The following is a 117,564-nucleotide window of genomic DNA, read 5'->3' as shown; positions in this document are numbered from 1 at the left end:
TTCATGAAAACTTTAAGCGTTTCTATTTTCCCATACATTTGTTCTGTCCATTTGTGTGCTTTCCCGAACAGAGCTGTAAATAACGAGCAACTTATCGACGAGCAACGAAGGGGAAATCGTAGGATATGAAGTCACCGTGAACAAAGGAAAAGAAGAAGAATGAATGGGAATACTTGCCTAGAGTATTAACATTGGATCGCGCTGAGGCAAACTAGAGGCGAATGAACTGCAATGTTTAAAGCCTCTTAAAAACAAAGAAAGAAAGAAAGAAGGCAAACTTTCATCCGGCATCGGACTGTTGAGCAATCCAGTTCACTTTGCTTTCGCTGCGCTTCGATCTAAGATTGGACCCCACCAGTGGTAATTCAACTTGGATATCGTCGTGTGGTTTTTCCAGTTCGTTTTTCGCGTTATTCGTATCGTGTGTTTTTCTTTCCGCGTCATAAATTGGACGCTTCGCATAATGTGTGATGAGCAAGAAGAAGAGGAAGGCTGGCTCGAGCCCTGCAAAAAACGAACGCATTGCCGGGGGCAATAAAATTTCGAGGCAAGCGTCATCTAATGATGCACGCGATGTTAGTGTAGTGAACAAGCGCTCGCACTGAACCGAGCCTTCGCATCGAACAACAGCGAAGTAGGCGACTTCGGCGCGTCGGTTGAAAATGTAAACGCCGTTACCCAGGCAGCAACCAGCTCCCCCCGCTGGTGGTGAACGCGGTTGTTCTTGACAAACTCATCAGCGAATTTGCATCGATGGGTGTTACAGCAGAGTACAAGCTGTGTGGCATAATTCAGTCTTTTTCTAAGTAGTGAACATTGTTTGTTTTCCGTCATAAGGGCTTCGATGATGCTTTTGACATTGCATGAATGTATTAAATTGACGTCATGGCGAAGCAGGCGTTAAGTTTGTGCGCCAAAAAATCATTTGGGGAATACCAACCTCTTTAATGTCGTACTGGAATGTTATAAGTTATTTGGGTTCGCGTGCCAGTCGCAAAACTGCCTTCAACTAGTATTACATTTGCACTAGTCTTGATCATAATGAAGCAATGCTACTGTTTTCGAGGTTGTTGATATTAAAAAAAAGAGTTTATTTCGCTTGTTCAATCACCAAGAAAGTGAATGTTGTTCAGAAATTTTGTATGTGATTAGGTTTCGCTTGTCAGTAGCAAAACTTCCTCCACTAAGGGTGACAGCTGCGCTTAGCTCGAGTATGAGAAAGTAATGCAACTTTTTTTCGAGGCCAGTAATATAAACAGAAGTGTTTCTTTTGAGAATAGCGCAAAATGATGAGAAGTGTTTATATTCCTAGTAGTTTCAAGCCACCAAAGTATGGCTCTGTATGCATGCTATGGCGAACGCTTGTTTGGCGCTTGGTTTACATTGTACGAACGATGCCTGGAAGGTGCAATTCCACTGAGGCAATACTAAATAACATGTAGCATGATATTTGATGCTTGCAAGTGTTGTTATTGTTGTTGTTTCCTCGCGGTGCCAAAGATATATTGGTATAATCAACTGTAACCGAGTAATGTCAATTGCGAAAAAGGCCACCGGAATAGCGTTCGAGGTAAATTTTCAATGCATTGACATGAAAAAAAAACATACGATCAGCTAGTATATTGTTCTGCGAAGGCAAGAATGAATCATCAGTCAATTATCGTCAACTGATTCTACAATGAAAAAAAGCATTTCAGCGATTGTTCTACTAAGCAGTTGTTTTTAAATTTCACAGCATTATAGAATAATATCCGAAGGTTTAAACAAGCGACTTTTATAATATAACAGCGTAGTTCTACGTCAACAATGCGGTCGTATCTTGGACACAACCTCCTATAATTTTTTTTAGTTCAATTTTCATTTTGAATTTTGGGAGTCCGGAAATGTATCGTTTAAACTTTTTGGATGAATCGAATGACTAAGAAACTGATATTTTGTGTAAACATGAATACTGTAGAGTGAAATATTAGGCTGTCAAAAAAGTCCTGCGGTATTTTTTTTTAATTTTCATTTGTTCATAAAATTAGTTACAATCATCTGTTTTAAGTCAAATATGCGCCGTTTTGTTCGATGACTTGTTCCCAACGAGATGCTAACTTCATAATACCCCTGTTATAGAAGCTCGCTTCCTTATTGGCAAAAAAACTCGGATAGCCAATTTTCACAGGCCTCTTTTGTGGCTAACTTCTGACTACCTATCTCGTTCGCCATGGACAAAAACAGGTGGTAGTCACTTGGTGCAAGGTCCGGACTATACGGCGGATGCAAAAGAACCTCCCATCCGAGCTCCCGGAGCTTCTGGCGCGTCACCAAAGAAGTGTGTGGCCTGGCGTTGTCCTGATGGAAGACAATGCGGCCTCTGTTTATCAAAGATGGCCTCTTTTTTAGAGGCGAATGAACTGAAAAGTTTAAACCCTCTTAAAGCCAAAAAGAAGAAGAAGAAAGATGGCCTCTTCTTCATGAGTGCTACCTTCAAGCGGTCCAGTTGTTGGCAGTACAGGTCCGAATTGAGCGTTTGGCCATAGGGAAGCAGCTCATAATAGATTATTCCTTGACAATCCCACCAAACACACAGCAGAACTTTCCTGGCCGTTAATGAGAGCTTGGCCACCGTCTGAGCCGCTTCAACCACGACCGTTTGCGCTTCACGTTGTCGTAAGTGACCCACTTTTCATCGCCAGTCACCATCCGCTTCAGAAACGGGTCGATTTTGTTGCGATTCAGTAGCGATTCACATGCGTCGATACGGTCAAAGATGTTTTTTGCGTCAACGTGTGTGGCACCCATACATCGAGCTTCTTTGTGAATCCAAGCTTCTTCAAATGGTTAATAACGGTTTGATGACTTATCCCCAGCTCTTGGCCGATGGTACGGCTGCTACTATGCCGGTCTTTCTCGGCTAATTCAGCGATTTTGTCGCAATTTTCGACGACAGGCCTTCCGGAGCGTGGCGCATCTTCGACGACCTCTACACCAGAACGAAAACGTTGAAACCATCGTTGTGCGGTGGAAATGGAAACTGTATCGGGTCCATAAACTGCACAAATTTTATTGGCAGCTTTAGATGCATTTTTGCCTTTGTCATAGTAGTACTGTAAAATATGTCGGATACAATGAATACAACTAGAACTACGCGCTTACAACGACACCTCGCGGAAATACTGCAGGACTTTTGTGACAGCCTAATATATATATATATATATATATATATATATATATATATATATATATATTATATATATATATATATATATATATATATATATATATATATATATATATATATATATATATATATAACATTTCGCGCAATAATTTGGTCGTGGCAGCCGCTGTATGGCATGTAGCGTCGTCCTGTTGGAACCAGTAATTGTCCAATTCATTTTCACGAACAAATGGCAATAAAAAATCGGTTATCATTGTCCGATAACGCTCCCCATTCACGGTTACCGTTGCTCCATTTTCGTTTTCAAAGAAGTACGGGCCGATGACTTTATCGGAGCGTGGCGCATCTTCGACGACCTCTACACCAGAACGAAAACGTTGAAACCATCGTTGTGCGGTGGAAATGGAAACTGTATCGGGTCCATAAACTGCACAAATTTTATTGGCAGCTTTAGATGCATTTTTGCCTTTGTCATAGTAGTACTGTAAAATATGTCGGATACAATGAATACAACTAGAACTACGCGCTTACAACGACACCTCGCGGAAATACTGCAGGACTTTTGTGACAGCCTAATATATATATATATATATATATATATATATATATATATATATATATATATATATATATATATATATATATATATATATATATATATATATATATATATATATATTATATATATATATATATATATATATATATATATATATATATATATATATATATATATATATATATATATATATATATATATATATATATATATATATATATATATATATATATATAACATTTCGCGCAATAATTTGGTCGTGGCAGCCGCTGTATGGCATGTAGCGTCGTCCTGTTGGAACCAGTAATTGTCCAATTCATTTTCACGAACAAATGGCAATAAAAAATCGGTTATCATTGTCCGATAACGCTCCCCATTCACGGTTACCGTTGCTCCATTTTCGTTTTCAAAGAAGTACGGGCCGATGACTTTATCGGCATAAATGCCACACCACACAGTAACTTTTTGGTCGTAAAGAGGTTGCGTTTCGATGAATTGAGGGTTTTCAGTAGTATAAAACCGACAATTTTGTTTATTCACTACTCCATTCAAGTTGAAATGCGCCTCATCAGACATTATGATTTTTTGCCAAAAGCCACGTTCATTTTTGGCCATTTCGATGGTCCATTTCGCAAAATCAAGTCGACGTGGTAAGTCAGATGGGTTAAGTTGTTGAGCCATTAGAATTTTATACGGAAACATTTTCAAATCAACACGAATTATGCGTCGGAGAGTGGTTCGAGCGATGCCTAACTCTTGCGAACGATGGCGACCTGATGTCGATGGAGTCTCTGCAACACTGGCTCGAACGGCATCAATATTCTCGTCGAAACGTCTTGGTCGTTGTCTGGACAGATGACTGGCATTACCAACACTACCAGACGATATAAATTTGGCATATAATCGACGTATAGTGTTGTCTCCAGGCGATGCTTTAACTTTAATTTTATTTTTCCACGCACGTTTAGTTAACACAATTGAGAAGTTATTTTGAATGTACAGCTGAACAATTTCAGCGCGTTGTTTAGGTGTGGTGTTCCATGGTTAAAATTGTACTGAAATGACGCTTCCAACGCGGTATGACATTTGTTAATCTGACATCTCTGTCAAAAGTTATGGGGTTGCCAGATGCTTCCACTTTAAATGGCCCACCCTGTATATATATATATATATATATATATATATATATATATATATACAGGGTGGGCCATTTAAAGTGGAAGCATCTGGCAACCCCATAACTTTTGACAGAGATGTCAGATTAACAAATGTCATACCGCGTTGGAAGCGTCATTTCAGTACAATTTTAACCATGGAACAATACACACCTAAACAACGCGCTGAAATTGTTCAGCTGTACATTCAAAATAACTTCTCAATTGTGTTAACTAAACGTGCGTGGAAAAATAAAATAATAATTATATATATATATATATATATATATATATATATATATATATACAGGGTGGGCCATTTAAAGTGGAAGCATCTGGCAACCCCATAACTTTTGACAGAGATGTCAGATTAACAAATGTCATACCGCGTTGGAAGCGTCATTTCAGTACAATTTTAACCATGGAACAATACACACCTAAACAACGCGCTGAAATTGTTCAGCTGTACATTCAAAATAACTTCTCAATTGTGTTAACTAAACGTGCGTGGAAAAATAAAATTAAAGTTAAAGCATCGCCTGGAGACAACACTATACGTCGATTATATGCCAAATTTATATCGTCTGGTAGTGTTGGTAATGCCAGTCATCTGTCCAGACAACGACCAAGACGTTTCGACGAGAATATTGATGCCGTTCGAGCCAGTGTTGCAGAGACTCCATCGACATCAGGTCGCCATCGTTCGCAAGAGTTAGGCATCGCTCGAACCACTCTCCGACGCATAATTCGTGTTGATTTGAAAATGTTTCCGTATAAAATTCTAATGGCTCAACAACTTAACCCATCTGACTTACCACGTCGACTTGATTTTGCGAAATGGACCATCGAAATGGCCAAAAATGAACGTGGCTTTTGGCAAAAAATCATAATGTCTGATGAGGCGCATTTCAACTTGAATGGAGTAGTGAATAAACAAAATTGTCGGTTTTATACTACTGAAAACCCTCAATTCATCGAAACGCAACCTCTTTACGACCAAAAAGTTACTGTGTGGTGTGGCATTTATGCCGATAAAGTCATCGGCCCGTACTTCTTTGAAAACGAAAATGGAGCAACGGTAACCGTGAATGGGGAGCGTTATCGGACAATGATAACCGATTTTTTATTGCCATTTGTTCGTGAAAATGAATTGGACAATTACTGGTTCCAACAGGACGACGCTACATGCCATACAGCGGCTGCCACGACCAAATTATTGCGCGAAATGTTCCCCGGAAGATTAATATCGAAAAACGGCGATTATGACTGGCCACCGAGATCACCTGATTTGACGCCTCCTGATTTTTTTTTATGGGGATATTTAAAATCCAAGGTATACACTGGTAAACCAAGGACCCTGGCTGCGCTGAAAGACAATATCCGACAAGAAATTGCTGCCATATCGGCCGAAACATTGGGCAAAGTGATGGAAAATGCCGAAAAAAGGGCACATTTTGCGGTCAAGGCCAGAGGCGGTCATTTACGAGATATCATAATCAAAAAGTAGTTAGAACAAATCTCCTTGGACCAAAATAAATGAATTTAAAAAAAAAAATTAAAATTCCACTTCTTTACTTTGCTATTGCAAAAACAAATCCTTCCACTTTAAATGGCCCACCCTGTATATATATATATATATATATATATATATATATATATATATATATATATATATAATATATATATATATATATATATATATATATATATATATATATATATATATAAATTATCAGATATAACTACTTTTCGGATACATTCAAATTTTATAATATGGTGGAATACGTTTTGATTGTTGCGCGATTATTGAATGTACTTCCTAACTCGACACTGGTACGACAAAGACTGAGATTCTGAACTGTTCGGATCTCTGAACTTCTTCGGCTCTGCACTCGTACTCCTGCTACAGCTGCTGAAATTATTCCTCTCTCTTTTGAGAATTTGTGAGTGCCTGGTACTTGTATAATTATTACGACATTCGTCAAGTTTGAGCTCCCTGGATTTTTACTATTTAATTATCAACTGCTATTTATTAATTTTAAGATATTACCTATTCCCTCCCTAAAACGAGATTCGTCTCGAATCCTGTAAAACTATACTACTATTTGCTTTACATTTTCTATAATTTTCAAGATATTCTCCAATTGTTTTTGTTGGTTCATAAAAAGCATTGTTTCAAGAATTTTTGCTAATTCAGATATGGTTTTTATATGAGATATTAGCCTATATAAATGAACTATTACAAGAATTAATTTTGCGATTGAATATTCTTCATCAATTTCTAATCATGTTTCTTAACATGGATTTATTCTACTATAAAAATCGTTAATGTTTGTTATAGGGGTTTAAAATAATTTTTTTTTTCATGGAAAAAAAATCCCATCACGACAATTTCTGATTTCCAGTTTTCTGTGCAATTTGTAGACCATCTCCTTTGTTCGTTGGCTGGGAGAAAGCAGGAATCCACAATCCAGTAATTACACGTTCCAATTATCGCGTTCACAACACTCCGTTTTCTTTCTAACTCCAAATCTGATACGTAGAACTTTTGCATTTAATTTCACGTACGGAATCACAAAATCCAGATTCCGTAAATTACCGAAAAAACTTCTTTTCTCGTATAAAAAATATTGCTTTTAATTTATTTTACGACTGTGGTACAAAGTTTCAACACTTCTATATTCGTCCAAGATCGGTTGGCTACTAGCTCGGCCGGCAATTTTATTGGTATATATTAGTCTGTTCCTGCATGTCTTTCTAAGTGTTTCCTTTTCTTTTGTGTTATCTATGTTATGACTATTATTTGTGGTAGTGTAGTGATAAGAGATACTCAATTTTGTGTACCGTTGTATGTAGAACAGTTATAATTTTTACTTATTTAATTCTAGATTTAAGTTTAAATTAATTGTTGTGCATATTTTTGTGTTTAATTTATGCTAAACGGCTACACAATTAGAAGGAGCTATCTGAAAAGAAATAGAATTTATTACTATTTTCAAACATTATGATTTAGGTTATGATTGATTGATACTACTTTCGTTGGCGTCTGATCTTTGTTTTGTAAATTTTCCTTCCTTGGACATCCACAAAGTTTTGCTGTTGTCTTTGGTAACCAGGTGCCGTTTTTTGCTGTTTCACTTTTTATTCCTTGGCGAGAGACGTATACTGCTTCATCAGTTTGAAGAAGTGGATCAGTTTCCTTTTTCTTGTTGTGATATTCAAGGACCGTTCTTTGTTTTTTCCGAAGGTATACTAGGGCTTCATCATAAACTTTATCCCTTTTTTCAACGATTTCTGCAATATCAGTGGGTCTTTTTTCTCCTTCTTTTAAGCCCTAAAAAAAATCCTTGAATCGCATATTTGTCGAAGAATGTATAGATATTTCAACAATTGTTCAGTTTTTTTTTCAAATATTCTGTAATTCTTATGGTTATGAGGGAACACACCATTTTTTGTGGATTATTCGTAGGTAGTCGCATGCTGTTCTCACACATGTTTCAAAATTTTATTTTGCTGCGTGGTTTATTCTTAATGAATTAAATAGAATTAGACAATTTTATCAGTTTGAATATTTAAACACCAAATCACTGGTGGATTTTTCTCACGCATGTTGCAGAGATTATCTCTGTCACGTGGATTTGGATGGTTGAAAAAATATTAGAATTAATAGAATGAAAATTCCTATCCTTAGGTGGGTGATTCTCATGCATGTCGCAGGTATTAGCCCTGCTACGTGGATTTGGAAGGCTGAAATTTTTGAATTTATTGATTGAAAATTTTAAACACCGATTCTCTGGTGGGTGTTTCTCACGCTTGTTGCAGTTTTTGTCTCTGCTACGTGGATTTGAAAGTCTAGAACATTTTTATAATTTATCGATTGGAATCATTCAACACCGTTTGTCTGGTGAAAATCGTGCTATACTTATGTTGCAGATATACATTCTGCAGCGTGGATTATTTTCAAATTTTAATGGTCGTCTTTTTTTTACTTGACTCACGCATTACGCAGGTATCATGCAGATTCATGAAAACTTTAAGTGTTTCCATTTTCCCATACATTTGTTCTGTCCATTTGTGTGCTTTCCCGAACAGAGCTGTCAATAACGAGCAACTTATCGACGACTAACGGAGGGGAAATCGTAGGATTTAAAGTCTCCGTGAACAAAGGAAAAGTAGAAGAATGAAGGGGAATACTTGCCTAGAGTATTAACAGTGGATCTCGCTGAGGCAAACTTTCATTCGGCATCGGACTGTTGAGCAATCCAGTTCACTTTGCTTTCGCTGCGCTTCGATCTAAGATTGGACCCCACCAGTGGTAATTCAACTTGGATATCGTCGTTTGGTTTTTCTGTTCGTTTTTCGCGTTATTCGTATCGTGTGTTTTTCTTTCCGCGTCATAAATTGGACGCTTCGCGTAGTGTGTGATGAGCAAGAAGAAGAGGAAGGCAGGCTGGAGCCCTGCAAAAAACGAACGCATTGCCAGGAGCAATAAAATTTCGAGGCAAGCGTCATCTAACGATGCATGCGATGTTGGTGTAGTGAAAAGCGCTCGCACTGAACCGAGCCTTCGCGAATGTGACACCGCATCGAACAACAACGCCGTTACCCAGGCAGCAACCAAAATCAAGCTCCCCCCGCTGGTGGTGAAGGCGGTCACTCTTGATAAACTCATCAGCGAATTCGCATCGATGGGTGTTACAGCAGAGTACAAGCTGTGTGGCATAATTCAGTCTTTTTCCAAGCAGTTAACATTGTTTGTTTTCCGTCATCATAAGGGATTCGTTGGTGCCTTTGAGAATGCATTAATGCATTAAACTGACGTTATGGTGAAGCAGGCGTTAAGGTTGTGCGCCAAAAAATTACTTGGGGAATATCGAGTATCTTGAATGTCTTCCTGGAATGTTATAAGTTATTTGGGTTCGCGTGCCAGTCGCAAACTAGTATTACATTTGCGCTAATATTGATCATAATGAAGCATTGCTACTGTTTTCGAGGTTGTTATTAACAAAAAGAGTTTATCTCGCTTGTTCAGTCACCAAGAAAATAAATATCGTTCTGGAATTTTGTATGTGATTAGGTTTCGCTTGCCAGTAGCAAAACTCCTCCACTCAGGGCACAGGGTTCTCGAGCATGAGAAAGTAATGCAACTTTTTTTGAGGCCAGTAATATTAACAGAAGTGTTTCTTTAGAGAATAGCGCAAAATGATGAGAAGTGTTTATATTCCTAGTAGTTTCAAGCCGCCAATGTATGGCGTTTACGTTGTACGAACGATGCCTAGAGGTGCGATTCCTTTAGGACAATACTAAATAACATGTAGCATGATATTTGATACTTGCAAGTGTTGTCATTGTTGTTGTTTCCATGCGGTGCCAAAGATATATTGATGTAGTTACGAGATGTGGAATAATGGTACTGGTGCAACATGTATATAATCGACTGCATTATAGCATTATAGAATAATATCCGAAGGTATAAACAAGCGACTTATATGAAATAACAGCGTAGTTCTACGTCAACAATGCGGTCGTATCTTGGGCACAACCTCCTATAATTTTTTTTCCTTTTTTTTATTTCGGAGGGCAAAACCCTCAAGCATTTGCTCTGTAATATGGTTTTATTCAGAACGCGCTTGACACGTGGTTCACTATAATTCTGTATTGACGCCATCGGCGTCCATTTTAAACGCTGAAACACTTTTTTTCAAAAATATGAGAGTTTTCACTTAATTCGAATAATTTCAAAAGATTCACGTTATTTGCTGTTACTCCCGGGAGTAAAGTCGAATACCGACTGCGCCAATTATCCGATATAACTACTTTTCGGATAAATTCAAATTTTATAATATGATGGAATACGTTTTGATTTTTGCGCGATTATTGAATGTACTTCCAAACTCGACACTGGTACGACAAATACTGAGATATATATATATTAGGCTGTCGAAAAAGTCCTGCGGTGTTTCCGCGAGGTGTCGTTGTAAGCGCGTAGTTCTAGTTGTATTCATTGTATCGAGTCATACTATAGCTTGTTTTTTTTATCCAAAATATATATTTTTATTAAGGCTCATATGGCGTCAGCCTAACGGGGCCGGGAGTTCAATATTTCGATAATGTTTGCTTACAACTATGTTAGTAATATGTAACCGATTACTCGCGGTTGGCTCGAGGTTAATATTACAAGTGTTCTCATAATTGGTTTGTTGCAATCTTCGATGCTCTGTACGTGTGCCCGACACGGGATACTTCCTATTGGGATGCAGCTGACCATTAATCAGCAACGCCCCCCTAGTCTGTACCCCATATCTAGCGTGGTGCGTCTTTCTCGACTCGAGGAATCCAGGATAGAATGGTCACTAGCCGGCGCAATCATCAGCTCGTGTAGAGTTGTCATAAGCGGTACAACCTTTGGCTTTTGTTGAATGATCAGTGGACTGCACAACCTTCGGCCCGTGCATCTGTAAAGAGTGGGACACAACGAAGGAAACATCATTAAACGTTGACATCGGCGTTTCTGAGGAACAGGTATAGATGAAGCAGAAGATCAGGATCCCGGCTACCTAAGATATCCCGGACGGGGATATCCGATTGTCTGCCTTGTTCTCTTAGTGCTCTAGAGAGCTGAGAGCGAGCAGCATGGAACCGGATACACGACCAGACAACATGCTCGATGTCGTGGTAGCCATCGCCACAATCACAAAGATTGTTTGCTGCGAGCCCAATGTGATAGAGATGCGCGTTTAGGTTATAATGATTGGACATAAGCCGAGATATCACGCGAATGAAATCACGACCTACATTCAATCCCTTGAACCATGCCCTCGTCGAGACCTTAGGAATAATCGTGTGTAACCAACGACCGAACTCATCACCACTCCACATGCGCTGCCAACTTACGAGCGTATACTGACGAGGAATGTGGAAAAAGTCATTATAAGCAATTTGCCTTTCAAAAAGTGTGCCTTCTAAAGCGCCCACCTTAGCTAGCGAGTCCGCTTTCTCATTCCCCGGAATCGAGCAATGGGAGGGAACCCATGCTAAGGTAATCTTGAATAATTTTTCGACCAAAATACTCAACAGTTGTCTTATTCTTGTTAGGAAATAAGATGAGCGTTTATCCACTTTCATTGAGCTGAGACTGTCTGAAAAAATAAAATAGTGGTCGATGGGCAATGTTTCAATTATCCCTAATGCGTAATAAATCGCACCCAGTTCAGCGACATACACGGAACAAGGATCTTTGAGTTTGGAAGAGGCACTGGAATTTTCATTGAAGATGCCGAAGCCAGTGGACCCGTTTATGCATGAACCGTCAGTAAAGAACATTTTATCAGATCTAACTTTCCCATATTCTGCCGAAAATATCGGCGAAATAGAATCGGAGCGTAGGTGATCTGGGATTCCATGGATTTTTTGTCGCATGGACAGATAAAAAATGACAGAGGAATTGCAGAAGTATGGGAAGCAAACTTGGTTGGAGATGCCTGGTGAAGGGTGCACGTCGTGGGTAAGGTACTCATGGTATAAAGACATAAAACTTGACTGAGGAGTCAGTTGGAGTAGATTTTCGAAGTTACCAATCACCAATGGATTCGTGATCTTGCAACGGATGAGAAATAATATATATAATAATTCTAATTCTGTGAACCGAGGAGTAAGCGGGGGTACTCCTGCCAAAACTTCGAGACTCATCGTATGTGTCGATTGCAAACACCCCATGGCTATACGCAAGCAACGATATTGTATTCTCTCCAGCTTGAGAATATGAATCCTGGCAGCTGATCGGAAGCAAAAACTGCCATATTCTAACACTGATAATATCGTTGTTTTGTACAACTGAATGAAGTCTCCTGGATGGGCACCCCACCATGTTCCGGTAATTGTTTGGAGAAAATTGAATCTTTGCTGGCATTTCTGTTTCAAATACGCAATGTGTCTCCTCCAGGTACACTTAGAATCAAAATATACACCCAGGTATTTGAAAAACATAGAGTGTTGGATCGTTTTGCCGGATTGGTGAAGCTGGAATTGGGCGGGTTTGTGCTTCCTAGAAAAAACGACCATTTCAGTTTTCTCCGTAGAGAATTCGATACCCAGCTTGAGGGCCCACGTGAACAGATTGTTCAGGGTATCTTGCAAGGATTTTTGCAGAACGGCGGGATTAGTACCCGTGATGGAAATAACTCCATCGTCTGCAAGTTGTCTCAATGTGCAATGTCTAGTTAGACAATCATCTATATCATTGACGTAAAAACTGTATAAGAGGGAGCTTAGGCAGGAGCCTTGTGGCAGGCCCATAAAACTGTATCGAGAAGATTTCAAGCTGCCATGATTGAAAAACATGTGCTTTTCTGAGAGTAAATTGTACAGAAAATTATTCAGAATTGGCGATGGAAAGTCCACGATTATGAAGTTTCTCTGAGAGAATTTCCATGGAAACTGAATCAAATGCCCCTTTGATATCGAGAAAAACGGAAGCCATTTGTTCTTTGCGAGCAAATGCGATTTGGATTTCAGAAGATAGCAGCGCGAGACAATCGTTCGTCCCTTTACCTCGGCGGAAGCCAAACTGCGTATTTGACAGCAAATTGTTCGTTTCAACCCACTTGTCCAAACGAAGTAGAATCATTTTCTCTAACAATTTACGAATACAGGATAACATTGCAATCGGCCTATACGAAATGTGATCGCAAGCCGGCTTGTATGATTTTCGTATGGCTATCACTCTCACTTGTCTCCAGTCATGCGGGACTATATTCAGCTCCAGAAACTTGTTGAACAAGTTCAGCAAATGCAGTTTTGCCAAGTCGGGAAGATTCTTCAATAAGTTGAATTTAATCTTGTCCGACCCCGGAGCTGAATTGTTACATGAGAGAAGTGCAATTGAGAATTCTACCATCGAAAAATTCTCACAATCGCCTTGGAGCGGAATGTCGCGTACGACGTTTTGTGCAGGAACGGAATCGGGACAAACCTTTCTTGCAAATTTTAAAATCCAACGGTCAGAGTATTCCTCACTTTCATTTGTATGGTTCCAGCCACGCATTCTCCTAGCCGTATTCCAAAGAGTGCTCATAGCTGTCTCCCTTGACAAACAATTGACGAACTTCCGCCAATATCCACGCTTTTTTGCTTTAATCAGACCTTTTAGTTTGGCTTCTAGAGCTTGGTACTTTCGAAACCATTCCACTAATCCAGTTTTCCTGAATTTTTTGAAAGCGGATGATTTTTCAAGGTAGACCTTTGAACACTCCTTGTCCCACCAAAATGATGGAGGACGACGTCGGAAAGTGGTAGCAGGAACACGTTTCTTTTGAGCTTGAAGTGCGCTTTCGTAAATCAAACTCGATATAAAGTTATACTCTTCGAGTGGAGGAAGTTCATGCATTGAAACAAGTGCTTCAGATATTATTTCTGCAAATTTTCTCCAGTCAATATTTTTCGTGAGGTCATACGCAATATCGACTGACTCACGAGAACCTGATTCATTGGCGATCGATAAAATTATTGGCAGGTGATCACTACCGTGGGGATCTTGGATTACCTTCCACGTGCAATCCAGGGATAATGAAGAAGAGCAAAGTGATATGTCTAGCATACTTGCCCGTGCAGGAGGGTTGGCTATCCTAGTTGCTTCCCCTGTATTTAAAACTGTGGAAGCAACTAGGATAGCGTATCGTCTTGTCTTGTCAATTTCTTGGTCGCATACTAAATCTATTAGATCACTTGCGAATGTTCGTGGTTTCATTCCCAAAATATTCATTAACCTTCTTGGCCTTGTTCAAGGCCAGAAACGAGTGGACCTTATAGTCTAAAACATCTATAACTAAAAACAATCAATCAATAAATTCACGAGTGTATTAGCGTGGAAACACACTAGACGGCTCTACCGCGCGATTTTCGCAATGACAAGTCGCAGCAGGAGCTTCATGTAAAACACATTCAGCGGCTTTCGACGGTTCCACTATCTGCCATTATTATATTTTTATATACGGATGCAAGACGAGTATATGGTAGAAGGTACAACTGTTGGGACAGTAAGATGATTAGAGGGGTGGTATATAAAGACAGAATTGAGGAAAACGGAAGAGTGGATGTTTACCTGAACGAGAAGGAGAGAGAAGTTGTTCACAAACGTCTGAAATATTGCATTTCTCGACAATTTGGATGGAATTCGAGTATCCGCAGCTACATGACCTCAGAGTGGTTTTCACGTATTGGTTCACCTGATAGTACATTTATTGTTGCCTTGCTTTATTTACACCTTTCACAAGTGCATAAACACTACTACTCTCACAAAACCGTTGCGGCACATCATCTTCATCGGGCCACCGCAGCGAACGAGGAACCGTACAACAGTGATTTTGGAACCGTACGCACCCGCCCCGCCGTATGTGTTTTATCCAGCCGGGTGCTATGATTGATGCTAGGATCGTTAGCAAAATCTCAAGCAGAACTGTCAGTGGGATACCCAATTCATAAGAAAACAAAGGGAAAATGTCAGTGGGATACCCGATATGTTGGCTCCTGTCAGTTCAATGGGGGTTCTCTAAAGACGTCACCCGGCTGGTTTTATCGCATTCACATTTCATTATCGAGGTCCCGCGGCGGTCTGTCTTTGCAAAATCCGCGCGGGAGAGCCGTCCAGTGTGTTCTTACGCTTAAGCCGGGTTCAGACGGTGCGAGTAAGCATACGAGTCGGTCTAGTCAGTTACTGCAGTACAGCTACTCACACCGTGTGAACACATCATGCCAGTTAAGGTCCATTTATACGTTGCTAGTAGCTGACTTCACAATGAGCAGCTACTGACCCGGTGAACTCGCTTGACAAATGGTTGACTCGCCTTGTCCGTTCACACAATGTGAGCTGCTGGCAAGAAACTAGATACTACGGCACGGGTTTACCAGAGATGCCAGACGATTTTTCAAATGTTCATCAAATAGTCAGAAACAGCAATCAGGTCCGAATTTGTCAGATGAGGAAAATGAAAATGATAGTAGATTTGCAGAAGGAACAAATACGCCTCGAAAACTAAAATAATGAAGGAAAATCTACTTTTTTATATCGATTATGTATTCTGTTTCTTAGAACAATACTTTTTTTTGCAAGTTGTGAGTGAATTCTGAATGAAAATTGTGCCCGATAATGATTTTATATTCAGATTCCCAATAAAGTTATCTCAAAAAGAAAACGTATTAGTTTTCCAATAATTTTCAAATCTATAAATATCTTCGCACATTTTCAAATATCTTAAAAATAGAGACATGTCAAGACAATGTAAAGATTTGGCATCCCTGATTCGAGCGCTAAATTCTGTTTTTGACGTTTTGAGGGATGCGAGTGCGAGTAAATTCAAAAAACTTTGAAGTAGCTCGCACGCCGAATCACACATGACACTAACTGGAATGATGTGTTCACACGGTGTGAGTAGCTGCACTGCAGTAACTGACTAGATCGACTCGTATGCTTACTCGCACCGTCTGAACCCGGCTTTAGTGTCATGTGTGATTCGGCGTGCGAGCTACTTCAAATTTTTTTGAATTTACTCGCACTCGCATCCCTCAAAACGTCAAAAACAGAATTTAGCGCTCGAATCAGGGATGCCAAATCTTTACATTGTCTTTACATGTCTCTATTTTTAAGATATTTGAAAATATGCGAAGATTATTATAGACTTGAAAATTATTGAAAAAACAAATAAAACCCTCATAGTTTCTAAGCGGAATCGTTGTTATTAAACGGTTTTATTTAGCTTGCCCTGTAATCTGTTTGTATGTTTGTAACATGTCCCACATTAGTAGAAATTTGACCCCCTTCTTGTTGACCGATTGATCTGAAATTTGGAACACACCTTTATCTCTGTAGTCATTACAAAACTGCGTATTTCATTATCTTGTAAATCCAAGATAGAGGCCGCTACAAAATGGCGGATCCCTTTCTTCCTCAAAACCTCATCAATGTGGGTTTTCCAAAACCCCATCAATATGGGTATCAAATGAAAGGGCTTGACTAGCAGAATACAGTTATTTAAGAAAAATGCAAATCCAAGATGGCTGCCACTACTAAATGGCGGACTACATAGTTTCCCAAAACTTCATTAATATGGGTGTTGGGGGGAAGCAAACTACGCCACTGATGACTTGATCTGAACCTGCGCATCCGGACGGTGCCACTCCATGACGCACCCAGACAATCATTGACAGCTAGCTGTCATCACTGTCATTCTGAAAACTTCTCTCGTACCACACATTCTTTGCTAATCACAAAAAAGGAGTAGAGATAGAACCCAAAATAAAGTTGAATTCCCAAATTGTTAAATAATTGAATCATCCTGTCGTGCTTTGAATTTAAAACGAGGAGATCAAATGTAGGTAAAACCTAATAATGTAAAGTTCTTGTTTAATTATTGTTTCTCTTAATAAATACAGCTTTGAGCTCGCTATACATTGATAAAAACGCGTGCTGAATAGAACCTCCGAAACCCCCGTAACAATGGGTATCAAATGAAAGGGATTGACTAGCAGAACACGGTTATTTGTGAAAAATGCAAATCCATCAAAATTCTACCAAATGGCGGACTACATATTATGTCAAAACACCATTAATATGGGTATCAAATGAAAGGGCTTGAATAGTAGATCACAGTAGATCATGAAAAATTAAAATCCAAGATGGCCGCAATCACAAAATAGCAATATACTTTATTAAACGGTTTTATTTAGCTTGAACTGTTCGTATGTATGTATGTATGTCTGTAGGATTGTCCCACAGTAATAGAAATTTGACCAATAGGAACTGACCGGATAGGAACTGCTGTCATTTTAAAACTGCTTATCTTGAAAAATCCAATTTGGCCTCCGCTCAAAATCGCTGATTCCATATCATCTCAAAAAAAAGGTTGATTGAGATATGTGTATCAAACCAACGAACTTGACTTGGAGAACACACTATGTATTTTCTGCAATCTACTCAATATCGGTATCAAATGAAATTTTTTGACTGATAGAATACAGTACAATGCCTTTATTGTAGAGAAATATTCTAATGAAACAGATAATGTACTAAAAACTAGAAAATAAAATGAGTAAACAAAAACTTTTTAAATTATAAAATCCATTCATTTTCATTATCCACAATTAGTGATTTCATCATATGTCCCACTATTTTATTTTAGTCTTATCAATGCCCTAGACTAATGAAGGAGAGGTGTGATAACTACTAACTGCAACTTGCCTAATTATTTTCTCTAGCTTTTAGTACATTATTATGTTTAATCACAAATAAACCGTTTAACTTAAAAAGTTTTTTTACTCATTTTATTTTGTTTTGCACGCTGGTGGGGCACGTTTTCTTTTTGAGATAGTTTTCTTGGGATTCTAAATATAAAATCATTATCGGGCACAATTTTCATTCGAAATTCACTCACAACTTCCAAAAAAAGTATTGTTCTAAAAAACAGAATACATATTCCATTTAAAAAAGTAGATTTTCATTCATTATTTTAGTTTTTGAGGCGTATTTATTCCTCCTGCAAATCTACTATCATTTTCATTTCACAAATTGGTACACGAAGCTGCTGTCAAGGCGAAATAATTCAAAATTTGAAAAATCTTTTAGACTGCCATTTGTAGCACTACATACTTTCGGAATTATTTTAGCTATGGATGCTTTCGAGATTCTAAAAAAATATCGACAATAATCTGAACGATATTCCAGAAGAAAGGTACAACATTTCTAGTTTCACTTATGTAGGTATAGCATCCCTCATGAGTGTATCTTGCGTTGTATTTGTGGAGCAATTAAATCCAACAGTTTTTTCACTTTTTCAGGTGTTATTCTCAACACTGCTCTGTACTCTCGGGGATCATCATCGTAGAGTTACTTCAATATTGTATTTGTTGCTCCTTTTTTTTGCATCCAATTCCTGGACCGAATCCTTTTTTCTTTCTGCTTTTTCCGGATAGTACCTTCAGTTCAAAGAAATTCAGCACAAAGTATTTTTAAACACGGCCAGTGTGTGTTTAGCGATAAAATTGTGTAATGATAAATTCAACTGAAAATCTAAGACGAAAACTGCCAATAAAGAAGTCGATTTCGGATCAATCATCTGACAAATTCGGATCTGATTGCTGTTTCTGACGATTTGATGGACATTTGAAAAACCGCCTGGCATCTCTGGAAAACCTGTGCCGTAGTATCTAGTTTCTTGCCAGCAGCTCACATTGTGTGAACGGACAAGGCGAGTCAACCATTTGTCAAGCGAGTTCACCGGGTCAGTAGCTGCTCATTGTGAAGCCAGCTACTAGCAACGTATAAATGGGCCTTTAGTGTTTATGCGCTTTTGAAAGGTGAAAATAAAGCAAGCCAATAATAAATGTACTCTCAGGTGAGCCAATACGTGAAATCCACTCTGCGGTCATGTAGCTGCGGATAATCGTATTCCATCCAAATTGTCGAGAAATGCAATATTTCAGACGTTTGTGATCAAGTTCTCTCTCCCTCTCGCTCAGGTAAACATCCCCTCTTCCGTTTCCCATCATTCTGTCTTTATATACCGCCCCTCTAATCATCTTACTGTCCAAACAGTTGTACCTTGTACCATAGAATCGTCTTGCATCCGTCTATAAACATATAATAATGGCAGATAGTGAAACCGTCGAAAGCCGCTGAATGTGTTTTACATCGAGCTCCTGCTGCGACTTGTCATTGTGAAAATCGCGCGGTAGAGCCGTCTAGTGTGTTTCCACGCTAAAGCGGACCTTACACGGTCAAATTTATTGACAATATGATGACATTTGAGAGCATAATGACAGCTGAACATGGCCGACAACGCAGAAATCCGGATTTTCTGATTTTCGGGCATCAATATCGTGACATTTCGTATGGATGCATGGTGTTGACGTTTTACCTCACGGACTTCCAGACTGAGTTGCCAGATTTGCAAGCGGACATTTAATGTTTGTTAGTCTTTTTTGCGATTGCAATTAAAATTTATAAACTTCTGAAATTGTAGGAATCATAAATGAAAGCTTTTGGTTTGGAAACTGATATAGTAATTTACATTTAATGCGACATGCCGGAGAACCACTCAGTGTCGCATTGGAGGCGATTTGACCTGTAATTGGACATTGAAGATGAGAGTGGTACAGCGTCGACGTCTGGCGGCGAATGTCAATGTGGGGCCATAATTTGGGCCCGAACTCGATGTTTACAAAAATGTCTAACTAAACGTGTCGCATACAGGTCTGTCCAATTAGAAAAATGTCGCATTAAATGTAAATTACTGTACCTAAAATAGCAAAATACAGTACTTTTCGCGATACAAATCAAAACCTCAAAGTAACTGACAATGTGATGGAGAGAGAGTGAATGAAAATTAACAACGTCTTAGGAATGTTTTTAACATTGAACTCGGTCATTCTTTGCGCTAGCGAGCGGGGCAGCCACTTTAGTCTAAGTTGTGTGTTTCTTCACACTCCGCTATAAAATTTGGAGAATGAGAAGATCTGGGAAAATCACAGGTGAAAAAACATAACGTGTTAATTCAAGTTACAGTAGAATCCCGATTATCCGTGAATAATCGGGATGATTTTTAATCATAGAAACTATGTTTTATCAATACAGAAATAGATACAGATACTGATAATCGGGGTACAGATACAGATACAGATAATCGGGATTCTACTGTCATAGTCTTATTTATCGAATAAAAACTTTTGCTTGCAGATAATATAATTTGCATATATTTTCACAATCTAAAATAATTTGGCATCCCTGAAACTGAAAGGATCAGTCTGTATTTGTGAAGCGAGTATTATGGTGTGTTTTTGAGAAGGAAAAACGAGTTTTAAAGTGTAAATTATGAATGAAAATTAACTTTTCCAAATCAAATTAGTAATCTATGTGAATGCAAATCACTTTTTTTCTGCAAGTGGTGAGAAAATCCCATACAAAAATTGTATCTGAAACTGACGTTATATAATAAAAATAAATTTTAGTAGGAATATCTGAAAATTCATAGAAAATAGGTTAAGTTAGGACTACGCGCTTCAACTAATTAAATAATACCAAGTAGATATTTTCATTCAAATTTTACCAATTGAAAATTGCAATTTAGCCTTCTAATCTGATGGAGAATAGTTTGGATCCCAAACTCGAATGTCACCACCTAAGTGGTGCGGACTCAATCCACTTCATTCTCAAGCAAATTCTTGCATGTTTTCAAGCGATTTCTTGCAATAAATTCTCAGACCACCAGAGATGCCAGATTTACAAATATGTTTGTAAATTTACAGACATATCTGTAAAACATTCATCACATCTATTCATCACATCAAAAATATTTGACTCACCATATGATATTTTTCCATAGTTTTAATACAGAAAAGTTATTATATTTAGTATATATCAATACACATGACGTTAGACCAGCGATACTCAACCTGTGGCCCGGCAGTCCTTCTTGTTGGCCCATCTGGTGTGTATGATGTTTGGAACTCATACACATAAGTACTTTTGCCTTGACATCATTGCAGACGAAAAAGAGGATACGGTTATTCACAATTAATGAACAATTGCATTCTCTGCAGGTAAGGAAAAATCTTGAACGAAAATTGTCTCTGATAATTATTTTCTGTTCTAGACAAGATTGTTTTGCTGAAATGCAAGGAGATTTATTGAAAAATAGTGAAGTTAGGGTCAGGACTATGCAACCTATGTATTTAAACAACATCGAATAAAAATTTTCATTCTATTTTCAACAACTTACATTTGCTTTCGGGTCTGCTTATGACGAAATATGGGTTACTGTTCGATATTGTTACGACAGACATGGTTCATGGCCGTGTGGTGGTCTAAAACTTGTATAGCCTTGCATGGCGGATGGAAAATATACACTGCATTTTTTTTAAAATAAAAACGACAAGACCGCAAGCCTTGGTGGATGTCCAATATATCAACGGAGAAATACTGTGTTTTATAAAAATTAACAACGCGTATGTTTGTGTATGTATGTGTATGTATGTATGTGTAGATCGTTGAAACATTTAAACACACTTACAGCACATAAGTTATTAAGTGGTCCGAAAAATAATTTTTTTCCACTTTTTCCCAAAAATGACAAATGAAAATTAATAACATTTGAATCACTGAATCGATTTAGATGATCGACATATAAAATTGACCTAGCCTTTTATAAAAAAATATTTAACTTGCGAAAAACATAATTATATTTTAGTAATTATTGATTGTAGTCGTTTTTTATTTTTTTTATGACTTTGGACTAGAGGGCGCTATATATTTTTATATTTTTTCTTGAAAGCTGAGGATTTTTTACACAACATATCTCGATATCAGGGTTGCTATTTTTTCGTTTTTTAGATATGATTTAAAAAAAAAATCATTTTTCCTCATTTGTCCAAAAATAACTTTCTGCAAAAAATCATAACATTTGAACTACTGAACCGATTTAGATGATCGATATATTAAATTGAAGCCAATAAGCAAAACTCACACTTGCGGGAAGATTGGATTCTAGTAGCATAGGTCTAGTTTAGTCACATATGAATATTGATCGAAGACTTAAAACATGTTAAATTTACAAAATTCTAACTTAAAAACAATAATTATAGCATCTCTGATATCGAGATATGTTAAGTAAATACTCCTCAGCTTTCCATAAAAAAATATAAAAAAATATAGCGCTCCTATCTTTAACCGAGAAAACTATGAAAAACTAACTCAATCCATAATTACAAAAACAAAATTCAATTTTTTCGCAAAAGTAATATTTTTTAAAAAAATATATCTCGTAAGCTTCAATTTGATATGTCGATGATATGAATCGGTCCAATAGTTCGAAAGTTATGACTTTTTGTAGTGGGAAAAATGGGGAAAAATTGTTTTTCGAACCATCGATTAGTTTTGCAAAATCATATTTCAAAAACGAAAAAAATAGCATCTCTGATATCGAGATATTTTATGCAAAAGTTCTCAGCTTTCAATCCATATTAAAAATAGGATCCATATTATATGCAAGTTAAATATTTCTCAATTAAAGCTCATTGGCTTAAATTTGATATGTCGATCATCTAAATCGGTTGAGTGGTTCGAAAGTTATAAATTTTTGAAAAAAGTCATTTTGGGAAAAAGTGGAAAAAATGATTTTTGGGATCACCCTAAAATGGAAATGGGCACCCTAATGACAAATTAAAAAAATACGAGTTTAATGTTTTGCGATAAAGAACAAAATTACCACTTTTGACGAAGAGCTGAGAACCACTATATTAGTTTGGCATGGAATGGCTGTATATATATATACAGAATACAATCTTACGTGCATCGTGATGTACAAAGTATTAATGAATAAGTGAAAATTAACGTTAAAAGACATTTCTATAGATCTGCACACTTTTACAGACTTTTCCACATTTTTAACAGACATTCACATGTTTTTACAGACTTTTTTTAAAAATCATCTGGCAGCTCTTCCTTCCACTTTTTATCGAATATTTCCAAATCGCAGGAGTAAACATTTACGTGACTCTGACTTTGTTTGTTTTTATTACGTTCGGAAAAACGTTATGACAAAGAGAGGGGACATTAAAAATGCGTTGCTCAGTGAAAGGCTGAGATGGTCTTTTAGAGATGCAATGGTTAATTAAACAATTGACGGAAAAATGTAGTTCGTTCATTTTATAATTTTACTTATTTTTGCCCTTGACAACAATACCTCTTTTATAGTGTTGATTATCATAAGAAAAATAACTCTCCTGATCGTTGGATCTCTTTTGACATTTCAATTGGATCTTTTTTGACAGCCGTTTTGATTCAGTCCGCACTACCTAGGTCACCACTAGCCATCGTGGATATTTTCGTTGTCTCGGGTTGAGGGCGATATTGACCGTGTAAGGTGGCAAAATATTGATTGAGGTTAGATCGGATGTCGAAAGCCTAGCTGTCACGATATTGAAGACACTTATTGTCAATCAGTTTGATCGTGTAAGGTGCCCACAAGACTTCTACCAAAACTCGTCGTTATAATGTACGATGTATGGCTATTAAATAACGAGACTGGTTACGAAAAAGGGTTATATTTTAAAAATTACGGTACAACGATATACTCCCCTTCAATATACTTCCCTTGGCTCCTCACACACCTTTCCATACGTTTTTTCCATTGTTCGAAGCAGTGCTGAAACTCTTCTTTTATTTTTGTTTATTTTATTTTTGTTTATTCAATCGCCAAATGAGCTTTGAGGAATAAAGTGATAAATATTAAATCATCATTTTCTGTGCTCTACACTGTACTCTACAGTTTCCTCGATGGCACCGAAATTTCAGATCGCGGAATGAATGGTGTATGTGCCAGGGTTCTCTGTAGGATAATGTTGATCTTGGCTGTGTTGAGTGCATATTCCTTTTTTAATTCATCCAACGCTTTGGTGTGTTCTTCGGCCAACGAGACAATGACATTGTTGGTGGATGCGATAGCCTGCCGAAAATTAGCGTGAGACATCATTTTCGTACAGACTTTACACATCCAGAAGAGCTAACATTCAGAACATTCAGCAATGGTGTTCCGCATTGCTTTGGATTGAGAAAGGCACTTTATATGAAAGGATGATTTCAAGAATCCATTGCACATAATCTCGTCTGCCTTATCCACAACACGACTGCAAGCAAAATAAATAGACTCCATTGTTGCTGGCAGTGCGTAAGCTCCCCTCGCGATGATGGTACAATTTATCACAAAAATACGGATCAACAAATATCAAAAGTCGTTGTATTACATCAAATATCGGTAAAACGTTGGATAGAGTGTCCGAGTAGTCACATAGAGAAAAAACGAATCGCAGTCAGATGACGTATGGTACGATGGCGGCTTCTGGAACTGGAACCATGAGGTTTATCGATTCGGCGATGGACAAGATGGCTTCATTGAACATCCTGGAACGTAACCTTCAGTGTCTCGTGCAAAAATTGGGTCTCTTTCGTGATTACTACTTCCAACAGGATAATGAACCGAAGAAGACTGATCTCATCGTGCGGGAGTTCCTACTCTATAATGTCCCAATCAACTCAATACACCTCCGCAATTTGAAAGCTGAACATCCTCTTTGGAAAAATTGAAAATTCCACACCGCTATAGAATACTCTTTATTTATCGATAGCACAAGTACACGCCCCGCTGATTGTGATTTTGAGATAAATTTTGATTTCAAAAAGGCAGACTACGAGCAAATTAATTGTTAGCTTAATGATATAAATTGGTCAATTCTACTTAAAGATGAAAGGAACATAGACAAAGCTGTTGAAATTTTTGATGATAATCTGTATAGAATCATAAGCGAACATATTCCAACAAGAAAGAAAAAACTTGATACAAATTCAAAAACACCAGTATGGTTCACTCGTGATATGAAAAATCTCAAAAACAAAAAACCAAAAGCTCATAAAAGATACAAAGCAAACGAAACTTTGAATAATTTAACCATATAAAAAGATATTTGTAAAAACCTTGATGCGGAAATATCACTACAATATGAAAGCTATATTACAAGGATAGAAAATAATATTAAATACGATCCTAAGAAATGTTTCAATTTTTCCAGCGATAAGATGAAATCTAATAATTTCCCATCAAGTATGCAATTTGGAGAATACGTTGGATCAAATGATAGTGATATTAGCAATACATTCACCCGTTTTTCCAAGGTAACTACACAACAAATAACGTGGTTCGAGATTATAATTATTTTTCATTTTTACCCGAGTGTGCAAACTCGGTCTCAATTGATAATATTACCGCTAACGAACTTCTTATCCCGCTGGAGGATCTAGATTCATCTAAATGTCTCGGGCCGGATGGTATCCCTCCAATGTTGTTGAAAAAGTTGGCATCGGCTTTCGTTCATCCTTTGTTCTGGCTTTTCAATTTATCGCTAAAATTCGCAATATTTTCTTCTGTCTGGAAAAAATCATTCGTACTACCGATATTCAAATCGGGTAACCGTTCTGACATAAATAACTATGCTTATTTTCAAGCTCCAACGTATGGGAGTAACTGGAACTTTATTGGAGTGGGTAGAATCAGAACACAGTTTGTTCGCTTTAGAGTAAAAATCTCTAGCCCTGTGAATGTCACATCCGGAGTACCACAAGGTTCTCACTTAGGCCCTCTACATCTAATTCACATTCTAATATATGCTTATGGTATGAAATTGTACATGGAAGTAACCAAATGTAGTGACCTTGTGATTTTCCAACAAGAAATAGATGATTTCTTCGAATGATATTTTAGATATTAATGTGAAAAAAATGTAATATTATATCGTATACTCGAAAACACGAAACTTATGACTTCAATTGTTCTCTAGGATTTGAAACTGTAGAGAGATGCATCAAAATTAGAGATTTAGGTATAATTCTTGATTCGAAACTCACTTTTGGCGAACATTACAATACAATGATCAATAAAGCGAATAGTATGCTCGGTTTCTTAAAAAGATTTAGTTACAATTTGAGGGATACATACACAATAAAAACATTGTATATAAGTTTTATAATAAGTAATATAAGGGCACCCTATCAAGAACTGCACTCCAATCGAATAGAATCAGTACAAATGTAGTAATGTAGTTGATGCGACAGTAATGTAGTTGATGTGACAATGACGAAGAAATTATTGAAAAAGTCATTGAATGAAAGATCATTGTATTCGTGAATCACAGTTTTGTCATATATGTTTGCTGCGTTGCATTTCGTAATTCATTATTGATACAAAATACATGATACCTCTAATAATTGATTTTCATAAATATAGCTATAACTTATTCATTAAATATATTTTAATTGTAATATAATGTATGTAATTGTTGTCTACTATAGTTTGACGAAATAAAGAAAAGATTGTATCACCGGATTTGAACACTATGGAGCATCTATGGTAGGGAAGCAAGGAATGTCTGAAGAATCAAAATCCAGGGAACGAAGCAGAACTCGAAACGGCGATTAAGGAGATCTAGGAGTGCACTCAGTTTACAGTGATCAAAAATCTCGCCTCGACGCATGATGGACGCTAAAGGGGGACTATAACAAATACTAGGAGATTGATTTTTGTTATTTGTTAGCATTTTGAACTGATTTCAATTTTCTTTTTAAGAGAAACTCAATTTTACAACGTCTGAATTGAAGATTCTTTGTTTGTTTTTCAAGTAGATGTAGAAATGATTTTTTTTTTGCGATTTGCTGTATATGAGTATACCTAGTAAACATTAAGTCGTATGAATAGCTATAATTGGAGGCGATATACATACAACCAAGACACATTTGTATGATATATGATGCAGATAAATAGCATATACACACAAAAGTGGAGGCGATATACGTATATGCCATATTTTGTACGCATATAAAGCCGTATATAACGATATGCGATGCTTTTTGGACTGATATGCGATTTGATACGACAACGTTACCACTCAATCCATCGATGACATGGAAAATCGTGTTTTTGCATTTTATGCGATTTTAGATATATATGATCGATATTTTGATTGATATTTTATGCGATTGTGATTTGATACGAAATTATATGTGACTTATCATGTGCAAAGTTATACGATTTAATGTTTGCTGGGTATGTCCATAAGTTTCGAATTTAGTTGGATTCTCAACTCTAGAATTATATTATTTGAACGTTTTTCTCATTAAAACAGCCAAAAGTACAAATTCATTAAAATTTTTCATGTAAAATGCACTTGAAAAATAAATTTGATTGACTCCGTATGACCTATATTGAGACGAAAAGTTTTCTTCTTACGTTCAAGTTTTAGAATAATGAAATGTTCAGCACCCTTATTGTGTTAACTTTTTTTTACAATTGCGGACAATAAATAAACTTCCATAAAGCTCCTCTAAAATCCAAGAATAAAAGATATAAGAATAGGGCAGCGGACCTAAATATGGAACGGGTTCCAAATATAAAACGCGTCAATATCTCGAAAAGTAAGCAGCGCATTCTACCGGCGATGGTTGGAAGTTGTTCCTTTAGTGAAATAACCACGCCTGATGAGATCTGGTGGTGGTCCGATAATATTTGTGGTTGTTATCAACGAAAACGTGATTTGTGATGATTTTTTCTATGATTTTTCAATATAAAAATTTCGAGTCGAAAAAGTTTCGAAAGTTTATGTTGTTCGGTATTGTTGGAAAGATAAAAGTAGTACTTTCAGAACATATACTTGGATTTGATGTCAACTCATTTTAAAATGATCTTATAGTCATTTAAAAAAAAAGTCCAAGTTGCATAATATGGAACTGTTTTGTTTACAACAGAAAACGTGATGGCTGGTAATTCCAACGCAAAGAAACGGAAAGCTTATGCTGAAAGTGACATGGAAAATGCTACTAAAAATGTGTGAGAAGAATAATGGTGGTTTTACAATAGCTGTTAGAACTTTCAACGTGTCTAACTCAAAGTTCCGTATTTGGCGACCATTTTTTGATATTTTGAAAGTGAGGTTTTTACAAAAATAAAAATTTTGGGAAAACTATTAAAGATAGGCGGTCGTGGTTTTAGGGGGTCAAATTGTGGACTTTTATCTACAGATCAAGGGTTTGGACGGGTTGCTAACTTAATTACGAGCTGAGTAATACTCAAAACTAAGGTTACTTTGGTTCGGAGTACGCACGAAAATTTGATTACGATAAGAAACAAAACGATAAGAAACAAACAATTTTGTTCGATAGAAGCTGACGAACTCGAACGAAGCAAGGGGGAAGCAATGTAACCACACCAATAAAACTCAATGTGGTTGTTTATTTTCACTATTGCATACACCTTCTTTCCTCCATCTCGATGGGACATTATATTGGTGCTTGCTACAGAATCAGTCGTGAGACTGGCGTATACCACACGCTCATCTATGTTCGACAACACCTTGTTCCGTATCTCTTTTGTTTGTTTAAAGCGGACCTTACACGTTCAACTTTATTGATAATATGATGACATTTGAGAGCATAATGACAGCTGAACATGGCCGACGACGCGGAAATCCGGATTTTCTGATTTTCGAGCATCAATATCGTGACATTTCATAAGGATGCATGATGTTGACGTTTTACTTCACGGACTTCCAGACTGAGTTGCCAGATTTGCAAGCGGACATTTAATTTTTGTTAGTCTTTTTTGCGATTGCAATTAAAATTTGTAAACTTCTGAAATTGTTGGAATCATAAATGAAAGCTTTTGTTTTGGAAAACTGATACAGTAATTTACATTTAATGCGACATACCGCGGAACCACTCAGTGTCGCATTGGAGGCGATTTTGACCTGTAATTGTGCACTGACGACGAGAGTGGTACAGTGTCGACGTCTGGTAAAAATGTCCAATTAAACGTGTCTCATTACAGGTCTGACCAACTAGATAAATGTCGCATTAAATGTAAATTACCGTACTTTAAATAGCAAAATACGGTACTTTTCACGATACAAATCAAAACCTCAAAGTAAACTGACAATGTGATGGTGAGAGGGTGGATGAAAATTCACAACGTCTTAACAACGTCCACTCACTAACAAATTCCGGAAAGGTCTAGCCAGCAAACATTAAATCGTATAATTTTGCACGTGCCAAGTCTTACAAGAAATCCGAATAAATCATAATCGCATATAATATCAATCAAAGTATGTGTCGTTTATATTCGAAATCGCATAAAATGTAAAAACTCGATTTTATATACCATTATCGAATTAAGTCGCAATTCGGTATAATAAACATCAATTTTACGATGTACATTGTCGTAAAATATATTTAATCCGCATCATATGCGTATATTACGCTGATGCAGTTTGTGTGTCGCATAAGCGTATAATTTAAATCGATTCAGTACTGTAGTAAATCGTGTTGCATGCTGAAGAAAATCATGAAACAGTAAATCATATTAGATCCTAATAAAGAACATATTACATCATATTGAAATGTCAATGAAATGCTGATGCACTCGAAAGTTTTAACCGCTGTCCAATTAAATTTCAGATAGCCGCGCGAGATAGCTGGTGGATGATAATCCAGACGACCGGAGTTCGAACCTACATCGGAGCAGTTTTCACCAAACACCAATCTGTGCCATTTTAAACATTCATATTCCACGCCCAACACAAGTCAATCAAACAATTATTATTTCTACAAACATAAATACTCATATATAAAAATGGCGATTCGTGAGGCTATAATAATCATTCCATGAAAATATTTTGCGCCATTTGTTTTTTTTCTATGTCTGTAATAAATCGTATATGAGTATGGCAAAAGTCGTATTTGGTGCTTTGACAATTCATGAATATATTCATATTAGATCGCAATTCGATTCAACATAATCGCTATTATAGCCGGTCAAAGTTGCATATTCATCCAAACAAATTCGGTAAGCATTTGCCATGTATGTATATGGCCTCCACTTTTGCATGCATATGTCAGTTAGGCGCATTATATGCCAACCAAATTTTTGGGCATATGATGTTATATATACGCTTGTTATACGATTTAATGTTTGCTGGGTATTGATTCACTATGGAACTCGCAGTCGCGAATAATCCGCGCTGCGGATCACCCGCTCGCGGATAACCGAGGTTTTACTGTCATAGTCTTATTTATGGATAACATTTGCTTGCAGATAATATAACTTGCATATATTTTCGCAAACTAAAATAATCTGGCATCTCTGAAACTGAAAGGAACAGTCTGTATTTGTGAAGCGAGTATTATGATGTGTTTTTGAGAAGGAAAAACGAGTTTTAAAGTGTAAATTATGAATGAAAATTAACTTTTCCGAATCAAATTAGTATTCTATGTGAATGCAAATCACTTTTTTTTGCAAGTGGTGAGAAAATCCCATACAAATATTGTGTCTGAAATTTACATTATATTATAATAATAAATTTTAGTAGGAATATCTGAAAATTCAGAGGAAATAGGTTAAGGGTTAGGACTACGCGCTTCAAGTAATTAAATAATACCAAGTAGATATTTCCATTCAAATGTTACGAATTGAAAATTGCCTTTTAGCCTTCTAATCTGATGGAGAATAGTTTGGATCCCACTAGCCATCGTGGATACTTTCTTTGTCTCGGGTTGAGGGCGATATTGACCGTGTAAGGTGGCAAAATATTGATTGAGGTTAGATCGGATGTCGAAAGCCTAGCTGTCACGATATTGAAGACCCTTATTGTCAATAATTTTGATCGTGTAAGGTGCCCATAACAGAAAAAGTCCCAAACAATATATTCTTTTGCTCGAAAATGACATCGAGAGCGCAGAGCTTCCTTTTTCTTTGATCTTCACGCTTTGTCATTTTTTTGAGGACATTTTTCGAAAATACCCAGGGTACGTTTATGACAAGGTATCCTGGACTCGGAGTGTGTCCGACACGATTCACTTATACACTCTCAACTATGACATTTTAACTTTAACGGAAAGCAGCGATCGCAAAGCAATTCATGACAAATGTTTTTTTTTTGTTGCAAATATTACGTATTTTGCTACTTTTTATTTGAACATACGTCAATAATACGTGAGATAGAGGAGTTAGTGAGCCATTAAAGTTAAAATAACGGAACTAGTACCCAGGATGTGTTGTTTCTGTGTTGCTTTTTAAAGTGGTCTTTTTACGGCGGCTCGACTGCGAAGGAATATATATAAAATATTTCTATTTTCAGATAACTCTATGGCTCGATGTGTGGCACCCGGATGCGTGAGCGTTCGGTCATTGATACCCGAGCTCTAGTCCAACTCGAATTATAAAAACATATCCCACAAATTATCATTCCATCGATCCCCAAGGAATGTGACTACTCGGAAAAAATGGCTTCGATTCATTGGACAGGACCTAAACAGGAATACTAAAAGCATGTGCATTTGCTCGCTTCACTTCAGTCCAGATTGTTTCATTCATTCATTTCATTCATATCGATGACTTGAAAGTACAATATCGTTGAAAACTGATACAAACAGGTAAATTTGAACAAATTCATATTATAGTTGCAATTACACATTACACAAAACTGTTTATTTTTAGCTGTTCCTACTGTTAAAAAGGCCAACGATTCTCATGCCTCGGGAAATCTAAACCGGACGGCTCGTCTAGTGATCCCCGATTTTTGAAAATAATCGTTCATCAACTAATCGAATACTTTTCAGCAGTTTGTTATTCGATACGATTAATCGCCCCAAATAATCGATTAATCGATTAATCGTCATACTGAAAGCAATAATAAGTTAGACTAATATTTCAAATTTGTTAGAAAGCCATCTGGAATCAAAACCGTATTCATTCCGCCTGAAAAACAATTATTATCTTTTACGCTCCCCTAAACTCGTAAAGGAAGGTCAATTCGCGTTGACGGCATTGAGCTTCATTTACGAGTTAAGGGGAGCGCCGTCATTGGTTGATTTTCAGGATAAAACTGCAGTGGCCGTACTTTTTTTTTGCTCTGGGCTTGGATCGATTAATCGACGTAAACTATTCGTTCGCTTCGATTATTGGTTGTTCAGTATTCGTTCGATTAATAATCGATTTCTGTATGAAGTATTCGATTAATCGATTAATCGAACGATTATCGGGGATCACTAGGCTCGTCGAAAGGTCTTCCAAGATGACTGAAGAGTGGTTTTGGCAAGTTGGCCCACTTTAGGGTATACTTCTAGGCGCCTTGCTAGCAATAACAAAACAAACAACCCCCGCTCCACAAACCGTAATCCCCTTCCAAATGAAGTGATGATGTTGCTTCACCTGTTATACTTTTATATAAGGACCTTGTTCAAAACGATGCCACGATCAAGACGTTATACTATAGGTGGACCGCAATATCAAAATTGCTGTTCGGCCATTGCTCGTGAAAAAACAATTTTGTTTACAAAACAAATCATATCTTTTGGTGACAAATGCATTCGTTGGCAAAATAGCTGCTCGCGCTTTTCTGTAGGCAGGTTATTTTGTGGTTTTTTTTCGTATTACAATTTCTCATAATTGCTTCTACTTTTTCAGATATCTACAATCAGCGGTCGAATTAAAAACAGTGCAGAAGGATGTTTTGAGTACATTTTACCTTCTAGCCGCGCAATCAATGCTTTTCTTTCCAAGCAAGCAGCGTTTTAATCGTATGTGGTTTTATTGAACATTTAAAAGAGAGTGTTATTTTTTTTTTGTTTTATCACCAGGGCAAAAGCATGAAATAGAATCGTACGTGGTACGAATTTTGTGCGATTCACATAGCACGTTACGGAGAAGAACGTCTACGTTCCGTCAACGTCTCCACCAATTCACACATGCAGTCAATGCTTCCACCAGCACCGTCACTTCAAATGCCAAACGAATTTATTTAATTTTATTCATGGTGTCGCCATCTACAACAATTTAAATTGCAATGCCCTCTTTCAAATCAGCATGCCTAGAATCAGTTCTAAATTTTGAAAAATTCAATGAGAATCATTGAATTCAATTATTTAAATGCTTAAACCCCGTAGTCCGACCCTTATGCAACAATAATAATAAATAGAATAATTCTTTCAACTAGTCGCGAATGATTTTCACTCCGAAATTTGGAGCTAGGAGATATGTTGGCATAAAAAGTACAGTAAGTTACTTATAAAACGATATGCTGAGGCACCACTCAGTGTCGCATTGGAGTCGGTTTTGACCAGTAATTGGACATTTGCGACTGGTGGCGACTTTCAATGTGGGGCCATAATTTGGGCCCCGAACTCAATATTTACAAAAATGTCCAACTAGATGTGAAAATGTCTAATTAAACGTGTTGCATCACAGATCTGTTCAATTAGCTTAATGTCGATGTAGATGTAAATTACTGTACAACCAAATCAAAACAAAAGCCGAGACACAAAGCCCAGACAAAAACCAAAACGAGCCGTCCGTCTCCGTCAATTCGCGTTGACGGCGGAATGGTGTCGACATCTGGATACGATATTAGTTTGTATGAGAGCAACTATTCTCTATCAGATTAGTCGACCCTAAGGCAGTTTTAAATTGCTAAAATTTGAATGAAATTTTTTTCTTTGCGTTATTTGCCTTCTATAAGTACGCTGTTCTGACCCCAATTTAAACTATTTTCTATCAATTTTCAGATATTCTCACCAAAACTTGCCATTATAATACAAAATTATCTTTAAACACAATTTGTGTATGATATTTTTTTACTACTTGCAAGCAAAAGTGATTTTAGTTTACCTAGAGTACTAATTTGGTTTGGTAAAAATAATTTTCATTCATAATTTTTATTTTAAAAGCACGTTCATGTCTTTTGCAAACCCATATTGTCATGCCTGCTCCCCCATTTCGTAATACGAAGCTCAATGCCGTCAACGCGGATTATGTGCGATTCACATAGCACGTTACGGAGAAGAACGTCTACGTTCCGTCAACGTCTCCACCAATTCACACATGCAGTCAATGCTTCCACCAGCACCGTCACGTCAAATGCCAAACGAATGATTTATTTAATTTTATTCATGGTGTCGCCATCTACAACAATTTAAAATTGCAATGTCCTCTTTCAAATCAGCATGCCTAGAATCAGTTCTAAATTTTGAAAAATTCAATGAGAATCATTGAATTCAATTATTTAAATGCTTAAACACCGTAGTCCGACCCTTATGCAATAATAATAATAAATAGAATAATTCTTTCAACTAGTCGCGAATGATTTTCACTCCGAAATTTGGAGCTATGAGATATGTTGGCATAAAAAGTACAGTAAGTTACTTATAAAGCGATATGCTGAGGTACCACTCAGTGTCGCATTGGAGTCGGTTTTGACCAGTAATTGGACATTTGCGACTGGTGGCGACTATCAATGTGGGGCCATAATTTGGGCCCCGAACTCAATGTTTACAAAAATGTCCAACTAGAGGTAAAAATGTCTAATTAAACGTGTTGCATCACAGATCTGTTCAATTAGCTTAATGTCGATGTAGATGTAAATTACTGTATAACCAAATCAAAACAAAAGCCGAGGCACAAAGCCCAGACAAAAACCAAACGAGCCGTCCGTCTCCGTCAATTATGTGCGATTCACATAGAACGTTACGGAGAAGAACGTCTACGTTCCGTCAACGTCTCCACCAATTCACACATGCAGTCAATGCTTCCACCAGCACCGTCACGTCAAATGTCAAACGAATTATTTATGTAATGTTATTCATGGTGTCGCCACCTACAACAATTTTAAATTGCAATGCCCTCTTTCAAATCAGCATGCCTAGAATCAGTTCTAAATTTTGAAAAATTCAATGAAAATCATTGAATTCAATTATTTAACTACTTAAACCCCGTAGTCCGACCCTTATTCAACAATAATAATAAATAGAATATTTCTCTCAGCTATTCGCGAATGATTTTCACTCCGAAATTTGGAGCTAAGAGATATGTTGGCATAAAAAGTACAGTAAGTTACTTATCATGCGATATGCTGAGGCACCATTTAGTGTCGCATTGGAGTCGATTTTGACCAGTAATTAGACATTCGCAACTGGTGGTGACTTTCAATGTGGGGCCATAATTTGGGCTCCGAACTCAATGTTTACAAAAATGTCCAATAACAGGTAAAAATTTCCAATTAAACGTATTACATCACAGATCTGTTCAATTAGCTTAATGTCGAATTAGATATAAATTACTGTACAACCAAATCAAAACAAAAGCCGAGACACAAAGCCCAGACAAAAACCAAACGAGCCGTCCGTCTCCGTCAATTATTCTTTTCTACAAATCCTGCCGGTCGTTTTCGTTGAACGAATGCTGACGGGTCGTTACGTTGCCGGTGTATGTGAATGTTTCCATAAGAAATGCATGGTAGAATAACTGACGTAACGTGACGTGACGGAACGTAGACGTGACGTGGATGTTGTATGTGAATCGCACTTTATTCTTTTCTACAAACCCTGCCGGTCGTTTTCGTTGAACGTATGCTGACGGGTCGTTACGTTGCTGGTGTATGTGAATGTTTTCATGAGAATTGCATGGTAGAATCATTGACGTATCGTGACGTGACGGGACGTGAACGTGACGTGTATGTTGTATGTGAATCGCACTTTATTCTTTTCTACAAACCCTGCCGGTCGTTTTCGTTGAACGTATGCTGACGGATCGTTACGTTGCTGGTGTATGTGAATGTTTTCATGAGAATTGCATGGTAGAATCATTGACGTATCGTGACGTGACGGGACGTGAACGTGACGTGTATGTTGTATGTGAATCGCACTTTTATCGGCACAATCTGATCAAGGACGGAGACATCATGAAACGGAAACTACGCGAGAAACTTTTCGAAGAGATAAAACTGCGCCGCAACACTCGTGTCAAAATGGACGAAGGAAGGAAGGAAGGTATTGAATTAGAGAGACTTTAAACTCTGAGAGTTCATTCGTCTCTTACACAAAATGGACGAGTTGGGCTGGGTGCTGATGAACCACGATTTGATAACACGTAATGAGCCAATCCAACAGCATGCCAATGGTAATCGACCAAATCATTTTAAATTCAACATGGAGCGGTTGCGAAACCTACTGGAGCAGCACGAACAGAACAATCACGCTGGTAGGTCGGTTTGATATATTTATTCCGCTAAAGAATGATTATATTTGTTGATTTTTCAGAGTTGACTTCCAAAAAGTAAAACAAATTCCTGCGTATGCTGGATGCAATTTTACAAAACGACAAAGTTTTGAAGGAAATTAAAGACATGGTAGTGGCGAATCGAATTCTATCAGAAATTCGTTAAGTGGCTACGGTGGAACGTATGCTGAAACACAATTTGGACCCCTCTTTGCGCTACTGCTTTGTATGCCGAGAGTTTTTCCGCACTGCCGATGAGTATACCAGTCATTTCGAAAAATTGCACGGTGAGCAATTTCTTATTGTTGCGGCAGTGGATCGATTTCAGACTAGTCAAAAGTTCAACGTTCTACATCACTACAACGCCCTTAATCCGGTGACAATATTTACGATTTGCAACGTATACCACACAGCCCTAATAAAAAAAAAAACAAGAAAAGACGGGTCTAATATTTTACAATAAAGAACAAATCTACCACTTTCCACGAAAATCGGAGAACCACTATATCGGTTCGACATAGAATGGCTGATACATATAAGGCAGAAAAAAAGTTTAACTTTGGAATTCATCATCCTATATTTCCTCGTACCATTAAGATCATGGCGCATTTGATGTCGGTCATCGTAGCTGCTGCTATGGAAATGACGTGAGCATATACCTTGATTTTTCTGAGGTTTCCAATCCTTCGATTGGCCACAAAAAGTATCCATTTAGAAGTCTATCTCCATCTCGGAGAAAAGTGTGGTAAACAATGTCCGGGTTATTTTTCGTTATGAGAACCTTGTTTCCACATCCTTTTACTGCACAATAATACGGCATCTGAAGTAAATAAAATATTCACAATATAATTTTGGCATGATAGAGAACCGCGAGATGAACGATTATCTGTGGAGGAGTTGGACAACAGATTTCATAGACTTATAGCACTTTTATCACACTCACAAGCTCATCAAATCCTCACTGTCCCCCAAAAATATTAAATATATAATTTGTGGCGTTAGCCTGACGGGGCCGGGAGTCCAATATTTTGACAATTTTTGTCTTACAACTATGTTAGTAATGTGTAACCGATTACTCGCGGTTGGCTCGAGGTTAGTATTACAAAGATCTCATAATTGGGATGTTGCAGTCTCCAGTACTATGTATGTGTGGCCGACATGGGATACTTCCTATTGGAGTGTAACTGACCATTGATCAGCAACGCCCCCCTAGTCTGTACCTCATATCAATCGTGGTGCGTCTCTCTTGACTCGAGGAATCCAGGGTAGAATGGTCACTGGGCGGTACAATCTTCAGCTCGTGTAGAGTTGCCATGAGCGGTACAACCTTTGGCTTCTGTTGAATGATCAGTGGCCTGCACAACCTTCGACCTGTGTATTTGTAAAGAGTATGTGTATGTTTGCTCCCTTGGCCGAGTGGTTAGCGTCATAACTAACATGCCGGGTGTTCGGGTTCGATTCCCGTTCTGGTCGGGGGAATTTTTCGTCAAAGAAATTTTCTCCGACTTGCACTGTGATCACGCGTATTCTAGAGCTTGCCACTCAGAATGCATTCAAGGCGTGTTATTTGGCATAGAAATCTCAACTAAGTACTAATAAAAATGACGCAAGTAATACTACGTTGAGACGGCGAAGTTCCTCTAGGAACGTTAGTGCCATTGAAGAAGAAGAAGATGTGTATGTTTAATTACATTACATGGAGCGGTTATAATATATAATATAAATACCTTATTGCAGCTATAGTACACTATTTTTCACGAATATATATTTGTTGATTTCTTCCTTCAGTTGTTTTCCTCAGCGAGTTGATACCATAACCACACAACCAAACAAAAAGTAAATAATCCAGAAAGCTACGTCTCGCTACTCGTCTCACGTATTCGCGACTACGAAGCTGAATTTGACAGCTTGTATGCGTGAAGCGAATGTCAACAAAGAATTGCAAAAAGAATGTGATTTTTAAACGCACCGTTTTTAACGTTATTTGCAGAAATTTTCGTAATGGTGAGTATGTATCGAAAGAACTATCCTCTAGGATGCTTATTTAGTTAAATCACATAAATTTACTGCAGGGGAAAACGTTTTCTTACCGCATCCAAAGGACACTGTCTTTACTTGTGAAAAAGTAAACAAACTTTCAGGATACTAAATTTTAATAAAAATTAATAATTGTGTGCAAAATTTATCTTCCAAACGGTTGGAAAATGAGTTTTCCTTATGCAGTGAAAAAAACTTTGCCGTAGCTTAAGCTGAATTTACTTATAAGTGTTTTTATGTGACCTTGTTTCATGCATTATCAGGAGCCATCAGTCGGAGAAAATGAAACCTGCTACGTGGCTGTGGAGTTTGCGGATGTGTTCGATTACGCTGCGGGTGGAAGCCGTTTAGTCGTCGAAGGCGAAAGAGTATTCAAAGCTGAACATCTTTTAATAGTTGGTGTTGAAGAAGTTCACGATGAAGGCTTCAGTATTTTCTCGTCCTGCCTCCAGTCATCATCTCCAAGCCCGGAACCCCATACAATAAAAATTCGTACGAAAATCTCCTTCTCCAAATGGTTGTTTTGTATCATTTGCTTAAGTATGTTTTGTTTTATTTCTTTATTATTGCACATTTTGCACCAAGTTGGACTGTTTCACACTTTTTCAAAAGTGCGAAAATGTGAATAAAAGTGCGACCTTGCATCAAATCGATTTGCTGTCTTCAGCGCACTTATTCGTGACCAACATGATTCGATGTTAGAGCGCACTTTTATTCATATTTTCGCACAGGCCGAAACAGTCCAACTTGGTGCAAAATGCACAATAACGTGTTTTGAATCATAAGTAATTAATTCGCCTCTGTGCTTAAGGAATTACTTTGAACTATTCAAGGGGCTACTAATAAACGACTTGTTTAATAAAGGTATTTTCAGGGAAGAAACACTTTAGTAAAGGCCTATTTATTTAAAAAAATATATTCTTAACATGTCTATTGTGCAGGAATCCGGTATTTCCTCTTCTAGCTTCACTGTAGATTTAGGCTTTTGACGATACTGCTTCACGAGAGTCACTGCTTTGACAATAGATTCGAGCATTTCTCTTGATTTAAGTCCAGTCCATGATACAAGATCGTCATCGCTTCCAAAGGAGATCGCTGAGATACGCTTGACTTTAAGTTTATCCAAATCCGTAGTGTCTACCTGAACTGCTTTCTCTACTGTAGAAACACAGACTTCGGGATGATCTGCACATTCAGCATCTATGGCAAGATCTGAAAGGTTTGGTGTATCATGTCTCTGGTCCATCGCTGCCCCAACTTTGGCACGGTTTGCAGCACGTTCAGCACGGCCCTCAATAAGTCTTTTCCTGGCTTCGCTGATGGGAGGTTGTGGCAAATTCAAGTCGGGAACTGCTGATGGCCTAAGAATTAAGCGATCAGTGGCACGGCTTGTTGCTATAAAAAGTAAAATAATAATAAAAAAAATTATAATATTATTGCTTCAAGGCGTGTATTACACTTCATACTTGGAGAGTAGAAGTTCGACACGGTGAAATGGAGGCTACTAATACGGGAGGTTTTTGTAGGTTCTATCTTTAGCCGAAGTCGTTGGATCCAGTCTAGATACCGCGATTTGTCCGTTTTCGGAGGGAAGGCATGAAAAGAAATTCCGGGGCGATATCTCTGCTTACATCCGAGGACGACACAAACAATACGGCTTTTGAATTTTGCAGATTGTTCGGAGTCAGCTTCAAGCAAATTTCGTCCGACTTGCATGTGCTCCGGGCAATTTGCGCAGCTTTTGACGTATTTCACACGTTCTAAGGAAAATATTTTGAAAAATATTAGAGCACTGATTGAATAGAAGCCAGATCTTTGTATTTTAGGTATTTTATGAACACTAAGCGGATATTTTTATATTAAATTTCATTAATTCGGTTTACCTCTCTCGCAGGTAGATTGACAGAGGGTGTACTTCAACGGCTTTTTTTCACTACTAAATGACAATAAATTTTTGGTTCGGAGCATCGAAACAGCTAAGAAAAACTATTTCTCAACAATTTCCACTAATTGTAAGATAAACACGGTACAAGTTTTCGAGAAATCAATATATTAATTACAGAGAAAATATGCAACGGTTTGTTTACATATTTTTCACTCACACGCGAAACTTTCATAGGTGGCGACACCGTACCTTCGATGACGCGAATTGTCATGAAAGTGTCAAGAACGAAACACCTATAGTTTAGCATCTTGGCACGGCAGTGGAACTTCATACAAATCACTCGTCGAAAAGTGTCTCCTTTTTCACCGCTTGTTTACATCGACGAATATATTTTTTTTCACTATGTTTCGTTGGAGAGTGTATGCATATTGACAGATTTCTACTACGAGGTGTTTAATGAAGGATGAAAGGTGGGAATGTTTATGTTTGTATATGATTTATCGTACGATTTAATTGAATGCATAAAAGATGTCAACAAAACTGGAGTTAAGCTCCTTTTTGAATTTGAACAAATATTTATAAGAGATTCCCAGCAATTCTTTATGTTTATTGCGTGATTTGGTTACTGTATAAGTTGTTTGAAACGAAGGTTTAGTGTAATGATTTTATTTTGAGGATTATATTCACAAACATACAAGTATAATTAATATAAATTGCATGTATATGATGCGCCTGCCAGCCCATACATGCAAACGTGGAAGCTATATACATATTTTTTTACGAACGGATTTAAACGATTTGCATACCAATCAAATTGGAAATTTTCTAAGATTTTTTTTGTTTGATATGCTATACATTACAATCCCATAATCTGTATATGGTTTAAATTGATGAAAATTTGAAGCATTCCCTTTTTCCATACATTTGTTCTGTCCATTTGTGTACTTTCCCGAACAGAGCTGTCAATAACGGGTATCTTATGCAGCCACTAGAACAGAAACAACGAAGGGGGATAGCGGGAAGAGAAAATTTGCGAAGTAAACTTCACCCTAGCATAGCAAGTAAGCTGTCGCTAGCGTATAAGTATTGCATCTCCTCTGAGGAAAATTCTCAGAATCTTTCTGTGCCCGAAACAACAAAGGTCGCTTATTCTGCTCGTTTAGTGTTTAAAGTTTCCCCTCGAGCTGTGAACGCTAGCGAATATTTCACTTGAAGTGCATCTGGCATTGCAATTAACACAACCATCCGAGTCATGGCAAAGAAGGCGAAAAAAGAGAAGAGTGCAAATGATTATAGGTCGCTTCTAAACATGTTTGGTGTTTGGTTTTTTGTGTGTTGCTTGTTTTCGTTGCGCGAAACATAGAAACTTAGAAAAAACTTTGTGGACGGTTTTGAACGAGAATCGAGAAACGGTCATTCTCGCGATATTTCATTTTTAGCACTGTAACTGTGTGCATCTGTTGGACGCGTGTTTGATGCTTTTGACGTAGGACTACGTCTTTCATTTCTATACCGGGGTGTAAAATCAAAGTTTCGAAAACGAGAGCGTTACGCCGGACACCGAGATTTTGAGCGTTAATAGCTCTTAAACAACTGAACGAAATGGTATGATAAACACTTCATTCGAAAGATAAAATGTCTACGCGTTATATACTTGTTACTTTTTCATCTAAAAACTTGTTTCAATAGCCTTAAAATTGGTTTCAAAACAGGCTATTGAAATCACCAATCGGTATATAAGCGAGCGCCGCTCGTAAACCCACTCAGTTATAATTGAACAGCGATTGGAGCATGTTGTCGCTGTTGTTGTGAAGCTCTTCGTTTATCATGAAAGCGCTGATGAACGGTGTCACCAAGAGCCTGTTTGTGCACCTTAGGCCAGAAGGGAATCCACCAGAAGGAGAGTGATGCCACGGTTCCGCTTGAAACATCGGAGCAGCCGCCACACATACATACACGCGCGGAACCCTCGTTCCGCGTTCCGCGTACCAGTTCCCCTGGGAATTGAAAAATACATTCATGCGAAAGAGTTTATTTTAATGTTTTCTATTCATACAACACTGCAACCAAATACATTTGGTTTTGTGATTTTTCAATCAATCGCAATTGACAGGAAAGTTTCTGAATATTATTTTTCCCCATCAGTAGATAATTTTCGTATCCAATATTGGATGCATAACATGAAAAACGGAAAATGTTACACATCGCGAAAATCATGTCATTTTCGAGCGATTATTTGCATCCTACTCATATATTGCTGCGACCAAATACATTTCGTTTTGGATTTTTCAATCAATTGCGATCAACGTAAGACCACGTCTTTCGGCAATTTATTAGAGGTGCAATGAATCTTTAGGAATTCCCGCTCTACGCGCACTGGCAAACGATGTTTACTCAACAGTTTCTCAAACGAGAAATGGGTGTTGTGAGAAAGGATTAGCGAACGCAAAAACGACAAACGGGAGAAAGAGATGTTTGAAGGTTGAAGGAAATTAGCAGAAAACATCTTCATTTTATCTTCCGAATAATGTGATTATCATAGTACTTCCTTTTGCCGGAAACAGATTAATAACGCTCAAAGGAGGAATCGAATCCTCCGAGGAAATACCCAGCGCAAATTAGAATCGACTATAGATTGCGCCATTAGTACACAAATAACTTTATAATGCAGTTTCATCAAAGTGATTTCTTCGATATGGGGAAATATTCACTGCATCATGTCATGTATTTCATATTCTTCACTATCAAAATCCATATCCATGGCACCTATCGGTATCGAATTGTCATCGACAACACGATTTTCGCTAAATGCTCCCTTCAGTTCGGCCCGCAAAAAACTTTCCTGAACTCTAATACATCAAATTAGGAGCCCTGAAAAGGGCTGCTGATTATATGCTAAGCTAATAGCACGCTCTCCTCGGATACGATGGGCCAAGGACATCCTTGGGCATAATGTGACGCGCTTTGCGTGGATAGCACACAAATTGGTATCTTCGAATAGGCCTCCTGCAGTACCATAACCGCGAAGTTTGACGAGCAAGTCGGTTTTGAAGTTCCGGGCAATTCCACAAACCAAACGCTGCAAAGGTAGCTTGCGGATCAGCAGTTTGTTCGACCTCTGAAAGCGACGAATTTCACTTAAAGTTCCCGGTCGATAGCGATGTGGCTTCTTCACGCTTTCTGCGGCTGGTGCGCTTATCCGAGCTGCTTTCATGGTGCCTTACCACCGAAAGACTAACGAGCTGTCTTCTTGGTCCCAAACAAACAAGTCCTCACGGTGCGAGAGTAGAGTAAGAAATGAACGAAAGCAAAGGAAGCGTGATATTATATACCATAACAGACTTGAATGTAAACCCCACCCTCTTTATTATATTCTTAGCTTAGCCTGAGAGAGAAAAGAATAACATCGAAGTAATTATACAGTAATGTATTTGAATCCGGACACTTTGTGTTACATTCAATATCATACCGCAGACACAACATTTCGTGCATGCTGAATTAATACGATTGATTAGTAAGTATCAAGTAACTATCAGTAACTATATTAGTAACTATTAATCGCATAAATTGAACATGAAAAAAAATGTTATGGCTGTGGTATGATTTTGAATGAAATGCAGTGTCCGGATTCAAAAGCATTACTTCTTTTACAGTACAGTTAACTCAACTGAAAATTTTTCAGTTCGGCCTGCAAAAACGAAATTAATTGGAAGAGTACAGCATAATGCATAGACGTGAGTATGAGCTTCCCCATCTCACATTCCAATAGGATTAATGGGCTTCCAAGTGGGCGCGCTACATACGGATACGTATGATTTCAATAACCTGTTTCCGAAGCTATCATTAAGCTATTGAAACAATTTTTCGAGTCAATAAATAGCAATGATATAACTCTTGGACATTTTATCTTTTGTATGAAATGATTATCATACTGTTCCGTTGATCCGAAGCAGAATGAATCACGCTTAAAGAAGGAATGGAATGGAAAAATCTAATCGTTGCTGAAAAATAATCTGCCAGTTCCCGTAGGAATTGAAAAATACATTCATGCGAAAGAGTTTACTTTAATGTTTTCTATTCATGTAACACTGTGACCAAATATTGTTTAATCAAGTGCTATTAACAGGTGGTTATCGAGTTATCATTAACCACCGGTGGGCTTCAAGTATCGAGGAAAATCTGGAAAAATCTAATCGTTGCTGAAAAATAATCTGCCAGTTCCCCTGGGAATTAAAAAACTACATTCATGTGAAAGAGTTTATTTTAATGTTTTCTAACCATATAACACAGCGACCAAATACATTTGATTTTGTAATTTTTCAACCAAGTGTAATTAGCAGGAAAGCTTCTGAAGGTTATTCTTCCCCATCAGTAGGATATTTTCGTATCCAATATTGTATGCGTATGCAACGGAAAATGTTTCGTTTCGCGAAAATTATATAATTTTCAATCGATTATTGCTCAGTCTCCGAAAGTTTCAAACTCAGAGAGTTCATTCCCCTCTAGTTTGCCTTCCAAATTGCTATCGTAAACCATACCTTCTCTCGATTCAATCGCGCACAAAAAGCATTTATTCTGGTGGTGAAACGATATTCTGGTGGTGAAACGATATTCTGGTGGTGAAACGATATTCTGGTGGTGAAACGCATTCGATTAGAGGCGAATGAACTGAAAAGTTTAAAGCCTCTTTAATCCAACATCATCATCATGAAACGCATTCATTTTCCGTGAGGACATCGACAAGACAACATCGTTACTGAACGAGCTGAACTAGCTGGACGAGCTGAACGAGCTGAACGGCGAAGGATCGAGGGATCGAAGGATTCATTACCTGGCCTGACCTGACCTGAAACGCAATCAGTTTGTTTTAACTGTGAGGGAGCGCAGAAAAGCCGATCGATCAGAAGGAGAAGAGAAGGTGACCAGGAGAGTATCAGCATCGAAAAACGGTTCCCCGGGAAGACATCGAAGCAGCCGCCACACACACACATGTACGCGCGCAACTCTTTTCGTTTGCTGGTTATCGAGAAGAAACCTGGAAAGAAATGATCGTTGCTGAAAAATAATCTGCCAGTTCCCCTTGGAATTGAGAATTACATTCAAGCGAAAGAGTTTATTTTAATGTTTTCTATTCATATGATGCTGCGACCAAATACAATTGGTTTTGTGAGTTTTCAATCAAGTGAAGTTAGCAGGAAATCTTCTGAAGATTATCCTTGTGAAGAACCTTGTGCCTCCAACGAAACGCTCTCGTTTTCGAAGTCCCCCAAATATTCATTTACACATTCATTCAGAATGGATTTAGATTCAACTTCAAACAAATGATCTCTAAATCAACGATAGTCCTACGTCACCCTTGCGGTTATACCATAGATATAACCCACTTCCTGTTTTTGAATGACGATGCACTTCTTTTTCTTTCGAATTATAGACACTTGAAACTAAGACAGTTCATTCGTCTTTGATGGCGATGCACGGAAGATGCCTCTCGTTAATATTCAGTGCAATGCGTGCATTGATATAAAGAAACAAATTGCGACATATGACCAATTAGTGTATTGTTCTCGCAAAGGCAAAAAATGATCGTTGCTTCTCGAAATGATTCTACAAAACTACGCAAGCCATTAAACCTTTTCAGGGTCCCGGAACTTTTTACTAAAGAGTTATTTATTAAATTTCGACGTATTTGCAAATAATATTCGAAATGATAAACCATCAAATTTCAAAAGAAAAAAGATTGCGTAGTCCTACGTTCTAAGCGGTCGTGTCTCGGATACAACCCCTCGAATTTTTTACGATTTAATGCTTGCTGGGCAGGCCCGAAGGCAGTTTTAAATTGTTAAAATATGAATGAAATTTTTTACTTCATGTTATTGATTACTTGAAACATGTAGTACTGAATATTAATTAACCATTTCTATATAAATTTTGCGATATTTCCACTAAAGTACAATAAACAATCAGAAATGACGTATCCGATTGTAACTCTTTCGTATCATATGTAAGAGCTTCAATTGCCCTAAAATCATATTTCAGATAGCTAAAAGTCAATTGATTAATTCCTATTTGTACAAACATAAATGTTTATAAAAGTTCTATATACATACAAAAATGGTGATTCCCCGGGCCGAACATTTTACTTTAATATTTTCCGCCATTTTTTATAGCAGTGATGAACGTATATTCGTATGACAACAGACTTATTATGTTATTAGGTATTGCATAATAATTGTACAGTAAGTAACCTCTAATTCGACATTAAGTTAATTGGACGGACCTGTAATGGGACACAAATAATTGGACATTTTCATCTCTAATTGGATATTTTGTAAACATCGAGTTTGGTACCCAAAGTATGGCCCCAGATTGAAAGTAGCCACCAGATGTAGACATTGTACCACTATCAACGTGAATGTCCAATTACAGACCAATCAACTCTAATGCGACACTGAGTAGTGACTCGGTATGTCGAGGATTAGAGGTAACTTACTGTATATGCTATTTGGGTGCATCATATACCACCCAAAATATCAGATATTCGATGCTCTATATACGATTTAATGTTTGGTGGGTTGGCATACTTGGCAGCTTGGTTTGTCAAGTTCATAATCTCATGTTTACAGTTTTGAGTTAAGTGCAATTGAATGACAAAGTTGAACTAATTTATTTTTGTCGCTATGTTTATCAGAACGCAAAAGATCGGCAAACAGATAATCTTCCGTTCTTAAAAGTTAAAAATTTAAAAAAAGCAACGTGAAAGTTAAACACTTTTCTTGAAACCGGAAATATTCGGACTTAAAAATAATTTTTAACGTAATATTCCAAACATACATGTATTTACAAAAATCTATAATTATTATTATAATTATTATTATTATTATCATCAAGAACGTTTTCCGCCATTAGTTTTTTGGTTGTCTGTAGTAAATCGTATATACGCATGACAATAGTCGCACTAGATGCATGTATAAGTCGTATATTCATCCATCCAATCATCGTGAATACTGTTGCAAGTGGAAAATAAATGTGTGTTCATTGCTTATGATGCGAACATAAACAACAATATAATACAGTAATTTAAATTTTATACGACATGCCGAGGCACCACTCAGTGTCGCTTTGGAGGCGATTTTGGCTTGTAATTGAACATTGACGATGTGAGTTGTATAGTGTCTACGTCTGGTGGCAACTTTAATATGACGCCATAATTCGGGCCCCGAACTCGATGTTTACAAAAATGTCCAATTAAACGTGTCACATTACAGGTCTGTCCAATAATCCAAACGTCGCATTAAATGTAACTTACTGTATATAAACAATATTTATTCCCAGCTGTTTTGAGGCATCTCGCATTCAGTTGTCAGTGCAAGTTGGTGCAATTTTTAGAGTGTAAAAAAAGTTCACTGTTTACATAAAAGCAATCTCGAATCGGCCCCACTTTTTTGCTTGAAGTTACTATCCCAATAGATACAATACGGTAGCGCGACTTATGAGAAAGGCCTTTCAGCCATCTTGGATTTTGTATGTAAACAATCTGCAATATTTTGCAATATCTTTTTTTCGCTCTTTGTGTGTGGAATTGTTTTGGTGGGAATAAGGGCATTGAAAAGTTGAAAGGTAAGTCTTTTACGGTTAAAGTTAGGTTTGTGATATACTCTATCTTATATGTTTCAGCTCAAGAGAATAAATCGACTTTCGGTGTCGGTCGGTGATGGAGGTATTTTTCCCGCGTTTTGCAGCTAGAGACGTCGGTTAATTATTCGATTGTAAGGTTCTGGAATTTCAAGTTTTCCTATATCTAATATTCTTTGTTTCTCTGTTCTTGGTTAACAAAAACTTAATGCCTGTTTTTGATGGGGCATAAAAAAATGATATAAAAGGATTTCTAGGAACTTCCTGCGACTTGTTCTTGACTTGTTCAGCTCATATATTATAGAAAAAAAACCCGAAGTTGTAACGGTAAAAATAACCATAAGCCACCGATTAATTTATAATCTACAGTTTACAATTCTTCCGCAAGTGCAATTATTTCACAAGTGTGTATATGCGTGACCATTATATTTAGTGAACAACTAAACGAATGTCAAACATTTGTACTTTACTTTTGCACGTATGAATCTAACGACGAATAATGTGCGATTCACATAGCACGTTACGGAGAAGAACGTCTACGTTCCGTCAACGTCTCCACCAATTCACACATGCAGTCAATGCTTCCACCAGCACCGTCACGTCAAATGCCAAACGAATGATTTATTTAATTTTATCCATGGTGTCGCCACCTACAACAATTTTAAATTGCAATGCCTTCTTTCAAATCTGCATACCTAGAATCAGTTCTAAATTTTGAAAAATTCAATGAGAATCATTAAATTCAATTATTTCAATGCTTAAACCCCGTAGTCCGACCCTTATGCAATAATAATAACAAATAGAATAATTCTTTCAACTAGTCGTGAATGATTTTCACTCCGAAATTTGGAGCCAAGAGATATGTTGGCATAAAAAATACAGTAAGTTACTTATAAAGCGATAGGCTGGGGTACCACTCAGTGTCGCATTGGAGTCGGTTTTGACCAGTAATTGGACATTTGCGACTGGTGGCGACTTTCAATGTGGGGCCATAATTTGGGCCCCGAACTCAATATTTACAAAAATGTCCAACTAGAGGTAAAAATGTCTAATTAAACGTGTTGCATCACAGATCTGTTCAATTAGCTTAATGTCGAAGTAGATGTAAATTACTGTATAACCAAATCAAAACAAAAGCCGAGACACAAGGCCCAGACAAAAACCAAACGAGCCGTCCGTCTCCGTCAATTATTCTTTTCTACAAACCCTGCCGGTCGTTTTCGTTGAACGTATGCTGACGGGTCGTTACGTTGCTGGTGTATGTGAATGTTTTCATGAGAATTTCATGGTAGAATCATTGACGTATCGTGACGTGACGGGACGTGAACGTGACGTGTATGTTGTATGTAAATTGCACTTAATATATGAATCCGTTCAATCCGGTGACAAAAGGACTAAAATCAAATAAGAATAGTCCAAAAATGATATTATGCATTATATTTGATAAATATTCCACGCCACTGACACTAATTTATACATTTCATTGAACAATATCCTAAAATAGGAAAAAAAAGTCACTTGTCCAAAAAAGTTGCTCCTTTATGCGCGTCGGTGTCTCAGACCGAAGGTGGTGAAAAAGTGATATACGTCCCCTTCGTACCAACTTATACGATACGCTAAACGATGACGAACAACGAATGACGAAGCTAGAGAGAATCGCAATGTCGTAGTGTTGATGTTTTCTGAGAAATGAACGAATTATTGATTTCTTGGTCTCTCAGACCTATGCGCGAGTAAAGGAGTGTTACTCTTAAAGAAGGTAGTCTCAGCTCCCGTTCTAAAATAGAAGTATCCAAATTTAGAGTGCCAAGGAAAATATACTATACTAGTGGTCAATGATTCTATAAATAGTAGCTAGTAGCTATAGAGACCAAGCAGAAATATTCAAACAAATCAGCTATTCCAACAACAATCGAAGAATAGGTAGTTTTGAACAGAAAAAAATGATGTTGGTGTAATAAAAATATTGTGCATAATTCTCATGGTGTGCCCTTTTTTCAATCGTCCTCAGAAAATCATGAAATGGTAAATTTATCAACATACTGAAATACCATTTCATTCAAAAACCATTATTCTGCACCATGTTTATTACAAAATTATATTTAATGTAATTTCTAGAATTATGCCATCATATTTTTTTTATCATGAATGTCTGTTCTTTTCGATTACAAGAAATAAATATTTGCTCGATTAATCGAATACTCAAAGACAATTATTCGAATGAATCGAATATTTAAAAATGACCCTACGATTAATCGACAATTGAATAAACGAAAAATTTAGACATCTCTATTTGCAGCCAAATCCCTTTCCACAGTCCTCTGTATATTTTTACCGTTTCCCCTCGCGCACTTATTGATGACACGGTCACATCTTTATTCCACACACCTTGCCCCTGATCTTGGCCACGACTCAAATTTGACAGATAAATGACGCGTTACTAATAAAATAATGATGCGTTACTAAGGGTGCTCATACACTGTTTGACTGAAGTCAAATATTTAACTCTTTTTGACAAATAAAATTTGATCAACATGTACTGATCAAATATATTCCACACAAAACACGACAAGTAATTGGGTGCGTTGGATTAGTACGTTTCGTCCCGTATTCCGAAAAAAAAGTCCCAAAGTGTCGACAAAGTGTGTTTTTGACGATTTTTTTTGAGATGACAGTAGATCTCGACGTTTCATGCAATCTTAAGATATTTGGTATAAAAAAAATCGAAAACCCCGATTTCCTTTACTCCCCCCTAGAGTGATTTTTCGATTTTCAAAAAACTCAAATTTTGACCGTTTTGCGCCACTCCCACTTAAGTCCGATTGAGCTGATATTTTATAGGGTGTTTTTTCGAGGTGGTGAACATTTTTTGTGGGGTAATTTTTGAAATTCGAGATGACCATTTTCATTGGCACACTAATGTGCGATTCACATAGAACGTTACGGAGAAGAACATCTACGTTCCGTCAACGTCTCCGCCAATTCACACATGCAGCCAATGCTTCCAACAGCACCGTCACGTCAAATGTCAAACGAATGATTTATTTAATGTTATTCATAGTGGTGCCACCTACAACAAATTCAAATTGTAATGCCCTCTTTCGAATCAGCATGCCTAGAATCAGTTCTAAAGGTTCTAAATGAAAAAAAAATCAATGAAAATCATTGAATTCAATTATTTAAATGCTTCAACCCCGTAGTCCGACAAATAATTTAACAAAAATAATATATAGACTATTTCTCTCAGCTAGTCGCGAATGATTTTCACTCCGAAATTTTGAACTAAGAGATATATTAGCATAAAAAGTACAGTAAGTTACTTGTTCGGATTACGGAAAGAAATTCTTTGGATCAAATTCGCTGTTAGTAGATCAAAGCTACAAATATATATTTATTAATTAAATTCATATTTTTAATAGATTTACCCTTTTACATTTAGTTTCTCTTCCTCCTGCAATAGATTTTCTGCCTCGCAAGATTGCCTTTTATCTGCGAATCTTAACCCACGTGTTGTTCGTTTTAATCCGTTTTGTGTCCTGTCTTTATCATTTTAATTAGGTACAATATTCCAATTATGTATGAGATTACTCACGGCTGTAGTTCGACAAATTCACTAGTTATATCTATTATTTTAACTAGTATAATCAATTTAGGAATAACTTTATTTTAACTTGTGATTTTTAAACACGTACTTTCCACCATGAACCTTTCATGTTTTTTGCCTATTTGACAATTGACTAGTCCGAGAGTCAGTTGTAGCTCGTTTTTCGACATGTTTACTATTTGACGTTTTAGTGGTTCTGTTTTCCGACGAGGCTGCTCGTGTTCCCTGCGGTGTTGTTTCTAACATTACTTCTAATGCGACATGCCAAGGCACCACTCAGTGTCGCATTGAAGGCAATTTTAACCAGTAATTGAACATTCGTGACTGATGGAGACTTTCAATGTCTGTCCATAATTTGGGCCCCAAACTCAATGTTTACGAAAATGTCCAATTAGAGGTAAAAATGTCCAATTAAAAGTGTATCATCACAGGTCTGTCCAATTAGGTAAATGTCGAATTAGATGTAAATTACTGTACAACCAAAATCAAAACAAAAGCCGAGACACAAAGCCCAGACAAAAACTCAAGGAACCGTCCGTCTCCGTCAATTATTCCTTTCTACAAATCCTGTCGGTCGTTTCCATTGAACGTATGCTGACGGGTCGTTACGTTGCCGGTGTATGTGAATGTTTTCATAATAATGAAAACATGGTAGAATAACTTACGTAACGTGACGTGGATGTTGTATGTGAATCGCACTTAATAAAGCCCAATGCTATACGTAACGCAACTAACGAACCACCTGACAATTTGACACCTTGGACCTAACTGTCCGCTAGCTTGAAAAGAAATTGTTTTGCAAGAAAGCCATTAATAAATCTGAATTCAAAATCCACCATCTTTTTTTCTGCATGCAGAAGCGGACGTTGACGCGTAAAATTTGCAAATCTTTTTTAAATGTTTATCGAACGTTTTTCGAATCTTTTTTGAGGTGTAAATTTAATGTTGAAAGTTCAAAAAGTTCATATTAAGGGAGTTGAGGCTATTGAGAAAGTCCTGGTACTACAAAATGTCGGATACGGAAAACCATCTTTCGGATGAAAGTGGCGACCAGCTGCTTGCGGATAGCGGATGTGGTAAGTTTCATTTATTTTTCATGTATTGAGCCCGATGAAATATAATTTAACGTAGTATCGAACGAGATGGAAACAAATAGCGAAAGTACAGCAGTCAACAACACTCTAATTAGTAATGAAGAGCGGCAGGGGTCTCATGCATGTAACTCTGCGCCGGAATTTTATCGCGGTGAGTATCCGGTTACGCAAATCAATGGATGTCGTCAGTATGGACCACCGAGGAACTGGATCGGCCTACCTCCAAGATTTGGCTGTGAGATTTTTGTGAAGCGTATCCCTCCCGAATTCACCGAGAGGGAACTTGTACCCGTGTTTGAGCGTTTTGGCAGGTATGTAGGTTCACGAGATACAATATTTGTAATTGTTTATTAATGCTTGTGTAATTTGGATGCAGGCTGTATGAGATGCGTCTTATGATGGACTATGATAACCGAAATCGAGGTTATTGCTTTGTGCGTTACGCAAGCGAATACAACGCGAAAGTGGCGATTCAGGTGCTGAATCATCATTACGTCAAGGATAACCGGACATTTGATGTTCAGGAATCTTTCGAAAAAAGCAGACTATTTGTGGGCAATCTTCCGAAGAACGTTGATCGAACTACTATCGAAATCTCGTTCCGGGCGCTATTTCCTGAAATGACTAGATTCGTCATGCACAATCGTATTTCGGATGGAAACATGCATCGCGGATTTGCTTTTATGGATTTTTCAGACCACGCGGCAGCCCTGCGTGCGAAAAAACAAGCAACACCCGGATGCTTGCGGATCTGGGAACAAGATATAAAAATTGTTTGGGCCAATCCGCAGCGTTCTTTGGATCATTCTAGCATCAACGTCACAAAAACGCTGTTCATTCGAAACATCGACACTAACATATCCAAGGAGATCTTGCAAAATCTTTTTTCCGATCTTATTAAAAGCCAAAAATTTAACATTTCTCGGGTACGCGAGTTTGCATTCGTGGAGTTTCCCAGACGAGATCAGGCCGAATATGTAATGCAAACACTTCAAGGTCGCAAGCTGAACAATTTTCAACTGGATGTTGAGTGGGCGATGCCACATCTCAGGTAAGGAAATATTCAACTTTTTGGCATCTATTGCCTCTAGTATTAACAGTGGCGTTTCGTGAGTAAATTGACTAGTTGTGCACCTACACAGTGACCCAAAATTTTTACTCAAAGTTGCAAAATGGGGGTTAATTAGTGCTCGAATATTGTTTTCTTTATGCAAGGATTTTAATGGGTTGGCTGAACTATCACGCGTTCACTGATAAAACTGATAAAACACGATCGCGTTCCAAGCATTTCTGAGTCTAATTCTAATTTTGGACATTTTTTAAATATAATACAGGGTCTTTCAGGTTGAACGCTTACACAACAAATTTTAATAACCTCTGCAAAGAACTTATTTTTATTTCTAAAAAACGAATATAAAGCTTATTTTAGGATATTTTCTATGTGATAACGATAACGCGTTTTAAACGGTGAACAAAATTCTTCATGCACAACTCTCACATTACGACTTCGATGCTGTTGAAAATCCGAGTTATTTCATTTTGAAGTTCCTCCAAATTTTGTAACTTACTAACATAGCAACGGTACGTCACGTACCCCCAGGGGAAGTAATCGACGAAGAGAAATGTTAAAATTCTTGCCATAAGAGAACAAAGTTTCATTAAGCCTTCGAGTAATAAGATTTCCCTAAAAAATACACGTTCTTGTAAATTGTACATCTTGGCACTAAAAACCATTCGATCAGACTGAACGGATAGCCGAATATTATCGTCCCGAAGTGGGAAATGCAGTTTTACCATCGAAGGAGCAAAAAAAAAAAAATTTGAAGAAGCTATTCGATTGTGTGCGTGAGCGTTTAATCTGACAGTATTATTTTCGGGAACAAATTATTTTTTCAATTAAATTTCTTCTAGCGATACAGTAATGAAACTATTCGTGACATTCAACACTTTTGGCTGGTTCGTCACTTTACTTCCATTTTTGGAAGAATGTCGGGATTGAGAATTGAACTCGTGACCTTCAGCGTGAGAGGTATGGATGTTACCACTACGCCAGATCGCCTCCTGTTCTGTGCGATGGGCAAATCCGTCAATTAAGTTTCACAAAAAAATATTCTAAAGAAGCATTTTATTTTCGGTAGCCATCAGTATCAGTAAGCTTTTCGAGTCGCTCCTCTCTCATCGTTGATCTTAAGTAGGTCTTCATTTAACGAAGAACAGAAAAACTTAGTTCGACTGATGCTGTGATTGATGGAAGCGTTAGCGAGTAAAATAATTTCCGAAAAAATATCGTCAAAATTGCTACCGATCAGTGTTTATATAATCTCCGATATTTTCTACTCGACAAATTCTGACTTCGTATAGGACGCTCGTAGTTCATTTTCCAATTTCACTTTAGAAAATTAGAGAATCGACAACAAAGATCATCTATCAGCTTTTTGGGAAACTCCGTGCTGAAGAGTTCAAATTTCAAGTAAAATGCTTCACTTATTAGAATAAGAAAACCGCATTTTCAGCTCGTCGAGGATGCGGTCGACAATTGACATGTAAATTTTAGCATATTGTTCAATTTGATCTCCGCTTCTGCTGAAACCTGCCGCATCCTTGCATGTTTCCCAAATAGCATTGAATTTTAGATCGTCTTTCAACGCTTTTTTACTCGCACATGTGTTGCTGATACTCTTATCACATTCAACATAGTCCAGTTCTTATTGTTTTAGTGTATGGTACATAATGTCGGCAAATGAGAAATTTGGTGTCACCTAGACACATTTCTCTCAGACAAATAAAAATTTCTTTGTAATATTTTTCAACCATGTTGATCATCCTAAAGCTGTTGGCCCGCTTGACTTTGCACACGTTCGGGATCTTTTGCTGCATAAATTACTTCAACTCGCAATCGCGCTTTGGGCTTTGGATGATGAATAACGCCAACGAAGGGAGGGAAGTAAAATATTTCCTTGTTTTTGAATTTTTCGTGCAAGAGTGTAGCAAAACAATATTGAGAAAAACGACTTCTTCGCGATCGCCTGGATTCCTGCTGCAGAGAGCTGAGGGTGGTCATACACTGTTTTACCGAAGCCAAATATTTGACCTTCTTTGACAGATAAAATTCAACCAACGTATGCTGATCAAATATATTCGACACAAAACACGACAAGCAAATATTCAGTTATTGGATGCCTAAAATATTTTTTCAGTCTATTCATCAAAACTGTCGGTACGTGGTTAGGTTTAGGATTGGGCGATCTTTGGAAAAAGATCGATCTTGATGGGTCGATTTTTCAAACGGCGTAGGGATCGATTCACTGATCAAATCGGTACCAATGAATCGATCTTTGAAAAATCGAATGTCTTTTTTCCAATTTATTTAACTTTTTTGTGTATAACTGTTGTCTTTTCTTTAAACATGGAATGAACATTTAACATTTGAAGGGCTTAGAATGCAAGGGGTGTAAGTGACTTGATCGATTTCTCTTCATCAACTTTTTCTTTGGTTAATAACTCAACTGCAAAAACGTTCCAATTTGAGTTTGCTATAGAATCTGATAGATGAGGTTCTGACCTATGTTCCACATTGTCAAATACAGCATGAAATGTGTTTGCAGTTGAGTTATGACCAAAAGAGAGAGTCGATGTAGAGAAATCGATCGAATCACTTACTCCCCGTTCCTTCTATTCAAACATAAAGTTTCATTTTGATTCTCAGAATGAAGGTCACAAATAAATTGAAAGTCCAGAAAAAAGGTTTTTTCAAGGCATTCATGTTGAACCGCCATGGAATTATTTTATTAACCCTCTACAGCTCAAGCCCGCCTTTATACGGGCTTCGCTGATTCTCTTTTCAAATTATTCAGACATTATTTTCAATGTTCAGCCTCACTAGAACGTCTTTAGAATATTTTCATCTATCACACATACACATTGTTTTTATGATGGTAGCTCTCTGCTAGGAGTATTTTATGTTGAAAGTAGGGAATTCGAGATAAAAGTGGGGTAGGTTTTTTGACGTAGGACTACATCTAACCTTTCAAAAAAGGGACCCATTTCAATATTTCGGTGTGAAAAAGTGTTCAGTTTTTGAACGCTAATAACTCCTCAATTATGAATGAATGGATTTTGGTTCCAAATACACACATTGATAGGAAATATCCTCAGCAATTGTTTATATGCTATACATTACGGTTTTTCAGCTCATATAAAGTTCAAATTGATGAAAAATTGGAAGAAAGAATTCCATACTTTCCCATACATTTTGTCTGCGCTCCCGCAGCAAACAGCTATTCATTACAAGCAACCACGGGTACGGGCGAAACGTATGAACAAGGTAAAGGAGGGAGACAGAAAAGAGATTATTAATAAATATAGGCGGTCGCTACAACGTTAACTACTATATATACTATATAAAGTGAGCGATGGTGGGGCTTGGCCACATTCTATCATCGGACGCCAAGCAGGAAAGACGCTATATTGAAATTTATTTTCTTGCTGCATTTGCCGGGGATGTATGCGGTGCGATACCGCAAGAGTGAGAGACAGGAGTTTCAATGGGATGTGGAACAGGAGAGCCCATCGAAGTGTGTTAAAAGCGGTGGAAGCGTCGCGTGTGAATGAGTGGCTAATCGCGCTCGATTTGATAGAATCCTGGAGTTCTTAAACGGTTTTATTTAGCTGTGGCATATTTGTATGTTTGTATGTAACATGTTTGTCTATGGCGCTGTACCACATTAATTTGAATTTGACCCCTTTCCTGTTGACCGGTTGATCAGAAATTTGGAACACACCTTTATCTCTGCAGTCAGTATAAAACTGCGTATTTCATGATCTTGAAAATCCAAGAGGGACGAATGACCTTTGGGTTGAAGTCCCTTAAAAACAAGAACCGATCTTGAAAATCCAAGATGACAGCTACAAAATGGCGGATTACATATTTTCTCAAAGCTCCATCAATATGGGTATCAAATGAAAGGGATTGACTAGTAGAACACGGTTATTTATGAAAAATGCAAATCCAAAATGGTCACCAACGCAAAATGGCGGATTACATATTTTCTCTAAACCCCATCAATATAGGTATCAAATGAAGGACTTGACTAGTAGAACACAGTTATTCATAAGCCCAATTATATCGCGATACCAAACGGTAAATTCCTATTACGACATGCTTGCCATCAAGTATGTGTTCGTTGCCGGCTGAATAATAACCCCTGCAACATTTGCACCGCACGACAAATTTTGATTTTTTTGTATTTGAATCTAAACGTTTGAGTGTTTGCTGAGTGCTGAGGTTTTATTTTATCCTTTGATTTTTTTCTGTAATTTTGTACATGAAAAGTTGGGATCTGTGCTCTATGACATTCGAATAATGGACACCCCTTGGTGTAGTCCTACGTCTCTCCGGTTATGTCCCCGACATTACCCACTCGTCTTTTTTTAGATAAATAAAAAACATGGACGGTAGAGGGTTAAATAAATATATTGAAAATTATTATTAAAAATTCAACAACTGATATTAGTCCAGGACTCCGCTGACAATAATCCCGCTGAATCTAACAGTGTCATTCTGGCATTTAGTCAAAATCTTGGTAATCCCAGTTCTAGAAAAGAGCGCTTCAGCTGGACCTGATGTCACCATCCAACTTCGTCAAAATTTGCACTGTCAGCCTAGTGAATGTGATGGTGTAAATATAATTTGTAACCACTTGTTTTGTAATGGCCAAACTTACAAAACTGCTTCTCCTAAGTTTACGACCAGTAATTTGACAATGAAAGGGATCTAATGTTTATGAAATTTGTCAAGTGGTTTTTGGTGAGATTAAAATCAATGTTCACTGTAAAACAAATATCCATTTTTTACGATCAAAAAGAAAAGATCGATTTGCGCGATTTTTTGAGTAGGAAGAATCGAACCGAAAAATCCGAGGTCGGAGAGGAAAAAATTGATCTTTTAAATATCGTTCCAAGATCGCTCAATCCTATTCACTATCACTAATTTGACATCCTCGAGAACTATCCAAATGATAACATCGTGTTTATAAAATTTGTCAGGTGAGATTAAAATCGATGTACACTGAAAAAAAAAGCAGATCTAAGATTGAAAAAGTCGAAAGAAAAAGATCGATCTTCACGATTTTTTCAGGTACAGTGAATCGATCTAAAAAATCGGAAATCGAAATGGAAAAGGTCGATCTTCTGAAAATCGATTCAAGATCGTCCAATCCTAGTTAGGTTACCTTAAGTCAGTCAAAATGTTTCCATGTTCGATGTTTGACATTGTTTGTCACTGTTGATAATTGAGGAGTGGCAAACAAAATAGTGTTTGTACAAATTTCAAACCAAACTTTATCTGTCAAAAAGTGTCAAATATTTGACCTCCGGACAAACAGTGTACGACCACCTTAACGATATTGTTGCTAAAGCTGTACCGGACTTCTCACTACTAACACCTCTCAATGACAAAAATCTTTCGACGGGAATACTTGTATAAAATTTAAAAAAAAGTTCAATGTGTTTCAGAAAACACTGCCGTGGCATTTTTTTTTTTTTTCCAAAATATATTTTTTATTAAGGCACATGTGGCGTTAGCCTGACGGGGCCGGGAGTCCAATATTTTGACAATTTTTGTCTTACAACTATGTTAGTAATATGTAACCGATTACTCGCGGTTGGCTCGAGGTTAGTATTACAAGTGTTCTCATAATTGGTATGTTGCAGTCTTCGATGCTCTATACGTGTGCCCGACACGGGCTACTTCCTATTGGGATGCAGCTGACCATTAATCAGCAACGCTCCCTAGTCTGTACCCCATATCTAGCGTGGTGCGTCTTTCTCGACTCGAGGAATCCAGGATAGTATGGTCACTAGCCGGCGCAATCATCAGTTCGTGTAGAGTTGTCATGAGCGGTACAACCTTTGGCTCTTGTTGAATGATCAGTGGACTGCACAACCTTCGGCCCGTGCATCTGTAAAGAGTGTGTGTATGTATTGCCGCGACTATGTAAAAGTTTATCGATCGGATAGGAGGGATATGAAACGGGGACACAACGAAGGAAACATCATTAAACGTTGACATCGGCGTTTCTGAGGAACAGGTATAGATGAAGCAGAAGATCAGGATCCCGGCTACCTAAGATATCCCGGACGGGGATATCCGATTTTCTGCCTTTTGCTCTCAGTGCTCTAGAGAGCTGAGAGCGAGCAGCATGGAATCGGATACACGACCAGACAACATGCTCGATGTCGTGGTAGCCATCGCCACAATCACAAAGATTGTTTGCTGCGAGCCCAATGCGATAGAGATGCGCGTTTAGGTTGTAGTGATTGGACATAAGCCGAGATATCACGCGAATGAAATCACGACCTACATTCAATCCCTTGAACCATGCACTCGTCGAGACCTTAGGGATAATCGTGTGTAACCAACGACCGATCTCATCTTCACTCCACATGCGCTGCCAACTAACGAGTGTGTGCTGACGAGGAATCTGAAAAAATTCATTATATGCAATTTGCCTTTCAAAAAGTGTGCCTTCTGAAGCGCCCACCTTAGCTAGCGAGTCCGCTTTCTCATTCCCCGGAATCGAGCAATGTAGCCGTGGCATTTAGAGGCCAGATAACGATGCACCCGTGGCCGAGTGGTTAGCGTCTCACTTTGTCTTGCGGGTGTTCGGGTTCGATTCCCGTTCTGGCCGAGGGATTTTTCGTCAAAGAAATTTCCTTCGATTTGCACTGTGGTCACGCGTATTCAAGAGCTTGCCCCTCGGAATACATTCAAGGCGTGTTATTTGGCTTAAGAAATCTCAACTTAGTATTAGCAAATGACGCTAGTTAGTAAATACGTTGAGACGGCAAAAGTTCCACAGGGAACGTTAAAGCCATTCAAGAAGAAGAAAATGATGCATCTTTCTTAGCCAAACAATTACACATGTCCTTATAATTTCTTCTATATACAGACATTATGCATTCATCGTGACCTCGGAAGCTCAACTCATGTGAACCGAGAAGACAAACTAATTCAATGAGGATTTTCATGCCTTATCTGTTTTTGTTCACAATTGAATTATGTTTGTTTCTTGCAACTTAATTAGCATGATCTAACGCATCTCGTATCGATTAAAGTTCCATGTAACCGTTTCTAACACAGGTCGTGTTCATCTTGTTCAATTTTTGTCGTGGAATATCCATTTTCGCAATAAGCTATTTCTCTTCCACAGTCCTTTTCGCAAAGCTCATTGACAATATCCATGCGGAGGCGATCTGGCGTAGTGGTAACATTCATGCCTCTTACGCTAAAGATCACGAGTTCAATTCTCACTCCCGACAGTCTTCCAAAAATGGAAGGTAAAAGTGACGAAAAGTGTTGAAAATCACTATGATACAGAAATTGTGACGATATATCGCGAAAAACACTCAATCGGTAAACCGAAAAAGGCTAAAAGGCTTCACCAGTAGCTTTAAAAAATCGTGTTCGATACACATTTTGGAAAAACTTTTTTTGTGCAGTAGATAGGGACAGCATAAAAATAGTTTCCCCCAAGAAAATAACTCAAATCCACGCCGTTCACCGTTCAATTTCTTGTGTTTCCCTGCTTTGCGACGGGACAGTTTACCTTTTCAGTTGCGCGTGGCTGTGTTGTGTTTCTAACAGCAACAAGTCATGCGCAAGTTAAAGCATTTGATGGAAGGATGGGAATGATTAGAGAAGTGGATAATTTAGACACAAATATGCATTTTTCGCACTGAAATGCATATAAACTATCGAAAAAAAACTAAATAAACGTGAATTTCGTCAAATATGCTTCTTTTCATATACCGTACAAAAAAATCGCACAAAAAAACCGCACAAAAACAGGTTTTCCTGTACAGTTTGTGCATAGGAAAAGTGCACAGACTGATGTTGATGACGTAATAAATCATCCGCGCCAAGCAAGCTTTCAGAGAGCCTCTATATGAAAGCACCTTACGTAAAGAGCGCCGATTGCGGATCTGAATCTGGATCTGGTTGTATAAGTCCGGGTTGCGTGAGAATCGAGAGAGACTATCGATGAGGAGATCTGATTGAACCCACAACCGTTCTCTTCTCTTGTGCATATCTTCCATTGCACGAAATTGTTGCCAACACATTGGCCTTTTAGTTAACCAAAGCTTCAACACAATTTTATCAATCTGTGTGTAGATGTACATCATTCTCGTGCACAAATGAAAGTGCGCGAGCTGGGAGAGCGTTGAATAAGTGATAGAAATAGAAACCAATATTTTGCATCCTCGTTTCTTGATGTTCGTTCTTCTTTACTATCAAGAACGCTTATGTACACGGGGTAGCCAAGTTCCTTATGATTTTCATACTTTCCATACGTTTCTTTAATTGAACTATACTGCCGTTCTACGCATAGTTGTCCCATGTTCCAAAATCAGCAACTGAGAAAAACGCATTCAAAGTTTTCTAGTATATTTTTCTACCAGAAGCTTTAAACATTTCGGTTTAGCAATACACTGGCTTTTTTACAAGCAGAGAACTGTTGCAAGATGCAAGATTATGAAAAATAAACATACAGGTCGGACTCTATTATCCGGAGTATTAAAAAAATCATAAAATAACGAATTTTCTCTCGGTAAACTTAATATAATTATGCTTTGCACCTATTTAACGGTTTTATCTAGGTTGACCCGTTTGTATGTTTGTGACTTTGTAACTTTATACCGTACCACATTGATAGAAATTTAACCCCCTTCCTGTTGACCGATTGATCAGAAATTTGGAACACATCTTTATCTCTGGTGTCATTATAAAACTGCGTATTCCATACATAGTATGGAATTGAAAATTCTTGGATCTTGAAAATCCAAGATGGCGGTCGCTACAAAATGGCGGATTACATATTTTATTAGAACCGTTTCAATGTGGGTATCAAATGAAAGGGCTTGACTAGTAGAACACAGTTATTTGTGAAAAACGTAAATTCAAGATGGCGACCGCTACAAAATGGCAGATTATGTATATATTTCCTCAAAAGCCCATCAATATGCGTATCGAATGAAAGGACTTGACCAGCAGAACACAATTACTTATGGAAAATGTAAATAATAGATGGCTACCGCTACAAAATGGCGGATTACACATTTTCTCAGAACCCCATCAATATGTATATCAAATGAAAGGGATCGACTAGTAGAATACAGTAATTTATGAAAAATGCAAATCTAAAATGGCCGCCCTCACAAAATGGCGCCATATATATTTTTTTTCAAAACCTAATCAATATGGGTATCTAAAGAAAGTTCTCGACTAGTAGAATACAGCAGATCATGAAAAATCCAACTCCAAGATGGCCGCAGTCCCCAAACAATAAATTACTTTTTAAATGGTTTCATTCAGCTTGAACTGTTTGTATGTATGTTTAAATGGTTGTAGGGTTGTCCCACATTAATCACATTAATAGAAAATTGAGCCCGTTCCTGTTGACTGATTGATCTGAAATTTGGAAGACACCTTTAATTCTACTGTCATTATAAAACTACGTGTTCCATGATCTTGAAAAGTTCAATTTGGCCGTCGCTAAAAAATGGCTGAATGACTTGACTTGGAGAACACAAAACATAACAAACAACATAAATTCAAAAAGGTTGCCGCCACTAAATGGTCGACTATGTATTTTTTGCAACCACTCACAATCACTCAGTGTTACAATGGCTAAATTCTGCTGTCATGATTTTTGTCCCACATTCCTATGCGTTCAACGCACTGTGCGTTGTCTTGTGTGGGTGACTACTTTGTTTGGTACAGAGTTCAGTTATCCATTACTTATAGGAGCACCGTATTGGTTCGTGAAAAAGTTCACTAGACATTTAGGACATTTAGGCTTCGTTTAGGAAAACATAAGCTGATATTTGCTTGAGAAAAATATAAGATTAGCATGGTTTCTTGCTGTGGTGGCTGAGAGCAGACAAACGACCAGAACGGTAAAAAGGGTACGGTGGCTGAGAGCAGACAAACGACCACAAAGAGTTAAATCAATCAATCTTGGTTACAGACTTAAAAATTCAAGGTAGGACAATTATGCCTAGAATATCAACATGGGACAATTGAACTTGATATGGTTTTTTGAAAAACTGGGAACAAACAATGAGTTTTTTTGTGTTTTTCCGAAAGACTATGCATAAAAACATCGTTTTATGAAGAAGGGAGTGCTCTGCCATTCTATGCAGAATATAAATCTCGTTGTTATAAGGTATTCGCTAAAAAAGCGTACACGTGTTCTGTTAAATTTTTTTTATTTGTTTGAGAATTAGTTCGGACTTCCAAACCACAAATGAGTACATCAGCCTTGCTGAAAGCATGACATACAATACAATACAATACTTGAACCGATTTATTTGATATGGATCTCCAAAAATGGTGGGACAGTTATGAATAGAATATCAACATGAGACAATTGATCTTTATGTTTTTTTGTCTGACAGTAGGTATATTTTTAATAAAGCTCATATGGCGTTATGAGCTTGAAGTTGTTTTTTTTAAAGCAGGGAACAAACTATAACTTTTTTTTTGTGTTTTCTGGAAGACTAGGTATAAAAACATCGTTTTATGAAGAAAAGTGAATATAGTCAAAAAGTAACATGGAACAACTATGCATAGATCGGCAGTATAGTATGTGCTAATAAGCTAATAAGTACATTTTTTTCTTTTTGAAATATCAGGTTGTGCAGTGCACGAGGTGCGCATATGGACGAGACGCCACTGAGTATTAACAATAATATAGGGATGCAACAAATAAAACACTAACATTTTTCGTCACGCTTTTATGAAGCAAACTGACCCTCTAGTTAACCCTTAGACCAACCCACAGGAATTCGTTCCACAGCATGAAGAATTACGACTTTGACTCGCTGCTGCGCATCAAGTGCATCGCTAACAATTGGGATCCTCCTATAATCCTGTATGGTCGGATTTTTGCGCTGAGTCGTATACAGCATGCAGTCGTTATCATGCGCCACAACGGTCAGGCATATGCGTACTTTGTAGAGATTTCATTCGCTGGATTGTGGGATATTCAGAGCCGGATCTACGAAGCATTGATTACTATTATTCGCGAGGACGGAAAGCTGCCAGAAAATAATTTGTTCATTAATGTTAAGGACAATAGAATGAATCTGAGTGAGTCGCGAGAAGGTACAATCGTTTTTTTGTATTAATAACACTGCTCTCTATATTTTCAGTTGGTTCAATTTTTTTGCTCGATCAGCCAGTTCTGAATCTAGCACAGGGCGTTGATTTGTCTCTGAAAGTTTTTTGGGACGAAATTGTAGATTTGTGCGCCGTCGTTAACCAAATTCTCAACTACTCGTTTGATGATTTGTACTGTCTCTACTGGAGGGAGTTGGAACGTCCGGAACCTTTTTGTTACCTGGAAACGATTCAACTGCAGGATCGCATTGTCGGATGTTTGAATCAAAATTTCCGTGATCGTCCACCACTGAATGGCATGCTGGACAATCGCGAGGTTGTCCTGGTACTATGCGATCGATGCACGCTATCAAACTACAATTTTTCCAAGAAGAAAAATTACATAGCGCAATCGCTTTCTTCCATCGAGAACTGCAACTTCAATACCGTCAAGTTCGCCACTCTACAAATGATGCCAGCCAGTTGCGTCCAAGCACCTAGCCGTTCTCTGGAGAAGATTGAAGCCGTCTTCTACGGCCCAGATCCTTATGTTCATGCGGAAATCCACGGCAATCAACACATTAGCATGTCGAACTACGGTAACATACACTCTGGACTCGCGTATGATCAACAATTTGGTGGCGGTCAGTTACTGGCGGAATCGGGCGAGATGAGACAACCGCATCAACTACTTTGGCCCGCGGCGCCCCAGCCAATGTATGCACCGTTACCGCCACCTGGATTTATGGCCCAACCGTTGCCACCGCATCCATTCTTTGTTTCACCGTTAAACCGGCCTCCGCTCTCGGATGATTTTAGTGTACCATCCTGTTTTTCTAATTTCGTTCATGGACATTGTTGAAGTTTGTTTCTTTTGATTTTCTTTTTTGATATTCGATTATTTCATACGATATTTTAACATCGTTACTACTCTTATTATATTATGACTGAATTCTTATCATTCTTGTTGTTTTAGAAAAGCATTAATTCGTTTTGTATAATGTTCTTACCTAATGAATAAAAATACTTCGGTTTACTGTATTTATATATCACTCTTCTGAATTTTCTCGAACTCTGATCACATCCCGAAAAGTTTTTTTTTATAGTGATAATACATTCCAATGATGTGTTTCTTCATTCCTCGTCGATAGTTTGTGATAGCCAGACGTGTATTATGTATGAAAATATTCTGTCCGTTTGTGTACGCGTCAAAAACTCGAAAGTTTGGAACCAACTCTCAAACTATGATACAATAGAGCAATTCCAAATGAAATCTTCCTAAAAATGCAGATTTTATAAACATGTTTTTTTGATTCGAAAAAAAGTTTGCATTCCGTTTGGGTTGAAAGAAATATGAGTTTTCCTCATCAATTGGGAATATTTTGACTCAAGTGTAACTTTTCAATATGGCGTATAGATTTTAGTAAGAGAAATCTTTGATAATTTATATCACAAAAACTATGAGTCGTACCGAAATAGTCGGCCTGATTCTGCGTGGCGTGTGAGGTGAGATGACAATTGTCACTTAGGTCACGCGATTCCACCAGGCGTATGCCGTGAGAAATCTCACTTGGATGAACTCTCACTGTATTCCCGCTCTCAAATATACGTGACGATTGTCACATGAACTGGGATTTCTAGGTGACAATCGTCGACATGTCTTGAGGTGTCGACAGCGTATAAAAACAAATGAAAAATAGAAGAGGAATAATAAGTGTCTTTGGATCGTATAGAATCGATAGTAATGGTATTGTATGTATCAATAAATTCAATTTATCTTCAATTCACAGTGCGAGTGACGAGTTGCAAGTAGTTTGAATTTTTTGTGAAGGCGGTAGTGAATCTGTTATCCCTCAATCGGACGAATAAGCACAACGAAATTATTTCCATTTCATGAAATCTATTTATTTTCTCTAAAATATATCTATCACATGGATCTTGTGTTTCATCTATCTAGCCGCAAGTCATCGTCAACGAACTGCATATCTATTTCAGAAGCCGTGGTATACGCCGGAGCCGGAGCCAGAGCAACAATTCAACAATGAGAGCGCAGAGAGCAGCAGCAACTACGACCAAAACAAATAGAACTCTAAACTTTACAGGATACAATCAACCGTTTCACTAAATCTAAATCAAATATCTGCAAATTCGGCAGAATGTCCTGATACACAACGAAATTTTTATGCTAACAACAAGCCAAGTTCAATCAGATCTATAGATACGGTACTGACTGTAGCAAAACAAATATCTTACCTCTATGAGCGAAACAAATGAAATTCTGGGATGCCGGATGTTCTTTCTCAAATATATGCGATAAAAATCTAAAATATATGTAAATATGTGCTAATGTCTGACATACTGGCCAGCTTCGTTTATCATATGGAATCAATAATATTTTGTCACTATTATCAACAGCCTGCAGAAGAATCCAGTTGTCTCATCTTGTCTTAGATGGTGATGTGACAATTGCCATCTCACCTCACACGCCGCGTAGAATCAGGCCGAGTGTTTTAGGAAAAGTTATAGAGTATTGATGTTTAAATGTGAAAAAATATACAATGAGAAAAAAAAGTACTATTTTTTATTTACCAAAAAAAAACTTTAATTTGCGATATCTAAAATATGTCTTCTTATTTTTTTTCATATAAAATAGTAGTAATGTAGTAAATTTAAAAGGAGTCAAAGATGGTAAAACTATTTTTGACCTACTTTGTGGAACATCGAATTTCCATGAATTTTCGAAACATAGAATTTTTGTATGTTAAAAATCAATTTTAGCACCAAATAACGAATCCTGGTGCGATTTAAAACAAAAAAGCTCATTGTCAATTTACTTCTAAATGCAGCCTTTCTCGAGATATTTAGAAAAACTAGTCGACCCGGCAAACTTCGTCCCGTCCAAAATTTATTTTTCGTTATAAAATTTACGTTTTCTTACTAAGCGCACGTTCGTTGGTCCAATCGTAGAACTGTTCATTGATTGGTCTTCTAATCTCCCTTTTAAAATTACTTTTTACTATTAAATTCCTTGTACTTCTATCAAAACTTAATTTTATTTCTTATTCTTATTTTACCAGAACCATTTTTATTTATATAGATTGAAGAAGATATAGGAGTGCGTTTTATCACACTAAAATCCATTTCCAATTTCGAACAAAGATCAATTTTGTTAGCGCTAATATCAAATGGATAACAACGCTTGTCAATATGTAATTGTAGATTATATGACAATTAAATTTTCCGAATTTTCCCATTTTCCTTCAGAGTTTTCCGAAAATTTTCAATTGTCATGTATGGTTGGAATATGTTTGGTTGAAATATGTGCATTATTTTTATGGGACCCCCTCTCCTTTCCAGAGGAGGAAGGGGTGTCATACCGTCATAGAAACATTTCTGGTATCCAACAACTCTCACATCCCAAATTTGGCTCCATTTACTTGATTACTTCTCGAGTTATACAGAAGTTTGTGTTTCATTTGTATGGCAGCCCCCTTTCCTTTAGACCGGGGTTAGGTGTGTCAAATCACTATAGAAACATTTATTGCTCAATATATGCATTTTTTTACTTAATTTTTACATGAACTTAATTTACGTAATTTACTTAATTTACTTAATTTACTTAATTAGTTCTTGAATTATGCAACCAACCACTTTTCACCATACAAACATTTCGTGCCCCCTAAAACCTTCACATGCCGAATTTGGCTCCATTTGCTTGATTAGTTTTCGAGTTATGCAGACATTTGTGTTTCATTTGTATGGTAGCCCCCCTTAGAGAGGGGGAGGGGTGTCTTATTACCATAGGAACATTTATTGCGCCCTAAAATCTACACATGCCAAATTTGGTTGCGTTTGCTTGAATCATTCTCGAGTAATGCAGAAATTTGTGTTTCATTTGTATGGTAGCCACCCAACCTTGATGGAATTTTGGAATCGAGCAATGAGAGGGAACCCATGCTAAGATAATCTTGAATAATTTTTCGACCAAAACAACAGACCAGATGTCTTATTCTTGATTGGAAATAAGATGAGCTTTTATCAATTTTCATTGAGCGGATTGCCTCTATTGAGCTGAGACTGTCTTAAAAAATAAAATAATGGTCGATGGGCAATGTTTCAATGATCCCTAGAGCATAGTATATCGCACCCAGCTCAGCGACATACACGGAACAAGGATCTCTGAGTATGAAAGAGGCACTGGAATTTTCATTGAAGATGCCGAAGCCAGTGGACCCGTTTATGTGAGAACCATCAGTAAAGAACATTTTATCAGATCTCACTTTCCTATATTCTGCCGAAAATATCGGCGGAATAAAATCGGAGCGTAGATGATCTGGGATTCCATGGATTTTTTGCCGCATGGACAGATAAAAAATAACAGAGGAATTGCAAAAGTATGGAAAGCAAACTTGGTTGGAGATGCCTGACGAAGGGTGCACGTCGTGGGTAAGGTACTCATCAGGACTCGGCATAGTCATAGTCAACTGAGGATAGTCGGCTGACTAACCGACTGACTATATCCATAGTCAGTCGGTAAATGAATTTTGGCTCTTCACGCAGTTTCTCCGCCAAAACGACTGAATAGTCAGTCGGGCGTTTAGTCACTATCTCCCTCTACCGACTCGAATATAATATCATTCCCTTATTCCCAGTCAAATTGTCCTCATTGCATTTTGAAGTGACATCCCCCAAAAACGAATTCGTTCCTCTCTCTCTGTCTCTCCCATGCAAGTTTGCATGCATCGATATTTGAGTTCACCGTGGTTTGACAAACGCTACAGGTGAGCTAGATTTTTTTGTAGCCTAGACGAAAACTACTCACACGTATAAAATAGTGTGCAGTGTGTGTGCGCTATTTTGCACGCCTAATACTAACTAATACAAATGCGAGGACCTTTATAGCATACTTGATAAATGCCCTAGTTCGTTGGTTTGAGTTCACGATGGGTTGAAAAAAACCGTCCATTGATGGGGTAACTACTTTTTTGCATCAGGAATCAAGTTTTCGTTCCACTTTATATAAATGTGCGTACGCGGGTACAAAATTAGTATCAGGGGGAAATGGAAATGTGGATTGAAGTCTGTTGAATGAAGAGGCAGATCTGTATTCATTAGTCGAGTCGGTTAAAATAACCACTGACTGGACTAGTTCACCAGTCATCCTCGCTAGTCAGCGCAAGTCAATTCATTTTCTAGTCAAGTCATTTTTTGTTGGCGGCGACTGCCGAAGCAGTTCTAGTCGAAGCGAAGCTACTGAGAGTAGAGTCGGTCTTCATCATCTTCAAAGATTTCGGGCCCTGGTACTCATGGTATAAAGACATAAGACTTGACTAAGGAATCAGTTGGAATAGATTTTCGAAGTTATCAATCACCAATGGATTCATGATCTTGCAACGGATGAGAAATCTGTAAGATAATTCTGTGAACCGAAGAGTATGCGAAGATACACCTGCCAAGACTTCGAGACTCATCGTATGTGTCGAATGCAAACACTCGATGGCTATACGCAAGTAACGATCTTGTATCCTCTCCAGCTTGAAAATATGAATCCTGGCAGCTGATCGGAAACAAAAACTGCCACATTCTAACACTGATAAATCGTTGTTTTGTACAACCTAATGAGGCTTCCTGGATGGGCATTCCACTATGCACCGGTTATAGTTTGGAGAAAATTGATTCTTTGCTGGCATTTCTGTTTCAGATAGGCAATGTGTCTTCCCCAGGTATATTTAGAATCAAAATATATACCTAGGTATTTGAAAAATTAAAGTGCATGATCGTTTTGCCGGATAGGTGAAGCTGGAATTGGGCGGCTTTGTGCTTTCTAGAAAATACGACAATTTCGGTTTTCTCCGTAGAGAATTTGAGCTTGAGCCAGCTTGAGAGCCCACGTGAACAGGTTGTTCAGGGTATTTTGCAACGAATTTTGCAGAACGATGGGATTAGTACCCGTGATGGAAATAACTCCACCGTCTGCAAATTGTCTCAGCGTGCAGTCTCTAGTTAGACAATCATCCATACCATTGACGTAAAAACTGTACAAGAGGGGGCTTAGGCAGGAGCCTTGCGGTAGGCCCATAAAACAGTAACGAGAAGATATCGAGCTGCCATGAGATGTCAAGTGCTTTTTTGACAGTAAATTGTACAGGAAATTATTGAGAATTGGTGAAAGACCACAATTATGAAGCGCTTCTCTGAGAGAATTTCCATGGAAACTGAATCAAATGCTCCTTTGATATAAAGAAAAATAGAAGTCATTTATCCTTCACGAGCAAATGCAATTTGAAGTTCAGAAGATAGCAGAGCGAGACAATCATTCGCCCCTTTACCCCGGTGGAAGCCAAATTGCATATTTGACAGCAAATTGTTCGAGCCAAGGCGGTATAATAAGGTGGAACGCTATGTCAGAATTGCTCTTCAGCCATTACAGCGGCCAAACGTATTCAGAAACAAACACCTCGAGTTTTCCGAGGAAGAGAACAACAAATGAAACCTTAATCAATTTGTGAATGGTGTTCGTTCATAAAACTACTGTTGGAATAGCTCAAATTAATATTATTAAAATATTTGTTAGATTCTGTTTGTTGACTCATTTCGAGGTGAGGATTGTTTTTCGATTTGCTGCTTATCGCTACTCTTATAGTTGCTACTATTATTGGATTTGCATGAGGACGATAATGCAGGAGGAATGATAATGATTGCTTGCACCGCCATCCATCATTACTGAGTTCAGCAACGGAGACTATTCGGTAGCAATATTACTGCCGCTGGCAGCTGCCAGTGTTGTATGATTAGGCTGTCTCCGAGAATATGGTTATATGACAAAAAATGAACGTTCTGTTGCTGAACCGGTTCCTGTCCATATACTGAATCCCTGGACACAAAACAGCTATATTCTTGTTGTTTCCACAATATATCTCATCCGAAGCGAAGTGAAAAGCAACGGTTTATTGCCACGCAATGTTTAGGAAATTAGGAAAAAATATTGGTTGAACAAGGTTGGCCGAATCAATTTTGAACCATGGAAGTTAAAGTTATATTTTTAGAAGTGAATATGTGTGTTATGTTTATTTCAAAAATAGCTTTTGATTGAAGTGACTTTCAATGAGAGCGATGCACATTGTATTGGTCAGGTTTTGGTTCGTCATTTTGTTTCCAGGTATAATCATAAATAAACACTTGACAATATTATATTAGCTTAAATATGGATCCCAATTGTTAATCAGTTAACTGAAGACCACCATCAATCACATCCCTTAAACCTTTTGATCATGATGATCAGCTCTATTCTGTATTCCGACGGATTTCCATTTCGTTCGAGCTATAATTTCTCTTCAATTATTTCGAACGTTTTGCCCCTTTAATGTTCCAAGAGAAACAGATCGAACGAAATGCAAAAACAATTCGAACGGGATACAGAATGGAATTTAATCAAGTCGTTCGAAGTATTTCAAATCGATCGAAATACAGAATAGGGATGAATAATTTTTCGCAATTTTCAGTTCGCCCGTTCGGATTTGTTGAAAAGATCGATAATTTGCTGCGCATAAACGTTGTTTTTGTTTTCGCTTTCGGTGACTGCTGCAAGTTATTCAGCCCTATTCTGTATTCCGACGGATTTTAATTTCGTTCGAAATCGTTGTTTCGTTCGAGCTATAATTTCGCTTCACCTATTTCGAACGTTTTGCCCCTTTAATGTTCTAAGAGAAACAGATCGAATGAAATGTAAAAACAACTCGAACGGAATACAGAATGGAATTTAATCAAGTCGTTCGAAATATTTCGAATCGATCGAACTACAGAATAGGGGTGATTGTTTCCATTGCTGTTTTACGGTACGTGAGGGTTATTGCCGTTGCTGCTGGGATTCGCGATTCAGCGATTGTGGGAGATGTGCTGGTGGTTATATGGAAGAGCAACTACCGGCGGGCTTGTGCCGTACTGCTCTAAGTCCCATTCGCTGGTCACATTAGTCGTTGCAAATCAAAACCCTGTCAGGAATTTATGAGGAGTGATCGGGCGAATAGTACATGCAGCTTACAAGCAGTATGAGTCATTTGAATAGCTTCAATCCTCTGCGTAGAGCGAGATACACACTACAACATGGCGCAGCTTGGCAGAAACCTACCCAAATGAGTGATTAGAACTGATTGAGAACTAAAAATGACCTACGAATTAGAAACTTGTTGTAATTCTTGTAAAAATTGACGTTAATTTTGTAAAACAGTGAGAGTTAATGAAACACTGGAATTTTGAATGTTTCGCACTTGAACACAACAATAAACTTCAAATGGCCAGTCTTATAAATGAAGATAGTTATTGTATTCTACACTATATACTTCAATTCAACCGACTCCTTACATATCCCTGGAAAATCAGAAAAAATGGGTGGTTCTATAGTTGTGAAACGCAGTATATGATTAATGTTTCCGACGTCGTTTTTACTCCTTTCCCACCAAAAATATCCACGTTAACATCAGAAGAGTGACATTTAATTCCAACAAACATATTACAATCCAGTTAATCTGCCAAACTAGATCACACGTTGTTTGGTTATCTTCCTGTAGACATTATCATGCAAAAAATACTAAGCGTTTACGGATGCCCGTGCTTATATTGTTACAAAACATTATTGAGTGTCGTGAACAGCTGCAATAAATCCTTCTCAACATCCCAAAATGAGCACTGAGAAGTTTGTTCGCAACCAACGTACCAACACACCGAATGAACTACGGACTCAACAAACCATTCTATACATATCCGGGAACCTCCAATGATGTCAGTGAAGTGTGTGAATTCAGTATGGCTTAAGCAGCCTCCAAAATTAGAATAAAATAGGACTTTGTACAATTTAAGGATAACAAATCATAACTGAAGACAAAGAGCTTACAAACAAATAATTAAGAGTTACTCGACGCATCGGATATATGTTCTACGGGGAACCGTAAAAGTAAAGAACGTCAAAAAACTGCCCAGAATTCCAACGAACGAAGGTCAATACTAATTCAAAATTTAGCTTTTTATAGCAAACTGTTGACATTAAGAGTGGTCAGTCAATGACCGGTTATTTCGGCAGTGCTCGATGAATATGGCACGTATACAAAAAGAACCGGAAAGAATATGGCATGCACCGAGAACTTCTAAACACATGTGGTGATCTTCAGTCACAAAAAGCTCAAAAAATTCGCGACAACTAAAACTTCTGCTTAGGTTTGCCATCGAAACGTTCATGCTATCAGATGTAACTTGTTTCTTGTTATTAAGTTACAGTTGGACAATTGAAAGAAGTTATTCAAGACTGATATGCCTATAGTCCGCAGTCATCTCAGACATACAAATGATAAATGTTTGAACAAATATGCAAACTGTGTAGAAAAATATAAATTGAATGAAGAAAAATCTGTGATGGTTTATGTTTTAAGAGAAATCGGACTTTTATTCTTCGAGAGCACATGTACATGCACAATATCGACTGATACTGATTTGGTGGCAGAGAAAAACATGATTCATATGCGTTCCATTATACGATGCGTTGAAGAGTTCAATAAGGTTTATCTTTGCACTCGTGACACGTACACCTGTAGCCGATGAAAAGTAAAAGATGTTTAACCGGGTCTATGTCGCAGAGCTCATTAGGAATTGGAATTTGATTGCGAGCGAAAGTGTGCTGCGGTGCTTTTTCAAGCTTTCGTTTTTATTCTGCAGAGCTACTTTTGGCGCTTTCTATCATTCAAAAAACATTGAGTGCTAGTGAGGTGTATTTATGCAGTGTTCAAAAGTGAAGAGAGGGAGTACATCGAATTTATATGCGTTTTTTATGTTTTTCTGCGGTTTTTATTTTGATTTGTAAAAAATGAAACCAATTGAATTCTTAACGTTGGTGATGCTGCTAATTGTGAGTAATATATATGTTTATGTATTTATGTTTCAAATGTAATTAATAAACGGACAAAGGAACGAATAGTGGATTTATGACAATCGTGGTGGTCTTGTTTCAATTGATAAAGTTTCTCTTTGTGTCTTTTGATACGCATTTCAGAGCCATTCGTTTGTTAAGAAACATAACAACAAATAACACCAATCATTAAAAAAGTATCGTGTTTGATTACGATTCATTATTCATTTAAAAATGTGATCGTTTTGATCTGTTGGCATGGCATGCGAACATGCATTAAGCAAAGAGCGTCATTGGTCATGTTGTTGGTGATATTAATTGCGCGCCCTGGGGCAAGGTTGCGCCGAAAAGGATTGCAGGAGGCGGTAGACTGAAGAAAGCGAAGCGTGACATGACATTCAACGCATTTGTTTTCGCCATCCTGTTGCCAATATTGTGTCAAGATGCGTGTGTTTTGTTCAACGTTGGATCGTTTGATGGAGAATATTTTGCCTCTCATGGCATGATAAGCTGTATTCCCAATGAACAAAGAAACTTTGCATATAATAGGCAAAATAACAATTGAACACGAAAAAATCCGGACACGCCATCAAGCTATGAGTGTGTAAAATCACAGTAGGGCTAGACTTATCAGGATAAGTCTTCACTTGTCTATATTATTACTTTACCGGAGCAAGCGCGTCGCGATTCGATCCTGCACACGGTCTATCCGTTCACGAGCTAGCAAAACTTTTGAATTTTGGAAATCCACGGTGAAATAATTCGGGAAAAGTCTGACTATCGAAGTTGTCAATAAGGTAAGCGGGAAAAAATTACATGGTTCGCAGTCTTACGTCAAAAAACCTGGATTAAGTAGTTTTAAGGCCCAGATTGTGCCGAACCGGAATGCAAAGCAGAATTTAGGGGTAAAAAAGCGCTCGAAGAAGCTGTACGAACCTGTACGAACATTTGTTGACTACATTTGATTACGTGGTTATGGACGACGAAACTGGGTAGTAATTTTATACCTCGGTTGACTGGAAGAGTGCTTGATATAAAATCAAAATGTCGAAATCTCCCAAAGAGTTCCTTGTCTGACAAGCTATCTGCAGTTGTGGACTTAAAAACGAACTTTCGTTACTTCTGTCGCATGAATCAGCAAAATTTACCAGGAGTGCCTACTGAAGATATTACTGCTTTTTCTGACGTGGCAAGAAAGTGGATTGTTTACTTTGGACGAACCTAGTAAGCCACAGCTATGGGAAATCAGGGAAAACCCGATACTGTGGGTAAAACAGTTAGAAGTAAGTAAGAAGCCCTGTAAAGGCCCATTTATACGTTGCTAGTAGCTGACCTGACAGTGAGCAGCTTCTGGGCCGGTAAACTCGCTTGACCCGCCTTGTCCGTTCACACAGTGTGAGCTGCTGACGAGAAACTAGGTACTACAGCATTGGCTTACCAGGGATGCCAGATGATTTTTCAAATATCCATCCAATAGTCAGAAATAGCAATCAGGTCTGAATTTGAGAGATGATTGATCCGAAATCGACTCTCTATTGGCAGTTTTCGTCTCAGGTTTTCAGTTGCATTTGTCATTACACAATTCTATCGCGAAATACACGCTGACCGTGTATAAAAATAATTTGTTCTGAATTTCTTCGATCTGAAGGTATGTGCTATCCGAAAAAGCAGAAAGGCAAAAGGATTTGGACCAGGAATTGGATGCAAAGAGAAAGAGCAACAAATACAATATTGAAAGAACTCTATGATGAGCAGTGTTGAGAATAAGAAGGAAACACTGTTGGATTTCATTGGTCCAAAAATACAACGCCATGATGGATGCTATACCTGCAAGAGTGAAATTAAAAAACGACATGGATGTGCCTTTCTTCTGGAATATCGTTCAGATTGTTGTCGATATTTTTTTAGAATCTTGAAAGCATCCATAGCTAAGATAATTCCGGAAGTATGTGATGCTATAAATCGCAGTCTAAAAGATTTTTTGACGTAGGACTACGCCTAACCGTTCAATGTAGGGGCCTATTTCAATATTTCGGTGTGAAAAAGTGTTCAGTTTTTGAACGGCAATACCTCCTCAATTAATGAATGGATTTTGGTTCCAAATACACACATTAATAGGATATATCCTCAGCAATTGTTTATATGCTATACATTCCGTTTTTTCAGGCCATATAAAGTTCAAATTGATGAACAATTGGCAGAAAGAAATCCCTACTTTCCCATACATTTTGTCTGCGCTCCCGCAGCAAACAGCTATTCATTACAAGCAACCACGGGTACGGGCGAAACGTATGGACAAGGTGAAGGTGGGACGAAAAAGAGATTATAAAAAATAAAGGCGGTCGCTACAACGTTAACTATATGGCTATATAAAGCGAGCGATGGTGGTGCTTGGCAACATTCTACCATCGGACGTCAAGCAGGAAAGATACCGAGAAGCGATTGTGAACGCGAAAACGTTTGTGCCCTGCGATACCGCAAGAGGGAGAGACAGCCGGGTGAGGAAACGCCAATCGCGCTCGATTTGATAGAATGCTGGAGTTTTTAAACGGTTTTATTTAGCTGTAGCATATTTATATGTTCGATGTAACATGTTAATCTATAGCGCTGTACCACATTAATAGAAATTTGACCCCCTTCCCGTTGGCCTATTGATCTGGAATTTGGAACACTGCTTTATCTCTGCAGTCATTAGAAAACTGCGTATTTCATGATCTTGAAAATCCAAGATGGCGGCCGCTACAATATGGCGGATTACATATTTTCTCAAAGCCCCAATGTACCGCATTTTCGGCAGGTTGCCTGTTACATACACAAAAGCGCAAGTTCATTTGATCTATGATAGTGGTTATATCACAATACCAGACGGAAATTACCTATGGCGATATGCATGCCATCAAGTGTTTGTTCGTTACCGGCTGAACAATAACCCCTACAACATTTGCACCGCGTTTGAGTGTTTAGGTGAAAATACGAAAAAATCAAAAAAAATCGTGTGCTGATGTTTTATTCTATCCTTTGATTTTTTTCTGTAATTTTGTGCATGAAAAGTTTGTAGGATTTGTGCTCCTTGATATTCGAATAATGGACATCCCTTAGTGTAGTCCTACGTCTCCGGTTATGTCCTCGACATTACCAACCCGTCTTTTTAAATTTCATTTATTTCGCCTTGCCAGCAGCTTCGTGTACCAATTTGTGAAATGAAAATGATAGTAGATTTACAGGTGGAATAAATACGCGTCAAAAAAAAAATTAGTGAATGAAAATGTACTTTTTTAAATCGAATATGCATTCTGTTTCTTAAAACAATACTTTTTTTTGCAAGTTGTGAGTGAATTTTGAATGAAAATTGTGTCCGATAATGATTCTATATTAGAGATTCTCAAGAAAACTATCTCGAAAAGAAAGTGTGCAAAACAAAATAACAACGATTTCGTTTAGAAACTATGAGGTTTTTATTTGTTTTTCCAATAATTTTCAAGTCTATGAATATCTTCTTAAATTTTCAAATACCTTAAAAAAGAGACATTTTTTGACGTAGAACTACGTCTTTCATTAAGTGTGCCAAATCAGAAAACAGGTCACGTTTTTATGAAATAAAGTTTACGTTAATAACTATTTTTGCCGCGAACAGATTTTGGCGATTTACATACCAAACGAATTGGAAATTCCCTAAGATTTGTTTGCTATGCTATACATTATAATCCCATAGTCTGTATATGGTTTAAATTAATGAAAATTGGAAGCATTAGCATTTCCTCATACATTTGTTCTGTCCATCTGTGTGCTTTTACGAACAGAGCTGTCTATAACGTGCAACTTATCGACGAGCAACGAAGGGTAAATCGTAAGATGTAAAGTCTCCGTGAATAAAGGAAAAGAAGAAGAACGAAGGGGAATATTTGCCTAGAGTATAAACGGTGGATCTCGCTGAGGGAAACTTTCATTCTTCGTGAGGAAATCGACTGAACAACATCGTTACTGGGCGTGCTGGACGGCGAGGGATCAAATGCCTTTTTTAAGGCAATGGGGGTGGAGGAATAATATTATGGATAGCGTAAAGTTTTCCAAGGGCCTTTTTGAAGGCTAGAGACCAACCGGATCTCGCATGACACTAACTGGCATGATGTGTTCACACGGTGTGAGTAGCTGCACTGCAGTAACTGACTAGACGGATGACCAGAGATGCCTTCCTGATTTTCCAGGATTTCCCAGAATTTTTAGCACGCTCCCGGATATCCTGACGAACACTCAATTTATCCTGATTTTTCCTGATTTTTGTACTCTTTACATTATCCGTAATAAATATACTGGTTTCTTTGCCAAAGTTTTCTGTCATGATAGTTCTCCGGTTCGCACTTATATATATCTTACATTAAGTTAAACTGTGTACTGTGTTTTTATCTCTACTGTTTCGTGGCTTCCCAACGCAGTGCATAAAACGTGAATGTGATAACAAAATATAAATTTTGGGCGGGACGAAGTTTGCCGGGCCAGCTAGTTCTCCAATAAAGTTGTAGTTATTCATCGTCATCGAATATGGTATATGGAGCAAGTACGTTCGGTTTAATTTAATTTTTTATTATCATTGGCAACACTGTACAGTTGGCTGAAATATTAATTTTATAAGTATTCTAATCAGCAGTCGTTTGATTTCATTCGGATTCAACAAAAAAGTAGTCCTGAATCGAACTTTATGTTATAATGAAAAGATTCAGCAATAAAAGTTGGAAATATATGTTTCAAGTAATAAAATAGTATGATGTCAAAACTATCACTAAAATTTTAACGTTTCAAATCTGGCTTCGTGTCTTCTAATCTGATAGAGATTACACTAACGAGTTTGGCGGCAGTTCTTTATGTGGTTCAAATGTTCCTTTGAATGCTGTCACGTCTTGCAGGGATTATGTGTGGTTTGCGTACAGTCTGGATCGTTAGCGATAGGTCAAGAGCAGGTACCGTACCTCTCACGCTAAAGGCCACGAGCTCAATTCTCACTCCCGACATTCTTCCTGCGGAATGGAGTACCTTTAGTAGTGAGTACCTTCTTGCCATGTTTATAGCTCCTGTAAAGATCTTATTTCAGCTGATACTAAGTTCTGCTTATGTAATAAGAAAGAAAGGGAGAAGGGTAAATCGAGTTGATAAGAATTTTGCTCGTTAGAATTATTTTACTATTACAGATATCGACAAGTCGACAGCATCATAAAACTATTGAGTGTTTTGGTCGAAAAATTATTCAAGATTACCTTAGCATGGGTTCCCTCTCATTGCTCGATTCCGGGGAATGAGAAAGTGGACTCGCTAGCTAAGGTGGGCGCTTTAGAAGGCACACTTTTTGAAAGGCAAATTGCTTATAATGAATTTTTCCACATTCCTCGTCAGTATACGCTCGTAAGTTGGCAGCGCATGTGGAGTGGTGATGAGTTCGGTCGTTGGTTACACACGATTATCCCTAAGGTCTCGACGAGTGCATGGTTCAAGGGATTGAATGTAGGTCGTGATTTCATTCGCGTGATATCTCGGCTTATGTCCAATCACTACAACCTAAACGCGCATCTCTATCGCATTGGGCTCGCAGCAAACAATCTTTGTGATTGTGGCGATGGCTACCACGACATCGATCATGTTGTCTGGTCGTGTATCCGGTTCCATGCTGCTCGCTCTCAGCTCTCTAGAGCACTGAGAGCACAAGGCAGACAATCGAATATCCCCGTCCGGGATATCTTAGGTAGCCGTGATCTTGATCTTCTGCTTCATCTATACCTGTTCCTCAGAAACGCCAATGTCAACGTTTAATGATGTTTCCTTCGTTGTGTCCCTGTTTCATATCCCTCCTATCCGATCTATAAACTTTTACTTAGTCGCGGCAATACATACACACACTCTTTACAGATACACGGGCCAAAGGTTGTGCAGTCCACTGATCATTCAACAAGAGCCAAAGGTTGTACCGCTCATGACAACTCTACACGAGCTGATGATTGCGCCGGCTAGAGACCATTCTATCCTGGATTCCTCGAGTCGAGAAAGACGCACCACGCTAGATATGGGGTACAGACTAGGGGGGCGTTGCTGATTAACGGTCAGCTGCATCCCAATAGGAAGTATCCCGTGTCGGGCACACGTACAGAGCATCGAAGACTGCGACATACCAATTATGAGAACACTTGTAATACTAACCTCGAGTCAAACGCGAGTAATCGGTTACATATTACTAACATAGTCTAAACAAACATTGTCAAAATATTGAACTCCCGGCCCCGTTAGGCTGATGCCATATGAGCCTTAATAAAATATATATTTTGGATAAAAAAAAAAAAGTCGACAGCATAAACCGAGTGAAAGCTATCGTTGCAATTGTCATAAATTTTCGAGTTGTTTAGTTTGCTTAGCTTAAGAGAATTATCAATGAAAATGTGAATGATTACCGATTGCATGGTGTGCATCGTAGAAAGAGTAGCATCTGATTACTGTGAGCACAGGAACATCTTATTCGTCTAATACACCAGTGCTCATTATCGTGAATATTTTTATCATAAACCTAAAATAAGCAAAATACCGCTTAAAAGAATCCCTATCATTCTGAAGAAGGTTTTTTTTTATCTCATTTATTTATTTATTAGGCTCATTAGCATTTTAGCTGTAACAGAGCCGGGTTTTAATCGTGTACATGTACATATGTTTATGTTTCTATAAATTGTAAATTACACAGTAGTTTATGAGTAGCCATTTAGGCGTTAAGTATTCTGTTCCATTACATTATGGTAAATCACACAGTAGTAGCCATTTAGGCATAAGGGTATTCTTTCTGTTCTTCCATTGTTCAGCAGACCGGACAGCGAAGACAGTTGATATTGATCATTGTTGAGTTATTTATAGAACAGCAGCCCGATGTGTCTTGCAGAGCAGAGCATTGTATGGATGAATCGATCTCATTTCGACCGTGGATCGATTTCCATCGCTGATGATGGTTGCGTGGACGTAGTTATTCTATAACAACACAAATATGGTCAATTGAGGGCCCTAAGTTTGAACTCACGATCGATCGCTTGGTAAACGAACGCGTAACCAAGTGGCTACGAAGACCCCCTTGAAGAAGGTTAAAACAAGCATAAAAACATAACGATTTCATTTCACTTTCTGTAATGTAAAATATGTCTTTCAAATGATCCAACATATTGATAACACATTTATATCAAATAATCTGGCATCAGGCTGTTGGCGATTTTTATTTCGTTACTCTACTCTCATACTCTCACCAGCAGAGTTTAAAGTTCAGACATGTCATGCACTTCACTTTTTATTTCGATGATTTCAACGATTGGTATTGAGGCGAAACAGCCAAGGAGGCTGAAAGCCTCCTATATAGAGAATAAAAAAAACAAAAAAAAATATTTTGATTGCCTTTCCCACACCAAAACTCGTCACCAGTCATCACTTAATTTTGCAAGTTTGAGTCAGACAATCCTATGGTTGGTATGATGCATAAAAAACTTTACTAAAGCACATTGAAATTATAAGCTGAATAATTGATTTGAAGTTACAGATAGAAATTTGAAGATAGTTTGTATGTCATACCAAATTCCACACTATACATAAATTCGAATCGATTTTTTCTGCCGGATGGCGGTAAATTTTCGCTATTATTTACACTTCGCAGATGACACATTGTATCAATCCAATTGTAAATTCTCCTGCATCTGAGCGCAATCAACCACCAAACCTACTTAAAAATTATATTCCCGCATCAATGCACGTGCTCCACCACTGTATTGAATCGATCCAATATGAGCCTGTAATGATGTCAATGGTAACAACAGCAAAACCAACGACCACAACAACTGCAGGTACGTAATTTTCTTTCATGAAATCCTTCCATTTGGAACGATTCTAACTCTTATCTTCAACCACATCATTAGTGAATGCTATGTGTATCGGTCCACTTGGAAACATCTAATTATGCTCCAGCATAGTAGCAGCTAATCACTCCTCCTCTTTCTACAGCCCCACAGCGACCAACAACGTTTCATAAACCAGGCTATTTCGGTCCAGCCCAACCTCCTCCAACTCCTGCCACTGCCATCACTAGCCCCACTTCCAACGTAACACATCAAGAACAAACGACGAAACCGAGCACGGAAACCACAGAAACTTTACTCTGGAATGATAAACAGTTCTTCGAATGGTTTCTCCAAAGCAAATATAAGCAAATTAAATTGGATAATGGTGAGTTTTCATTTAAGGGTTGTTGTAAACATAATTCGTATATTCGCATGTTGGAACTAAATCTTAGTCTCTGAGATATTATATCTGAGTCTCTGTGCATGGAGCCTTGCATGATGGAATGCATATGAAATTCTAAATGCACAAACACTAAGCTTTTAAAATGTTTATTTCAAAACTATTATGCTGGTAGATGATTCTTATTCTATTTCATTGTTCGTAGTTTTATATTTCCATTTAGCTATTCGTATTAATTGTCGTTTATAAACATATTCTTGCAGAGTATGATCTCCAGTTGCTGGATCCATTGCCATATCGATTGAGGCAAGATATTGATAATGAGCGTAATGAATTACCCGCATTATTGGATATAGACAATGTAAATGAGTTCCGAAGAATCTATGATGACAAGTATCCTGGTGGCGTAGATTCACTGATAGATTCACATAAAACAAATAATGGTGGCAATACTGAGGATGTAAATAACCGTATTAGTGGCAGTGGAAATCCAGGAGGAAAAGGAAAAAAACGTGTGCCTCCTACAAAGCCATACATTCATATGCTGATGCTTTACGACCTGCTCAAAAGAGAGGCCAAAAAGTTTATGTTCAACATGTCCGAGGTAATATACATGATTGCTGGCAAGAATCGTAGGGAAGCATGAATTAATTGTATCTATTTCCATTACCATGTATCATGAGTAGCAGAATTTGTGGTAGTTCACCGAAATTTACAAGAGACTAAAAATGTAATGTCAAAACGATCGAACATGAGCGTAGAAAACGCTTGCAGCAAATGCTCATTTCAGTAGTTCATCATGTTTTGTACAAAAGCTTCTTTGCAGTTGAAGAAACGTTTTCAAATTATCATATTATCTAGGTAAACATCAATAGTTTAACAAAAGCTCCAATTTGGCACAAATATGTTTTTAGACATCGTGTTATGAACTTTCGGATATCGTATTATTAAGAACTCAATACAATTGTTCGACCATTATTCAACTGACTACAGTAATCATTCGATAACTGAACCTGGTTTAACTGGACTGCTTTTTAAATGGGCGAACGTTAACTGGTCAATTCATTGAAGTTCCCCTCGATTTTATTTGACGTTTGACTACCGGTCCAGTTAGAAAAATATGGGAGGTTGTGTCCAAGATACGACCGCATTGTTGACGTAGAACTACGCTGTTATTTTATATAAGTCGCTTTTTTATAACTTCGCAGTTGACGATAATTGTTTGATGATTCACTCTTGCCCTCGCAGAACAATACACTAGCTGATCGTATGTCGTAATTTATTTCATGTCAATGCATTGAAAATTTACCTCGAACGCTATTCCGATGGCTTTTTTTCGCAATTGACATAGACTCGACTACAGTCGATTATATACATGTTGCACCAGCACCATTATTCCACATCTCATAACTACATCAATATATCTTTGGCACCGCAAGTTACTTGTAAGTGTCAAATATCATGCTACATGTTATTTAGTATTACCTAAGTGGAATCACACCTTTAGGCATCGTTCGGACAACGTAAACCAAGCGCCAAACAAGCGTTCGCCATAGCATGCATACAGAGCTATACATTGGTGGCTTGAAGCAACTAAGAATATAAACGCTTCTTATCATGTTGCACTATTCACACTCTCTTCTGTTAATATTACTGGCCTCGAAAAAAGTTGCATTGCTTTCTCATGCTCAAGATAAGTGCAGCTGTCATCCTTAGTGGAGAAAGTTTTGCTACTGACAAGCAAAACCAAATCACATACAAGATTGCAGAACGACATTTACTTTTTAGTGACTAAATAAATGAAATAAACTCTTTCTGTTAATCTTAACAACCTCGAAAAGAGTAGCATTGCTTCATTATGTTCAAGATTAGCGCAAATGCAATCCTAGTTTAAGGCAGTTTTACGACTGGCACGCGAACCCAAATAAGTTATAACGTTCCAGTACGACATTCAAGATGCTTGGTATTCCCCAAATAAATTTTTGACGCACAACCTTAACGCCTGCTTCGCCATAACGTAAGTTTAATGCATTGATGGAATGTCGAAGGCACCAACGAAGCCCTTATGATGACGGAAAACAAACAATTAGCGAATTCTTTTTTAAAACTGAGTCAGTGCCAAACTGACTCTGTAATAAAAAAACGTTTTCAGTTTCACGAATGCGGTGGTTTGTTGGTGTGCGTTATATAGTCTGATTTGTTTATATATGCGACGACAAATGTACAGTGTCGACGTCTGGTGGCGATATTAATGCTTGGGAGGTAAATTATTCTCTATCAGATCAGAAGGCCCAAGTGCAGTGTAAAAATATAAAAGTTTGAATGAAACTTTTTACTTCATATTGTTTGATTACCTAACACATGTAGTTCTGACACTCATTTAACCATTTGTCGATGCATTTCCTGTTTGTTCCACAAATAATAACTATTATAATATAAAATCATCATTAGGCACAGTTTTCGTTCAATATGTTTCTGCGATATCGGAAAAACCTCTTATTTCATCACATAAAATAAATATTCGATACGTTAAAGTAAATTTTCATTCATATTTTGATTTTGAAAGTAGGTTTATTCCATCATATCCATCATGCCGTCTATTCGAATATACTCTTCAAAATCAGAATCCGAATTGGATTACGTTTCCAATAATACAAAAGCAAAAGCAGCAGATTTTCCATTTTCATAGTCTTTATTTTTAGATTTTCCAAAACAATACTCGAAACTTGACAGTTCAGTATAGTTGTATTGGTGAACCCGAGTGCCAACCCGTGAAACATCTCAGTGCGAAACTAACAGCTTTCGGGGCGAACTAGTGCGACACTGAGTGCGAAACTAAGTGAATAAAAAAACGTTTTGACAGCAGTTAGTGCGGCACTGGGGCTGAAACTGAACAAAAACAAATTCGCTAAATGTTAACTGGTTAGAAAAAAAATATAGGAGGCATTGTTGACGTAGAACTACGTTGTAGTTTAATTCAATTCACTTGTTTATAACTGCGGATATTATTTTATAATGCTACGAAAATTTTGAAATAATCATTCTACCAGTTTGGTCGCCCTGAAATGTTTTTTTGATTGTAGAATAATTTGAAGATAATTGTTTGATAATTCATTCTTGTGCTCGCAGAACAAAATATGGTCGAGATAAGCTCAGCTGTCATCCTTAGTGGAGAAATTTTTGCTACTGGCAAGCAAATCACAACGTTACTGAAAGTTTGCCTTTCTTTCCTTTCCTTGTTGAATTAAAGAGACTTCGAACTTCTTTGTCTTAGCGAGATCCACTGTTCATACTCTAGGCAAATATTCCCCTTCACTCTTCTACTTTTCCTTCGTTCACGGAGACTTTACATCTTACGATTTACCTTTCGTTGCTCGTCGATAAGTTGCTCGTTATTGACAGCTCTGTTCGGGAAAGCATACAAATGTACAGAACAAATGGGAATGCTTCCAATTTTCATCAATTTAAACCATATACAGACTATGGGATTGTAATGTATAGCATATCAAACAAATCTTAGGGAATTTCCGAGTTTGGTATGTAAATCGCCAGAATCCGTTCACGGCAAAAATAGTTATTAACGTTAACTTTATTTCATAAAAACGTGACTTGTTTTCTGATTTGGCACCCTTAATGAAAGACGTAGTTCTACGTCAAAAAAACTGAATATTTGTCTCAGCAGATTCATTACTAATACCCTAGCGCAAATATTTCATTTCCGCTATTTCCCTTCCTTGTTTATATTTCATTTTATTTTATCAGTATATCATTACGACTGCATAATTCGCATCACCAAAAATCACAGCATCAAAAACTACGCGATTGTTGCATCGTGACAGGGAGGAGCAGATACAAATGGGATTTCAGCCTAGAGATGATGCACTATTTTTACGTACGGCTTTTGAAGCACGAACGTACGCACACAAATCTTCATATATCGATGACTTGAAGCAACTAAATATACACACACTTATCTCCGTCTTGCGCTGTTCTTGCGTCTTTCTGTTAATATTTCCGGTTTTGATTAGCGTAGCTGTCATAATTGTCAGTTTTGCTCCCGTCATGTGAAACCAAATCACAGGCAAAATTCCAGAACATTTATTTTCTTGGTGAGCCGACGATAGTCTAGCTTGATGGGGAATCACAAAACACAATTGAAACACAATTGTGTAGCTCAGAACCTTAATCCAATGGCGTCAGTTTGATGCATTGCTTGCAATGCCAGAGACATCGTCTCTGGCATTGCAAGACAGCCTGATCACGAACGTCACTTCACGGTGAACACAAAGTGAATTGTATACCACGTTATTACGGCTGCCACCGTGTGTGTAGAATTCGGAAGAGTTCATCCGTCGTGACAACTTTGATGAACTCGGTGTTATTATGAATACCACGATACTGTCACGTCACGGAGAAAAACAAGTATATTTGTCACTTGTGTTTTAGATGGTGAAAGCTAGTCACGCGAAATGGAGTATGTTCAACTTCGTATTTATTTAGCTTTTTTGCTAACGTTTTGAATCTTGTCTTGCTTTTTAGGAAAGAAAAGATAAACAAACAGCAATTTACCCGCCAGGTCGCATTTTTAGAACGAAATCCTGACGTATCCAGAAGATGTAAATTTGTTTATTAGGATTCGGTAAGTGCGCTATGGAATGTAATTAAGGACTAAAAATGTAGCTCCCGTAGACCCATTGAAACATGGAGAAAGGTCTACTTCCGATTGTCCTGAATGAATAGAAATGTTTTGTTTCTATTTTTAGGATTACACTAACAGAGAGTTGCAACACTATGAAATGGGAATGGAACTGGCCCAAATACGCTGTAATAGTGTGAGAGAAACAATAATTAATAATCTCTCATTAGAAAGAACGATCATCATGATTGATTATGTATAATATTGATTTGTTGATATTTTGAGTATAAAACAATAACTGTAAAGTTTTTCCAACATTGCAGTGCTGGTTTTATGTAATTCAAACATTCGCAATTGGTAGACAAGACCCGAATCAGGACAATAGTTATAACGAATAAGGCCATTGTTTTTTTAACGTAATAGATATTCTCATAACGTTTTGAAGACATACTTTGAATGAAAGAATATTAAAAAAGTGATAATAAGTTTCAAACATGGAAAAATGAGTCTATCATTGCTAAGCATTCACAAGATACTGTTTTTAAATTCTTCTCCAGTTCTTCCATAATTTTGATATCCATCTGAAGTAAATCTGAATCATATTCTGCTTTTGGCAAATTCTTTGAAACTCATCAGATGTTGTATATGAAGATTATGCTTCTGACCGACGCTGCTGAACAGTTTCTGTTTAAATAATTAAATCAACCCTCATGTCCCTTATATCAAATTACACGAGAATGGGAAGGATAAGAGGATTAAACTTCAGAATCCTATATGGGGGTAGCTGAGATTATACTGATCGTGAGGTGGATAAATTTATTATTAAACATAATAGTCATTTCTATCAATTTATAGAAAAAGAAAATAAAATTACAATCTCATATGTTCAACAACTACATTTTTCACGAGCAACCAAGTATTCCTCCACATCTTTGAACCAGCGTTTGATTCAGTAAACTAACGCACCAAGCAAATGAATCATGGGATCAGTCCTAATAGTTGGCATTAAAGTACCGAATCATCGAGGTATAATCGCAAACTGGTCATTCTAAAACATGCGCCTAATTAAATGGAATATTATCGCATAGACTGTATTAATTTTACCTACATAACGTTCAAACGTCCGAAATTATGCAACCGACACAACGTTCAAACGCCCGGAATCATGCAACTGACATGTCTCTTAGAAACGGGAATGAACACTTTCACTTCACGGAGTTCATTTTGACACGTAACTGTCCGTGTCAATGATGATAGACACAAGAAGATTAAGTGAAGTGTAAGTGACGTGAAAGCGTATGTGGCAGTGATGTTCGTGATCATGCGAGTGAATAATTTGGTGGCGTCCACAGCTCAATCCGAAACGAAGACATGTGATGACGCAAAACAAAAAAGAACAAGCGATGTTCATTGGTTTGAATACAGAATTAGACTGAAAGTTTGCCAGTTCAGTTCAGTTTTTGGTTTGGTTTGGTTTGGTTTTTGGTTCTTTGAAAAGTATATGTATGAGTGACCTTTGTATGGCCGATTCTAAGACGGGTGAGGAGCCATCTTTCTTAATGTCATTTCTGTCATGCCATGGGAGAGTGGAGTTTTTAATTATTTGAAGAAAAGTTGTTCTACTGTTTCTCCAGGCTATGTCCCAACTTTGGCGGATGTGCTGTTTTACCCATCGTTTCGCATCAGAGCGAGGAATGGGAATATTAAGGGGTTCTTGTGCTCTGCCTCTACCGGCCAATTTGTCGGCGGCAATATTTCCATGAATTCCGGTATGACCGGGAACCCAACAGTAGGTAATATTTTTTATAAAAGGAGTCTCTTCTATTTGAGTAATCCACGGGTGAATAGAGACAGCTCGCGGAATTAGAAAATATAACAGTAGGAAGTGAATCATGTGTGCATTCTTGAGTAGCGATTAGAAGCGAAAAGGCTTCTGCGCTAAAAATTTAACATTGGGGAGGAAGAGAAAAACTACCAGTATATCGGTTTTCGAAAATTCCACAAACGACACCGTCAGTGCTTACAGAACCATCAGTGTAAACTTGATGTTCAATTTTGAATTTTGTTTCTATGGGGTTATTGAAACATGCTTTAACTCTTGATAGGAGATCTCCTGCTCTTACCTCCTCGAGTAAATCAAGGTTGACGTTCGGCGGTGTTACATTCCAATTCCTTTCCATGACCGTCGAATGTACACATATATCGGGAAGATCCTGCTTCGTGTGTTCTTTGAATCGGTCCTTTGCCCGAGATATAATGGGACATCATGGTTGCGGTCAGGAATTGAAAGGTAACGGATAGCTCTATTGGTTACAATCTTCGTAACGAGTCGATCAAATGGTAGTTGTCCACTCTCTGCCATAACAGCAAGGGTAGGACTCGTAACAAAGGCACCGATGGCTATCTTTGTTGCCTTACTATACACCGGTTCATTCGTTTTTAGTGGTTTTTCGCCTCCTCGGCTGAAGATGCTTACTCTATAGAGAATTTTTGGAATTAACCAAGCGTTTACTATCGGTAAAAGAGATTCCCTATGTCCAGAAGCTAGGTTGCCAGAAATTGCCTTTAATAGATTTAACCCTTTGCGGTCGTTTGTCTGCTCTCAGTTACCACAGCATGAAATCTTTCTAAAAACCTTAATTATTGATGTAATAGCTTACATTTTTTCTAAACGAATTTAAATGTCTAGTGCCCTTTTCACGAATGTATACGAAGTTCCTGTGAATATAATAGGTAACGGTACTCGCTATAAACATAATATTATTAGAGTGGAAAGATAAGAGGATCTCTTTCAACGGAAATTAATTTCGACCGCGAAGGATTAATCTATTGCGGGCATCTTTTTCGACTGCCTGAGCATGTGGTATAAAACTTTTAAAAAAGTTTAAAAGTTTCTTGTCAAAAGTTACTCCAAGTATTTTGAGAGTTTTGACAGAGGGGATTTGGGTTTCGAAAATATTAGGATTGGAAACTTTGAAATGAGCTTTGCGATTACATATGAGGGGCTTAGAATGAAAGGGGTGTAAGTGATTTGATCGATTTCTCTATATCGATTCTCTCTTTTGGTCATAACTTAGCTGCAAACTTATTCCCAGCTGTATTTGACAACGTTGAAGATAGATCAGAACCTCATCTGTCGGATTCTATAGCAAACTCAAATTGTAACGTTTTTGCAGTTGAGTTATTAACTAACGAAAACGTTGATGAAGAGAAATCGATCAAGTCACTTTCACCTCTTGCGAAACTACTTCATATGTGAAGTAGTTGCGATTTTTTCGGAGAAATTTCGAAACCAATATTTTGGGCCCAGTTTTGAACGGAATCAATTGCATCCTGAAGCCTTTTCCTTGGTGCTGATGCAATGACGCTAACTGAAACTAGCACAATGTCATCTGGATAAACAAGGATTTGCATAAAACAATGGGATTTATTTCTGAAATTAGAAGTTGCAAGTCAGGAAGTCTACTTCTGAGACCTCTTACGTTCCACTGGACGGCTAGATTAGTAAAATAATTAAAATTAATAATTGTTGGCCATTTTAAAAATTTAGTTTTGGGAGGAGCAGGTGTACTGCTGCCAGAAGCGGATGAATTCAGCCTTATTTTATTAAAAGAATAGTCCATTATGGCGTCAGCCTGACGGGACCGGCAGTTCAATATTTCGACAATGTTTGCCTTACAACTATGTTGTGTGCCATTTGTGTGTTGTTCAATTACGAGTGGTTTTTTGTTAATTTGTTTAGTTTTTGGCGGAGTTTTTATGTTTTCTCTTTTTTAGCTGGTTGTTGTCCGTTGTCAATTGTTAAATGTCGTTTGTGTTTCTTTGTCCGTTTTTTGTTAATGTATATGGTGTGTTCTTTCTGTTGTTCAGTGTTATTTTCAGTGTTAATGTTTTCGCGTTCACTTTCCGTTTCCATTTCTGTCAAAGATTCGTTTACGCAAAGCAAATCGATTTTTTTTCAGATTTGCTATTTGGTTTTTGAGATCTTCGATCTATCGATTCTTAATATCGATTATTTCATTAAATTCTCCCTCTTCTTCTTCTTCTTCTTCAATGACACTAACGTTCCTAGAGGAACTTCGCCGTCTCAACGTAGTATTACTTGCGTCATTTTTATTAGTACTTAGTTGAGATTTCTATGCCAAATAACACACCTTGAATGCATTCTGAGTGGCAAGTTCTAGAATACGCGTGATCACAGTGCAAGTCGGAGGAAATTTCTTTGACGAAAAATTCCCCCGACCAGAACGGGAATCGAACCCGAACACCCGGCATGTTAGTTATGACGCTAACCACTCGGCCAAGGGAGCACATAATTCTCCCTCAGTTTTGTTTATAGTTAGCCTCTGTTGCGCTACTCCAGCATAGGTAGTGTTACCGCCTTTTGCTATTTTGCGCGCTTCTTCGAAAGAGAGACCCTTTAGGAAGTGAAGCCGTTGGACAGAAGCCCTGATAATGCTGACAGTTCCTATTAAAAGAACCGTGATCAGCTGTTTTGCATCTTAGACAAAACAAAGGTTTGTTACATTTAGTTTCACTGTCAATTTTATGCTCTTCGCCACAAGTGCCGCAGAGCGGTTCCTTCCTTGGGCATCGAGCCTTGGTGTGACCAATACCGTCTTCAGATATCTCAATGGCCTCCCAGCATGTAACGACGCATTTTGAATTTTTTTTGTTGGATGGTGTGCAACTTGGTTCCGCCACTGGGAATCACCCATTGTACCCGGAGCACGAATGCACGTCTTACCTTGTTGGCTGTTTGACTCTCTCTGACGAGAGCTGCGGTTGTGATAATTGATCGAGCTCGAGACGGTATGTAATATATGGTGGAATATGAGACGGCACGTCTTGCCTCACACATCTTCCTTCCTCTCCGGAAAAAGAATTCCAATGCCATAGAAAAAAAAACTAATTGAGCACTTAACAAGTATTGAAGCTGTTAATTTGGCTGCTTGTATTAAAATGAATTAATGAAACAGCAGATTAAGAAAAAAAATGGAGCACTTTTGATTGGCCAATAAAAATTACAAAAGTGTGATGTACCCAAGTGCCCACAGGTTTCTATGATAACCGTTTCGTTCTATTATCTATATTAGAAGTTCATTAAACGTTCAAAATTCCGCCTAACATTCCTTATTCCTTATTTCTAATTATTTTTCTTATTTTCTAATTCTTCTACTCAAACGCGTCGTGCTGAATTTACCGTCGTCTTTACTTTGAGATCGTCCAGTTTCATCCTATTCGCGGATAATACTTAGCATAACTTTCACTGTCAAATGGTGATCATTATCAGACTTCATTGTTCTCGGGAAGCCTTCTTGATCAGCATCCCACAGCATACAACACTGTACTCTGATGCTCAAACTTTGTAGATTTAACAGGTCGTGCGATGGCGCCTGATTGGATGATCTATTATTTGATGATCGACATTCTGGTATTCCCATATTCATTCAAGCTTCTTGTATGGTCCGGTCATGCCCAGAGCAACGGTTTCCATACGCATTTTGGATCAAACTGTTTTACATTTCCTTTCCGGTGGTCCATTACGGAACAAATTGCACATTATTTTACCCACCTGTTGCGTCATAAGCCATTTCAGGTCACTACACCTGTGAACGGAGAAAACTCTCCAACTTGGCTTTAAGTGGATGTTTTGCGTGAGTTTTCCCAATGTTTATTCTTGAAGCTGTTGGGGGATGGCGGCACAACCATTTTCCACTATAATTCCTCCTATGGAATCCAGATCGCCGCCACGGATTTGAATTTCATCAAGCTCATCGGCCACGTTTGAGTTTCCATGGCATGAATAACGTTTCGTCTCGCTTCGTGCATTCACAAGTTTCCTCCTCGGTAAGATATTAATTGTCCCTTAAATCTAAGTTCATACGGACTTTTTTTTTGAAAAATACATTATCCAACAAGTGCCTTCTCAACAAAAAGTATGAAAATTACTCCACTGTTTTCACTGCCGTGTTACCACTCCTGCTGATTTTGAGCATATTTTCTCTCAGTTGCTGTGTATGATTTTCATGCAAAACTTATTATTAGTGATGTGTCTTCGCTGTTTACTTGAATCAATACAGTGCCCAATGCCTTAGGATATACATCTGGAGACAAAATAGTTTTATTCGACTCCGAACAAAATTCCAAAGACATCGCCGAAATAATCATGCTTAACGAGCTTGAATGCGCTTTTATGTTCTTTGCCGCAGCTCCATTTCAACGCTGTGATAACTGACCACAAGGGAATATACATTCTCGCAAAATTATCGATGTAAGCTCAGTTGAATAAAATATAACAAAACAACATCAATATATACAATATTATTATCCACAGCCTCAAGCTTTGCGCAGTGGCGATATCGTAACCAATGAGGTTTTACCGAGGTGCGATTCTTGTTAGTTGAAAACTAATTATCCACAGCCTTGAGATTACGCATCATTTCGCGCTGAAACATTTCAGTGCGCTACTGATGCCGAACATCATTCGAGTGAAACGACACATTCTGCTTGCTGATAAAAATATGGTAATTCATCACTCTATGTGTCTGATAGATAGAGCTTGGCGAAGTACAGTTTGCATCATACAACTTCACTTTCATCTCACCGATGTGGGGTACGGAAAGTATTCTCACTTAATTGTTTTGTTCGGTGCTCTCATAAACACCACTCAACTAAGTTCGTTTTACGCATACTCGTCTACGCCTTTTTCCTCCTACCCCACCAACCTATTTTGATCTGTGTAAAGATGGGAGAGCAAAAGCTTTGGACCGAGGTGCTTCGGGTTTGATGCCGATCACGTGTTTTCGACAGAGGGCCATTAATATTTGCGGTTCTCCCAACACGCATTTTATTCCAGCTGTCCTCTCAACACGCTGTTTATCATAATTGGATCTATTTTCTTTGGCTCTCCCGGCACATTTATTTAGGTGGTCCTCACAACACGCCTTTTTCCATTAGTGTCTGAGATTCTCACAACATGCATTTTATTCCAGCTGTCCTCTCAACACGCTGTTTTTTCTATAGCTGTTACTACTTCATGTGGCTCTTTCAACGCACACTTAAATCGGCGGTTCTCACAACTCGCCTTTTTTCACTAATGTTTGCGCTGCTCACAACTCACTGTGTACTCAACTTACTCACTGTTCCCTGAACACAAAAAAATCCATTACTTTGGATTTACTTCCTCAAAGGTCGCATCAGATTATTCAATGGATGCCAATGGGTGATTTCCAGGATACTTTTTTTTTGTTTTGACAGTTGTATTACAACACAACCTGTCACAGTCACCAAATGTGTAACTTGATTCCGCCACTGGGAATCACCCATTGTACCCGGAGCACGAATGCACGGTAAGACGTGTTGTTGACGTGACGTGACGTTGTTGGCTGTTTGACTCTCTCTGACGAGAGCTGCGGTTGTGATAATTGATCGAGCTCGAGACGGTATGTAATATATGGTGGAATATGCGACGGCACGTCTTGCCTCACACAGATGGTAATTGATACTAATTTTGATTCCATCAATTAATGTTTTCGTTCGGGTTTCCTAACTTTTAAATCGTACCGCGTACGATTTTCTTCGGTGTGGGTGTTTTCAATCTCACCCTTCACCGCATAGATTTGACTATGAACGGATTCTTTGGAAAAGTGCAACCTTCTTCTGCTTTAAGTAGAAGGACGTGCGCTGCCCCAAATAGCTCTGTTCGAGAAAGCACACAAATGGACAGAACAAATGTATGGGAAAATGGAAACACTTAAAGTTTTCATGAATTTTAACCATTCACAAACCAGGGGATTCTAATGTATAGCATATTAAAAAATCTTAGGGAATTTCCGATTCGTTTGGTATGTAAATCGTCAAAATCCGTTCGCGTCAAAAATAGTTATTAACGTTAACTTTATTTCATAAAAACGTGACCTTTTTTTTTGATTTGGCAGTCTTAATGAAAGACGTAGTTCTACGTCAAAAGTGAATGTCGATAACTGGTCTTCCCTTCTCGCCCAGTTATCGAATGATTACTGTAGTTTTATTACAGCCAATGATCAGTTCGTGTCGGTAGGGCAGAGTGTTAATAGTAGATAATTAGTTATTAAACTTAATATCTATATTTCACGCATATATCGCGTATGTTCAGCGTATGTTCGCGTTCTCCAACCATTGATATTTAGCTACAGTCTATAGCAAAATTAAGTATACACCACATGTGGCTTTGTTATTTTTGAGTTTTTCGAAGTTAAAAAGCAAATAATTAAATGCGACTCATATTCATCGTAAAATTGAGCGATTTTACTCTCATGTAGTGATGAGAAAAAAAATAAAATTGTCCTATTGCGACTTCATATTTCATATACAAACAAAAAATATCCATCTATGACGTGGCAAAATTGAGTGTACAGTTTAAGTTTTTTTTAAAAAGAAAATTAAAATCAGTACAGAAATGTTAACAGATAACAAAAATCAATCCCCTAGTATCTGGTATGGTCCCCTTTGGCGTCCAGCACTTTCTGCGAGCGCCGTGTCGAGATTTCTGAACACTGTCGACGGAAGTGCCTTACAGATTCCCGTAATCGTCGTTTTGAGTTCCGCTTTGTCCCCTGGATTTATATTCTTCAGATGGTTCTTTATTTCCCACCATAGATACTCAATAGTGTTGAAGTTCGGTGATTGCGGAGGTGTTTGGAGTTGATTGGGACATTATAGAGCAGGTATGCCCGCACGATGAGGTCAGTTTGCTTCGGGTCATTATTCTGTGGAAAATAGTAATCATGAGGGAGACCCAATTTCAGAACGGGAGACTACAGGTTACGTTTTAGGAAGATCAATTAAGTCACTTTGTCCATCGCCGAATCGATAAACACCATGGTTCCAGATCCAGAAGCCGCCAATGTACCATACATCATCTGACTACTGCAGCCGTGTTTTACTGTGGGAACCAAATGCTGAATCTGGAGCACCGATACTGGTTTTCTTCACACCATCTGTCTTCCATCCGATTCAAAGAGATTGGTTTTCGGCTTATCCGATTAAAAGACCTTGTTCCAGAACTCCTTAGGACTGTTCACACATGCATTAGCAAACTATAGTCGTTTTTTCATACTCACCTTTGAGATGAAATAATTTTCACGGCCAATACGACCTCTCAGATTGTTCCTGTATGCTGCTCTCCGGACAGTATCTGCGCTGACAGGCCTTCCAATGATGACGGCCACTTCGGTAGCCAATTTAGGAATATTTGTTATAGGGTTCTTTCGCAATGTTCGCATAATTACTCGTTCATCATCAGGATACGTTTGTGTCTTCTACTCGGGAGATTTTCCATGCTTCCTTCGTATTCCACTTGTTTATGATTTTTTTTTGCTGTAAAGTGAGTTCTTCCGGCTATATATGCTATTTCCTGCAATGTATTTCCACGACAGTTCATATTTAATATCATTGTACGTGTAACAATATCTATTTATTTCCTCTATCTTGCCATTTTGATAAAAAAAATGCAAACATCAATAAAAAATAAAAACCGACATCAAAAGAATCAATGTATTCAAAATATTTCATACCAAATAAATGGAAAGTATTAATGAAATGCGCGCATCTCTATCGCATTGGGCTCGCAGCAAACAATCTTTGTGATTGTGGCGATGGCTACCACGACATCGAGCATGTTGTCTGGTCGTGTATCCGGTTCCATGCTGCTCGCTCTCAGCTCTCTAGAGCACTGAGAGCACAAGGCAGACAATCGGAGATCCCCGTCCGGGATATCTTAGGTAGCCGTGATCCTGATCTTCTGCTTCATCTATACCTGTTCCTCAGGAACGCCGATGTCAACGTTTAATGATGTTTCCTTCGTTGTGTCCCCGTTTTATATCCCTCCTATCCGATCGATAAACTTTTACTTAGTCGCGGCAATACATACACACTCTTTACAGATACACGGGCCAAAGGTTGTGCAGTCCACTGATGATTCAACAAGAGCCAAAGGTTGTACCGCTCATGACAACTCTACATGAACTGATGATTGCACCGGTTAGTGACCATTCTATCCTGGATTCCTCGAGTCGAGAAAGACGCACCACGCTAGATATGAGGTACAAACTAGGGGGGCGTTGCTGATCAAGGGTCAGCTGCATCCCAATAGGAAGTATCCCGAGTCGGGCACACGTACAGAGCATTGGAGACAGCAACATCCGAATTACGAAAACACTTGTAATACTAACCTCGAGCCAACCGCGAGTAATCGGTTACATATTACTAACATAGATAATAAATGGAAAGTATCGTCAAGTAGCATTTGTACACTCAATTTTGCGATAGACTGTAGATAATACGCCAGTAAAACGTTTTGATGGTGCTTTTTTCGTTTGTTCAACAACTCATAGATTTCCTCTTGATCTACGATGCGCAATGAGTTCCATTTCAAAAAGATTGGAGGAATGTGTAGACAAATTTTCAATACATTATTCATGAATATCTTCGCTTTCACATTTCTTATTTGAAAAGTTATTACTAAAATCGGCTCTATATTGAAACTATTTCAATTTTCATTCTAGGGTTATGGTCTCGAAATAATTTCGTATCTCTCTCAGATCAAAGCAAATAGTTGTCAACAGCAACTGTTGTCCGTGCTTGCTCGTATGCTGGAGGAAAAGAACATCGAAAAGGCAGACGTCGTGTCACGAACTAAAGCGATGATAGCAGGTAACATAACAGGTTTAGATATTTAATTTAGCTGTATGAATGTATCCTTAAACCGAAACACAAATTTACCTGATTATGGAAAAGTTATGATTATATCCTAAGTTGTTGTTTTGTTTCGACTCGTTTCAGAACTAGAAAATCCTAACGGCCAGATAGCGACGACGCTCTCGCTTTTCCCGCCACTAGTATTCGTTCCATAGGAAAACATGCCGTTTGGACGCGCGGATGTCGATAATTAGGATGCTAATGCAGCAATATCTGTACATTTCATTGCTATCTTCACTTTATGGCGGTAACATAAACGAAAAATATAAAATAAAGCCTCTCGAACGTCTTAAATTGTCCTATCTGTTTGATCGATACTTTTCGTCGAATTTTTCTCGATAATCAGGGCCCTGCTAACAGAGTTTGCGTTATTTTTGCCACGTAGATTGATAAACGAGGTTCCCTCCTAGCATTCAGATCGTCGAATATATCAGGAAATACCTTATATCGTTAAATTATTAACGAAAAAGAAAGTCGATGAAAAGAATCGATAAAAGCACTTCAATCGCAAAAGGGAATAGGAATTGGTAAGTAACTGGTGGTAACCCTTCAAGGCTATTATCCGCGGCCTTCCCAACATCGATCCGTAGATGTTCGCTGATGTCCAAGTATCGGTTTAAGCTGATCCCAACCGCCATCTACCGGATGAAATGAAAACACGAAAAGGTGAAGAAGTACCCGGATTGTCTTCTCCTGGTGCACTTTCATAAAGAGACGGAGACGCCGAATGCCCTCAAAGCGATCCGCTCTAGTTTCTCCGTCATCATTCGAAGGTAACCATACCACGGCGGCCGTCGCCTGAATTTTTGGTATGGTACCCGCAACTGTAACATCATCCCTCGCAACAACACCTGTGGCGAGGACCACGACACCAGTGACTGCCCAATGGACAGTGCTGGTGAAGTGGCCTACAAATGTGCCAACTGTGCCGGCGTTCATCTGGGATCAAACGGGCAATGCCCGGAACGCGAAAATTTTAAGCATATCCGCAGCAACGAGATGGTGCGCCAGTTCCAAAACCACTTTACCACCGTTACTCGCAGCTCTTCCCGCACTATAGTTGGGGATGATCACAACACCCCCACGAGGACTGGCAAAATTACCGGCAAAATCAAAACGGGTGGTTTCTATTCGACCACGCTCAACATGTGTTTTCCTGTAAGAACTATCTGTCATCGGATCAGCACGGTTTCTTCCCAAAAAGGTCTGTCGTAACCAATTTGATCTATTTTGTATCCATCTGTCTGGGCAATATGGAGCAAGGTACACAGGTGGACGCAGTGTATACGGATCTTAAAGCTGCTTTGAACCGCGTCGATCACAAAATCCTTTTCGCAAGGCTGAAGAAACTCGGGACTTACCAAGACTTACGACATGGTTGAACTCTTATCTGAAAAATAGACGGACTTGTGTCAAAATCGGACCTGCGCAGTCTGCGACTTTTTCTAATCTTTCGCAAGTGCCTCAAGGAAGCAATCTAGGCCCATTGTTGTTCTTACTATTCACCAACGAAGTGTCCTTGATACTTCCAACTAGATGCCGCTTATTATACACCGATGGCGTGAGAATCTATATAGCAACCAGGAACTCACCAGATTGCTATAGGCTTCAGGATTTGGGGTGGCATTTCGCATCTCGAAACGAGTAACTCGGGTCGAGAAAATTCAAACTCAAATTGAATTGGGTATTATGTATCTTTTTCGAGTTAATACTTTCAGTGTACTTGGTTTCGAGCGAAATTTGTCTCGAAGAGAAACGTCAAATTTTTGGTTTGCAAACGAAGCAAAGTTCACGCAAAGTTCCGATAGATGAGGTTCTGACCTATTTTCCACATTAGTAAATACAGCTGGGAATGTATTTGCAGCTAAGTTATGACCCGAAGAGAGAGAGAGTCGATGTAGAGAAATCGATCAAATCACTTACACCCCTTTCATTCTAAGCCCCTCAATTTGTTTATCCCATTTGTTTATTTTTTAGACTCATTAGCATTTTAGCTGTAACAGAGCCGGGTTTTAATCGTGTACATGTACATATGTTTATGGTTCTATAAATTGTAAATTACACAGTAGTAGTAGCCATGTAGGCGTTAGGTTTTCTGCTTCATTACATTATGGTAAATTACACAGTAGTCGCCATTTAGGCGTTAGGGTATTCTTTATGTGCTTCCACTGTTCAGCAGACCGGACAGTGGAGACCAGTGGCATTCTTTTGTTGTTACGTGCTGCAAATCACGACACAAAATAGAACGAGACAACTCTGCATCGGTTCGCACTCCATGGTACACCAGCACGCAAGCAAAACCATCATATACGCTTTCGGAGCAGAAAGTTTATTTTCTTCTTTGCCTCTAACGTATACAGGGTTTTCCATTTCGGGCTTCCGAAAGTATACAGCCCTGCGCTGACAACCGTTTGACATAGCTGTCAACCAAAGCGTCATATCGTTAGTTGAATGTCTGCCATTTTACAATATGGATCGTTTTAGCATCGCACAACGTGTTAATTTTGTTAAATTATACTATAAAAATGATGAAAAACCGGCAAATGTTTTTCGAGCATTACGGACGGATTTTAGTCGTCATGGACGGCCTAGAGAGCACACAATCGCTAATGTAGTGCGTAAATTCGAACAAACTGGATCCGTAGCGGATATTGTGAAACCTGTGCATCATCGTAATGTGCGTTCGGCCGAAAATATTGCTGCTGTTGCTGCCAGTGTGGAGGATGACCCGAATGTTTCGATTCCACGGCGTGCTCAGCAATTGGGCTTGTCAAACACATCATTGTGGCAAATTTTGCATTTGGACTTGCACCTACATCCATATAAAGTCCAACTGGTACAAAAATTAGAGCGTGGTGACCATGGAATGCGTCGGGCATATGTCGATTGGGTGAACGAACAACAGCAGCAAAATGCTGAATATTCGCATCAAATTTTCTTCAGCGATGAGGCACATTTCGAGCTCGGTGGCTATGTGAACACCCAAAATTTCCGTATATGGGGCTCAGAAAATCCACACGTGATTGTTGAGAGGCCATTGCATCCGCCAAAAGTCATTGTTTGGTGCGCATTATGGTCTGGTGGAGTCATCGGGCCGTATTTCTTTGAAAATGAGGACGGCGAGACGGTAACTGTGAATGGTGAGCGCTATGGCCACATGTTAACCTATTTTTTTTTGCCACAAATTGAAGATATGGATATGGATGACATGTGGTTTCAGCAGGACGGCGCCACGTGCCACACAACACGACCGAACATAGCCATATTGCGAACGAAATTTGAGGGACGCATAATTTCGCGTTTTGGTGTTGGTGTTCAGATCATGCGATTTGAACCCGCTAGACTTTTTTGACGTAGGACTACGTCTTTCATTTCTATACCGGGGTGTAAAATCAAAGTTTCGAAAACGAAAGCGTTACGCCGGAGACCGAGATTTTGAGCGTTAATAGCTCCTAAACAACTGAACGAAATGGTATGATAAACACTTCATTCGAAAGATAAAATGTCTACGCGTTATATACTTGTTACTTTTTGATCCAAAAACTTGTTTCAATAGTCTTAAAATTGCTTTCAAAACAGGCTATTGAAATCACTAATCGGTATATAAGCGAGCGACGCTCGGAAATCCACTCAGTTCTAATTGAACAGCGATTGGAGCATGTTGTCGCTGTTGCGGTGAAGCTCTTTATTTATCATGAAAGCGCGGATGAACGGTGTCACCAAGAGCCTGTTTGTGCACCCTAGGCCAGAAGGGAATCTATCAGGAGGAGAGTGATGCCACAAACGGTTCCCTGGGAAGACATCGCTACACACGCATACACGCGCGGCTATTAACAGGTGGTTATCGAGTTGGCATTAACCACTGGTGGGCTTCCAGTATCGAGGAAAATGTGGAAATATCTAATCGTTACTGAAAATAATCTGCCAGTTCCTTTGGGAATTTTCAAAATATATTCATGTGAAAGAGTTTAATTGAATGTTTTCTATCCATGTAACACTGTGACCAAATACATTTGGTTTTGTGGTTTTTCAATCAATCGCAATTAACAGGATAGCTTCAGAAGATTATTCTTCCCCATCAGTAGGATATTTCCGTATCCAATATTGTATGCGCCCGCAATCGATTATTGTTCAGTCGCCGAAAGTTCCGAGCTCAGAGAGTTCATTCCTCTAGTTTGCCTTCCAAATTGCCATCGTAAACCACACCTTCTCTCGATTCAATCACACACAAAAAGCATACTTAAGCGATATTCTGGTGGTGAGACACATTCATTTTTCGTGAGGACATCGACAAGACAACATCGTTGCCTAACGTGCTGGAGGAGGTGGACGGCGAAGGATCGACACATACACGCGCAGAACTCTTTCCGTTAGGATGCCATTCAGCATCGAGAAAGTTCCGGAAAGATCTAATCATTGCTGGAAAATAATCTGCCAGTTCCTTTCGGAATTTTCAAAATATATTCATGTGAAAGAGTTTAATTGAATGTTTTCTTTCCAGTATCGAGGAAAATGTGGAAATATCTAATCGTTACTGAAAATAATCTGCCAGTTCCTTTGGGAATTTTCAAAATATATTCATGTGAAAGAGTTTAATTGAATGTTTTCTATCCATGTAACACTGTGACCAAATATGTTTCAATCAAGTGCTATTAACAGGTGGTTATCGAGTTGGCATTAACCACTGGTGGGCTTCCAGTATCGAGGAAAATGTGGAAATATCTAATCGTTACTGAAAATAATCTGCCAGATCCTCTGGGAATTTTCAAAATATATTCATGTGAAAGAGTTTAATTGAATGTTTTCTATCCATGTAACACTGTGACCAAATATATTTCAATCAAGTGCTATTAACAGGTGGTTATCGAGTTGGCATTAACCACTGGTGGGCTTCCAGTATCGAGGAAAATGTGGAAATATCTAATCGTTACTGAAAATAATCTGCCAGTTCCTTTGGGAATTTTCAAAATATATTCATGTGAAAGAGTTTAATTGAATGTTTTCTATCCATGTAACACTGTGACCAAATATGTTTCAATCAAGTGCTATTAACAGGTGGTAATCGAGTTGGCATTAACCACTGGTGGGCTTCCAGTATCGAGGAAAATGTGGAAATAACTAATCGTTACTGAAAATAATCTGCCAGTTCCTCTGGGAATTTTCAAAATATATTCATGTGAAAGAGTTTAATTGAATGTTTTCTATCCATGTAACACTGTGACCAAATACATTTGGTTTTGTGGTTTTTCAATCAATCGCAATTAACAGGATAGCTTCAGAAGATTATTCTTCCCCATCAGTAGGATATTTCCGTACCCAATATTGTATGCGCCCGCAATCGATTATTGCTCAGTCACCGAAAGTTCCGAGCTCAGAGAGTTCATTCCCCTCTAGTTTGCCTTCCAAATTGCCATCGTAAACCACACCTTCTCTCGATTCAATCACACACAAAAAGCATACTTAAGCGATATTCTGGTAGTGAGACACATTCATTTTTCGAGAGGACATCGACAAGACAACATCGTTGCCTAACGTGCTGGAGGAGGTGGACGGCGAAGGATCGACACATACACGCGCAGGATGCCATTCAGCATCTTGATAGTTCCGGAAAGATCTAATCATTGCTGGAAAATAATCTGCCAGTTCCTCTGGGAATTTAAAAATACATTCATGTGAAAGAGTTTATTTGAATGTTTTCTATCCATGTAACACTGTGACCAAAAATTTTCAATCAAGTACTATTAACAGATGGTTATCGAGTTAGTATTAACCACTGGTTGGCTTCCAGTATCGAGGAAAATGTGGAAATATCTAATCGTTGCTGGAAAATAATCTGCCAGTTCCCCTTGGAATTAAAAATTACATTCAAGCGAAAGAGTTTATTTTAATATTTTCTATCCATAAAATATCCATATAATACATTTGGGTTTGTGATTTGTCAATCAAGTACAGTTGGCAGGTTAGCTTCTGAAGATTATTCTTCAGAACAAGGTTTCGTATCCTATATTGGATGCATAAAACCTTGTGCCTCCAACGTAACGCTCTCGTTTTCGAAGTCCCCCAAATATTCATTTATTCATTCATTCAGAATGGATTTAGATTCAACTTCAAACAAATGATCTCTAAATCAACGATAGTCCTACGTCACCCTTGCGGTTATACCATAGATATAACCCACTTCCTGTTTTTTTTGTGGGGTTATGCGAAAGACCGTGTCTATGCCAACTCTCCGCAAACTCTTGAACATTTGAAAGACAACATTCTTGAAGTTATGACCGAGATACCGCCCCATATGTGCCGAAAAGTCATCGAAAATTACCTGTTCCGGATCAAGGTGTGCGAGGAAGCCCTAGGTGGACATTTGAATGATGTTGTATTTCACACATAATGGCATAAACCAAACTTTAATTTGAAATAAAAGTTTCATCGAAATTCGAATTCTAAGTGTGTTTTATTTCAATTTACTTTCGGAATTTAAAGTTGGAAACCCTGTACATATCGAACCTCTCCATGCATCATTAAATAGCAGGATCGTACGGACTACGCAAAGCGAATGATTCATATAATGTAGCAGATCCTGATTTTTAAGTCTCAGCGAGTGCAAACTATACGATTATTTAGCTCGATAGAGGCTGAGGAAAGGGTAGTCAGATTATATTTTCCATTTTTAACGCTGCTGTCCCTTGAAATATATATATATTCATATAGACCGCATAGTTGTACAAGCAACACCGCTCCAGTGAGAAGGGGCAATGTATTGTATTATAGAGACTTTAAACTTTTTCAGTTCATTCGTCTCTGGCCTTGAGGAAGGCCCTTGGAAAACTTTGCTCTACTCCAGCACTACACCTCCACCTTCTTGCCTTGAGAAAGGCACTCGATCCCTCGCCATCCAGCTAGCCCAGCAACGATGTTATCCAGTCGGTGTCCACGCAACGAATGACCAGTGAGAAACAAAAACAGGAAGTGGGTTATATCTATGGTATAACCGCAAGGGTGACGTAGGACTATCGTTGATTTATAGATCATTTGTATGAAGTTGAATCTGAATTAACGAGAGCGTTACGTTGGAGGCACAAGGTTTTATGCATCCAATATTGGATACGGAAATATCCTACTGATGGGGAAGAATAATCTTCAGAAGCTATCCTGTTGATTGCGATTGATTGAAAAATCACAAAACCTAATGTATTTGGTCACAGTGTTACATGGATAGAAAACATTCAAATAAACTCTTTCATATGAATGTAATTTTAAATTCCCAGAGGAACTGGCAGATTATTTTCAGTAACGATTAGATATTTCCACATTTTCCTCGATACTGGAAGCCCACCAGTGGTTAATGCTAACTCGATAACCATCTGTTAATAGCACTTGATTGAAACATATTTGGTCACAGTGTTACATGGATAGAAAACATTCAAATAAACTCTTTCACATGAATATATTTTGAAAATTCCCAGAGGAACTGGCAGATTATTTTCAGTAACGATTAGTTATTTCCACATTTTCCTCGATACTGGAAGTCCACCAGTGGTTAATGCCAACTCGATAACCACCTGTTAATAGCACTTGATTGAAACATATTTGGTCACAGTGTAACATGGATAGAAAACATTCAATTAAACTCTTTCACATGAATATATTTTGAAAATTCCCAAAGGAACTGGCAGATTATTTTCAGTAACGATTAGATATTTCCACATTTTCCTCGATACTGGAAGCCCACCAGTGGTTAATGCCAACTCGATAACCACCTGTTAATAGCACTTGATTGAAACATATTTGGTCACAGTGTTACATGGATAGAAAACATTCAATTAAACTCTTTCACATGAATATATTTTGAAAATTCCCAAAGGAACTGGCAGATTATTTTCCAGCAATGATTAGATCTTTCCGGAACTTTCTCGATGCTGAATGGCATCCTAACGGAAAGAGTTCTGCGCGTGTATGTGTCGATCCTTCGCCGTCCACCTCCTCCAGCACGTTAGGCAACGATGTTGTCTTGTCGATGTCCTCACGAAAAATGAATGTGTCTCACCACCAGAATATCGCTTAAGTATGCTTTTTGTGTGTGATTGAATCGAGAGAAGGTGTGGTTTACGATGGCAATTTGGAAGGCAAACTAGAGGGGAATGAACTCTCTGAGCTCGGAACTTTCGGCGAATGAGCAATAATCGATTGCGGGCGCATACAATATTGGATACGGAAATATCCTACTGATGGGGAAGAATAATCTTCTGAAGCTATCCTGTTAATTGCGATTGATTGAAAAACCACAAAACCAAATGTATTTGGTCACAGTGTTACATGGATAGAAAACATTCAATTAAACTCTTTCACATGAATATATTTTGAAAATTCCCAAAGGAACTGGCAGATTATTTTCAGTAAAGATTAGATATTTCCACATTTTCCTCGATACTGGAAGCCCACCAGTGGTTAACGCCAACTCGATAACCATCTGTTAATAGCACTTGATTGAAATATATTTGGTCACAGTGTTACATGGATAGAAAACATTCAATTAAACTCTTTCACATGAATATATTTTGAAAATTCCCACAGGAACTGGCAGATTATTTTCCAGCAATGATTAGATCTTTCCGGAACTTTCTCGATGCTGAATGGCATCCTAACGGAAAGAGTTCTGCGCGTGTATGTGTCGATCCTTCGCCGTCCACCTCCTCCAGCACGTTAGGCAACGATGTTGTCTTGTCAATGTCCTCATGAAAAATGAATGTGTCTCACCACCAGAATATCGCTTAAGTATGCTTTTTGTGTGTGATTGAATCGAGAGAAGGTGTGGTTTACGATGGCAATTTGGAAGGCAAACTAGAGGGGAATGAACTCTCTGAGCTCGGAACTTTCGGCGAATGAGCAATAATCGATTGCGGGCGCATACAATATTGGATACGGAAATATCCTACTGATGGGGAAGAATAATCTTCTGAAGCTATCCTGTTAATTGCGATTGATTGAAAAACCACAAAACCAAATGTATTTGGTCACAGTGTTACATGGATAGAAAACATTCAATTAAACTCTTTCACATGAATATATTTTGAAAATTCCCAAAGGAACTGGCAGATTATTTTCAGTAACGATTAGATATTTCCACATTTTCCTCGATACTGGAAGCCCACCAGTGGTTAATGCCAACTCGATAACCACCTGTTAATAGCACTTGATTGAAATATATTTGGTCACAGTGTTACATGGATAGAAAACATTCAATTAAACTCTTTCACATGAATATATTTTGAAAATTCCCAAAAGAACTGGCAGATTATTTTCCAGCAATGATTAGATCTTTCCGGAACTTTCTCGATGCTGAATGGCATCCTAACGAAAAGAGTTCTGCGCGTGTATGTGTCGATCCTTCGCCGTCCACCTCCTCCAGCACGTTAGGCAACGATGTTGTCTTGTTGATGTCCTCACGAAAAATGAATGTGTCTCACTTTAAAGCTTAAAGTTCATTTATTTGAGGATTTTTTAAAATTACAAAATTTGGTTTACAGATCAATTTCTCAGCCTTAGGGGCCCGGCATCTTTGGTACATTTTGGATTTACTAATTGTTTGAAATTTTTGGTTGTGAGCCTAGTTTACATATGTTCCCGTAAAGAGGGATGTATTAATTCTAAATTTGAAAAATTTGATAACCTACCTAACTAAAATCTAATTAAAAATTTGAAAACTATGGGACCAGTTCCCGGATGATTGCGTGCGGAGACTGTTGGCAAGACCCCCTGAACCTAGACAGGATTTGAGATTTTCGTTCTTCCAGCACCTGAAGACCAGACAGACGGTGGATCTCAGTATTTCGGGTCCTTGGTGGACTATCCAGGATCATCCGAAGGATCTTGTTCTGGATGATCTGCAGCTTCTGATGATGGCAATTTGCACATCCCTCCCAGATTGGCAAACCATATTCGATCGCCGGTAGAATGATCTGTTTATGTATCGCAAGCTTGTTTCTTTGCGACAGAGTGGATTTTCGCGTGATGAGCGGGTATAGCGTCTTAATGAGTTTGGAACACTTCGTGGATATTTTTTTCACATGGGATGCAAAGTTCAAATTCCTGTCCAGGGTGAGACCAAGGTAGACAACCTCACTCGACCAATTAATGGGAGTGTTGCTGAGGTGGACGTTCACATCATCAGGTGGAACAAGTCGTGGTGATTTTGAGTGCGGAAATATAATGGTCTGTGTTTTCGCCGCGTTGATGCGAATCTTCCAGGATGTTAAGTAGTCGAACAGGACATCCAGGCCTCTCTGTAATCTCCTGACTAGCGGACGTATCACTCGACCCCTGTAGATGATGGCGGTGTCATCAGCGAACATCGACAGCACACCATCATCAGGTAGGGGAGGAACATCCGAAGTGAAGACATTGAACAGGATAGGACCTAGGAGGCTACCCTGAGGAACTCCCGCGATAACGTTGAACGTATCGGAGAGCGCGTTGTTCAGAGAGACCTGAAAAGTTCTATCCGAAAGATAGTTACCGATTATCTTGACTAGAAAGATCGGAAAGTTGAAACGGTGTAGCTTGAACACAAGACCATTGTGCCAGATATTGTCAAACGCCTTTTCGACGTCCAACAATGCCATGGCAGATGTTTTGGATACGAACTTGTTCCGCCTGATGATGTTCGTGACTCGTGCAAGCTGGTGGAGTGTGGAATAACCTTTCCTAAAACCAAACTGTTCACGGAGGAAGATGTTGTTCTGGTTTGCGAAATCCAGCAAACGACTGAGAATCAGCTTTTCAAATAACTTCGAGATGGACGACAAGAGGCTGATGGGGCGATAGCTTTTGGCGCTGGTAGGGTCTTTACCAGGCTTATGTATGGAAATTACTTTTGCCAACTTCCAGCGAGAAGGGAAGTAACCAAGTTCAAAGCATTTGTTAAAAATCGTGGCCAAGTGCGCAAAGAAGCGAACGCTCAAGTTTTTCAACTCGAGGTTGAGCGCACTGTCAAACCCGGCAGCCTTCATATTTCTCGTGTTACGTACCGCAGCTATCGCCTCATCAGCCGTTATTCTCGATTCCTCGGGTAGAACGATGGGGATTTCAGCGACACTAGCCACAACCTCCTCGACGATAGGTTCGTGGGGACTCACCATGGAGCGACCAATATTATGAGATTCCACGAAGTGTTGACCAAGCGCATTCGCCTTTTCGGCAGATGTAATAAGCAGAGATGAAAACGAATCCGATGATCTGAGTGGAGGAACGGGTCGCGGTTTGTTTTTTAGGATCTTGGCAGTTTTCCAAAAAGGTTTAGCGTAATCTGGGAGGGAGCGAAGATGATTTGAGAAATGTTCGTTTTTGAGATCAACCATCCTGGCATGGATGATTTTCTTGAGACGGTTGCAGTTGGTCTTCAGGTGGGGAAGACCAGTACGTTGGTACTGGCGTCTGATGGTGTTGCGGAGTCTAATTAAATTTTTAGTTATCCTGTCAAGGTTCAGAGGATTACTCACCAGTCTTAAAGTTGGAACGTGCCGGTCTCTAGCCCTGGAGATTGCCACGTCGATGGTCTGAAGACACTGATCGATGTCGTCGGTTGACTCAGGTACGAAGTCGTAGTCGATCTCGGTGTCCACGCACTGCTGGAACTGTGACCAGTCGACTCGGTGGTAGTTGCGTCGCGAAATCTGGAATCTGTTGGCGGAGGAGCCCACTTCAATCACCACCGGGTAGTGGTCAGAACTGAGTTCTTGATGGACGACAGGCTCCGAGATGTTAATCGTGTTTGTGATGAATATGTCAATGGTCGCATGAATACCGGACCGGCTCAGCCGGGTGGGACCGTCCGGACTCAGAATGGTGTACTGTGCTTCTTGTAGATCGTTGTGCAGGATCAAACCGTTCTGGTTACTACGCCTGTTGCCCCACGCATGATGCTTCGCATTTAAGTCGCCACCGATGATGAACTGCTGTCGCCGCCGGGTCAGTTTGATGATGTCACTTCGAAGAATTGCTGCCGAGCCGTCCCGTGCATTTGATTGTCTGGGGCAGTAAGCTGCTACTATGGTGAGGGGACCGACGGGGGTAGAGACTTCCACCCCTACGGCCTCGATGATTTTCAGCTCAAAGGTTGGAAGCAGCTGACAGCAAATATTTCGCCTTAGTGCGATGGCCACGCCACCACCCCTGGAGCTGGTCCTATCAAGCCTCACGAGCCGGAAATCTGGTAGGAAGACGTTTATACCAGGCTTAAGGTGCGTTTCCGTGATAATTATAACGTCTATCTTGTGCTCGTTGAGAAAGTCAACGAGCTCAATGGCTTTGCTCTTGAGCGAGCAAGCGTTCCAGTTAGCTATACGTAGGATGTTACGGTCCATACTTGGAGACGAGGGCAAGAACAGCCTCAAGCTGTTCATTCAAAGTCTTGCATGTGCGTTGAATCCTGATGACCTCGGAGACTAGCAGAACAAGCTCCTTATCATTCAAAGGTGCGCCCTCAGCGGTCGTGCCGGATGTAACACGCGAGTACGACAGACCCGGGAGGGGGGTTTGATTCTGCTGAGATGCTGCGTCCATGAGCCGATGCTGCACTGAGGAGCCGCTAGGAACCACTTGGTTGGTTGCGGTGGGGGCGGTGGCCTCGCTACGGTTCCGAACATTGTGGAGTGGAAGAGGGGGCAGATTTGGAGCTGCACGGCGTTGTTGAAGTGCGGGAAATTGCGCATCGTTGGCTGCTGGTGGACGTGGGTTGCGCTTTCATCCTGGTTGGTTATTGACGGAGGCACGCTTTCGGATCTCAATATACTCCGCCCTCTTCGGACACGTACTGCTGGTGGGTTTGTGACCGGCTCCGCAGTTCGCGCAGACAGGGACACCGTCCTTCATGTGTTGACAAGCATCAGCATCGTGGGTTTTGCCGCAATTAATGCAGCGGGATGCCATGTGGCAGTTTCGTGTACCATGCCCAAACATGAAACAATTCGAGCATTGGGTAACGTCTCTGTGGACCGGTTTGTAGCGATCCCACACAACTGCGATATAGAAGAGTTCCCGAATATTCTGGAGGTCCTTCAGGCATGTCGAGTTCTTGGCGAAATGAACGAGATAAAGTTGGTCACGGTACGTCCGGGTCTGGTCGTGCCGCTTCATTTTGAAAATCTGAACTGGCTTGAGCCCGTTTTTCTCGAGTTCAGCCGATAATTCCATGGAGTCCATATCGTGGAGACCGCGGAGCACCACCTTGAGCGGTTTCTCAGCCTCGATGTCGTGAGAGAAATATTCACAATTCCGCTGTTTCAGTATCTCCAGCACGGCCTTGTAGTGACTCATGCCAGGGACCATCAACTTGAAACCCTCCGTGTTACGGCGGATGGTGCACCTCAAACCCTTCTCGATGAAAAAGGCAATTCGAGCATGAAGCCCCTCCGGGAAGCCTTTCACATAGATCGGCGGCAGTTTCTCCTTTTTTTCCAATTTCGGTTCGTCACCATTCTCGAGAACAGCATATCGATTGTTCGCCAGCAGCTTCTTAGCCGACGGATCAGGAGATTCCTCCGATAGTTCGGCGACGTTTGTAGACCGGGAGCGCTTCCCGTTGCTGCTACCACTTGCGCCAGCGCGCGTTTTGCCTGCGGCTTGATTCATGGGGACGTCGACGTCCAGCGCTTTTACTTTTTTTTTTACTAGACACACGAGCAAGCTAAAACACGTCGTTACTGCTCAACACAACAGCAGAGAGTCGAATGAATGTGTCTCACCACCAGAATATCGCTTAAGTATACTTTTTGTGTGTGATTGAATCGAGAGAAGGTGTGGTTTACGATGGCAATTTGGAAGGCAAACTAGAGGGGAATGAACTCTCTGAGCTCGGAACTTTCGGCGACTGAGCAATAATCGATTGCGGGCGCATACAATATTGGATACGGAAATATCCTACTGATGGGGAAGAATAATCTTCTTTTTTTTTACAGAATATATTTTTTATTAAGGCACATGTGGCGTTAGCCTGACGGGGCCGGGAGTCCAATATTTTGACAATTTTTGTCTTACAACTATGTTAGTAATATGTAACCGATTACTCGCGGTTGGCTCGAGGTTAGTATTACAGGTGTTCTCATAATTGGTATGTTGCAGTCTTCGATGCTCTATACGTGTGCCCGACACGGGCTACTTCCTATTGGGATGCAGCTGACCATTAATCAGCAACGGCCCCCTAGTCTGTACCCCATATCTAGCGTAGTGCGTCTTTCTCGACTCGAGGAATCCAAGATAGAATGGTCACTAGCCGGCGCAATCATCAGTTCGTGTAGAGTTGTCATGAGCGGTACAACCTTTGGCTCTTGTTGAATGATCAGTGGACTGCACAACCTTTGGCCCATGCATCTGTAAAGAGTGTGTGTATGTATTGCCGCGACTAAGTAAAAGTTTATCGATCGGAATCGATCGGAATTATTCAGAAGAATAATCTTCTGAAGCTATCCTGTTAATTGCGATTGATTGAAAAACCACAAAACCAAATGTATTTGATCACAGTGTTACATGGAAAGAAAACATTCAAATAAACTCTTTAACATGAATATATTTTGAAAATTCCCAAAGGAACTGGCAGATTATTTTCAGTAACGATTAGATATTTCCACATTTTCCTCGATACTGGAAGCCCACCAGTGGTTAATACCAACTCGATAACCACCTGTTAATAGCACTTGATTGAAACATATTTGGTCACAGTGTTACATGGATAGAAAACATTCAATTAAACTCTTTCACATGAATATATTTTGAAAATTCCCAAAGGAACTGGCAGATTATTTTCAGTAACGATTAGATATTTCCACATTTTCCTCGATACTGGAAGCCCACCAGTGGTTAATACCAACTCGATAACCACCTGTTAATAGCACTTGATTGAAACATATTTGGTCACAGTGTTACATGGATAGAAAACATTCAATTAAACTCTTTCACATGAATATATTTTGAAAATTCCCAAAGGAACTGGCAGATTATTTTCAGTAACGATTAGATATTTTCACATTTTCCTCGATACTGGAAGCCCACCAGTGGTTAATACCAACTCGATAACCACCTGTTAATAGCACTTGATTGAAACATATTTGGTCACAGTGTTACATGGATAGAAAACATTCAATTAAACTCTTTCACATGAATATATTTTGAAAATTCCCAAAGGAACTGGCAGATTATTTTCCAGCAATGATTAGATCTTTCCGGAACTTTCTCGATGCTGAATGGCATCCTAACGGAAAGAGTTCTGCGCGTGTATGTGTCGATCCTTCGCCGTCCACCTCCTCCAGCACGTTAGGCAACGATGTTGTCTTGTCGATGTCCTCACGAAAAATGAATGTGTCTCACCACCAGAATATCGCTTAAGTATGCTTTTTGTGTGTGATTGAATCGAGAGAAGGTGTGGTTTACGATGGCAATTTGGAAGGCAAACTAGAGGGGAATGAACTCTCTGAGCTCGGAACTTTCGGCGAATGAGCAATAATCGATTGCGGGCGCATACAATATTGGATACGGAAATATCCTACAGATGGGGAAGAATAATCTTCTGAAGCTATCCTGTTAATTGCGATTGATTGAAAAACCACAAAACCAATTGTATTTGGTCACAGTGCTACATGGATAGAAAACATTCAATCGAACTCTTTCACATGAATATATTTTGAAAATTCCCAAAGGAACTGGCAGATTATTTTCAGTAACGATTAGATATTTCCACATTTTCCTCGATACTGGAAGCCCACCAGTGGTTAATACCAACTCGATAACCACCTGTTAATAGCACTTGATTGAAACATATTTGGTCACAGTGTTACATGGATAGAAAACATTCAATTAAACTCTTTCACATGAATATATTTTGAAAATTCCCAGAGGAACTAGCAGATTATTTTCAGTAACGATTAGTTATTTCCACATTTTCCTCGATACTGGAAGCCCACCAGTGGTTAATACCAACTCGATAACCATCTGTTAATAGCACTTGATTGAAACATATTTGGTCACAGTGTTACATGGATAGAAAACATTCAATTAAACTCTTTCACATGAATATATTTTGAAAATTCCCAAAGGTACTGGCAGATTATTTTCAGTAACGATTAGATATTTCCACATTTTCCTCGATACTGGAAGCCACCAGTGGTTAATGCCAACTCGATAACCACCTGTTAATAGCACTTGATTGAAACATATTTGGTCACAGTGTAACATGGATAGAAAACATTCAATTAAACTCTTTCACATGAATATATTTTGAAAATTCCCAAAGGAACTGGCAGATTATTTTCCAGCAATGATTAGATCTTTCCGGAACTTTCTCGATGCTGTATGGCATCCTAACGGAAAGAGTTCTGCGCGTGTATGTGTCGATCCTTCGCCGTCCACCTCCTTCAGCACGTTATGCAACGATGTTGTCTTGTCGATGTCCTCACGAAAAATGAATGTGTCTCACCACCAGAATATCGCTTAAGTATGCTTTTTGTGTGTGATTGAATCGAGAGAAGGTGTGGTTTACGATGGCAATTTGGAAGGCAAACTAGAGGGGAATGAACTCTCTGAGCTCGGAACTTTCGGCGAATGAGCAATAATCGATTGCGGGCGCATACAATATTGGATACGGAAATATCCTACTGATGGGGAAGAATAATCTTCTGAAGCTATCCTGTTAATTGCGATTGATTGAAAAACCACAAAACCAAATGTATTTGGTCACAGTGCTACATGGATAGAAAACATTCAATTGAACTCTTTCACATGAATATATTTTGAAAATTCCCAAAGGAACTGGCAGATTATTTTCAGTAACGATTAGATATTTCCACATTTTCCTCGATACTGGAAGCCCACCAGTGGTTAATACCAACTCGATAACCACCTGTTAATAGCACTTGATTGAAACATATTTGGTCACAGTGTAACATGGATAGAAAACATTCAATTAAACTCTTTCACATGAATATATTTTGAAAATTCCCAAAGGAACTGGCAGATTATTTTCAGTAACGATTAGATATTTCCACATTTTCCTCGATACTGGAAGCCCACCAGTGGTTAATACCAACTCGATAACCACCTGTTAATAGCACTTGATTGAAACATATTTGGTCACAGTGTAACATGGATAGAAAACATTCAATTAAACTCTTTCACATGAATATATTTTGAAAATTCCCAAAGGAACTGGCAGATTATTTTCCAGCAATGATTAGATCTTTCCGGAACTTTCTCGATGCTGAATGGCATCCTAACGGAAAGAGTTCTGCGCGTGTATGTGTCGATCCTTCGCCGTCCACCTCCTCCAGCACGTTAGGCAACGATATTGTCTTGTCGATGTCCTCACGAAAAATGAATGTGTCTCACCACCAGAATATCGCTTAAGTATGCTTTTTGTGTGTGATTGAATCGAGAGAAGGTGTGGTTTACGATGGCAATTTGGAAGGCAAACTAGAGGGGAATGAACTCTCTGAGCTCGGAACTTTCGGCGAATGAGCAATAATCGATTGCGGGCGCATACAATATTGGATACGGAAATATCCTACTGATGGGGAAGAATAATCTTCTGAAGCTATCCTGTTAATTGCGATTGATTGAAAAACCACAAAACCAAATGTATTTGGTCACAGTGCTACATGGATAGAAAACATTCAATTGAACTCTTTCACATGAATATATTTTGAAAATTCCCAAAGGAACTGGCAGATTATTTTCAGTAACGATTAGATATTTCCACATTTTCCTCGATACTGGAAGCCCACCAGTGGTTAATACCAACTCGATAACCACCTGTTAATAGCACTTGATTGAAACATATTTGGTCACAGTGTTACATGGATAGAAAACATTCAATTAAACTCTTTCACATGAATATATTTTGAAAATTCCCAGAAGAACTGGCAGATTATTTTCAGTAACGATTAGTTATTTCCACATTTTCCTCGATACTGGAAGCCCACCAGTGGTTAATGCCAACTCGATAACCACCTGTTAATAGCACTTGATTGAAACATATTTGGTCACAGTGTAACATGCATAGAAAACATTCAATTAAACTCTTTCACATGAATATATTTTGAAAATTCCCAAAGGAACTGGCAGATTATTTTCCAGCAATGATTAGATCTTTCCGGAACTTTCTCGATGCTGTATGGCATCCTAACGGAAAGAGTTCTGCGCGTGTATGTGTCGATCCTTCGCCGTCCACCTCCTCCAGCACGTTATGCAACGATGTTGTCTTGTCGATGTCCTCACGAAAAATGAATGTGTCTCACTACCAGAATATCGCTTAAGTATGCTTTTTGTGTGTGATTGAATCGAGAGAAGGTGTGGTTTACGATGGCAATTTGGAAGGCAAACTAGAGGGGAATGAACTCTCTGAGCTCGGAACTTTCGGCGAATGAGCAATAATCGATTGCGGGCGCATACAATATTGGATACGGAAATATCCTACTGATGGGGAAGAATAATCTTCTGAAGCTATCCTGTTAATTGCGATTGATTGAAAAACCACAAAACCAAATGTATTTGGTCACAGTGTTACATGGATAGAAAACATTCAATTGGACTCTTTCACATGAATATATTTTGAAAATTCCCAAAGGAACTGGCAGATTATTTTCAGTAACGATTAGATATTTCCACATTTTCCTCGATACTGGAAGCCCACCAGTGGTTAATACCAACTCGATAACCACCTGTTAATAGCACTTGATTGAAATATATTTGGTCACAGTGTTACATGGATAGAAAACATTCAATTAAACTCTTTCACATGAATATATTTTGAAAATTCCCAGAGGAACTGGCAGATTATTTTCAGTAACGATTAGTTATTTCCACATTTTCCTCGATACTGGAAGCCCACCAGTGGTTAACCTTATATATTAATACCAACTCGATAACCACCTGTTAATAGCACTTGATTGAAACATATTTGGTCACAGTGTAACATGCATAGAAAACATTCAATTAAACTCTTTCACATAAATATATTTTGAAAATTCCCAAAGGAACTGGCAGATTATTTTCAGTAACGATTAGATATTTCCACATTTTCCTCGATACTGGAAGCCCACCAGTGGTTAATACCAACTCGATAACCACCTGTTAATAGCACTTGA

The 117,564-nt window shown here is 38.5% G+C and overlaps 3 protein-coding genes, 2 long non-coding RNA genes and 1 pseudogene across 5 annotated transcripts; 4 read left to right on the top strand and 2 right to left on the bottom strand.

Moving 5' to 3' along the window:
* Positions 1–7,285: 7,285 nt before the first annotated feature.
* LOC129777607 (uncharacterized) lies at positions 7,286–38,385 on the bottom strand. Its single transcript, XR_008743265.1, has 3 exons — positions 38,238–38,385; positions 7,914–8,213; positions 7,286–7,845 (listed from the first exon to the last, which is right to left on the bottom strand). It is a non-coding gene; the product is annotated as an uncharacterized LOC129777607 (long non-coding RNA).
* A 1,039-nt stretch (positions 38,386–39,424) lies between these two features.
* Positions 39,425–40,289, bottom strand: LOC129777605 (uncharacterized). The gene is made up of 2 exons (XM_055783977.1): positions 40,014–40,289; positions 39,425–39,942 (listed from the first exon to the last, which is right to left on the bottom strand). Exons 1-2 carry the CDS (start codon positions 40,261–40,263, stop codon positions 39,449–39,451), a joined length of 744 nt encoding a protein of 247 aa, XP_055639952.1. The 5' UTR covers positions 40,264–40,289; the 3' UTR covers positions 39,425–39,448.
* Positions 40,290–42,112: 1,823 nt separating this feature from the next.
* LOC129777603 (uncharacterized) lies at positions 42,113–65,898 on the top strand. The gene is made up of 5 exons (XM_055783974.1): positions 42,113–52,744; positions 52,800–53,073; positions 53,139–53,813; positions 64,606–64,913; positions 64,976–65,898. The coding sequence occupies exons 1-5, from the start codon at positions 52,678–52,680 to the stop codon at positions 65,782–65,784; spliced, it is 2,133 nt and encodes a 710-aa protein (XP_055639949.1). The 5' UTR covers positions 42,113–52,677; the 3' UTR covers positions 65,785–65,898.
* Positions 65,899–74,515: 8,617 nt separating this feature from the next.
* LOC129776708 (uncharacterized) lies at positions 74,516–98,721 on the top strand. Its single transcript, XM_055782504.1, has 6 exons — positions 74,516–74,817; positions 82,481–82,667; positions 82,825–83,046; positions 83,325–83,665; positions 98,245–98,392; positions 98,522–98,721. Exons 1-6 carry the CDS (start codon positions 74,776–74,778, stop codon positions 98,590–98,592), a joined length of 1,011 nt encoding a protein of 336 aa, XP_055638479.1. The 5' UTR covers positions 74,516–74,775; the 3' UTR covers positions 98,593–98,721.
* On the top strand, positions 87,133–88,590 carry LOC129776709 (uncharacterized). The gene is made up of 3 exons (XR_008743151.1): positions 87,133–87,535; positions 87,601–87,700; positions 87,825–88,590. It is a non-coding gene; the product is annotated as an uncharacterized LOC129776709 (long non-coding RNA).
* On the top strand, positions 94,040–94,159 carry LOC129780685 (U4 spliceosomal RNA; annotated as a pseudogene).
* Positions 98,722–117,564: the final 18,843 nt, after the last annotated feature.

This window comes from Toxorhynchites rutilus, chromosome 3, assembly GCF_029784135.1.
Source record: "Toxorhynchites rutilus septentrionalis strain SRP chromosome 3, ASM2978413v1, whole genome shotgun sequence".
NCBI classification, from domain to species: Eukaryota; Metazoa; Arthropoda; class Insecta; order Diptera; family Culicidae; genus Toxorhynchites; species Toxorhynchites rutilus.
The sequence above is the reverse complement of the archived record's forward strand: the minus strand, read 5'-3'. Positions and strand labels throughout refer to the sequence as shown.

Bases quoted from the DNA above. Each gene is read 5' to 3' on its own strand.
- LOC129777605 (XM_055783977.1), bottom strand. From the start codon at position 40,263: ATGCAAGTCGGACGAAATTTGCTTGAAGCTGACTCCGAACAATCTGCA. The intron at 39,943-40,013 runs GTATGAAGTGTA...TACTTTTTATAG, and splicing joins GTCGAACTTCTACTCTCCAA to CAACAAGCCGTGCCACTGAT.
- LOC129777603 (XM_055783974.1), top strand. From the start codon at position 52,678: ATGTCGGATACGGAAAACCATCTTTCGGATGAAAGTGGCGACCAGCTG. The intron at 53,814-64,605 runs GTAAGGAAATAT...ACCAACCCACAG, and splicing joins TGGGCGATGCCACATCTCAG to GAATTCGTTCCACAGCATGA. The intron at 64,914-64,975 runs GTGAGTCGCGAG...CTATATTTTCAG, and splicing joins GGACAATAGAATGAATCTGA to TTGGTTCAATTTTTTTGCTC.
- LOC129776708 (XM_055782504.1), top strand. From the start codon at position 74,776: ATGAAACCAATTGAATTCTTAACGTTGGTGATGCTGCTAATT. The intron at 82,668-82,824 runs GTACGTAATTTT...CTCTTTCTACAG, and splicing joins AACGACCACAACAACTGCAG to CCCCACAGCGACCAACAACG. The intron at 83,047-83,324 runs GTGAGTTTTCAT...ATATTCTTGCAG, and splicing joins GCAAATTAAATTGGATAATG to AGTATGATCTCCAGTTGCTG.